The sequence below is a fragment of the Thalia democratica genome, chromosome 8 (assembly GCF_965202585.1).
Source record: "Thalia democratica chromosome 8, ktThaDemo2.hap1.1, whole genome shotgun sequence".
Classification (NCBI taxonomy): Eukaryota; Metazoa; Chordata; class Thaliacea; order Salpida; family Salpidae; genus Thalia; species Thalia democratica.
The window spans coordinates 13,624,159-13,754,096 of record NC_139172.1 but is presented as its reverse complement, the minus strand read 5'-3'; the positions used below and the strand labels follow the sequence as shown (position 1 = coordinate 13,754,096).

The 129,938-nt window shown below is 25.1% G+C and overlaps 5 protein-coding genes across 7 annotated transcripts; 3 read left to right on the top strand and 2 right to left on the bottom strand.

Annotated features, from left to right (window-relative positions):
• The first annotated feature begins 13,572 nt into the window (after window positions 1-13,572).
• On the top strand, window positions 13,573-27,940 carry LOC145842123 (PDZ and LIM domain protein 3-like). The gene is made up of 8 exons (XM_082949507.1): window positions 13,573-13,709; window positions 14,520-14,671; window positions 16,550-16,577; window positions 22,016-22,026; window positions 22,170-22,227; window positions 22,718-22,858; window positions 26,280-26,407; window positions 27,546-27,940. The coding sequence occupies exons 1-8, from the start codon at window positions 13,602-13,604 to the stop codon at window positions 27,688-27,690; spliced, it is 771 nt and encodes a 256-aa protein (XP_082805633.1). The 5' UTR covers window positions 13,573-13,601; the 3' UTR covers window positions 27,691-27,940.
• A 4,481-nt stretch (window positions 27,941-32,421) lies between these two features.
• On the top strand, window positions 32,422-32,910 carry LOC145842919 (protein FAM200C-like). Its single transcript, XM_082950394.1, has one exon. The coding sequence runs from the start codon at window positions 32,422-32,424 to the stop codon at window positions 32,908-32,910; it is 489 nt and encodes a 162-aa protein (XP_082806520.1).
• Window positions 32,911-34,367: 1,457 nt separating this feature from the next.
• On the bottom strand, window positions 34,368-41,642 carry LOC145842580 (uncharacterized). The gene is made up of 4 exons (XM_082950046.1): window positions 41,444-41,642; window positions 39,117-39,212; window positions 35,373-35,497; window positions 34,368-35,175 (listed from the first exon to the last, which is right to left on the bottom strand). Exons 1-4 carry the CDS (start codon window positions 41,629-41,631, stop codon window positions 34,931-34,933), a joined length of 654 nt encoding a protein of 217 aa, XP_082806172.1. The 5' UTR covers window positions 41,632-41,642; the 3' UTR covers window positions 34,368-34,930.
• Window positions 41,643-52,533: 10,891 nt separating this feature from the next.
• Window positions 52,534-66,415, bottom strand: LOC145842151 (uncharacterized). The gene is made up of 6 exons (XM_082949547.1): window positions 64,640-66,415; window positions 62,186-62,309; window positions 60,081-60,196; window positions 55,600-55,774; window positions 53,562-53,791; window positions 52,534-53,365 (listed from the first exon to the last, which is right to left on the bottom strand). The coding sequence occupies exons 1-6, from the start codon at window positions 66,412-66,414 to the stop codon at window positions 52,954-52,956; spliced, it is 2,832 nt and encodes a 943-aa protein (XP_082805673.1). The 5' UTR covers window position 66,415; the 3' UTR covers window positions 52,534-52,953.
• A 10,175-nt stretch (window positions 66,416-76,590) lies between these two features.
• LOC145842006 (RNA-binding protein 26-like) lies at window positions 76,591-104,147 on the top strand. Of its 3 annotated transcripts, none has more exons than XM_082949348.1 (24): window positions 76,591-76,669; window positions 79,201-79,275; window positions 80,701-80,819; window positions 81,146-81,237; window positions 82,219-82,373; window positions 82,983-83,024; window positions 83,440-83,508; window positions 89,432-89,476; window positions 90,641-90,729; window positions 91,170-91,351; window positions 92,052-92,133; window positions 92,288-92,359; window positions 92,955-93,148; window positions 94,919-95,098; window positions 97,120-97,167; window positions 98,516-98,626; window positions 98,752-98,874; window positions 99,956-100,021; window positions 101,073-101,192; window positions 101,822-101,995; window positions 102,402-102,488; window positions 102,653-102,733; window positions 103,014-103,187; window positions 103,652-104,147. In XM_082949348.1, the coding sequence occupies exons 2-24, from the start codon at window positions 79,211-79,213 to the stop codon at window positions 103,745-103,747; spliced, it is 2,466 nt and encodes an 821-aa protein (XP_082805474.1). In that variant the 5' UTR covers window positions 76,591-76,669; window positions 79,201-79,210; the 3' UTR covers window positions 103,748-104,147. The 3 variants fall into 3 exon arrangements, with proteins under 3 accessions (XP_082805474.1, XP_082805475.1, XP_082805473.1); XM_082949349.1 differs by having other exon boundaries at window positions 92,285-92,359; window positions 98,519-98,626; XM_082949347.1 differs by having other exon boundaries at window positions 92,285-92,359.
• Window positions 104,148-129,938: the final 25,791 nt, after the last annotated feature.

The window sequence follows — 129,938 nt, the reverse complement described above, 5'->3', positions numbered from 1 at the left end:
TTTAAAGAAAACATGTATACACCTACTTTACTCTTTGCTTCTATTCTTTCATCACAGTAAGTATTCTTTTATAGAACCCAGTTGAAGTGTGTTGATTCGTTAACACACAGAAACATATGTTGGTACAATAAAGGAAGTTTACTGTACAATTTGTTTTTATTTATATTACAGTGAAGTTACTTCACTAGGATCTTTTGTTAGCAAACGATTAAACCTATATTTTGAACAGTTAGATTAATTGTATATACAAAGTTTGTTACTTAAAAGTTGTGCCACTGCTTAAGGCAAAAAAAAATCAGCTTTAGTCGCTATAAACTTGAGCAACGGTTCTTAACCTTTTTTTTCTTTTTTTATACTATTTTGGAAAGTTACTACCAAATTTACCCCCAACACCCAATTTGAGGACAAAAACTAGTAAACAAAAAATTTAAATATGAAAAATCGTTAAACTTAAAGAGTTTATTTAAATTGAAAAAAAAATAAAATACTAACTTATAAGTCAAAAATGCAATTAATAAACATTAATTTAAATAACTTGTAATAAAGAAAATTACCTCGTAAAACAAGGGAATTTACCCCCAGGAGTAAATTTACCCATGATTAAGAATCGCTGAACTAGAGTGAAACTAAAAAAGTCAATGAGTTTTAACATAGTTTACTTAACCTCGCGTTTCTTATTTTCTAAGCATTAAGTACAACTATTTACAAAGTATAGTCTTATTAATTTTATTTGCTAAACAATTTAAACAACTTAATTTTTTTAAAGTGCAACACCTCCAGCAAACTTGAACGGTTGTGGTTTTATTTATAAGATAAGATGTAACAATGATTTTTCTTTTATTTTCTGTAGTTTTTTTTAGAGTATTTTAAAATCAAATTTTTATAATTTTGAAAAAGATTACTTTTGTATTAATTATAAATCATAGCTATAGATCATTAACTGTAGCTTTTATCAGCTGGTGTCATGTAGTTAAATATACTACTTAACCTAAATTTCTAACAAAAACATAACTTCAAAAACGGAATGTTTATGTTTATAATATTGAAATACTTAGTAGCGAGCTTTTTTTTAATCAGTTTTAACAGATTTGACATACTAGTTACTTAGTTGTTTGACTTCAAATTTTTATTTTTGAATACAATAAAACTAGTATGCAACAATAGTTCTTTTTTTTTTTTTTCAAAGTAAATAAGATTATAAAAAACCTCGATGAAGATTTGTACTGTAAACAAAAATAGCTTAACTAATCTTAAAGAAGAAAAGATAAAAATTTTACCGAAAGAAAAACTAATTTTACAAAAAACTAAGCTAGTCAACTAATATTCATATTTGAAGTTAGAATATACTTAAAAAGTTAATAGAAAACTTAAAATAATACTATGCACAAAACATACTTAATTTCAACTTATAGTTAAAAAAACTTAAAAAAATTTTCTAAAAAACACTGAATTTTTCATAGTAGTAAATACTGTGTTTCCTTCCTAGTTAGATATACTAAATAATATAAAGACAAAATACAAAATTTAATTTTAAAAAATATCAAATTTAAAACGTTTGTCAGTTTAGAATTTTCTAAAGTTTTGTTAAAATTTTTCTTACAATAATTTAGTTTAAATATTTTTTCTATAACTTGCAAATTGATTGTCCAACAAATCAGGAGTGTGCAAAAAATTATAAAAAGGAGAACTTTTCAATTTAAGTTAGAGCGTAGAACTCGTTTCAGCTAATATTCTAGAAGCCTTATGCATTCAATCTTTAAGGCCTAACCTAGATTATGTAAGCAGAAAAAGTTCGTATACCAAACTAGACTTTTTTAATCCTCATATTAAGTAATTTTAAAGTAACTAGTTCCTCGTAAAATTTTCATTTTATTTTACAATTTTATATTTTTAAAGTTTAATTTTATTTTAATTTTTATCGCTAGTTTATTTTAGTTTGATTTTAATCTAACGAATTTATTAGTACAGCAAAGTTCTACAGTATAAGCTTTTAGTTAGTTGGTACATTTGATTATTACGTCATTTTATATTTTAAAACTTTAAACTACATTATAATCTTATTTCAATTTCAATTCAGTTTAATTTAGTAAGATACAATTTTTGATAAGACTTACTGCGAAAAATCTCAAATAAATTAAAAGAAAAAAAATTAAATGTGTTTTGTTATAATTTTTAAATACAACAGATGTTCTTGTGCTAAAACTTTATTTCAACTAACGGCGTTTCACTGCTCTCAAATAAATTTAAGAACAGATCTACGGAGTCTATAAGATGTTAACACACATTAGAAAAAAAGCAGAAAAAAGCATGTATAATTATGTATAGTATTTATCTAGGTAGTAACTATAAATGGACTTTATGGTTTAAAAACAAAGTTTGGGATAAAAGCATAAAATTATAAAATTGTCTACAAAAAAAACAAATTTAATAAAAGTAGGCACTAACCTCAAAAAGCTCTAAGAATAGGCAGGCTTTAAAAATGAAAATTAAATTGAGTTGTGCAGAAATGTTACGTCATAATAATTTTAACAAATTGTTCAATAATTTATACAGCTTAAAAACATGAAGTATTAAACATGCAAGTATATGTGAGTTTTGTGAAATAAATTAGTACATAAATAGACAGAGTTATTTAAAGTAGAATCGTCGGTTATGGGGACAGATATTCGATAAATCTTGCCGCTTATTCAGAAGTAGGTCTTTATCTTCTGCTGCAATTACTGCTCTTTCTGTATTGCAAGTTGGGCAAATTCTACTTACTCCGTTGGATGCATGTTTGATCTTTGAAACAATACTCCACTCCATGTTTGGCCTTTTACCGTACCTGTGAAAAAAGCTCCAGACATAATCCGATAAACGCGTGCTTTGTTTTTTATTTATATTTTTAAAAGTATGTTTATGATTAGCATATCTATCCTTGAAACTACCTGCTGTACTTCCGATATAAATTTTATCTGGGCCCTTACTTTCAACTTTAACTTTATAAATTACATTTTTAATTAAACAATTACCTTTTAATGGGCAGTTATCTTTGTTTAGTTTACGGCAATTACATGTTTTAGGCATATTACTTAACTTATTACTATTAGGGTTAGTTGGTTTTGAATATTTATTTATAGTTTTATTGTTATGCATTTTACTTATACTTTTAGCGCTATTATCACTTACTTGTTCTAAGTTTTCTTTTATCATTTTAGAAATACTTCTAGTTATACGTTGATTATTATAATCTACACTATTGTTAGTACTATTGATATGGATATTTTCATTATCATTAATATTAAAGTTATCATTATAGCTTATATCTTTAATGTTTAAAGTTTTAATATGTTTAACATTATTGTTACTATAATTAAAATTTTTACTATTAGGATTATCATTATTATTACTGTTATTAAAATTATTATTATTATTATTATTATTACTGTTATTATTAATTTGATTAGTATAATTAGAAATATTGTTCATATCTACGTTATTACTAACTTTATTACTAGAGTTATTATTTGTGTTAGCTTTGATATGTCTATTTTTAAAATTTGAAATTACAGTTTTGTTGTGCGATTGTATTAAAGTTTTAACATTACTCATGCAACTATAAGAAATTTTAACTGTCTTTCTATTAAAAATTTTGTTATAAAAGTGGCTATCGGGGAAGTGTTTATCGACTAGCTTTAAAAATTCTTTACCTAAGTTTATATTAACTGAAGAGCAATATGGAGGATTATACCACATTATATGTCGGTTACGCGGTTTTTTGCGTTTTTTATCTACATCTAATTTTTCATACTTTAATTTACATTTAAAACCTCGATTTTTTAATTCATTTTCGTACGGTGCTTTTATTTCGTTAAATATCTTTTCATTCGAAGAGAGGGTGCTTAGACGTTTTTGTGTCATTAAAGGGAGGCATTTTTTTACATGATAAGGGTGGTCAGAATTAATATTGATAAAGTTTAATAAAGAATTCGGTTTACGGTACGGACGGTAAGTATTATTAGATAAATTTAAAGTAACATCTAAAAATTCGTTATTTGCGCTCCTATTACTAAAGTTATTTTAAAACCGATATCAGACATTAATCTAAACGTTGACTTTTTAATTTTTTCGTAAACAAGAGGTTTTGAAAGATCAATAACACCGAGTCCATGATCTCTATACAACCCACAATTATCAAAAATACTTTTGAGTTTATCTAGGATGTATAAGCCTACAAGATCGCATACCTCCGCTCCATGAAAACTACCCATTGGTATATCAAAAAAACTATCGGTATCATTTTTCTTCCATACATCATCACCCGAAAAAAGCAAAGAGTCGCACGAATGGAATATAATGTCTGTATCTGATTTATTAAAATCAGAAAATTGGGATGCATAATCTAGTGCGTTAATTAAGTGCGCTTTTGTAATAGACGGATAAAATTCGACGATATCAAAGCTAATAAAACGCTTACTACTTTTATTGTTAATATTATTAAACCATTGTAATAGTTCACCAGTGTTTTTCCATTGGATTAGACTAGTGGCTGTTCTTACGTCTTTAATTATACTAGTTAAAATTTGTTTAGATATTTTACCAATATGCGTTTTACTTTTACTTATTAGTCTGCACTTGACTGTTGCAGGAAAATTATCTTTATGATCTTTTACTGTTATATATGCTTGCGATCTTTCTAACTTAGGTATACGTTTACCAGTAATATTATTTTCATTTAAAAGTTCTTGTGCACGGGAGTCTATCGTGCACATCCGGCTGATACGATAGACTCCAGTGCACAAGAACTTTTAAATGAAAATAATATTACTGGTAAACGTATACCTAAGTTAGAAAGATCGCAAGCATATATAACAGTAAAAGATCATAAAGATAATTTTCCTGCAACAGTCAAGTGCAGACTAATAAGTAAAAGTAAAACGCATATTGGTAAAATATCTAAACAAATTTTAACTAGTATAATTAAAGATGTAAGAACAGCCACTAGTCTAATCCAATGGAAAAACACTGGTGAACTATTACAATGGTTTAATAATATTAACAATAAAAGTAGTAAGCGTTTTATTAGCTTTGATATCGTCGAATTTTATCCGTCTATTACAAAAGCGCACTTAATTAACGCACTAGATTATGCATCCCAATTTTCTGATTTTAATAAATCAGATACAGACATTATATTCCATTCGTGCGACTCTTTGCTTTTTTCGGGTGATGATGTATGGAAGAAAAATGATACCGATAGTTTTTTTGATATACCAATGGGTAGTTTTCATGGAGCGGAGGTATGCGATCTTGTAGGCTTATACATCCTAGATAAACTCAAAAGTATTTTTGATAATTGTGGGTTGTATAGAGATCATGGACTCGGTGTTATTGATCTTTCAAAACCTCTTGTTTACGAAAAAATTAAAAAGTCAACGTTTAGATTAATGTCTGATATCGGTTTTAAAATAACTTTAGTAATAGGAGCGCAAATAACGAATTTTTTAGATGTTACTTTAAATTTATCTAATAATACTTACCGTCCGTACCGTAAATCGAATTCTTTATTAAACTTTATCAATATTAATTCTGACCACCCTTATCATGTAAAAAAATGCCTCCCTTTAATGACACAAAAACGTCTAAGCACCCTCTCTTCGAATGAAAAGATATTTAACGAAATAAAAGCACCGTACGAAAATGAATTAAAAAATCGAGGTTTTAAATGTAAATTAAAGTATGAAAAATTAGATGTAGATAAAAAACGCAAAAAACCGCGTAACCGACATATAATGTGGTATAATCCTCCATATTGCTCTTCAGTTAATATAAACTTAGGTAAAGAATTTTTAAAGCTAGTCGATAAACACTTCCCCGATAGCCACTTTTATAACAAAATTTTTAATAGAAAGACAGTTAAAATTTCTTATAGTTGCATGAGTAATGTTAAAACTTTAATACAATCGCACAACAAAACTGTAATTTCAAATTTTAAAAATAGACATATCAAAGCTAACACAAATAATAACTCTAGTAATAAAGTTAGTAATAACGTAGATATGAACAATATTTCTAATTATACTAATCAAATTAATAATAACAGTAATAATAATAATAATAATAATAATTTTAATAACAGTAATAATAATGATAATCCTAATAGTAAAAATTTTAATTATAGTAACAATAATGTAAAACATATTAAAACTTTAAACATTAAAGATATAAGCTATAATGATAACTTTAATATTAATGATAATGAAAATATCCATATCAATAGTACTAACAATAGTGTAGATTATAATAATCAACGTATAACTAGAAGTATTTCTAAAATGATAAAAGAAAACTTAGAACAAGTAAGTGATAATAGCGCTAAAAGTATAAGTAAAATGCATAACAATAAAACTATAAATAAATATTCAAAACCAACTAACCCTAATAGTAATAAGTTAAGTAATATGCCTAAAACATGTAATTGCCGTAAACTAAACAAAGATAACTGCCCATTAAAAGGTAGTTGTTTAATTAAAAATGTAATTTATAAAGTTAAAGTTGAAAGTAAGGGCCCAGATAAAATTTATATCGGAAGTACAGCAGGTAGTTTCAAGGATAGATATGCTAATCATAAACATACTTTTAAAAATATAAATAAAAAACAAAGCACGCGTTTATCGGATTATGTCTGGAGCTTTTTTCACAGGTACGGTAAAAGGCCAAACATGGAGTGGAGTATTGTTTCAAAGATCAAACATGCATCCAACGGAGTAAGTAGAATTTGCCCAACTTGCAATACAGAAAGAGCAGTAATTGCAGCAGAAGATAAAGACCTACTTCTGAATAAGCGGCAAGATTTATCGAATATCTGTCCCCATAACCGACGATTCTACTTTAAATAACTCTGTCTATTTATGTACTAATTTATTTCACAAAACTCACATATACTTGCATGTTTAATACTTCATGTTTTTAAGCTGTATAAATTATTGAACAATTTGTTAAAATTATTATGACGTAACATTTCTGCACAACTCAATTTAATTTTCATTTTTAAAGCCTGCCTATTCTTAGAGCTTTTTGAGGTTAGTGCCTACTTTTATTAAATTTGTTTTTTTTGTAGACAATTTTATAATTTTATGCTTTTATCCCAAACTTTGTTTTTAAACCATAAAGTCCATTTATAGTTACTACCTAGATAAATACTATACATAATTATACATGCTTTTTTCTGCTTTTTTTCTAATGTGTGTTAACATCTTATAGACTCCGTAGATCTGTTCTTAAATTTATTTGAGAGCAGTGAAACGCCGTTAGTTGAAATAAAGTTTTAGCACAAGAACATCTGTTGTATACATTCCGATAAGCTTAGCTTATCAGGATCTCCAGGATTTAACGCCTTATAACGTTACATCTTATAATTTTTAAATAAGTATTTATTTTTAAAAAACTAGCTTTTTTTTATTGAGCAATAAAAAATAAATTATAGCTTTCACTTAAGTATTTAAAACACCTAGCTGTTTCTTTATTTGTACTTTCTCAGTGTTTTCTTTTTTATTTTCAATATTTTGTAAAAACTCATACGAACGGACTCGTATCAGTTCCAGATTGACCCTCTACGGCTAGATTCCATTTATTTTTAATAATATTTAAAAAATGATTAATAGTGTTTTAGTTTTGCAAGTCATTTGCTAGTGCAATTTGTTAGAAGCTTGTTGATAGGATATCTGGAATATCAACTAAAGCAAAACCTGATGAATCATTATTCGAAAAATTTATGTCTTTTGTTCTCCTTACAGCTTATTAAAATATTTCATTAAAACCTATAAAATCTAAACCAATATTTGAAAGACTCTGATGAACTCTTAAATGTTAGTACTTAATACCATTAGTATGGGACTTCTTTTTGAAAAGTGCTTTTTGAAACTAATTTCTGATTATTGCGTGTCTTCTCTTGCTTTCTTGACAAACCGCGTAGTTTCCCTTAATAAACATTGACTACACTGCCAGGGATTTCCAGATAAAACTTTTCTTTTAGTATAACTTTTTAGTATAAGTATTTAGTAACTGTTTTTTTTTTTTTGTTAATTGTCTTTCTTATTATTTTCTAAAGTGAATGATAATTGATAAGCCTTCATATAAAGCTGTCTATAACTACGAGCCTATAAGACTTTAACATAGGCTCAATATGCGTAGCTCCTCGACAGGTAATTACCTCTCCTAGAGCAAAACTTGATTGAAAAGTATATCAAAACAACCCAAAAATGCATAATTTTAGTCAAGTTGCAGTTAAATTTCTTGACAAAAATAATGAAACTTAAGTATAAGAAATGTCTTCGTAGATTTCCTATAAGGTCGATGGTTGTACGATTCAGTATAGCTTCTGTAGCTTTTAACTTAATCGAAAACTTGGCTTTCTTTCTAATAACGATTTTATAAAATTCCATGAAAATATTACCTAGGAATAGAGTTTTAGGTAAACTGGACATTATGCAGTTATGAGTACTATTAACACCGAGGAGTTTGTTGCTCTCGTTTTAACTTTCGATATCAAGATACCTGAATAACCTAAAGCAAATAGAGTATTTAATGGACGTATTTAAAAGGCTTATTTAGTAGTTTTCAAAGTTACAAGTTTATATATTTACTTTTAACTGTTTTTTTTACTTTTTGTATGTTACTTTTTTATGTTATTAACATTAGTATCGTTGGTAAAGAGATAATTTATAATAAGCCTAACCTTAAAAGGCATCAGCTACGTTTTTGGGTATCGGAATCCGGAAAGTCTATATATGAAAAACTTAATAACAAACTTGGAACTTAAAATAAGTTATTAAGGACTGTTGGTATATTTCTATAAAAAATCTAACAACATACTTAATTTTTTAAAGAAACCTCTTTTGATTTAAAATAGCAGCTTATCTTACCTCTTAAACCCCCAACTACAATCTAAATATGCTTTTGATTCATACTTATTAGTTATTATTGTAATATAGTAGGCCTATTTAGGAAAACCCTGAGGACAGATAGCTTTTAAACAATAAAAAGTACTATAAAGCAGGGAACGAAATACTAATTTTCGATATAATTGAAAAAAATCTATTTTATTCTTTTCATCATTAAAAAATACAAAGCTAATAACTTTTCCTAAATTTGAATCATTTGTTTGTAATGTTTTGCTGTTTCAAAAATTTTAAGACCTGCCTTTTATATTTCCTCTATTATCAGTGCAGCCTTTAATTTGTATTTCTCTTTAAAAAATGGTTCAGTTTGGCAGCTGCAGCATTATCAATCAGTTAATGTTGGAAAGCATTTTATCTCCAACCAATAGACAAGTTTTGCTATTTATAAAGTTGATGTTATAATATCCATTGTATTAATTGACATTGTTAGCTTGTGTTTTGTATTCAAAATTTAATAAATATTATCATTTGTTAATTTTTATATTTAAATTATTATAGTGCTTGTCAAAAGACTTCTTTCAACTTTTGGTTTCTCTATTTTTCAAATACAAAGTAGAAAAATGTGTGGCATGATAGGGATCATTAAAAACTCTTTGAGACAAACGTTGCAAGATTAAAACCCAGTGTCAACACCTATACAACAAAAAAACCTTAGGTGTACCTTGTTCTCTATTTAAGACATAATTTTACAATAAATATAATTTATAACTTGAATTTTGCGTTCCTTTGTTCACCAAATTTTTTAATTCTTAAAATTAAATACTGTTACACCAAATAAATTGTCAAACATAAGTTATATCAATCAAACTCCACAACTTATTAACAATAACAATTTTGAGCCACCTAAAAATCCAGATAGGTTTTTTTTTAATTTTGAAACTAGCTGTTCCAACGCCAATATTATAATTTTTAGATTTTTTTCTATTTTAAGTTATTTTTAGTACATATAAAAAAGATAATACAACACAACCTAGTTTTTTAACTTTAAAATTTTTTTGTTTCAATTTAATTAAATTTTTAACACTGAATTTTTGAAAACAGTATTTCTTATAAGTTTAAGGAACATATAATGCAAAAGTATACATATACAACCTTACTTTTAAATATTAAGAAAAAAATGAAAATGAGGTATAACTAGTTTGCGCCAGGATCAATTTTTTTAAAGGATTTGAATAAAACTCAAGATAACTCAAGGCAGTTTTTGGTCACTCAGGACAGTTTTTTTTTGACTCTAAGAGTGGCAACCCTGTTGATCAACAAATATTTTATATTTGTTTTACAATAATTTTTTAGTTTATAAACTCCATATAGTTTTTGATCAAACAAGCTGCCATTTTTTACTTTAACAAGCAACAACTAGTCTTCTACTGGATCCAAACACCAGATAATGCAGGATCTAGCCATAACTTGCCAGGATCTAGATCTAACCAAAATTTTATTTGAAAAATAGATTTATATCTGGTTCCTTTTGGATTTAAATTTACATTTCAGATTATTATCTTGCAAACCTAAATTAAAGATAAGCTTTGCTGAATAATGAATTTTAATCTAAATTTAGGTTAAACAGGAACCAAATGGATACTTTTTTTTTATATTGAGATCCAGCAGGAAGTAGGTACAAATTTGTTAAACTAGATCCAGATCTTAAGGAGTTATGGCCACATCTGGCAATATCCGGGGATTGGATCAGGTAGAATACTAGTGGCAAACCTGTTTAAGAAGATTAGCATAGCACTTAGTTATGAGTGTGTTATGATATTTCTATTTAATCAATACTTTAAAAATACTGACTTAATAGTTTTCATAATTTACTAAAAATAAATTAAGATTTTAACTAAATTTGTAGAACTTTAAAAAAAATTTATTGCTTCTGAACGTTGATAACAAATATAATATATTTTTTAGACTAGGGGTGGGCAATGTTTTTCAATCAACAAGCCGGATCCCGAAATATTTAGCCTTTTGCGGGCCGGATCATTTTGAATTAGTTATTTAACGGACCCAGTTCCGGATCCAGTCCAATGACTTTTTAGATCCGAATCTGACTGGATACTAATTTAAGTCAAGATTTGGATCCGGTCGGATTTTAATTAATATATAAGTTTTAGATCCGGCTAGAATCTAGTTATATTGATACAGTGAATCACTTTTTTGAATCCTTAAAATTCACAAATCTTTCTCAAGTCTGACAACTCAAGATGTATATTGAGACATGTCAGATGTTAAAACAATGTCTATAAATATTTTTGACATTGTAATTGACAAAGGTACGTATGCAAAATATTGTACATAAAAAAACACTTTGCTTGGGGTAATTTGACAAAAAAATTTTCCAATTAAGTTAGAACAACACAAAACATTAGGACAAAATGGTATATTTATTAGTACACATTAATTTACAAAGTCATTTTTTAGCATGTTTTTAAAGTCAAATTCTTACAGTTTTGATTTGTAAAAATTTTATAAAAACTTTGTAATATTGACCCTTTGCAGGCCTGTCACTTAGCTTGTGGGCCGGACCCCATTAAAGTTGAAAAAACGGTCGGGGCCAGTCATTTTCACTCTGCCCATTACGTGAAACTGTGGGCCATATGTTGCCCATCCCTAATTTAGACTGAGCAGTGTTGTGGTATATATTTATTTAATGTAGGTATTGGCACTGGGAATTATGATTAGAGTTTTAGATTCTTTAAAAGGGTGCACTTAAATAAAGTAGGGTAATTTAGTTAACTATTTCAAAACTATTAAGCATACACTGCTGTTACAAGCACTACATATTTATGAAAAACAAGTTTATAAGAAAAAATTAATCAAAACTTTTAGAACTATACATAATACTATTTTAACTATACCAATAAACTCAAAACTTTTTTGTTTACTAAGGTTTCCTTTTTGATGTTATGACTCTGAAACAGTTCTAAATTGTTTTTATATAGGTTTTTACTAAAAGGATTAAAAGTGTAGTTTATTTTATGTTGTGAATAAAATTTTAGTATTGTAAAACTTGAATATTACAATTATCCAACAAAGTTAGTTTTTATTGCAGATTACTTAAAACCATCACAGGGGTTCACCTTTTTTTACAAATTGATTGTATTTTGTTTAGTATCTAGGCAATAGGGGGGTGGGGTCCATTTATTTTACAAAAATAAAAACTTGCTCCTATTTGAAAGCTGTAAATATAAACTACAAGCCTGTTTTTATACAATTTAAACTTTTTATTCATTTTTGAGACATTGTAATTTTTGTAAAAGATTTTTGATACAAACGTAAGAACTACAAATTTTTAATGTTAATTTTTTTGGAATTTTTTTCAAAAATTAACTATCAGTCTATCTTCTCATTTATTTTTTGAGCTGGAGACCTTAATCAGTTAACATTTCTTACATAGATTAAAAGACTTTAAATTTTAGAATTTAAAACATATATTAGAATAAGTTGTAGATAAAAAATAAACAAACAGTTGTTATTTTTTAGTAAGTTTTATTTAAAAAAAAATCTTATTTAGTTTTTTTGAAATGTTATAAGTAGACTTACTGTTAAAGTTTGAAGAAGATGGGTTAAAAATGAAGAAGATAGGTTTTTTGTGAAATTAATCTTATTTTTGTCCTTTTTGGTTTGCACCTTCTATAAGGAAACTATTGAGCTTGCAAAACTTTGGCTGCCTATATATCAAAATTCACTTTGAAATTTGTTGGGTAGTTTAAAATGTCTGATAGGTTAAATAAAAATTTACAAAATAATATTAAATTGTAAAAAACAAGGTGGACTCCACTATGCCCTTAATTGATCCTGTTTTCCCTTAATATTATGAAATTTAAAGGGAACCTTGTGTATATATTTAAATGTTACTAATTAAACAAATAAAATCAGTTACTAAACAGTTATTTGTGATTCAATTATAAGCTTACAGTATTTAACAACATTAAATCATATTTTATTTTTATTATGCTATAATTTAATTACATAAATATATTTAACGTATACAAAAGAGACATAAATTTTTCTTAATTATAACATACTTTAAATATTCTAGTTAAGTTATTTAATACATATTACAATAATTTCATTAACTTTCAGAATATAATCTTCTTTAGTTACTATGAAATAGCTTAATGCTACCCTAAGTGCTTTTTGCATTTTTTGTTTATTTGTTGATATCTGTAAAAAGTTTTATTATACTAAAATACTAAACTTAAATTTTTCAATACCGTTCAGTCTTTCAAAAACTATATGAAGTATCTATTTCATTTAGCTTTAACTAGCAAAAATTTAACAATGTTTCAGCTGTAAAGATACTTGAAAACTATAATTTGTTGAAGTTTTATTTGATTTTCTTCAAACTATATTTTTGTTAGTTAATCAATTTTATTCAAGTTATAAAAAGAAAAATTTATAAAAAAAAAAATTATCTTGCTAATGTTTATTCAGTCCATAATATTTACAAAAACTATCAGAGAATAATATGTAAAAACTTAAGTTAATAATTTTGCAAATAATAGCTATCACCCAATGTTCTGTAATAATAATGCCATTACTATATCATTAATATTATTACAAAAGCATCTGTAGTTTATGCTGTTTACTGCTTTAAACTAAGATATATAAAGTTACATAATTTTTAAAAATATGAGTTTTAGATAATTGTAATAGAATCTAGTTATGACACCAGAAAGAACTGAAATAAGTGTTACATTGCACGGAAGTCCGCCTTGGGGTTTTAGAATTTCAGGTGGTAAGGAGTTTCATCAACCACTTGTAGTTGCCAGGGTAAGCCGGTTCAATAAATTTCTAATTAATGAAATGTTTATATAAAAATATATAAAATACTTGATTAAAATTCATAAGTTTTATAAGTCATGCAGTAGTAAAAGTTTGAATACATATTTTTTCAATTTAATTACTTTTTAGATACCCTTTATTTATTTTGAATATTTATTATGTTATCCAATTTATAAGAGTTAAAACTATAACTTTGGTAAAATTGGATATTTACAAATACTTTTATTAGTACTTCTTTTGTTTTTATTTTAGTATTTGAAGTAATTTTACGGCCAATAAATAATAATAAAAAATCGGGTCAACTTATTTTGAAAATAACTCAGTTAGTGATCAAGATATTTGTTTTGTTGCATTTTACAAAGATTGTATATACTTTTTTGTGTAATAAAATGGTAAATTGAGTTAAAATTTTTATTTTTAAATTGATTGTAAAACTAAGTTTGCTAAATTATAGCCAAATTATAGGTAATGAATATAGAAACAAAGTATTCCAAACTTTGAAAAAAATATAGCACTTAATAATAAGCTAAAATTATTAGTATTGTCTACATTTTACATCCTAATACATTAAAACATTTAAATCATCATAATATATTTGGAAAACTTCGTATGTTGGTACCATGAGGTTTTATAACATGTATTTAATCTTTATTTTGCATTATTTGGCATTTTTTTTTAAATTTTAATATTCACTAAAATTTTTAGATGTATTTTGTTTTTTTAATTAAGTTATTTTAAGTAGTTAAATGCAAATAAAATAAACTTGATGTAGTCTCAAATTTTAGATATTTTTCTAAGGTAACTCCTGGTTCAGTTTCAAACAAGGCAGGAATACAAGCTGGTGATGTTGTGCTTGCAATTGATGGAGAATATGTCAGTGGTTTAACACAAGATCAGTTTGAAGACAAACTTGCTAAAGCAACTGACAGTGTTATGCTTGTTATTGAAAAGTATGATTTTTAGATGGTTTAATAGATAAATTTATGAAATAAGTAATTTGATATTTTAAACAAGATTACTAACAAACAAGCTATTGTTTTTATAACGTTGTTTTTAAAAATTTGTTTACACCTAAAAGTTATCTTTAAAATTTAAAAAATAGTTTGTATATTTTTCTATATTATAATACACCCCCAAGTTTTTTTCAACTTAATTTACTTTATATTTTTTTGTTGAAGGATTGATCACTAAAATGTTTTTAAATACTTGATATTGAAGTATTTCTTATTTTGTTATTTAATTATTATTATTTTATTTTTGTAATAATATAAGTAATTTAATTTTTTAATGTAAAGTTATTAAAAACATTAGTTGACTTTTTAAAAAATGTGTTTTCAAATATGATTAAGTAAACAAATTATAAACTCATGATAAGTAAATACTATTTAATAATGTTTTTTTAACTATTTATTATCAAAAAACAAGATTTTTTTGTTTGTTCAGTATTAATGTATAGGTTTTTCATTTGCTATTGTTATATTGTTTCTAATTATATTTTAAGAGACTATTAGCAGTTAAAAAATTTAAATTTAGTAAAACTAATGTTGGCTATTCTAGTTATTAAAAAATATTTTTAAGGCCATAAAAGGTTCAAAGGTCTTTTTTTTTACAAAAATTGTTTTTGGCTCTTATGAGTAAGCTTTTTAAGTATTAACTACAAGCCATTTTTTATATAATTAATTTAATCTTAACATATAGTTTATAGTAGTTTTTGTAAAAAGTTTCGGTTTTAAACGTATTGACCTCCGTCAATTTTCTTGAAAATTTAAAAGTTCATTTAAATATGCTCTCCTTTATTTTTGAACTAGAGTCTTCAGATGTTCAGGAAACATGCCTTAAATAATTAAAAAGACTTTTAATGCTAATTTTCAAAAATATTAATAAAATAAAATTTTAGACTAAAAACCAAAAATAGGTGGTTCAAAATTTAAAAAAATGCATTGAAAGGTTTAAGTATTGGTAATAAACAAAAAATTTGAAGAATATTGGTTTAAAAATGGAGGAGAAGAAAGATTTTCAGTGAAATAATCTTGTTTCTCGTTTTAGGTTTGCACCTTCTCTAAGAAACTTATTGAGGTCACTGATTTTGATCGCTTATATCTCGAAGTTTACTTCGAATTTTGTTAAGCTATTAAAAATTTTAATAACTAAGATAAAACTATACAAAATAAGATCAAGTTTTAAAAAACAAGGTGGACCCACCCTTATGGTCTTAAATACTGACAATTGTTTACAGTTCTTGTTTATCGTTTCAGTTGATGAATTTTTAGATATTTAGTATCTAAATCTTATTCATCTAGTTATAAACAAAAAACCTATATATGATAATGGTTTTTTTTCTATCTAAAAAACTTATAGAAAATCCCAAAACTAATGTTTATTGATGTGAAATTTTATATAATCATTTTTTCTAAGGTAAATGCTATATATTCTACTAAAATAAAAACTAGGTTACATAATTTTATACATACTTTGTCTTTTTTTATTATCTTAAATTAGTTGATTATAATAAAAAATCTTCAGATGTGCACGTACACTTAAGGTTTTTAAAACATTTTCCATTAAAAAAATCTTAACATATGCTTTTAAATCCAAAATTAATTTCAATTTGTTTTGTTTGTTTTTCGCTACTGCATTGATTAAACAAAAAAAAATGTATAAGTAACAAAAAAAGAAATATATTTTAAAGTTAGTTTTGATTGACATTTTATTACTTTGTAAATTGTTTTGTTTAAACTTACGAAGTTCTGTGACTTTTTTTTCTTATTGCTTGGTTTCTTGATATAAAAATTGTTTATTTTTTATTTTTAACGAGACATTTTAAACAGAAATGGTGGACCTCAGAGAGGAAAAAATGTAAGTTTATGTGTATTATTTAACAGTTACTTATTCTTAATTTATATTGAAAAATAGAGTAATCAATAACAACTTATAAAATTAAAGTTGCAATAAGCGCTAGACTTTACAGTACGACCATCAACAACAGCCCTATTGCTACTAGTTAAAAATTTAAAGTAGTTCGTTTATTACATTTATAAAAGAATTATGCCCGACAAAAATACCTTTTATTCTGAGCACGATATGATATTTTACTTATTACCATTTATAGAAATATTATCAGCGAATGCAAACAGGAAGTCTAAACAAACTAAAATACATGTTGTTTGTATAAAAATGTTCATGGCAAACAGTTACAAACAAAAGACTTTTAAAGTAAACAATTCACACGGTATAAAAACAGCTGAACTTTTTTCATCCTTTTGTTGTTAAAATTTCATCCAAAATTGTATAATGATTTTGTTAAGAGCAAAAATAAGCTGTACTATATTTTTATTAGATTTGATAATTTACAAAACAGTTTTATATATTTAAATGGGGTTTCAATGTGTTGATGTGAAAGTTAGGTTTATAAAAATATTTGACCACACAAAATTATTTTTAAATTTACGCTTATATAATGAGAGCTTTTTTTACTGTCAAATATACAGTAGTATTTATAGCTATTAGTTATATTACTATTATTGGAGCAAAGTAAACTAAACTCTAAAATATTTTTTAAAATTAAAGTTATCTAAGTCGACTATTGTATTGTTTATATCATAAGTATATGTTGCTCAACTTTATCTATTGAATAAGGAGCAATATAAACACAATTTAAATAAAACAACATAATATCTAACTTTACTTAATAATTATTAAAAAAATATCATTATTGTTAATATTTTTATCAAACATAAGTTCATACTTTTATCATTATCATTACACACTAGTTACTATGAGCTTGATTTTTTTTTGCTTTTTTTACTGTGGTTTTCATTTTGTTAAGTTTCATACAATAGTTACAATATTTAAACGTAAATAAAATTTTTCAGTTGACATTAAAGAGCTTCAAAAGTTAATGTTTTGTTAACCAGTTAAATTTTCATCTGAAATGAATTGAAAGCTGATTAACTAAACTTTAAAGATCAGTATTTATTGTAATTTAGAAAAAAAAACATTTAAAACTACATTCATAGTACTGACACTTTGTGCAAGTTGGTATCTAAATAAAAATTCCATGTGCATCATTTCCTTAAAAATCTATCAATTTGAAACAACCCCAGGATCACGGCGATTTCATGGATCGAATGGCACGCCACAACAGATCAGCCAAGCCCTTCCCCGGTTCAAAAGCTCTTCAAAGTCCACCTGCCACTTCAACACCTGCTAGCCCTGGCCTTCCTGCTGGATTCAGGCCCATTTCGTTTAATCCAACTAAAAAATAATTTTATTTTAATGTGAGCATTTAAAATGCAGAAGCCTTTTTTCATTTTACTTTTTCTATTTCTGGGCTTGTTTTTTAGTTTGACGATGATTTAAAAGTCATAAATATTGTGCAGTGAAATTGTTTTTAAATCATTTTTGAACCACTTAATGAGTTTATCGTGTTGTTTATTAATTGTTTCATCGCATTTAATTGCTTAGCAAAGTGGCAGTTTATAACTTTATAAAAGTCCATGTTTTTGCTTTTATTGCTTATTAAGTTTTTGGAATAGTTTAATATTTTCAATCAGAAACTAGACACATTTTTGAAGGTGTTTTTGTATTAAGTTACTAGCTTTGCATAATTCGTATATAATCCCCTTTTTCATTTTTCGTCCTAAATTTTAAATGAATAAAGCGTCCTTACTTTTGATTTTTAGTAGTTTTTATAAATAAGTTCTAATTAAATAAACCACAAATATTTTTTCAGTCGATAATTTTAGATGAATAAATAATATAGTATTTTTTTAGTCGCTATCCTTCGTTTAAAAATTCCATCTTTGAATAGCTGTAGCTCTTACTTATACCTTTTAGTTATAAATAGTTTTACTCTTAAATAATATGTTATATAAAAAGTTAAGCAATCTTTATTGGGTCACAAAAACCAATGTTTGTTTTTTAACAACATAAACTTTTACTTTTCGACTGGTATGTACTTTTTGTTTACTTTTTAAAACTTTGAAGCTAAAAATGAGTAGGATGATATAATAACAAACTATTTTTATTAATAATTTATTTTGTTTTTGAAATAAATTTCTGCTGAATGGCATTTATCAAAATTAAAATTATAAAGCTTTTAAGATAATAGTTTGATGAATAACTGTCAATTAAAATTTATGCTTGTTTTAATGCTATTTAAATTTTATCAATTCTTTTTTTTTAGATATAAATGTTAAAGATATTTAAAGAAACGTGCTAAGTTTGTTCAAGTAAGTTTAAAAAATATTTTTTTAAATGATAGATTTATGTTTACTTAAGATTTGTATTTCCCAATTTCATGAAGTCCGTTTTTAACGTGAAAATTAAAATCTTTCAATGAATCAAACATAAAAAATATATATTCCTACACTAAATATTCAAAAAAAGAGTATGCAATTTTATATTCGTTACATTTATTCAAGCTTAATTTTGATAAATCTTATTTATTAAGTTTTTTTTTTAATCTTATAGAAAATGTCTAAATTACATGGCGCTTTATATTAAAATATTTCACAGCTAAATACTTAAATTAAAATACAAAAATATTAGAGCATTTCAAGTAAGACACAGCTTGAATTAAATAGTAACATTCTTTCATAACATTGATATGCATCGATTGTGTTGCTTTAAAATGACGTAATCATTTGCTTATGTATTAATGTGTGATAAGAACTTCAGCATCGCCTTTATTACTCATCTTAAACTTGTTAGCTTACACAATAATCTGTTCAATTATTCTTAAAAATGTGTTTCTGTAAACTTGAGTTAAAATACTTAAGTAAGACTGTAAATGATCATTTTTGAATGTACACATTCACTTATAAAATTTTAGTTATGGATAAAAAGTACAAGTGTTTTTGAAATCGGCATAATATAAGTTATTTTAGATGCTAATCTAACTTAATTACTTGGCTAACATTAAACATGCTACACGTTTTATTTTTCTACTCTGATGTTTTTTTTTAATATGTTACTTAAGTATAGTAGTTTTTTACAATCTACCATTATTTATTAAAAAATTGGTCTCTAGGATTAGTTTTTAAAAGTATATAAGGTAAAATGTGATATCTGTTTTAGGAGCAAACAAATATATAATTAACTTGAAAGTAATAAAATGCTATCGAAAATATAAATAAACTTTTTATATTTCTTGACGATTACGTTTAAATTTAAAACACGTAGAAAGTATATATTGACATTGCTTTAGAAAGATATAGTAGTGATTAGCATATTCATTAAGTTATGTTTCTTTAGCATACATGTAACACATATAAAGTAAAAAGCAATTTAATTAAACAGTTCAATTGCTAAAGATTTGAACATTCGTCCTTGGTGGGCCAGAGTATTTTAAATTTATTTAATTCACAACTAAGTTATCCAATTCGTTTCGACAAAATAAAATATATTATTTTTAACTTTGTTAAGTGTAAGTTTTAAATCTCAAATTAATTGTTCATAAAACATTTTGTTATTTATTTGAAATCCTAGAAAATCTAGTGTAATTTTATAATTTTTGTTTAGAAGGTCCGGTATATACTCGAAGGCCGCAGTTTTACTTTTTGTGGATAGGTTTTCATTTAACCATAGTTATTTAATTCGTTTACATTAACAACCCGGTCATTTTCACTTTGAAAGAAAAAAAACGATGTGAAAAATAAAATTAAGAGTGAGACATACTAAATAGTCTAAGTAAATTCACATTTTATATGTTTGAAGTTTACACTGAAAACTATAGTCTTTAACCCTTAAAAAAACAGAAACGTATAAAAAACATGTATTGAAAAAAATGCATTCTGAAATTAAATTAAATAATTTTTACTAAAAAAAACATAAAAAGAAATAAACAAACATATTTTGATGTAAATATGAGCGATTAAAATATAATTTCTAAATATCTGCTTAACGTGGATAATATAGCAAAAAAAGCTTAGATTTCATTATGCTTTTATTAATTCACTTTTAATCGTTTGTAGCAATTAAAAAAAATAACTAGTAGCATATATGAGTAAAGCGTATTATTCACAAAACATACAATCTAATTAAAACTAAACAGGGCATTGATGTAGCCTTAAACAAACTTTAAGAGACATAATGTTAAGTTTAATTTATTTAAGTAACAAAAAAAATTAAGAAAAAAAAGCAGAATTTTGAAAAAAGATACCATTTAATAAAGATCACATTGATAGTATTTGCAAGTATATACGTAAAATTAGTTTTAAAATTGAAAAATAAATTTGTTTTTTTTTTGAGGTAAAAAGTTTTAAGTCATTTGAAAATTTGAAAAAAAAATCTATAATTATAGTTTAAACTGACTAAAAAACAATTTTTGATACCGTTTTGTTTATTAAACGACAGAAAAAGCGCTCAAAATAGTTGGTCCTAGGACCTTGTGCACGAAAAAACATTTTATCGCTAACGGGGTGTATAACTTATGAATGTTAGGGGCCTGGTATATAGCGCAGCGTGCGCTTTAACTTGTATAATAGATGTCCCCAAGTTAACGTAGAATGTCCCCAAGTAATTATCGAATCGTACACCTCTTGAATATATTTTAACGTCTTGTCTAGGATACAAGATCCAAAATAAAAAGTGCTGCTTGTTAATTTTTGTATTGTAAATAAAAAACAAACATATTAGTTTTCAAGTATATTTTTAATCCTTATGAAATAAACTATTCATAATAAATAAAGTATTTAAAAAGATAACGCAGTAAAAAGATCTAAAAAATCAAAATTTCAAAAAGTTTATTCAGGCTTTTATCATGTTAACGACTGTTTTATTGAATCGACGTTTGAAGTATATTCAGGAACGCAGTTTTCTCAAAGTGAAGCCTCTTAATTGAAAACAATTTTTCTAAGATAAATATTGTTTTTATCTTTTTTTTGGTTCAAGTGTTTTTTATATATGTAACTATTTTTTTTCCGTGGCGAGTTGAAAATTTTTTTCAGTGAAAAAAATACTTATCACAACAAAGCTTGGTTGGATTGTAAAGCGATACAACGCAATTTTATAAAAAAAAAAAAACTAAGTAAAATAACTTAGATTTTTTTATTGAAATAACCAAAAAAGATAGTCTAAATTAAGTTTACTGTTATATTTTATTAAATTTTAAACGTTGACAACGTTATTGAGTTAGAATATAGCATTTAGGTTATTTAAAATTTAGTTTTAGCCTTATTTATAATTTTAGCTTAAAAATATGACCTAAAATTATTAGAATAAATCATAAACAACAATCTATAAACATTAAAAAAAATATTAGTTCTTATATTTTAATAAACTCTTTATTTCAGACTGGAACGGCGTGAGTTGTAGTTTATTTTCTTTTTTTTTACACAAAAATAAATACAAACTTTTGTTAAATTTCAGTAAAGTATTTTTGAAATTTAATTTAGCCTTTAAATAAAAGTATATACTGTATAAACTTTCACCAACAAAAAATTTCAGCTCATCCCTTGGCGGAAACATGAAAAACCCGAAAACTATAAAATCAGGTGCGGCTCAGGTTAGTTCAGGTAATTCCTGAAGTTTAACTTTTTCAAATTATTTTGTTTATTTCGTAAAATTACATTTAATCATCTATAAACAATCATAAAATTCCTTAGTGCAGTAATTTTTTGATGTGCTATTGTTTTGTATATAATTTATAAAACATAAAGTTTGCGGATTTAATTCGTACATAGTTTAAAAGTACTTTTCTTACAAAACTGTAGGTGGGATACAAAAACAAAAAAAGAGTATCTTATTCTTCGTTATAAACTCAATAAAATAACAGCATTAAAAAAATTAAAGTCTAATAGTTGTACTAATTGTTGAAAAGTTTGTACAAAACACAATTATATTATATAACTTAATTTATATACAATTATATAACCGTAATTTTCATACACATTAGTCCTGTTTGAAAACAAGCTGAAAAGATTAGTTTTAAGCAGATGTATCTTAAGTTACGCTTGATATAGTTTCAATCAAAAGTTGCTGATAAATTCAACTAGGGTGCAATGAACGTACAAGGAGGTGAACGATGGACAATCGATGCTGACAACCAACACAACAGAAGTTTCGGTCTTCCTGCGTTCTTTGCTGCAGCTTCGATGGTAAGAGAAGGTACCGTCCCTCCTCATCTCAGAGTTCAGGTTAATTTGAGTTTTTTCGGACTAATTTTGCTTACTTAGTGTGAGAAAATTGCAATGCTTTTCTTTAGGTGATTGTTTTGATTTTAATTACTTGCGTTTTTATTAAGAGTTTTATTTCAATATCTAAAAAGCAGATAGAGTTGTATGGATAGTTTTTATATATAAAGTATCAATACATAAGTAGAACACAAAATCTTTAAGAAAAGTTCTTTTACTTCAATGCTTTTTTGTTAAAATATGTGAAATAGTTTTACAAAGTCGTTATAAAAAAGATTACTAAAGTTAGAAGATTCCAAAACATGAGAGTTTTTTATCCAACTTTATAATTTACAAAATATAAGTTAACTTAACCTTTTTTTTAAACTGTTTAAGAAACTCTCGTCCAGTTGTTTTTTACTTTATGTTTAGGTTGGTTTAAAAATTCAATTTTCTTGTCCTTAAATGTTATAAAAGCTTTATTGTTTGGTATTTTAGAAATTTTTCGGGATATTTTTTAGTAAGTAATTATTTTTTTGTTTCAATATTTATTTTTTCTAGTATATTGATATCAAATTTTTGTAATTAGTAGTTCTATTTTGTTCAATTTGTTTTTTGTAAAGGTTAAGTTTGGTTTTAAAGAAACTTAATTACTTGTCAGAAAAAGTAATAAACATACTTGATTTTCTAACTTTATATTATTAATTTTTATAAACAATCAATTTTTTAATTTTCTAAACTTTATAATAAAGGTTAAGTTTGGTTTTAAAGAAACTTAATTATTTGTCAGAAAAAGTATTTTACATATTTGATTTTCTAACTTTAAATTATTAATTTTTACAAACGATCATTTTTTTAGTTTTCTAAAATTTAAAGTCTAATTTAATTAAAAAGAGTTGTTTTAACTTTTTGTACAAAATTTTTATGTTTTGATTTATGTTTTGCTTTTTCGAATAGAGTGGCTGAAGAACTAGTCTATTATATAGACTAGTAAAGCAATTGTACCACAAAAAACCTTGCTTTTTATTTAAAAAACGTATATACTTAAATTATTTATCATTCGCATCTTAGACCCTATTATTTTACCAATATCCGGATCAGGCCGGATCTTAATTTTGTTGGTCACTACTTTTGACATATGTTATCTAAAAATATACCCAGATCCAATTATCTAAACTATTTTGAAAAAATGACTTTATTTAAAGAAACAATTACACTAAATTTACAACAAAATGCTTTCTTAAAAGATACAAGTAAACTATAAACATAGAAAAGTATAAGAGTATTAAAGTATAACTTTTTATTAATGTATATTGTAGTTTAATAAGTATTTATTTGTGTTTTCTCGTTGCTATAAATATACAAAAATGCTTGATGAATATAAAAGGTACACTTTCTCATTTCTATTTATTGGCATATGTTTACTATAACTGTATAAATAAAAGCGTGTTGACTGATTGATACATGTTAATTTTGTTTTCAATACATGACAAACGATTACTTTGTTGTATGTAATGTTTTATACTTTAATTGGTTTTTTCATATTCTAATCTAATCTGTTTTATATAAAGTTTCAATGTTTCTACATTAGAGTTAGGTAATTTTTCTAGTCGGTAGACCTGATAAGGCTAACAAATATGGCCTGTTTTGTTGATAACAGGCCATATTTATTCTACATAAACATTTTCTGAACTCTTTGGTTTTGTTAAACAAGTAACTTTATAAGTCAGTTATGTCGCTAGTAATCGGAGCCAAATGATAACAAAGTGCAATTTTTATTTTAAGAGAGTACTAGAACACGCACAGTTTTTAAGCATTAGGTGATGTTTACCAAAGTAAACATACAAATTACATTAGATAAAACTAACCAACTTATAAAATAGTTAATTAAAGAAAAAATTAATCATAACCAGTAGTGTTTTTGTTAGTAACTTAAAAGTGAGATCCAGTTCAGTATTTTCATTTCAAAGATACTAAAATACAGTTTTGGACGGATCATAACTTTGTTGAACCAGTAGATCACTAGTTTAAATTGCACTTGATATAAATGTAATTGATCTGTTCAAATGTTTACTTATTTTTTTGAGGCTCAAAAACTATTTAGATGTACTTTCGCTAAAACACTTGCATTAACATCGTCAAGTTAGCATATATCATTGTTATAAATCTACAGAATGTCTACCGCTGTTCTACAGCTTCAGTTATTAACAAAATAAAGTTATGCAACATCTAAACATACTACAAAAAATAAACTCTCATGTATTACATTAAACTTAAATGTCAAATTTATAAGTTGATTAAGTTACTGTACAAGGTAAGTTTTGCGAATTGTTTCTATACAAGTTACTGTGAGCTCTTAACTGCTTTTCAAGTAAGTTACGTTTTTAGATAGAGATCAATCAAGCATGTAGAAAATACAGTATTCTATTATTTCTTATATTTAAAAAAAACAGAGAAGTTCAGTTTAGACATGAAAAAAAAACTATCAGACTAGTATAAAAAAATAAGTAGCCTGTAGTATAATAAAATTGGAAACTATTTTTGATTAAAATTTAGTATTGGAAAGTACTTCAGCAGTTCATTTCTTTGTAAAATCATAAAGTCCGGTGATTAAAGTAACTAATATAATGTAGAAACATAGCGACAGTTGTTTGTTAAGATGAAAGAACATACTACAGCAATAAACATTACAGTTTTTACTCAAATTGAAATTTGTAAGTCTTGTAACAAAATGTTATGATATTTTTAAATGTTCAAAGTAATCAAAACTTGTGAAAATTGTAGTACTTCGTTAGCAATCTAAGCAATAGTGATAAAAATTTTTGTACCTAATCTAAATTACCCGCTTAGTATCTATAAACGACTAAGATTCATCCTCATTTAATTTTGAGTGACCCATTCGCGTTCTATTTAGTATTTTTCTAATTTTTGTATTATTGTTGTAACTTATTGGTTGTTACTTTGTAGTTTACTCTTATTTTTAGTGTTTGTTTAATTAGATTGAAATTCTTTAGTTTTTTAAAATAAAAAAACCAGGTTAGTTTTAATAACATTTCTCAATAAGGTCATCATATGAAAAATAATATCTTATATTTGAATAATGTTGTTCTTCTAATACACATGGATTTCCAAGGTAACTTTTAAATAAATTACGTTAATCATACCCTATATGTTTAGAAAAAATTCCTTATATTTTAGTAAAGGTTTTCAAAGAAAGGTAATTCTAGATTAAGGACTTTAGTTCTTAGTTTAACAAAAGCTTGTATTCATTAAACTTACTTGTATAAAACTTAACGCTTTAAATTTTCGTTATTTTCATAATTTGTTGAAGAATTCAAACGACATTATTTAGCCGATTAAAAAGTCAAAAACTAAAATATAGTTTTATCTGTATTCTTTTCAATTTAATTTTAATAAAAATTACGTTGTTAATTTCCTTAATTAGATGGAAGGACCAGGAAAGTCAACAGTTGTACATGCTCAGTATAATACTCCAATGGGAATGTATTCAGACGACAATATATTAGACAGTGTACAAGCACAGGCACATTCTATGGGTATTTCATTCCCCGGGTTCGTTTTGTTTTTACTTAAATAAAAAGAAATGATCCTTTTGTGTACTTAGCTTTTAAAGAGTCAAGACTTTTAAGATAACAAAATTATCGTAGAAAGTTGCATCTAAAAATTACACAAACAAAATTCTTAAGAAATATGTTTAAAGTTATAAAACAACGACTAATTTAACTAAAACTGTTGTTTTTACTTTTAATAACTGTTTAAGTAGAACTATAACAGCTTTTTAATTAAAATTAAATAAAAGTAATCACTCAATTAGAAAATATTTAAGAAAAAAGGATATTGAATTTAAAAGCGAAACGATCAAACTTAGAAATAAAGCTGAAAATAAAACTTATATTTTGTAAAATTACAATGTGTGTATACAGTTCAGCCAACTAAAACATCACTCATTTTTAAAATCTAAAACAGTAAACGTTGTCATTTCTATTATTGCTTTGAGCCAATGGGATTGAATAGTGCTAAATAGTTAGGGTGTTTAGCTTATTCCTGTAAGAAATAATCAAAAAAGCTTTTTAAAATAACTTTAGGTTATATGCCTATTTATTTACTAATAATATAACAAGTTTAAATAAAAAAATTAGATATACATATATATTAATTTTATTGTTTGTGCACTTATAAAAAAAGTATCTCTTTAATTTTAAAGTTATTAGCTCTTTGTACTGCATGAACTTTTTTGTTAAAGTATAAGTTAAGTCATTATATTAAAATAAACACAATTCAAAAGTACAATTTTATGTTAAACAAAAAACTTAGACTAAATAATCATAAATATAGTTTTTGTTCCTAGTATTAGCCTTAAAACTAGTATATACTGGATTTAAACAAATAAGTATAACATTTTTTATTATAGTTTAATATCTTAAATGAGTTATAAATAAAAATGTCAAACACTTTAGTCCTTATTTTTTAATGGTTGTATACACTAAAAAGACTTTTCTTTTAAACTTTTAACAAAAAATTACTAACAAATTATATGCTTGTTACATAAAATTTAAAATAATTTTTGTTTAAATAAGCTCTTTACATTAAACTGAACAATATGTTTTAGTTAAGACAAATAATTATTATAAGTAAAAAATTATTGATACATTAACGGTTACTAATAAATAATTTTAAAATTAAATCTCAGGGCGGAAAACTATTATTCGGAAGAAGGAGTAGATCCAGATTCAGCAGTTTACAGAGAAGTTCACAGACAAAACAGACAACAAGCTAACAAAAAACAGACTCAGTCAAGATCTTTTAAAATTCTTTCTTCGATGGTTGACTACTAGAGCAAACCAACAAAAAGCGACAGCTATAATAAAAAATTGAAATTTTAGAAAGTTAAAAAGGGAAAATTAATTCTACTAAATAATTACTTTATTGTATGAGTATACAAAATTACTTTGCTACGTTTTTACTTTCAAGTAAAAGTTTTTACAGAGAATTATAGCTTGTTGTGTTGACTTAATGTTAGAATACTTGCTGTATATTTACTTCCTATAGCTATTACATTTTAAAAATAAATCTTTTGTACAAGAAGTTTTTTTTTTTTTTTCGGCTTGTTTAAATCAAGTTTAATATTTTTCTTATATGTTTAATTTTTTACTTAGATTTATAAAATCAATTTTTCTTTTAGTAAATTCCCAATGCAGCTTAACTTTAAGTTTAAGCTTAATCAATTAAGTACAAACTTCTGTACACTTACAGGTACGGTTTTTTTTTAACATATAAATGTTTTTATAGTTAAAACTAAGAATTAAGTGAAATTATTTTTCAAACTATTAGTCAACAACTTACTTGACTAGTGTTTCCAAAAAGGAGCACTTTTGCACAATTAAACAACGACAAAAAAAAAATCACATGAGTACTTCAATCTTTGTCTCTAAAAGACTTGAGTAACATTATAACTTAGAATTCATGAAGTTTCTGGTAAAAGTATTTTAACAATCCAAATCTTTTAATTTACTGTAGCTAATACTTTACGGCTTAAAAAGAATTTTTGATAGATTGTAAGCGAAATATCTTATCAAAATTAAAAAGCTGGTTTTCAAAAATTTAATACAGCTATTTTTTATTCAAAAGTATTTATAACTTACACTTTTATTTACTTGGAATTAAGTGATTTTCACATGGATAGAAAACAATCTACTAAAATAGTTTACGTTCAGTTGTTTTCAAATAAATTTAATTGTCAAAAATATTTTTTAAGTTATTTCATAATTTGTTTCCAAATTAAGTATTTATTTTGCATTTTATACGTGCTATTTTATAACACTATACAACCTCCAAATACATGTGCTACAAATATATTTTCTTCAAATTAATAAGATGATAAGAATCAAAAAGTTCCGAGTTTTTAATGATCAGTAAAATATCTTATTTGTATTTTACTTTTATATTTTTGTACGGTCTTTTTTACTTTTCATCCACGATCAATCGCCATAAGATCAATTTCCATCTATTATATTTTTTTCATCTTATTCGTTTACCATCCATATCAATTCAAAACAAATTCAAACCAATTAATTCCCTCAGGATTAATTATCACTCGTTATATTAATTCCAATGAATTTATTTCCAACCCAACCTTTTCGATTGATTTTAAAAAGTTATTACAGTTGTAAAGGTCAAAATCTCTACGATATAATTTAACTAGTTTTTTGAAAAATTGTATGAATACAAATTGAGATATTTATTTTTCGGTATAGGAAAAACTTAAACAATTTATGTCTTTAAATCTCTTGCAGCCTAAAATACAATTATCTGTTGAACAAGTTAAAAATGTATGTATATAAGCAGAATTGAACTTGATAATTAAATAATTTCAAACTTCGTTTTACAATAAACTAAGTTTTATAGAAAATACAAGTTTCCAAAAAATAAAATAAGTTGATTCCTGAACCCGACTGCGTTTGGTCAGCTGATTCACCTACGTATTTTTTTTATCACTTTACAACATAAACAAAACAAAACATTTTATTCAACATTGTTTGATGAACCGAAAGTTAATTAGTTTTTATACTTAAACGGAATCTGATTGGATAGAACACAGCGGACTCAAATCGCAAAATATGGAATAATTTTATTACAAAATCAGTGTTTTTTAATATTTTAACACATCAAAGTTTAACGTCGCCTAATGTTTTTTTCTATTATATATTTAAAACTAAATAAAATATATCCACTAATACAAAATTTGTCTTGCTAAAAGTAGTAAGTCTCTAAAATGTTTTGGCTTTATGCTTTTTTATATTAAATTGGTATACTTTAAAATAAAAAATGAGGCAAATTAAAGTCATATTTTTGTTTGGTAAAATTTTTCAATTTGCTTAGTAGATGTTAATAATAGAATTTTTATAACGAAAAGAACATTTTCTACTAAAACTGTTCAATAACAATTTAAAAGAAAAGCTTTGTAGACAGAATGTTTTTAAAGAACACGTCTACAGAAACAAAAGAAAACTTAATTTTGAGAATTGTTGGAAATATTTTTCAAATCAACTGAATCTAAGGGTTTGGAAAATAAATACATAAAAATTCTCAAATTGTGTTCAAAAAACCTTGTAGCGACAAAAACAGTTCATGGAATACTTATTTTTACCAAAAAGTTAAAGGTATTTTGAAAAAACAAAAAATTACTAAAATACTTTCAAATATACCCTTTTAAATAATGAAAAAATATAATTCATTTTTAAAATATTTTTTTACTGTTTTTCTATTTCTTAATACATAAAAGTCTGATCTAAGCAAAAAAATTTAAAAGAACCTCGAGCCAACCAGTATAACTTGTAGACGGATTTTTAAAACAGTAAATACGTCAAAAACTATAAATGCGCTGGAATATTGGCCTTCTGCCAACAAGTTTAAAAAACTAAATCAAAAACTAATACTTTTTATTTCTAACTTTGGGCAAACTGCGTGGGAGTTGATCAGATTAGACTTATTTAGTTGAGGAACTACCCGGATAGGAGCTGATAGTATCTCTTGTGTACAATAAGACTTTAGAAAAATATGTCTTAAAGTTGAGCTATCAGTATAAAGCTATAAAAGATCTTAGGATTATGTTAACTACTTTTTTTAATTAGTTTAGAAGACAGTTGTTTTACTTAGTTTAATTTGACATTTGCTTTCAGGATTGCTGGGTTAGTTATTCTATTTAAGAAAGTAAGATTTTTTAAAACATAGATTTTAGGTAAAGTCAGCAAGCTTGCTAGTTTTAGCTAAAGCTATCTAAGGTCTAATATATTTTTTAATGCTTTTAACTTATTTTCTCAATTTAATTATATTTATATTGTATTTAATTTGTTATAATCATTTTACGAAAGCTATACCAATTGACTTTATAAATTTATAAACTGCTAAATAAGGTTTTCAAAATTTTTATGTCATATTTCCTTGTATAAAACTTAAAATAACAATTTTATTATGCAGTTTTTCTTTTAATTTTGATTTAGTTGTTGTATCAGCATTATTATAGAGTTATTTTAACAGACACTAAGGTTCCTTTTAAAATAACTTCTTTGTAATAAACCATCACTTCATAAATTTCCTTGTTTACTGTTCAATTTAAGTGCTAACAACATAAAATAACTTTTTGAGTTTTACTTTACTTGAACAAAATTAATTCTTAAAGATTCAAAACTTTTAGATAAAAAAGTCTACTAAAGTATTTTATCTACATCATTTGTTTGACGAAAGTTTTACTTCACAACAGTGGATAATAAATGTTCTAAATTTTATTTGACACTATAAAACTGACTAAAATTCAAGTTATTTGTTATATGTAGTGTGTACTTCATGGCATACAATATTTGGTAATTGTCGAAGACGGACTATTGAAAACGTACCTATCTGCCGAATAAAAAAAAAACTACTAAAAAATCACCTTTAGAATATTAAATAAACTAAAATTACATACAAATATAGAATAGTTTATTTATTTTCAAATTCTCGAAAATTTCAGTTTCATTTTTTAAATTTTGTATAAACATTTTAAGTAAAATAACGATAGACTTTAGTAAAAATAAAGACTTAATACTTAGAACTAAGATATAGTCAAGTAACTTATAAAAAGGAATTTTTAAACACCTAGACCAGGGGTTCCCAACCAGGGGTGCTCGCACCCCTTGGGGGTGCGAGGCAGCATTCCAGGGGGTGCGAGATGGCTTTTATTTTTAGTATGAAAAATAAGGAGATTTTCACTCTCTGATAAAATTTATAAAGTTAAAAACTACATTTTGTTATAAAAAAAAGTTGGCGCTAATTTTCTGAATGAATTAATTTCATTAATACGTCATAGAGCAAGGGCGCATTTTTAGAAGTAAATTGTTTTAACTAATTTCATTTAGTAGCTGTAAGTTTAGAAATAATATTTTAGTAAAGCTTTCTTAGAGTTTTACACCTGTGAATTTTAATCATCTATTCTTTAAATATTTTATTTTCTTAGCTGGCCATTAATTGTTTAAAACATTTAATGAGCTATCATCTATTTTAATTGAAATACTTAGATAAAATTACTATCTTCAGCAGGTTTTTTATTAGCTGTTAAGAACAGGTTCTTTTAAGTCTATTACATTTATAATGTAATCTTTTATAAAGCTTAGTTGTGCAGAAAGTGGTGCTTAATGATTTAACATCAATAAATTGTAAAGTTCACAGCAACTACTGTATGTTATACCATTTAAGAAAACTTTTTTTTAGCTTTAGTGAAACCAATTTGTATAGATCAGCAAAAGTATTCAATGCATCAACTTTATTTCTATTCATACCTTTTTTGATCTTAAATCGTTTACCTTTTTCAATCTACTTTTTTCTATTTATGTTGTAAGCATACAAACTTTTTTTGTATTTTCTTTTATACATACCTTTTGACAATTTAAGAAATAGTGCATACTAGTGAGATATGTGCATGATGGTTCGATAAAAAAAGATGTCTTATTTTGTGAAGATCTGAAATGAACTACAAAAGCAAAAGACATCTTTCAATGTGTCAAGAATTTTTTGCGAAACATGACTTAGACATGCAAGTTATTGGTTCTGTATGTACTGACGGTGCCCCTGCTACGTTGGGAAATAAATTCGCTTTGTTAAAACAAGATAATCCGCACTTGCTGGGTACTCACTGTTTTCTTCATCGACATGCCTTGGCATCAAAAACATTGCCCTCGAAATCTAAAAATGTCCTTGATATTTGTGTGAGGACAATCAACTGGATTAGAGGTCGTGCTCTTAATCACCGTCTTTTCAAGTCCTTGTGTCAAGATTATGGTAGTGAACATTCAGTTTTACTTTTCCATACGGAGGTCCGCTGGCTATCACGTGGAAGAGCTTTAACGCGCTTTTTTGACTTGAGGAAAGAAGTAAAAGCTTTTCTTAAGAAACGTGACTATGACCATTTCAAAGAAATGGAGTCAAAAGAATTTATTCAAATACTAGCTTACTTAAATGACATTTTCAGCCGCTTGAATGACATGAGTGTTTCCATGCAAGGGAGAAATGTAAATATTTAAAAATGTCGTGAAATAATAAATGCTTTTAAAAAAAAGTTAAATCTCTGGTGTCGACGAGTTGAAATAGGCAATTTATCAAACTTTCCATTACTCGAAGAAGTGACTAATGAAGATGAGTGTTTCGTTCCATGTGTGCGTGAAAAAATTATGAACTATTTGGAAATACTATCCAAGTCTTTTGACGGATATTTCAAAATAGGAGAAGTGGAAATTTCTGAAGAATGGATAATAAATCCATATTCTTTTAATTTGAATCACATGTCCGATGATGAATCGTTTTAAGATGAACTTATTAAATTATGCATGAACCGTTTTATCAAAATGCAATTTGAAAGCAAAACTCTTGAGCAATATTAGTGTTGTTCAATGAATATGTTTCCAAAACTTGGTGAAAAAGCACTAAGTACTCTCATTCCATTCGCGACGACTTACTTGTGCGAGTCTAGATTTAGTGTTCTTTTGTCTATAAAAACTAAATCAAGAAACCGCTTGAATGCACAGGCAGACATGCGAATTGCCATCAGCAACAAAATGCCACGATTTCAGAAAGTTTTGTACAATAAGCAGGAACAGAAAAGTCATTAACTTTAGAGTAGATTTAAAATTAAGTTCTTAATCTTTTCAAAATAATATTGCATGAATAGTATTTTAAAGTTGATTAGTTAAATACCTTGTGAGTATAACGAGGTGTCACTAAGGATTTTTTATCAAATATATAAGATAATTTTAGTTTTTTGTTAATGTTAATTGAAAAAAAAAACTGTTTTTTATAAAGATAGATTAGTTTTTTTTTTCGTTTAATTAAAAGGTAATTATTTTTTAGTTTGTTTAAAAATGAGCAGGTAGAATTACTAGGGATGAGCTTTAAACTCACTTGACCTTCATAAAACGTTTATCGTTGCGAAGGGAAGAGTGAGTTCTGATATTTTCTACCTTATAAAAAGTAGATAAAACTTGTTCGAATATAATTTGTTATGTTTTTAAATTTCCAAGTATTTTATTTTTGTTAATATAGTACACTATCATAAAAATTAAAATACAAATTATTAATTTATGAAATCAATGAGTTCATAATAAAATTATTAATAAATAATTAAGCATATAGTGTTAGGGGTGCGAGATCAAATTAAGAGATTTTAGGGGTGCGGGGCATCAAAAAGGTTGGGAACCACTGACCTAGACCTTATTACTTAAAAACATATATGTCATATTTAAAAAGCATATACTTGCCTTAAAAAATTAAAATGAAAACTTTTTTACCTATTTATTTAGCTTAAATTTTAAAGTTATATAAAATTTCATAAACTTTACTAGTTTTCTCTTTTGGTCGATTTAAAGATAAAAACTATTTTTAAACTTACTTCAAACACCTTTATTTAGACTTTTTATTAAAACAGGATTGTAGTAGCTCTTCTATAAACCACTACAACTTTAAATGTAAACTTTTTATATACATATCAGTCATAAATTTCTACTTTTTTATTAAACATTAAAAAAAATATGTATACTTTTACGCACTGATACTAAAATAAATAATTAAGATAAAAAGATACCTAGAGTATGTACTTAGTTATAAGTTTTAAAATAAAACATTATAGTAGTTATAGTTGCTAAATGTTTTATCAATTTAGCCCGACTAATTAAAAAACTATTAGACTACTTCTTTTTACCTCTTTGTACTTTTGCAATTTGAATACTTTTCCGATCGTTTACAATAAGATTTTAAACTTGCTTTATGTTTATTTTTAAAAACATTTACTAAATCTACTATATTTATACTATAAAAAGTTAAAATTTGTTAACTTTTACGAAATTTTTTATTAGTTAACAATTTACTGTTTAATTTATAAGAAACGAGATTTTCTTATTATTTTCATATAACAGAAAAAAAATATATTGGCAAGATAGTGCAAAATTTTTCGTTTTTTTAGTTTTAAAAACCATAGTTTTATTAAAGAAAAATTTTAAAAACTAATTATTTCATACAATCGAATTATATCAAATGCTTATGAAGTAAAACTTAATCAAACAGGTATAAATTTGAAGCCAGTGCAAAAATAATACTAAATAAGAACAAAGACTGAAATGGCGACAAAGTCGGGCATGAAGAGTATTTAGAAGTTGAATCTTGATAAGCACAGCATAAGTTTATTTCCGATTTTTTTCGTGTAGTATAAGGTTTAAACTGGTCGTAATACTGCGGTACATAAAATTCTGAATATTTTGCCACAGATGACGCAAAAGTCGAAGGACAGAGCTTCTCATCTATACAAATGACTTGTTTAGAACTTTATATCAATTAAAAACTTAACCTTTATTTAAAAAAAAAGTTGTAGGTTAGTTTAATGCTACCTTTCTAGAAATTATTTTGTTTAAAGAAATAACAAAATCAAATTTTTATTTTTACTAAATAATTGAATTATAGGTTATTTATCAATTATTTAAAATAACAATGGTCATACCAATATTTTTAGGAACAATCAAACAATTAATCCAATAGACGTTTGAAAGTGACAACAGAAACCTCGTATTATAGTTGTTTTTGTTGACTTCAAAATCATCTGATAATTTTGATGAGTTTATAAAACTGAAAAAAAGGTTATATCATACGTGTGACACATAAAAACTTTCAAAAGCTTTAAAAAAGCATATTATAACTGAAAACAAAATCATATTTTTAAATAGACTACTTTAAATAATTACAGGTATTTTCTACAATGTGTTCTTCCTGTCATAGTCCTGTCATAGTATTGAGTTAACCAACTAGAAGGTCTGTATAACTTTTTTATTAAACTAGCACATTTAAAAGCCGTAACCATTGATATTTAAATTTTATCTTAATTATTTGTTTTTATATTACTTAGTAAGAAAAGCATAAGCTGTAGAGCTATCAATTCTTTTATTAAACAGCAAAAATAATGACTATGTTATTTTGGAGAAATTTGTATATTTTGCAAAGTTTTGTCAACAAAAACTATCGACTTATCAGACGATAAAACAAAGTTATAAACAAAGTTTTAATAAAAACAACGTAATAAATTAAACGATTGAAAATACAGTAGAAAATGATATAAACTACAATTAACGAGTATAAATGTAAAATAGAGTTTTATTGTTTAATAATTATAAATATATACACATCTTTATAATTATGATGCTGACAATGTTTCGCTGCCTTTTACAGCACCCATCAAGGCAAAATAAAGTCTTAAAAAGAAACAGAACATCCCTGCATTAATAACCTAGGTATTTTTTTCAAAAAAACTATGAATCAATAACTTAAAAAAAAACAAACTAAACAAAATATAATAATAACATTTGTACATAAAATTTTTTAAAAAGGTTTTTTTTTTTTAATCTATTTCATAGTCGTATGTGTGTTTCTAAATTTTTTTCGCTTAATTAACATATGTTTTGATAATTGCTGCAAAAAGCAGTGAAAGATTGTCATCAACGTCAGTAATTAATTGTTTTTAATTTTAAACATTTGTTATGCTCTAAAATATTTAATAGTACTTTGACACTAGTCATTAAAAAACACTGCTAATATATAAATACTTAAAACTCTAAGCCATTAACTCTTTAATATTATTGTGTTTTGCTCAAAAGTGTTTTCTATCTCTATTTCGTACAATATGAACAACTGAAACAACTTGCCATAGTAATTTCTTTACACCAAGTCAAAGTTATCACGCATATACTTCTTTGTCTATGCACATTGTTTATTTAATAAAAACTGGTTTGCAGCTATACTAACTTTACAACAATTTTTGGACACATGGTAGTTGGTACAATACTTTATAACTATTTCTACTTGATTAGTTCTATTAAGGATGAAATCAGAAAGAATGATACCGCGTGGATTGTTGTGGTGATCTTACTGTGCAGTCTAGTTATAATTTGGTGGTCAAACTATCTTAACTTTATTATACTAGCTGAAATATGGCTACTAATTAAATGATAAACGAGCGAAAACTGTAATTCTTTATTAAAATGACATTTTCCTAGACTTGTTTCCGACCGGTTTACTTGCTTCAACCTTTTAGCTGTACCATCTAACAATAGCTTTGCTACTAAAGTATTTAAGCCCGCCTTATTAGACTTAAACAGCGGTCCATTGTGACTATGTCTGCCTAGTAAGTCATTATGAGGTCACATAACTAGGTCACATAGTGTCCGTGGATTATTTTTATGGTAGTATGGTGCAGCTTAGTTCTTTATGACTACTAAATAATTACAGACTAAAAATTTAAATCAAGACCTAGCGTTTAATAAGCAAAAAAGGTTATAAAGTTGCCAGCATTTTGGTAAAAATTATTTAGGTAGTTTCGAATTTTTAGTCTATCCTAGTGTATATGCTAAAAAACTGATTAGTTCAATGACGAAAAATACTTACAAACGTTTAGTTTATAATGTGTACATTTTGATTGTTTTGTATAGAAAGTGACTGATGAGCTGTTCTAAGTTTATTGACTAGTTCATTGATTCTAAATACCTACTGTGCATAGATAGACATTCATTAAAAATATGTATAATGTTTATTATACAGTTAACTGTTGCACACTTTGAGAAACACTGGACTAGTAAAACATTTTATTACAAAAAACGTTGTGTTTTATTCAAAAATATACTGATATCTACAATATTCATAATTGTTTAAAAAAAAATATATATTATACCTAAATAACTGTTTTATTTTTCAAAACAGTATTAGTTATGCTAACTTTTAGAAGAATAATAACTTTTAAAAATACGTCTATTAGAAAAAAAATCGAATGAAAACTTTAAAGATTACAGTTTCAAAGTACAGAAAGAAAACTATCGTATACATGGATAGACTTATAAACATAGTAGAGGTGGGCAACGTACGGCCCGCGAATTGAAAACGACCGGCAAAAAACGTTTACGAAATATAATTAGCATTCAAAACGCGAAAGATAAAACTACAGCCCGCAAGCATGTGAATCCGGCTAGCTAAACAAAATTTTGAAGTTTACTGGGGTTGAAATGTAGCCAAAAAATTTTAGGTACCTTTTACAGGAGATTTTTATCAAATTAAAAAATAAAGTCACATAGAAATGGTATTTTTAGAAACTAGTTGGATAATTGAGAAGCTTTTAAGAAGCATGTGAGTTTAACACGCTCTGGCCCGTCAAGGACTAAATTTTGCTTATCTGTTCCATCAATCTAAAGATGCTGTCCACTGTTAATATAGACAAATAAGTTACTAAAAATATTAACTAAAACAACGTGTTCACTAATTAACCAGTTTGCTTCTCTTGTCAAGTCATTTTCTTTTGTCAGCATAAGATTTATATAATCTTTCTAGTTCGAATACCATGCACATGTTTTTGACCTGAATCAATTTTTATAGAATAATGGTATACTACCATTTTTGTCAGTTGTAATTTTAATTTAAAGGTAAAATTTTACAGCTTTAATTTGTTGTTTAGTAGACAGTATTTTTGTTCTTCAAGTGCATAGGTTTTAGTCAACTTTTATTTACGAAGTAGCTTTTTATTAAGGCCGTTGATAACTGTCCAGTTTAAAACTGTAATAATCCCTTGGTTCATTTACGTGTCTGTTCACATTTTGTAAAATTAATTTTACATTTCGGAAACTAAAAAGCATAAAACTTTTTTAAAAGTAAAAACGAGATTTAGGTACTATTTTTACAGTATTTAGTTTTTTTTTCTTCTAAATGTTTACGTAAAGTTATGTATATTTATTATTCTTACTTTTGATTATTTTTACTTTATTTATTAACTATTTTAAATTTTGTATATAGCTTTGTTTTATAGTTTTACAAACCATTTTAGAGGCGAAACATTGTCACTAGTTCAAGTTCCAGAATAATTACTGTCATAACTGTTTTTCCTTAACAGTTGTTTAACCTTACATAGTACTTATTTAAAAAATTGACAACTTTTTGCTTAGCTTTTTACTTTTGTTTGTAATTAGTTATGACTATACTGCCAAAAGACAGAAACTTACTGCTTATAAGAGAAAAAAAACATAAAAAACTAAACTATTAAGGGGTTTTGATAAACTAAATCATTACTACACTTTTTTTTTTGTTTAGTTTATATACTTAACTTAAAATATTTCATAAAATATTTGTACACAACTTTTGTTAAAGAGATACATTTAGACATACAAAAATCTTAATTAAAATTTTAGTCTATTAAAATAATAAACATAATCACTTGTAGTATTTCTCTTCTGAAGGAAAAATTGTTATTTTCCTACTCTTGTGAAGCCCTTGGTAAAGAAGTCCTGTAGCTACTATACTCAATATTACTCTGTTTAAAATAAAAAAAAATGTTTATACAGCTAAAAAAATTTGTAAGTATAAACTGTTTTAAACATTTTTTTTACTATATAGTATTGCTTTTAAGTATTGATCTACCGGATCCGGATTTTTTTTTTAATGAATTGTATCTAGATCACAAAAAAAATTATAACTAAAGTTGAATTACATATTGTATTTTATTCGTTTTTTTATAGTTGAGTTTAAAAAAATAAATCGATTTTTTTTTAATCAAACTTACTCAGTAATCTATTGAACTTTACTTGTAATAAAATACTTCACTGATGGAATAAAAGTTAGCACTAAACTGAACCGTAAGACCATCAACAACGATCCATGTGACATCCTCCAACCTGAAATGGCTTCACGTTCCTAAAGAGTCCTAATGAGGACAAAACCAGGTCGCAGAATGTCACATGGATTGTTGTTGATGGTCGTGCGGTTCAGTTTAGTGCAAGTTATGATGGCGAGAAAACGTCTTAGCTTTGCCGACGATGGCAAAAAACGTTACTGCTTAAGTAATAGCTTAAGAATTTAAAATATAATATAACAAAATTTAACGTCAAAGTTTTATCAAATGCAAATGTTAAACTTTAATAAGTAATTTCTGTTTTAAAAAACTGTCCCGGTTCTCTCTAAATTATATGACTATTTCAAAAGATGAAGTTTTGATTTAGAAAACGTAGGCCTTACACTAAGTTACGATATATTAAATGCATCTCTAAAGACTTGATATACTTCAGCTTTAGTTGATACCTAAATAGTTGAGTTAGTTTTAACTCATGAAAAATGTTATATTTTTCTTAACCTTGAAAATTATTTTGAATACTAGTGTATCTAAATAAAAAGCTAGAGAATTACAAACATCGGTATGATTTTCAGTTTTATAGTAACTTTCTGTATATACCAAAAAGTTATAAGAGATAGTTACTAACAAATAAAAATGAGACCTAAGTCCTTTACTTATTAACTTATTTCCAAAATTTCAAACAAAATTTAAAGTAATTTTGATTTAAGTATTTAGAAAAAATTATCACTTTTAGCTCAGTGTAAACAAAAAAAATTAAAAGCAAATTTTACTATAATAAAGTCAATGTTTTTTATACATTTTTTTAAAACTTTGCAAGTAAATTAGCAAACAAAATATCTAGGTCTAATATTAATTATTTGCAATTAAATTGTTTACTTTTTTATTTGTAAAGAAAAAACGAGTATAAAACTTAAAATTATACCAATTTTAAACCCGCCTCATTCAAAGCATAAATTTACTAATTATATAAAGTAAAAAGCTAATCAAGATAAGAAATAAGAAAAAAATATTACAAACAAAAATCATTATTTTAATACTAGTACAGTACACCCTCGATTATCCGGTTCCTATGAGAAGTAGATTTATTAAGTTTAGGTAAAATGAATATTTTACTGTAGATACATGTCTAACTTAATTCTTGTAAGTAAGTAAGCAGTTTATACTTCTGTCATAGTTCTAACATTTTTATCTATTTCATTTGTTTAGTTCTCTTTTGTTTTTTTTAATTGCTTGTTTCGTTAAAAAAAAATAATGGAAAGTTTAGTGCGCATTTGATTGTTTGAATTACATATCATAAAAGTACTAATTTATTAACAAAAAATCAACGATTTTTTTTTATCCGGCCAAAGGCTAATCCGGCCGGAAATTTTATAAAATTTGCCCAGTACGGCCAGATAAGCAAAGAAGTACTGTATCTAAATAAAAAAACTCTTGTAATGACAAAAACATTGTTTAACTTTTATAGATAACTTATATAAGTAGTTGGTAAAGTATTAAAAAAAAGAAATTATTTGACAAAATAAGTAAACCAAAAACAAACAATAAATTAATAAAAAGCTGTTTCGATAATAACATAAATTTTAATAGATAAACAAATCAAACAAATTTTCATAAAAATCAATAATTAAGTAGTAATAAAAAATTTCTTTTAAACAAAAAAAGAACATATGTATAAGAACTTTGAAATTTTTGCGCTGGATATTTCACAAAAACCTAACAAAATAAATTTCTCCTTAATGTAGTTTTTTTACAGCAAATTATTAAGAGTTTTGTAATTTAATGTTTCTGTATAGCTGTTAAATTTACTCCAATGTTATTTAGCTTTTGTACATTTTTACACACAAATATATTACATATTGTAAATTAATTAAATTAGCTTATTTTTAACAATAAAGTGTGCCAAAACAACTCACGGTTTACTTTTAATTTTTGACAATGTTGTATCAAAGTTAGTCTTTGAAGGGTTATAAGGGCTAATACTTCCACCACCACCTCCCCGGCTTCTTCCCCCTCCCCTTCCACCTCCTCTACCTCCTTTGGCGTCAACTTCATTTACGACAATGACCAAAATAATTATTAAGAATGATACTTTATTGTTCATTTTGTAAAATATTCATCTATTTTACAAGGTGTGTAAGAATTATTTACATCATTATACTAATGCTGAGACATTTTTGTCTAACTTAGGTATAGTTTATTGAACAAACGAAAAAAAAAATTGCTCCAAAATTTACGGTTCAAGGACCTGAGTACACAAAAAAACCTCTCGGTCATCGAGTTTGCATAGCCATCAAAATTATAATAAGCTAAAATATGAAAAAAAAACTTAACAACTGAAATTAAACTCGAAAACGAAAAACTCTATGAATATGAGATTATTAAACTTAACTTTACAACACTAAATATATTCCTAAACAAAAATATCAAAAATAAAAAATAAAATAGTGTCTAGCATTACGAACTTATAAAATATATATTGAACTCTACGTTAGAAGGTAAAGTTTTAATCTGAAATCTTTTAACACTTAAAATTTATCAGCAATTTTATCAAATAGTTTAACCTTTTATACATTTTATATGATTAAAAAAAAATAAATAAGAAAATAAATTTTAAGTATTAAAAGTATGTTTAAGAATTTGGAGTCTATTATGAACTTATTTTAACTTATCAAAAAATATATAACAACAAATAAAGCTATAATATTCAAAAAAATAAAAAACAAAATAAAGCTACGATATTTAAAAAAAAGTAAAATAAAGCTGTATCCAAAGATATACTATGCTTAAATTAAATAAAAAGAATAAAATAAATATACCCTTTTTATTAAAACTATCAATTTTTACAAAATAAATATCTAAATATAAGAGTTTAACCGTTTAGTAAAGTAGTAAATCCGTTAAAAAAAACAATAATAACCATAAAAAATTCAACTTATTACTAATTTCAAATATTATCAGTAATTTCAGCTTATAATTCAAATATCTATATTTTTATTTGGCAAAATATATATAGTTTATTTAACGACAAAAAAAGTGCTCAAAATATTTGGTCATAGGACCTGGTTTAAAAAAAAACCCTTTCGGTTATCGAGTCGCACACCACTTGGATAGATTTTAACGTCTTGACCAGGACTGTAAAGACTTGTCCAGGACTGTAACCTTTACAAAGACTTATAATTTTATTTACACATATAAAATGTAGACTATTTAATGATTTTTTTACTAATACACTAACGAAGTATAAAAATATATATATATTACAACTTTCTACAAACTAGACTGGACTAATGCTATTCAAACCTAATTAATATACTCAAAAAATATAAAAAACTGAAATGAAAAATGAATACTAGTCTACTACTTATAAAAAAAATCCTTTTCATCGTATGTAAACTCTATTTAACTAGTTGATCATTTAATAAATTATCCTTCAGTTCAACCTGGAACCTTCCAAGATGGCTTTGGTCTTTTAAACTAATAGGTAGATCTGTCCAAAGCTTACTACCTTAGTAAGCCAAAGATTTATGACCATTACTGTTTTTAAATCTTGGTAGGAAAAAAATTGTTTTTGAGGACCTTGATGAATGGTTAAGTACTTTAGTTATACTTTTAAAGTAACACTTAAAATTTACTAACAAAAAATTATTTATAAATTTGAACATAAAAACTCCCATCTCATATTTGTATAAATTTTTAACATTTGATATATTTTTTGTTATTTTCAATTTACTTACCTTCTCGTTGTAGTTTTTATAGTAAATGCAAGGTAAATAAGTTTGATACATCATGTAAACCAAAGGTAATGAAAAATATCTTGTAAACTGCCTATTTTCTTTACTAATTTAAAAAAAGAAATAAAACATTACTCAAGTTCAAACAGAAATTTGCATGTATACAAACTTTGAGAAAACTTTACATAGGTTAAAGTCTTTAAAAATAATTAATCTATTTTAATTTGATACTTTAAATTTTATAACCTTGTTATTGTTACTATTTTTGGTTAATAATCATGTCGGTATTTTAAGTTTTTTGTAAAAATAATTATTTAAATAAAGTTTTTGAATTATTTCTATAATTTTGTGATGACATTGCAACTTAAGTGTTTGTTTTTTCAAAGACTGAAAAACTTTTAAGCAACTATTTCTGAACTTTTATTTAGAATAGAGTATTAAGAATATTGTCTTTTTTAACTAAATATTTAGGATATGAATGTCTTTAAAATTTTCCTAATCCATTTAAAAAGTAAAATATCTGCAGTCATCAACTTTGAGTTTAAAAAAATAACTAATTTAAAACTAACATACATTTAATAGCTGAGTGTTTAATATTATATTGATATGTTTAAACTCATTCATATGTTGTCCAAAGGTTTTGTTTTAAAACAATACTTCAAACATAAAAAAACTGCAATACAAAGACGATACATAAAACTTGTAACATAAGTTAAATGAAAAACTTACTTGGAATTCTAAAAGAGCAGATTGTCTGCTATGCTTCAATAGTTTAGTAGTAAATTTCGCTAGTGGCAAATTTTTGTGACGTCATCATTTTGTAGAAATCAATAAGCTTCAATCCAAAACTTATCTTACTTAAAAAAGTTCAAAAGCACAACTAAAACAAAAGACCAAACATTTTGAAATTATTGTAATTTAAAAAGAATGATTTTAGTGAAACGTAAAGAATACACAAACTTCATGTTTATAACTTAATAAAACTAAACTGTTTTGTAGTTTCTTGTGTTATTCTTTTAAACATTAAAATGTTTTTTTTTGTACAAAAAGAAAAACTGAAATAAAAACAAAAATGTTATTGAGTTTATTTTATGCAAAACACCAAGCTTAAATAATTTATTGGTTTAAACTATTTCTGCCTCAGTTGCGAAAATTTCTCTACAAACCAAACTTATTTTAACTTAGTATAAAAAGTAATCAGTTAACATTAAAACTCTGTTGTTTATAATCAAACAAAGAATACTATAAAATTTTAACTTTAATAACTATGCTTATTAAAAGTTTTATAAATAATGTTAGCAATTATTAAACTTTTTAAGGTTTTTTTTATATTATAAAAAAACAAAAATTAACTCCTCAAAAATTTAAATTAAACTATTTTGTTCAAATCTTGACAGTTTTATATGTAAAATATATGTTGGACATGGTAGCCAATTTATAACAAAAACTTGATTCTTAAATAACAAAGTAATGTATTGAAATAATATTGTACGAAGTATAAATTGAAATGCAGTAATAGTAATGTTTTATTTAATTACTACATTAGAAATAGTTTTCATTTAATTATAATTTTTAGTTTTCCAACAATTTTCTAAAACTAGTTTTGTAGAATGAAACCGTTTAAAAAAGTTATGAATTAAACATTGATTTATAATATCTGACAACATAAAAAAACAATTTTTTTAAACAAAAATTTTTGTTAACAGAAACGCTAAATTTTTTTAAACGCTTAAAACTTTTAGTTTTAAGCAGTCAGGCTTTACTTACAAGTAAAATCTGCTAACTTTTTATTTACAACATTTAATTGGATTTTCAATTCAGCTTGTAAATTAAGTTAATTTTTAGCTGGTATAAAGACTGATTGTAAATACTTTTACTTTTAAAAAATTGAATTCATTTTGAAACTTCACCAAAATAATTAAAAATTGTTACAAAGTTAGTCGATTACATAAAAAGCTGTTTTTTAACTATGGAAGATTACAAGTATAAATATAGTCTGCAAAATTTTATAACAGTTTTTTTATCATTATTTAAATAAGTGTGACTAACAATTTTTATTAGTGCTTTTATTTTTTTTCAATGAACAATTAAAGTTGTTTATGAATGCATGTAAAGCTTTTGCTTAACTCGAAATAATTATTTAATATTTAAAAAAAATAAAAAAGATTTAAGACTAATTATAGTGGTATTTTTATTCCTAAAAAATCAAAGTAACGCATTTTTTTTTCGCTATTGAAGTTAAAAGCTAAACATAATAATCTTAAATTTTGTTTCATAAAGTTTATGTCAACTAGATGTTTTTCTTATTTTTTAAAATCAAATATTAAACCATTTTTTTACTTAATGTAATTTTTATAACGGAGTAGAAAAAAAAGTTAAGAAAATAATAAGCTAACAAACTTATAATTTTAGTTTGTAGTTTATTGAACGACACAAAATATTTGGTCCTAAGACCTGGTGTACGAAAAACACCTTTCGGTTGTCGAGTCGCACACAAAGGATACCTTTTAATTTTTTTTCCAGGTTTACTGCGTCTTGAATAATTAAACGCTATAGCAGCTACTTATTTCATTTGAAAGTATTAAATAGTAAACCGCTATGATAATGAAAGTTTTTAAGATTTTTTTCATACAAGCACATATAGAATATAAAATAGGTACGTACTAAGACATTTAATTCGATACATTAAGTTACGATATTTTTCAGCGATTCAGTAAAAAATTTATTGACTTTATAACAAAACTTAATCAAAAAAAAAATTGCTATGTATGTACTACATAGAAAGTAAGCTTTGTTTTTTTTAAGTGTAAGAATATAGACATTAGTTTTCAAAACAATTTTTAACAGATGCTGGTGAAAACTCTGAAACCTATCGATTTTCGTATTTTACAACTATATATTTAGGAAATTTATTGTTAAGATTTCAAAGTTTATTAAGAACTGTTTTTGAAAACACAATATAAAATAGTACCAACAAATACAATAAGAAATTGACTAAATATTTCAAAGAAGAGTTGCTGATCACGAGAAAAAGAACAAACGCAGTGCTGTTTTTGATCACTTAAAACCATTGTATACAATTTTAAAACTACAATATTGATAAAAACTTTAAAGTTCTTAAAAGGTGAGCTCGAGTTGAGCTTAATAGTTTGGAATCAATGCTCATTCAAAAAGAAAACCAAAACTATATACGAAAATATCTGGATATGGAAAGATAGCTACTAACAATATATTAAGTCAATATATGTTGTTAATTTTCGTTTGAATAGCCTAAATTTTATTACCTTGTATAACTATGTCATAACTTATTTAAAAAACATTATAAATCTTCAAAACTCTTTAACATTTTATTTAACTTTAAAAAAAATCAAGTAGATTCGAAAAGCTCTGTCCTGGACAAAAAGTTAAAAGGTATCCGTGTTGTACAATTTGATAACCGGAAGGTTCTTTGTGCACCAGGTCCTAGAACCAAATATTTAATGCGCTTTTTTTGTCGTTCAATAAACAATATTCTAAGTTTGTTTTTTTACTGAAAAATATATTCATATTAGCTTGCAAGTGGTATTTGAATCTTTTAAAGATTTTATCATTTAAAAATAAAAAACATATATTATAAAACTCATTTGATTTTTATATGAACAAGCCAAAACTTTCAAATTAAAGTCCAAGTTTGTAACTATGCTAGCTTTAAAATTACATAAAGTTTTTTTTTAAATAATCAGTTAAGTTTAAGTGGTATGGTCTAGGTCTTTGTAAATACTCAACAACTATTTATTTAGTTATATCTTTTTACAAACTCGTCATAAATTTTATTCTACTAAAAGAAAAGTTTATAATATCCTAAGGTTTTATTTATTTTTTAAAGTTAGCCTACTAATTATCTCATATTTGAAAATTTTTAGTAAGCTTTTTTGCTTTGTTTATATCTTATTTAATGATTTCACTTATTGAAACTTAAGAATGCAATGGCTTAGTAAATTAAAACTCTTGAAACATTTAAATACTTTTAGATATTCTTAAAGTGATTGGTGAGTTTTGTACCACGATGTGTACTAAACCTTAATGTTTTTAAACAAGACCTTTAATCTATCAACTAGTTTTGACACCATAATTAACTTTTAGACCTGAATGCCTTATTTCAAGCTTCTACGATACAACTTCAATCTTTGGCCTCTTGCCTTAATTTTTATCCCTGACCTTTAAACCATAAAAAAAGTCATATGTCTTATCAACTAGTCTCCTGTAATTAACCAAGTATCCACAACTAATCCTCTTAAATTTATACCCTTAGCCCTCTAAACCTAGTTTAAAAAGACAATCTAAAAAAAATTAACAATTTAATCAAAAATGAAGCCTATGCAACTCTCATAAATTAGCGTCTTTGTAAAATAAGTTTAGAGTTTAATGTATACTACAGAATTTGGTTTTATTCGAGTTTCTAAAACCACAACAACAACAACAACAACAAAAAAAAACGGTTACATGACAATTCAAATTCCAAAAAAAAATTAAAGGGGTCACATCTCAAAAAGAAGTACGTTTATTTGTAAAAAAAAAAAAAAGTTCTCATGTAGGCCTAAATAATAAGATTATAATGGTAAAAAAAAAGATTTATAAAATAGTAAATTATTAATTACTAAAAATTACTATGTTTTATTAAGTTCTAAAACTTATTTTAGCCATGTCTCAAAAAGTTGTTAATAAAAGAAATTAAAAACGCTTATGTAGGTTTAATTAATAAGATAATAAGAGTAAAGTATTTTAATTTTCTTTAATAATTATGAAAAAAGGTAACTAACAATAATTCTGAATTATTATAAAGTAAATTTTCAAAATTTTAATTGTCAGAATTTGAACAGTCGTGCAACCAAATAAAAAAGTTTTAGTCTTCAACGATAAAGTTAACTTATATAAGGTACTAAGATATTTTTGGATTAGGTCTTTGATATGTTTTTATTTAATTAGTTTTAATTTTGCTTTTGACAAAATGCTTCGTTAGAACTATACGGTTAAATGATTTAAAATCAAGTGAAAAAATATATTAAGCTTATATGCAGAACTTTTTTGCAACTGTAAATTAAAGAAAACAGTACTGTTATTAAAGAAGCCATATCAAAAAATATTTTTTTTCAATCAACTTAGATAAATTAAAACTAATGACTGTTAAATTAAATTTTTCAAAGGATCAAAAAAATTTCAAGGCCGACTTGATTATAATCGTGCTTTAATAACATAATATAAAAATAATAATATGATAGAAATAAGTAGGCTAGTTTTATTTAATAGTTAATTAAAGTGAGTAGATGTACATTCACTCATAAAAAAAAACTATTATACAGTTTGTTTTAAAAGTTATTCAAAACAGTTTCTAAAAAAATTAAATTGTTGGCTGACATTATTTAAAAAAGTTGTATTTTTAATGAAAAAATACTTCCAACATTACTAAACGTGATAAGATAAGCAATAGTAAAGCACTGGTGTTTTCTTATTAACAAATTAAGAGCCTAGGAGTAGAGTTTTTCTACAATTTTTCATTAATTGTCCTTAAAAAGTATGTTTTTAGCTAAAAAGTACATCGCGGATTGAAATTTTTTTCTTTGCATGCCGAAATTTGCAGACTCATAACTTTAACTGAAAAAACTTTTAATAGTAAGATATGTAAGTTAATTACAAAATTATTAACCCTTATATACAATAATATTTAATGTCTTACGCTAACTCTCTTTGAATTCAAAGTATTTATTTTTAAACAAAAATGCGCAGCTTTGTGATCAAATCATAAAACCAAGTTTAAAGCAAGTTTTACTTTGTATAAGTTTCCTACCAAATTTTTCATAGTTATTAATTGTTGTGAAAAAAAAATTGCTAAGAAAATTGCAGTTTTTATTTTAAAATACCAAAGACAGCAAATGCTAGCGTAAATTATTGAAATATTAATATTTTGTATGTAGCAATTGAGAACTATTTTAACATTTTTCTGAGATTTCACACTAAAAAAGTAAAAACACAAATGTACAACAGAGTATAAGGTTTTTAAAAGTTTACTTTTCGTTAAACAATTGAAATAAAGCTTAGTATTTACATAAAACAAATTTAATTTTTTTTTTAACTAAAAGTTAGCTGAATCTAGTGGTAACAATGAAGATAGCTGGTAGAACTGATTAAGAAATCTTTTTTTAAGTATGAATTTAACAAATTTTTAGGGTTCAAACTAAAAACTTTGCAACTTTAGACTGATATGCTAGAGTTTAGACTACCATGTTCATAATTCTTGTTTGTCAGCGCCCAAATGGGCTGACAACAAGATGAAGCTACGTAGCCTAATAGTTTGGTTGTCATGGCAAAAATATCTTATACTTCAGTAGTATTTTTAGTATGGTATCTTAAAAATATCAACAGAATTTCAGTTTTCTAAATTTAAAGTATCATCTAACCGACATATCTAACAGTCTCCTTTCAAAAGGCTAGCCCAAAGAATACTAAACTAAAAGAAAAGCTTAATAAAAAAAATAGTTAATAGTCTAATCTACTCGAATTAAAACAAACTGATTCTCGAAATTCTTTAAAAACTCAGAAATATTCTAGTATTTGTACTAACAAACCTTTAAACTTTGCCGATATTGTACTTATTTTAGTAAAATTAAGTTTATAATGACCTCATGCTTATTAAGAAAAAAACTCACAATTATATGTTATTTTTAGAAAAACAACTAATTTTTTACTTTCTTTTAGATCTCAGAAATTTTATTTCCACTAACAAATTTTTTATTTGATTAAATTTAAGTAAAAACAAGGTGAAAAAAATTTACTTTTACCAAGAAAAAATTCAAAATTTCGTAATATACTCAGAAAAATCGTATTTGATCTTTTAAATTTGTAAATTTTTTAGCATATGAATTGACAAAAACTAACATTTTTTCATAAAAAACTGACTTAGCCTATTTTTTATGATTGTCGTAGCTTAAATTTAGTACAATGTCTTTTTATAAAGGTTTGAAAAAGTTTACAATTTTACTTGAAAATTTAACTTTTTTTTTTTTTGCTAAATAGATTACTACAATTTTAAGTGTTGTGAGTAAACTAATAGAAAAAAATATTCAACTAAAAGTTTGTTGAGTAGTATTTACTTAAGACATAGTAACAAATATTATACATAGAATTATCTACTTAGTTAGTAAATGACAAAAAACTTCCCATATACTGTGCTTAAAAATGATATAGTATACAGTTTATTAAGCAACTTATTACATTTACATTCTTTGAGTTTTCAGCTAGAAAAAAATAAATAATTAGAAAGTATCACAAAAACAACTTTTGCAAAATGTTAGCTTGTTTTGTAAAACCTTTATAATGGCTTTTTTTGATTTTCTTAAAACAACCCCAAATGTAAAACTGTATGGTATCCGAAAAATGCGACCTTGAGTTATTAACTTAGTTTTACTTATTGTATTTGTCACAAAAACACATTGTGCAGAGTTTATTACGATTTAAAGAATGCTTAAGGGAGGAATTTTTTCATTTTTTGCAATGTTTTATAATTTTTGTTTAGTTTTGGTTTTTTTTTATAATCGAGAAGTACCTCTTTTAAACTTTCTTCGAATCGTTTTAAATTCTGCAGAATGTGTTTTTGTGATGATACCTACAAGTAAAACTAATTTTCAACCCACATCTCTAAGGTCGTGTTTTTTGGGTCCCATACAGTTTTCATTGGAGTTGTTTTAAGACAATAAAAAATAGAATCTAGGATAGTGTTTTCCAAAGCAGCTGAAATTTTGAACAACATTTTTTTGTGACATTTCCTAAATAAAAAATTCTAGCTGAAAACTCAAAAAGTTGCACTTTTTATAAACACCCTAATGGTTATGAAAAAAATTGGTGAACGACGATTCAAATTGAGTTGTTGTGAGTTATTTCTTTTAATTTTTTAACAACACAATCTTCAACCATCTACCTTTTTATAAATTTCAAGTAATTTTTTGAGTATGTCTCATTAAAAAGTTTTATAAGCATTCGTATTTTCGTTGTTTGAATTGTACTTTACTTAAAAAAGTTATTCGTGTAAAATTGGAGGTAAAGTGTTTAGAAATAATCAACTTATTCATAAAGAAGTAGTTTAAACATTTGACATGTAAACTATTTTAGATTTCTAGAGTATTTATTTTTGTTAATAAACTAACTAACAATTATCTTATATTTTGATTTAATTTTTTTATCGAAAGTCAAGGATATTCAACGACGATTTTTGGATCCATATATTCTTTATTAGACCGTTGTAAACGTGTTCTAAATAGAAATTGAGCGCAGCAATTTTATTATCCTGATAACAAAAAAAAAGAAACAAAGTACAGTTGATACTGCTTAAGTTGACACGATAAAAAGATTTTTTTAAACTTATATTTTCTTTTTTAGATTTAAAATCTTTATTAAAAGCATTTCAATAAGACTATTCAAACTAAATACAAATTCGAAATAAAACATTTTAGTTATCTAAAATAATTCTAGATGAGAAAAATAAGAATTTAATCAAAAAGGTTTTTTAATCTAATTTAAAAACAAGAATATTTTGAATAATACCAATAGATTTTTTTCAAAAGTATATATAAAAGATAAAAAAGTGTAACCACAATTTGCAAAGTAATTGTTATATTGAACTGATACACGCTAATCTATACTAATAACGTATTTCCACGAATTTTTGAATAATAACTACTTCAAAGAATATAAAATAAAGAGTAGAATGTGAATTCGTATATTTTCTAAATATGAACTATAAGTATAAGTAAACAAAATATTAGCTGATAGCAATTACAATATACACTATTTTTTAGTTTTGTTTACTTATAGCTTATATTTTTAAAAATCAACTTTACTATCTTCTATTCTTTGAAGTAATATTTTCTCAGAACTCAGTAAACTGTGTTGTAAGTACAACAAAGAAAAACGTTAATTAGTTCAATAATCGAGTACTTTGAAAATTGTTGTTATTATTATGTTGCATAAACTTATTCCGTTAAAATCTATTTTAACAAACGTATTAAAAATTAATGTTCTTTGAAATTTTAAATAGTAGTTGATATTTTTGTATTTCACGTTATTGAAAAAGTCCTAACTTATAACCTTTTGTAATCATTAAGATGTATATTTATTATTAGTGTTTTGACCAAGACGCTAGATTTTTTTATAAGTTTTTTTTTATAAATAAAACATGTATTAGTCAACAAATATAAATGATTCTTTATTGAAAAAAAAAAAAACTTTTCTGTCAAGTTTTAAAATCCACAACTTTTTTTATATAAAAATAACTTAAAAAATTGAAGGTTACGTACATATAAAAGCTGAGTAAATTTTTTTTTTTTTGTGAAAACATAACTAAGATTATTCAATTTAGTATTTGTAGAGCCAACCACGTTTTATACAAGTTTAGTAAACCTAAAAAGTCAACTTGAATGATATTTATAACTTTATACTTTTATGAAAATCGGAGGGCTAAAAAACAAAACTTCAGCTGACCCTAAAATCAATAGTGCTTTAAAAACTTTTACATAAAGGCGTTTTATAAACGTTAAAATTTTTAACGAAACAAATTCAACGAATTTTTAAGTATGTCCAATTTACTAGAGCGTTTATTTTTTGTTTCTGAATTTTAATTCAGTTACTAAAATAAAAATTGTTCTTTTAAATTAATAAAATATTTAGATGTCTTTTGGAGAACTTGTGTCAGATACGTTGTAAATGAAACACTGATGGTCAATTTTACGAGAGTTACCATACTTCTTTAAGTTTTCTCTTTGTTTTTCTCGCCAATTTTGTAGAACACGCTCTTTTAACACAAAATGAATCTTTTTGTCCTTAATTCGAGCAATTTTGAGAAGCTTTAGAGTGTCCATAATATCTGTTGGACAAATACCAGTCTTTTCTGAAAGCTTGGATAGGGATAAATTTTGGACAGTTGAATCAAAATCGCAAAAAATCGACATCAAAGTATTTGACCAATAACTTTGGTAGGCCTTGAGACCTAGTTCGGAAAGCGGTCTTTCAGGTGTGCCAAACATGGTGTGTCGCTTGGACAGATGATAACTAACATCTATTAGCATTCTCCCATACCTAGATTTTTTTAGTATAAAAGAACAATTTAATGCAGTTTCAAAAATTAACATAAAATTTTTAATCTACTAAACATAATTTTAAATGTACGCCATTCAACTATAAAAATCAAAAAGACGATCAATATCAACTTTAAAAATTCATTGTTTAAGAAAAAATATTTAATTTTACAATTCTGAAATAAAACTTAACTAACCCTCCACTGAGAAAATGGGGTAAGACAAGTATGCATGACAAATTGTGAGACTGAAAAGTTTGCTTCTGCTTACTAAAATAGCCTACTACTTGCTGGCCGCCGTTTTCTGTCTGTGAAGTCATGACATAAAATTTGAAGAGGTCAGTTTCCATGTACACAGTTTTGCTCTCAATAAAAAGCATGGATAGCAAACAGAGGTTTTGGCAGTACATGAGTTCGTTACCATCTACCTAATTTATTCAATACAAAGTTATTTTAAATCTCAGCTAGGTTCTTTAAACGACATACTATAGCTCATGTTATATAATTTTAAAATCTATAAAATATTGACATTATGACATTTTTTAAGTAATATGAAAATTAAGTAAACTAAATTTGCCTTTCTACGGTATTATAACAAACTTAATGAAAGAACCTTGCTACGGTGGTATACGTGTATCGGTACAATAAATTCATAAGTTAAAATACTAAAACTTTGAGTAAGTTACATGCATGTGTTGAAATATACCTTTTAGAATTTTTAAAACAACTTAATCACTACTTTATTTTCTTTACAACACTAAGAATAAAAAATATCTTTTTTTAATTTAAGAGTAATTTTAACTTTGGTTTCTTGGTAACTTTTCTACTTTTATGCGATAAATTAGCCTTCTCAACTTATTGTAGGCTTCATATATAAAGTATAGTAAATCAACCAGTTCAATGAATTTAAATTATATTTTGTAATTTAGATCTCTTTTTAATTTTTGATGAGTTTAATTTTAGATCAGTGAGTAATATTTTAAATTTACAAATTGAAACATTACAATAAAGCATAATTTTACATGAAGATTAAAAATAATACTTTAATTACCTAATTTTAAAGATTTAGTCATATAAAAGCATGTTATCATTTAAAATGGGAAATAATGATTTTGTTTCAAAATATATTCAATATTAAAAAAAACTCAGCAAATTAACAAAATCTAAGTTATATTACTCTTTCATCACCAAGTTATAAATATTTTTTTTGTAATAACGTAACACCTTTAGTAAAGTAAAACTAAATACTATAGAAAATGACAAAAGCTAAATTTAAAACCCTTATGACTTAAATACCTATTACTATAAAAAATAAAAAAAATCCACTACTTCTAATATTAACGAAAACAGTTATTTAAATATGACATAATAAAAAAGCACAACTTGTAGTCTAATGTTAACTTTCTAAAATGTTAGTTGTTTAATTTTATATTTATTAATTCAAAATAAAACTAAGAATTTTAATTTAACTTCATAAACAATACTTAATAACGTATGAAGTAAGTAAAATAATTCTTTTAAGAAAATTTAAATTTATATACTTATTTATTTTATAAATAGTTTCAAACATAAATTTAATTTGACATTTTTTAATGCTTTAATAGAAGCAACATATAAAGATATTTAAAAAACAAACAACTAACTAAAAAATTGTTTTTTAAATTATAAAAAATATCACGTTTCAATTTCAAAAAACGTTCATAATTTTATTAAGCTAACAAATTGAAAAGTTTAAATTGTATTACAAGCTGTGTTAAAAAATATTTAGTGCTTATACAACAAGCATTTAATTTAAATTGTCTTCAAAAATAAAAGTAGTGAAACGCTCGGTTACTAGCATTAAAATTTAAGAAAAAGATTAACAGTTTACATTTATTATCTTTGTTTTATTTCAGTTTGACATGACTCACAAAAATACAGACTTATTTGAAGAGACCATTATTTTTTTTTACACTATAACTTATTTTTCTTATAGTATGTTTGTTAAATTTTTTGAACAACTGACAAAATAGAAAATAATATATATTTTTTTAAATCAAAAGAAACTTATTGCAAAAAAAAAACATCTGTCAGCACGTTAAATTCTTCTAACATAAATGTTACACAAAATTATCTGTTTGTACAAATAAAATTTAATACCAACTGTTTTATAACTACTATTATTGCAAGTTTATTGTCAATAGGATTGTTTTAAAATGAAGGTTACTACATTTTTCTAAATAAACTAAAATCTTACTTCAAATATTGAAATTTCATTCTTTCTATAAATTTCATTACCAGGAGGACAAACTTTGGTACACTTTTTAACGTGCCGCCTAAGTAGCGATGCAGAACCAACAAATTTAAGGCAATACTCACAAACGTAAAGCTTCCAGCTCTTAAACCGCTCATGCACATTGCGTGATTGAGTCCTATAACAATTAATAAAAGTTACTTGTTGAATAGTAATTGAATAACATCGTTAAATCAAAAACAATAACTAGATCTGCCATTTTAAAACTGCCTTTTAGAAAAATATACCAGCTCAAGCTTATACTAGCACATTAGTTCTGCTGTAATAGTTAAAAACTTTTGATACTTATCTAAAAACTTGAATATTAAGTATAATTAATAAAACTAAACTGGTTTTTGAAACCATTTATTTTAGATACTTATGAAATTAAAAAGTTTTTGAAGTCTTGCTACAAATGATAAGGACATATATTGATAAACTTACATTTTTTATATATTTATAAACTAATAAAAGATCAAAACTACAACGCAAAGAAATAATAGTGAAAATTAGTTCTATTTATATATAGTATAAATTGAGTTTTAGTTTAAAAAAAACTTATTTATTGACTTGAGTTTAAAATATACTAACATACAAGGAATATTTAATTGCAATACAAAAGTTTTACCAAACATATTTGATTATAACCATTTTAATAACAACTTTTTAAAAACTAGGGTCTCAAAAAAACGTAGTTTCATTTATACGAGTTGTTTTTATAAAACATCTTACAATGACTATCTTACACTTAGAAAATAACCTTCTTTGGTAGGATTCACTCTTAAAATAATAAATTTACAATCTAAAAAAAGTAAGTTTCATAGTTAAGTAACTACCAATAAACAGGGTTGCCACTGGTTATAGGCAAATCTTCTCCAGGTTTTCAAAATTTCCACCAGATATTTAATTGTACACATTTTGGGTCTATTTTTAGTTTAAAGTTAAGTCTAAGCTAAAAAACTGTGTTAAATAGTATAACAACATAGAAAAGACACTGTAAAGCTACTTTCAATGTGTTTTTTAATAATAAAAAATCGTTGATGATAAAAAGTTTTTATCTATATGATAGATTTTTGTGTCAAATTGAAATTTTATTACTTAATATGTAAAAATTGTTTAAAACTCCAGGGTTTTTAACCTAAATTGTCAAATTCCAGGTTTTTTGGATACCCTGAATAAAGGATAGTCTCAGTAGTTGACAAGTAAATTTCTATTTACCAAGAAAAATCAGTTTATACTTAGTTACCACACACTTAAACCTTTAAAGATTCAAAATTTTTTAAGGTATAGGTGATAAAAGTTTAGGAAATTAATGTACCTGATGAAAATTTTAAACTTAGAAGCATAAAAAAATATCATCTAAATCCGTCTTCTTCTAAGTTAATCTTTTTTTAATAAAATAATATAATATCTCTGTAGATTAATAATAACAATAATTTAATAAGATACTCTGGTTTTTTTATAAACATTTTAAAATGTATGGATAAGAAAGTTTTTATCTCTAATATTTAGAAATTTTAAGAAAAATCCACTTACATTTTAAAAATAGCAGTAAAATGTTTGTGTAATGTTACTTGCAGCATTATAAAACAATTTTTGTAAGAATCAATTGTTTTACTGTTAGAGAACCAAATTATAAGAATCTAAATAAGTTCTTTTTCTAGAAGTTGATCATAACTTTATAAATATTTAATAAAAAGAGTTTTAAATAGATACCAAAAGACTGTAGGATTAGATAAATTTTTGATAAAATAGTGTTTTATTCGTCTTTAATTGTCGCCTTCTATAAGGAACATATTGTAATTTCCAGCTTTTATTGGTTATATCTTAAACGTTTCTGGATTTTTTAAACAGGTAAAAACAAACTGGTAGTCTAGTTATTTAAGCTAAAAAAGGAGACTAACTATTTAAAATGTAGTTTTATCCGATAGCCTTGAAAAAAAAATTATACTCTCTATGGCTTCAACTTGTTAAATGGCAATTATAGGCAGTAATAAACTTATGAAGACTTTTTTTATTTGAAAAAAAATAACTTCAACTCAACTTAAATGATTTTAAAACTGTATAGGTTTAATTCATAAAAGAACCCTATATTTTATTTAAAAAAATTAGTTTTCATAACAAAGCCTTAAGCATATTAGATGGAATTTAATTCCAATAAATAAGTAAGTTTTCTGAAACCATTCCTGTACTTGAGAATTAAAGGCTTAGGTTTTAGGTGTTAATGTTATTTTTAAAGTTAATTATATTCTTACAAAAAGTTTTTTTGTTATTTTTTTTATGATACTTAGAAATATTTCAAAATACATACAGCCAGTATTTATTTCGGCCATCATCAACAAAGTTGAGATGTTATATGCCATCGATAATAAACAATGAATTTTACCGCAAGATCACCAACAACAGCATCCGAGACAATCCTACGACCGGTTTCGTCCTTAATAGGACTCATCCGGCAGGAATAGTCGCGAGAAACCGCTATTGTGATTTTAAACAAGCTGGCTTAAGTACAAAGCACTGAAGCGATCGTTTGTGGGTAAAGTTGAAAAAATGACACAGCTAAATCATTCACAGCCCAACGTCTCAGACATGGTTTGTACTTAAGCCCGCTTGTTTAAGATCACAATAGCGGTTTCTCGCGACTATTCCAGCCTGATGAGTCCTAATAAGGACGAAACCGGTCGTAGGATTGTCTCGGATGCTGTTGTTGTTGATCTTGCGGTAAAGTTTATAGTTTGAAATACATACAGTTAATGTTTTGAAAAGTGTAACTTAAATATACTAAAATCAAACAAAATAATAAAGACTAAAATATTAAACTTGATAAAAATATGGTAGGACAAACATATAAAAGTACTTTTGGAATTTGTCTTTTACCTACTATAAAAAACTTTCTATCTAACTCCGATCTCTTATGTCTTAAAAACATTTATAAACTTTTATTATGCTGTAAAAGTTTTTAAAAAAATGATTTTTTTCATATATAGCTTTAAGCAGCAATTAACTTTTAAGATTTTAGTAACTTATTATATAAAAAAAAAAAGATTGATAGGTATTTTCTTTTTAAGTCAATTAAAATAAAAACTTAAAAATTTTACAAAATCAAAAAAATATTTTTATCAAGAAACTGTTTGATTATAACTAGTTGACAACGGTGTTATAAAAGATTTAAAGAATAACATTGACAATATAAATGGGCTTTTTTACATAAACAGATTTTTTTGTAAGTTAAACAATTTAAAAGGATATATGTCAATTGGTATTTGATAAATGAAAGTTGTTCTACAGTTAGAAATTAGCTATTTAGCTTACTAAAATTTTACGGGTAATAGATACTTTTTCTGGTATTACAAATTTAGTTTATAAAATATGTATACTTTAATTTTAAAAACTAATTCGATTCTGTTCACATAAAATAAGATTTGCTGTAAACCAGATCAGCTATATAATTGTTGTAATAATTGTAAGACGAAGTTTTAAACTTTGAAAACCAGTTCTACTTTTGAGAATAATGAACAATAATCTTGATTACAAGAAAAAATTTTATTTAGGCTGATATTACTTATTTTCGGTCTGTTTTTTTGTACTAGCTTAAGTTTAGCGTTAATAAAAAAGGGTAATATAAAACTTAATGAAAATTTGATGCTTCATATTAATGGTCTAAATTGTAAATCCAATATAAATTTAACTCCAAAATTTTTATTAGTAAAAAGCATTTAAACAAACAATATAAATAAATATAAACTAGTTAAGTAGAAACAAATTTAAAAAGTATTAATTATGATCATGTTAAATACAAAAATTATTGGAGAAAAAACCGGTAGCAAAACTTACATACTGGCTTAATGAAAAAACTTACTCGTCGTCTGATTCAACTAGTTCATTCTTAGAAGGTGTTCGCAACTCGATTGCAGAATCTAAAGCAGAAGGGACTGGTCTCCTTTACCAGAAATACAAAAAGTACCCATTAAACTTAACTCTAACATTTTGCAAGTAAACACATTTTTAAACAACAATCAAGGTTTTCATTTACATAAATTAAGTTTGAACTGTTCTTGAACACAAACAATAATTAGTTTAATAAAACGCTTTTCTGCTTCTTAATAATATTTAAATGTCTCAGCTTTTGTGGCTAAACTTTAACTTGTGAAGAAAAATCTCGAAAACTAGTCTAGTATAACTTATCAAATACATTTTAAACTTTAGAATTTTAAAATAATCAGTTTGACAATGCATATTTTGAAAAATATAATTTACTCAAAATGTTTTAAGTGAAATTCAAATAATTATAAAATTGACCATACTGACAAACTTTTCTAATGGAAGGAACAGATCGAAGCAATATTATGAGTAAATTTTACAAGTTCAAGTCGTAACAAATATAACAGGTTATAATTTTTATTGTTTAAAAAGCTTTTATCTGATTAAATAGATGAGAAACTAACCAAACATTTAGCATGAACTTTCCCAGTTGAACTTTTCTAAATGGTTTTTTACCAGCATATACTTTTCTTCCAGCATTTTGTTTAATATCTTCTCGGTTCCTTTGAACAGCTATTTCCTAAATATTTATTTTTAATTGAACGTTTATGTTTCAGTTTAACGTAAGATATTTTGTAAGAGTTGACTTTTTAAGTATAAATTTTTTTAAAGGTTTTGTGAACCCTGTATAAAGACAAGTAAAAATATATAATTTTATAATTCTTTTAAAGGAAAAAGGGGACACATAATAGCTTAATTTTTACCTAATGTATTATATACTTTTTTTAACTTTATATAATTAAAAATAGTTTTTGAAATATAAGTGATAAAATTTGTCAAGTATGTAAGAAGTAAACTAAAAATATAAAAAAAATATTATTTTAAGAAATAATAATAACAAATTTAAACAGCATTCTTTCTTTATTATTTTAAATAATATATATTATATTTATGTTTATTCTTTCAAAAATTTATTTTACAAACTGAGTTTCGGTCAAAGACCTTGTCAGTGCTTAAAAAATCTTAATCAAATAGAATTCTATTTGAATAAGATTTTTTTAAGCACTGACGAGGTCTTTGACCGAAACTTAGTTTGTAAAATAAATTTTTGAAAGAATAAATATATTACTTCTCCTCCAGCAGTTGAGATCTCTCTATTTGTTTTCTTAAAACCAAAACATATAATAATCTATATTATTCATCTTTAAACTTTTACATCCAAAATAATTATCTTGTCTACTTTAAGTCTTTCAATGTAAATAATATCAATAAACTTTCATATAGTTTTTTTAATTTTAGTCATTAACTTATTTTTTAATTGTTTATAAGAGTTTTTTTCTAATTATGTAAGTAACACTTCCTGAAAACCTTAAAAGTTACTGATTTTATTAAGGGCATAGGGGGGGGTAAACACCCTTTTTTGGTTTTTGATCTTATTTTATATAGTTTTTACTAAGCTACAAGATGCTTTTTACAGAATTAAAAAATTCAAAATAATTTTTGAGATATAGCCGGTCAAAGTCGGAGCCGACAATAGGTTCCTTATAGGAGGCGCAAACTAAAACTGCAAAAATAGACTATTTCACTAAAAATCTATCTTCTCCTACGTTTTTTGAGATAACTACCTCAAATTTTCAGGAAGTGTTCCTTGATATATTTAGAAAATTCTGTCGGAAGGAATTTTTAAAAAAATTAAAAATAAAAAAATTATATAAAAAATAAACAAAAAAAACAGTTTTTTTTTTGTTTTTTTATTATAAAATTTTTTTTTGATAATTTTTTTTAAATTCCTTCCGACAGAATTTTCTAAATATATCAAGAAACACTTCCTGAAAATTTGAGGTAGTTATCTCAAAAAACGTAGGAGGAGATAGATTTTTAGTGATTTCTAGTTATTTGCCGTTTTAGTTTGCGCCTCCCATAAGGATCCTATTGTTGCCTCCGACTTTGACCGGCTATATCTCAAAAATTATTTTGAATTTTTTAATTCTGTAAAAAGCATCTTGTAGCTTAGTAAAAACTATATAAAATAAGATCAAAAACCAAAAAAGGGTGTTTACCCCCCCCCTATGCCCTTAACTTTTAATAAAACACATTAACACTATGTTTTTCTAAATTAAACTTTACAAACTTTTTTTTAACTAATTTTATGAAGCTGATTTTTGTTTCAAAGTTTACGTTGTTGTAATACTATAAATACTACACCATAAATTAAACTACAACAAATGCTACATTATGGTAAACAAAATATAAAAGCACTTTAGTTGTTTTGTTACACTTATATAATAACTGATTAAAGAAATACCAATTAGAGAAACAAGTAGCATCGTTGCTTTATAAATACTATAAAAGAAAATATTATATTCAAATTCTTAATTTTTTTTATTGTAACTAATCTCAATAATACTAAAATTGTAAGGTTTTTCTTCAATTATTTTATCTTTGCTTATACTCGTTTTTAAGTTTTTACACTTACTGCAAAAACTTCACTGAAAGTTTTATCAAAGATATAAATTTAATTTCAAACTTTATTTTTTAACTATTTTACAAGAGCTGTACACAAACTTACATTAGCTTGATCGTAAAAGTTTATTTCGTCAGGTTTAATTCCTTTGAGTATTAGAGATTTAATTTGAGTCTTAGTGAAACATTTTGACTTAGTTGTGGTTAAATCTTCTAGTGTCTCAAACTCCCTGCAAATGGTTTAAGTTTAAATATCTGTCTCAAAACTAAATTTACCACTTGATTACATCATAATAATGGAATTCAGTTCAATATTTCACTACATAAAACGATACTTTTCAACTATATATATTTTTTTATTACTCAGTAAACAAAATAGAAGAAAAAACTTAGTAGTAAATCAAGACTTTTTGAAAGGTAAGGCATAAAAAGTTTTTTCTAAAGTAAAAAATAAAACTCTACAAAATCTAGGAAAAAAATAACTTTTTTATGACATAATTTATATAACACAATTATCTTATTTATTTATCTAATTATAAGTATAGAAAAAAAGCTATGGCTCTACAATTTTTAGACATGTTTAAAAAGTGGGAACGGGTCTAATTTACAAAAAGACACTTTTGCACAAGAGTAAAAAAAATATTAAATTAAAAAAAAACAAAAAAAAATCAGAGTAAAAAAAATATTGACCAAGAGTAAGGGGTAACAGTGATAGTAAAAATGAAAAAATATAAAACAACTAAAAAATGTAAAAAATAAATAATAAACTAACTAGTTAAATAAAAGAAGAAAAAAAATTACTGAATAAGGGTAAGGGATAATAAAAATAAAATTAAAATTAATATTTTTTTTTGAAATTTCAACGCTTGTGTAAAAACCCCCCTTTGTGCAAAGTGACCCTTTGTGCATATTTGACACCTACCCTAAAAAAGTATATAAAAGTCAAAAAGAATATTTGAAATGATCTGAACTGAATTTTTATGTCATATCTGATCTATAAAATCATAGTTTTAACATAATTAAACCAAGTTACATAGGCAACAATAGGTTTCTTATAAGAAGCAAACTAAAACGACAAAAATAGAATATTTCACTAAAAATTTATCTTCTCCTAAGTTTTTTGAGATAACTACCTTAAATTTTTAGGAAATGTTCCTTGATATATTTAGAAAACTTTGTTGGAAAGAATTTTTTTTAAATCAAAAAACAAAAGTTTTATATAAAAAATAAACAAAAAAAAAGTTTTTTTTTGTTATAAAATTTTTATTTTTAAATTTTTTCAAATTTTGTTCCGACATAATTTTCTAAATATTGCAAGTAACATTTCCTGAAAGTTTGAGGTAGTATCTCAAAAAAAGAAAGAGGAGATAGATTTTTAGTGATTTCTAGTTATTTGCTGTTTTAGTTTGCACCTCCCATAAGAATCCTATTGTTGCCTCCGACTTTGACCGGCTATATCTCAAAAATGATTATGATTTTTTAAATTCTGTAAAAAGTATCTTGTAGCTTAGTAAAAACTATATAAAATTAGATCAAATTTCAAAAAAAAAGGTGTTAACTCCCTTTGCCCTTAATGTTTGCTATTTAAAGATTGCAACAAAATAAGTTGAAAATAAGAAAAATAACTTGACAAGTAGACATTTTTTAAAACTAACTCTGTATCTCTTATGTAAAACAATTAAGCTTTTAAATTGGTAAATTTGCAACAACGATGAATATAATTTAAAACCAATATAATGTAAAAATTATATATAAAAATTAATTAGTTCAATTAAAACAGCTTACACAACAATTTTACAAAGCTTTAACTTTTTTATACAATTTGTATTACTAATCTAACTTATATAGAAAATAATTAGTTTGAAAAAATGCTAAAATTTAAATATTCTAATTATTTTTATATCTAATAAGCAAAATGCAGCTAAAAAAATACATTGATTCTACACTTTGCAAAAAAAACATAACTGCACAACCTTCCCCTTTAGAGCAGGGTTTCCCAAAAGGGGCTATAACATCCCCATAGCACCTCTTTTAAGTAATTTCAGTAAGTTGGGACAAAAAGTGGGAAGAAATTGAAAACATTTTAGTAGGTATAGAATTTTCAATTAAAATAGTTAAATTAGATGTTTTTGTATTTATTATATAGAGTAAAGAGAATATGGGGTCAATACAAACCCTTGGGGATAACTAGAAAAGCAACAACAACTTATTTACACTAGATATTCTGATATATGTAATAAATAAGGAAGTGATTACTTTTTGATTTTCTATCAAGGGGGGTTTATCAAAATAAGATTGTGAAATCCTGTTCAAGAGATAGCACAAATAGTATTTTTATTTATTTTGTCAAAGTAATTAAATTTGTCTTGATTAAAATTTAAAAATTTCAAGTCATACTTCAATGTTTAACATTAAATAAAAGCATGTACTTAACACTCAAAGTTGGTAAAATGCCTCATTAAAATCATTTACAAAATTTAAAATTTTTAATCCAACTGTAATTTTAAATAACTTAAAGTAGATTATTTCTGTAAAATAATAAATTCAAATTTTTTCGTACCTCTCAGTCTCTTCTAAATTAACTTTTTCACGGTCACTAGGTATATCTGCAAGTATATCTTCAATAGTAGTTACATCAGACTCTGAAGTCTTTATTATACTGTGCTCTTTTTTAACATCATGATTATCAATAGAGACTTCTTGTGAAAATGATAATTTTCTCTTTTTTTTGCTAGGGTGTAAAATAGGACAGTATTCCTCTTTGTAGTGATATAAAAATTTTCTATACCTATGGCCAGTTGAATCACAACCAGGTGTGGGACATAAGTTGTGTGATCTTCTTGACTTTCTTTTTCTTGTAAGTAGTTTTTCAGTTTCATTTAAAGTTTTTTCATTTGTATGATTTTCATTTAAAGTATTATCAAATTCTTGGTTTTTTGTAGAAGAAGTTTGAGCTAAGCCTTCATCTTTTGATATTTTTAGTTTTATTCCAACTTTTTTCATTGTAGAACAATAATTTTTTGAAGGTTTTATATGTAAATCCAAATCTTTAATTTGGTTATTTGTAGATATTGATTCTGAACACGCTTGTTTGTTACCCATATCTTTTATATCTTTATCTAGGTTTGAGTCAGAGCTAAGTTTTCCAAAGCTTGAAACTAAACTTCTACACCGTGTTTTTATTACTTTAGGAGGACTTAAAAACCTTGAAGGGCGCTTGACTATTCTCTTTTCTCTTTTTCTAGGTGTAGTCAGACTACTTAAATTATGATAATTACTGGTTGTACTTTTTTTTGAAACTTTAGCACTAAAACTATGGTTATTTATTTGATAGCCATTTAGTTTAGATGGTAATGGTGGGGTATGTAGTACCATTTCTTGTTCTTTCTTAAAATTTTCAACAGTATTTGTTACTGATTTTTTTCTTAAACTTTTTCTTTTACTACTTTTTTTTTGCTGTTTTTGACTTTTATTAGCATTAGTTGATAAGTCTTCTTTTGAGGTTTCTGGATCAGAACCATTAATATTTTTTTCTTTTTGTATTAAAGGTACTGTATAATTCATAATAGAGTTTTTACTTATTTTATTTGACTTTGTTGTAGAAGAAATTGCATTATTTTTGGTATTCAGTTTAGAATTTTGATGTAAAAACTGTTTTTTCTTTGGTATAAGTTTTTCTGCTGGTTGTTTCAAACACTTTTGCTCCTTATTAAAGGCATGTAATGGATCATTACTGTTCAAATCTAAGAACTCATTACATATGTTATCATCACTATCATGTTCAGACTCAAAAAATTTTGTGTAGTCTTTTTTTGGACTTCTTAAATGACTGAAATGAGGTTCTTTCAACTTTTTTGATCCTCTAGTTTGTCTTTTTCTAAGCACATCAGAAATTGAAAAGTTTTGATCAGTGTCGTCAAAGCTTTCATTATCTGATTGACTTGATGACATATTGTTTTTTGAGTTTGATCTCTTAGCTCTTTCTTTTAATTCATGTTTATTGTTTTGACTATTTTTTGAACATACCTGGTCAAAGCACAACTTATTCTTGTTTATATCCCCTAATTCATTAAAACAATTTAAATCATTAATTGAATTATAATAGCCTGAAACATTTAAATGTTGATTGTTTAAAGTTGATGGTATTTTAACTCGGCTTAGCTTTAATTCAGGTTTAAAAGTGTCAATTGATAAGTCATCATCATCTTTTTCATAAACTACCTTACAAATCACCTTTTTTGTATGTCTGGTAGATCTTCTTTCTTGATTTGTACTTTTAATTACTGGCTGGGCTGACAATCTATTTGACTTTCTTTTAGTTTTTGAATTACTCATAATAAACTGTATGACAATAACACATGTTTAAGACTTCGTAGATGTATGTTAATAATAATATAAAAATACTTAATTTGTAAATACAGACATTGATCAATAACATGTTTTGTTTTTATCTTTTTAAGACTAATAATAAAATTTTAAACAAATAAACTACAGTACACTATTTTTTTGATTTAAGACTTTATGGAGGTCAACAACTTTTACAGGCATTTCTCATTCATAAATCTTATTTGTAGAACCTTACTTTGATATTTGAAATTTTTTGCATCTACCAAAATTTACAGTAGTTTTTCAAACACTTTATGTTTGCAATTCATAAAAAATTTATAACTAAATATTTCTAGAGGTCATATTTTGGACTAACAATTAAAGCTACTATTTTACAAACTAACATAAATACCCAAAGCAAAAAATTTTGTTGAACAACATAATAACATAATTTCATAAGTATAAACTTCATAGAAAAATCATCATGGCCTTTAAAACAACAATCATTACTACAAAAATAATTATTTTTCATCTATAATCTGGTAAAAAACCAAGAACTGCAATTTATTAACTTTTTCTTTTAAAAGAAGTCATTAAAAATTTCAGTTTTAACATATTACATTGTCTGCTTACCATAAGCAGTGGCAATGATTGATAACATCATATAATACACATGACCACATTATAGAGGGTGTAGAGCAATTTAAACTGGCAGAAATTTTAGTGTTTTTTATATTCATATATGTTCTTATTTTAACTTACAAAAAAAATTAAATGGTTGTTTTAAGTATAATACATAACTAACTTAAGGCCATAGGGGTGCTAAACCATTTTTTTTACAAGTTGATCTGATTTTATATAGTTTTTTCTAAGCTTCAAGATGCTTTTATTGTTTTAAAAAATTTGAATTATTTTTTGAGATATGACCAGTCAAAGTCGGGCCGCATAATAGGTTCCCTATGGGAAGGGAAAACTAAAACAACAAAAAAAGACTATTTCATTTAAAATCTATCTCCTCCTACATTTTTCAAGCAATCTTCTTTAAACTTTCACAGTCTAATCTTTAAACAATAACAAAAAACTTTACTTTGGAAATAAAAATTTTTTTGTAAATTTTTTTTTTTTTTTGAAAAAAAAACACTTTATTTTTTAATGTTTGTGATAAAATTATATTTTTTCAAATTACTAAAATTCTAAAGTAACGTTTTTTTTTTTATTATGAGGAACGTTTCCTGAAAATTTGAAGAAGATTGCTAGAAAAATGAAGGAGTAGATAGATTTTTAGTGAATTTTAAAATTTCCAAAAAAATTGACTTTGAAAAATTTGTGGTCTATACGTTTATATAAGAAAATTTTTACAAAAAATTAAATATTTTAAAAGTTAAATGATATTTTTGAATTCTATAAAAATTGGCTTGTAGTTTGTACTTTAAGCTTTCATATAAAAGCCAAAGTTATTTTTTGTAAAAAAATTGTTGTACCCCCCCCCCCTATGGCCTTAATACATTTTGTTTTATACACTCACTTACAAACTATGCTTAATCACAGTGTACATTTACTGTCTTTAGCATTACCACTGCTTATAATAAGTAAGCATAAAAGTGTACTGAGTTTTTAAAGTTTTCCATAGTTTAGAAAAAATCCTTATACTATTTTTTTTAAGAGAGACATTGGACTTTTTAGAAATTTTTTACAGGTTTTTTTTTTCATGATTGTACAAGTTTTATTTTCTGGTATAAATTAAATTTAAGGTAAAAAACTGTATTACTTAGAATAAAAGTATTTTCTAAATACTTAAACGCTACTTTAAGTGTGTTTTACTAATGTATAAACTAAACTATGAAAAATAAAAAGAGTATTATCAAAAAGATTTGGTATATAATTCAAATGTAGTTATATTACATGTAATTTTTTTTATTCCCAGTTATAAAATAACTTATGTTCTAAATTCCAGTATTTTTTTTGTTTTTTTTATTTCAACTCAATGTTTTTCCTCTTTTTTTGCCTAAACTTTTCCTTAACAACTTTGAGCTGTAGTTAAACTTGTGAAAAAGCTTTTTTAGCTTTTTTAAAAAATAGAGCTTTTTTGTAAACAAAATCTATATAATATACACTTAAGTTTAATACAAGTACAAATTAATAGCTATTAAATGTTTACTTTAATGCAATTGTTTTGAAACAATTTTTTTTAACAACTTAGTTAGATATTTTTTAAGAAGTCTGGCCAGCAAAAAAAAAAAAAAGTTAATTTTGCACCAACTAGAGAAGTTTCCTACCTCTAAAACAAATAGTCTATCTACAGGGTTGCCAACTAACTTTTGTTGAGAAATTTGTTCCAGGTTTTTAAAAGTACACGTTTTTTGGTCTATTTTTTAGATTTTAGCTAAGTTTAAGGTTAAAAACTGTGCTAAGTAGTATAACACATTGAAAAGATACTGTTAAGCTACTTTAAATGTGTTTTTTTATTAAAAATATTTTGTTTACAACAAAAAAAATTACCTATATGGCAGATTATATATTTAACTAAAATTACTACTTAAAATGTAGAAACTCTATGAAATTCCAAGTTTTTCAGTTACTTTTGTTCAAAATTCCGAGTTTTTTCTAACTTTCTCAATTTCCAGGTTACTTAGCCTAAATTTTCAAATTTCAGTTTTTTTCAGGATTCTAGGTTATTTGGCAACCCTGTATAACTAATTATGAGTAAATTTGTGGCCTAATGGAGTAAGGGTCCTAATGATGACTACTAAAACTCCTGACTTGAATGCTGCAAGATTAAAACCAATAGCCGGCACATACAAAAAAATATATAAGTTTGAAGTTTAGTCAAAATTTTGTCTATAATCAAATCAATTATTCAAAAAAAATATCAAAGTTTCCTTAATTTTAGTTTTGGTTAATTGAAAACAATAATTGTATATCTTTTTATAAAAGTTGTTTATTAAGGAAGTCATGTTAATTTTTATATTTTCATTACATTAGTAAATACATCTTTGGAAATTAGGGCTAAAAGAACTTTTAAAACAAACTTATGAATCATTATATAATCAAACTTAACAGTTAAATTATTTTTAGAGCAAAAAACTTTCAAAGCTTACTTCCTTCTCTACTAAGATAAATGTTAGAAAATATTCCAACATACCAGTTTCAATATCTTAGTTTTATAAATATATTTTCAAAGTTTTTTTTTAACCTCATTTTTGGCTGGCTCAAACTTATTTTTCTTTTAGAATAACCAAATTTTTCTTAAATTGTAGTATTTTAATGTGCTTAAACATTATTAAACTGCTTTTTAATTAAAAAAATTATTCAACAGTAATTATTCTATTTTTTCTAAAAACTAAACTTTGAATTTTAGAAAAAGTACACAGCTTGTTTAATTATTATTTTTGATGATATAAATTTATGTTTTTTATTTTTTTAACTGCAGTATAGTGGTAACTAAGTTTATACTTTTCATTTTGATGTTTCAGCATATTTTTGGTTTATGATGATTTGAAGAGAGCACTTCCAATCTTTTATGAAATAGTACAAAACTAGCTTCAGTGATAAATGTTAAAAGTTATACTTTAGTAGAATATAATAAATAAATATGTACTTAAGAAGCTGAGAATATTTGATGTATTTAGAAATCATTAGCAAACATAAAACCTAATTTTGTATATGGTGTTTTTTTTTTATTATAATATTATAAATTACCTACTATGAGATAGATATGCTGCTCATAAAAAAATCTTAATTCTACTTTGAAACTATATTAAAGCATACTAGTGTTTATAGCTTAGTTACTAACTTAGTGTACTATAAATTACATTAAAAAGTAATATCTTTTTGGTCAGGTATGCAAAACTACAAAGCATTAATCTACGGAATACGATGTACTTTTCAGCTTGTTACAAACTGTTTTTAAACATTACAAAGTTTTATTATAGTAAGAACTTACATCCAGGCTTTTAATTAAATTACTACATTATTTTATATTTAAAATAGTTAAATTTATTACACTTTTAATTTAAAGTAGTACATTGTTATTAAATATAGCAGTTGTTTTAAATAACTTCGCTCTGCCCGTTAAAACTTTTTACTATACAATTGTTTCATGATTTCAAAAGGATGCTCGTTAAGCTTATTACTTTTACGCTACATATAAACTAAAAAAAGATGTTTTTGATAACTAAATTAAACTTCTTAATCCTAAAAGTAATTTGACATTTGCGAAACTGAATAAAAAAGAAAGTAAGCAAATTTTAAAATATGAATTTAACAAGTTTGTTTGCAAATTACTTTTGATATTACTTTTTATAGTTAAATTGCAACTAACTTAAAAAATTAAAACAAAAATTTTTATCTATTATGCAGTTTTTCACTAAAAAAAAAGTATTTGATACACTTTTAATGATAGATTTTAAAGGAAAAGTAATAGTATTACACGTTAAAAGTTCATGAATGACCTACAACTGGACTAATTTCATGATTATAAAATAAAAAAGAATCACTAAGCATAAAATAGTAGATAGTCTGCTGTGCTCACTTGTTTATAAATTGTTACAGCCTAGCTAATTTTAAGAGTTATACCAACATTTTGTAAAGCAAATAAGTTATTGTGAGTCTTCTTTTTTTTCTCCTTCTAGCACTTGTAAATTTAAAAAAGTATGTTTTTACGACTAGTTTTTCAGAAACTTTTCTTATCCTTTTTAGGCAGTTATAGTTTCTAGATTGACCATTCTTTCTTTTTCACATTGCAAGTACTGCAAAGGTGCAGGTTAAAACACCAAATAGTATTAACTTCTACGTAAAAAACAATTTTATTTTTTGTCAAGTCTTGGACAAGACGTTGTAAGGTATCCAAATGGTGTGCAACTTAATAACCATAAAGTTTTTCGTGCACCAGGTCCTAGGACCAAATATTTTTAGCTATTTTTTTTGTTCATTAAAATATATGTCAAACACTTCGTTTCATACCAACGAATTTGTGCATTGATAAAGCACTAAAGCATTGATGTAGTTTTTTAAGTTCACATGGTTAAATACAATTGCATTTAGTTTATTGTTCTGATAGATTAAAAAAAAAGCGCTCGTGTGCTTATGCAAGCGAAAAAAAGCAATTTGTTAAAAGCATAGCATAAACGGTCGCTAGATTTCTATAATCAAGTTGCCACTAAATTACTCAAGCATGACGTTCAAAGCTCAAACAAAAAAAAATTTTTACAAGTCGGAATCGGAAATCTTCATATCTGGGATTTGACAGCACTAGTATAATACGTAGCATTTGAAAAGTAAATCTTAAGCTCAACCTGATTTGCATATTTGATGACTCTGCATTTTTTTAAAGCATTAAAATTAAAAAAATATTCTTATGGCCTTATCCTTAACCCACATTACCCAAACGTAATAAAAATTCATCAAAAAATATAGTTTTTACAATTAAATTAAAAATTAACAAAAAAAAAACATGCTGGTTTAGCAAATATAAGTGACTTTTAAGGTCATGCAAGACTCACGATTGAGCTTTAAGTTTAATAGCCCATAGCACTTGATGAGACTCGGAAAAGGTATAAAATTAACAAATAGTTTGCATTGTACGCTTTAGTTGCACGACTTTTAATTTTAAAACAAACTATATTAAATTTATTTTTTTTTTAATTTTTATAGAAAATTTTGAATAATCACATAGTATATGTTTTATATAGTTTTTATTCTGTATAAAAAATAGTTTTAAGGAGCTTAAAATTTCTCTATTATGTACTTAAATAAATGATGATGAAGGGCTGTTTTTAAAACAGTTACCACAAAATTTGACATTAACTTAACATTTTTATAAAACAGCCTTCGATTAATAAAGTATAAAACAATTTATTCAGTAAGAAGACATACCTAAAAGATATAAATTAAAAGTAAACTAAAAAAAAAAAATTATAGTATAACTTTAAGTAGTTACAGAAATAAATGTTAAACTAAATTTCAATGTGTAATTCAATGGCATTGCTTTTCTTCCCGCTGTTGTGCAGTTCAGTCAACGAAGTATGGATGAAAAATAGGATGAATTTATTTATGCAGAAACTTGATATTATCACTTTAAGTTTTTTAATTTTTTTACCAAATCAATGTTTAACTGTTTAAACAATTTAAACGAGATCTGTAAACTTGATACTCATTGAACTTAATATGTCTAGTCTAGTCTATCTCAAGAAGCTTTTTGTTTCATATTCAACATTTTGAAATAGTTTTCATTACAATTACAATGAAACCTTTTTTTTGCTCAACATTAACTGCATCAACAAAAATTTCATAGAATTGTTAGAGTTGAAATATTCTTAATATTGTTATGTTACTGTGTATTATGTTTGTCATAGTATTTAAAATAGTATTGTTTTTGTATTTTAAACACTTATACTGACAACTTAATTACTTTAAAAATGTATTTGTATGTTAAAAAATACTGTCAAACTCTACCCTTTTATAGGGCTGCCAAAAGGTCAGGAAAGACAGGAAAATCTGGAAAAGTCAGGAAAAACTAAAATTTATGAAAAAAGGTCAGATTTTGTTAGTTCAAATTTACAAAATTCTTTGTTTTCAAAGCCTTCAAATGGTAAAAAATTAATTAAATCTGTTAAAGTCAGACTAAAATTGCAAAATTTTCCTATAAATTTACAAAATTACTTAATTACTAATGACTTCATCTGATAAAAATTAACAAGATATCCTTTACAGTACTGCAAATTTTTTCTATAAATATATTTAACAATTTCCCTACTTGAACATGCAGCTTTTGTATGCTTTTTAGTATTGATGAAAGTTTATTTTGCAGTATTTTAGAATCAAAGTGTTTTTTGTTCAAGTAAATAACTAAGTTCTTCAAAACTAAGCACAAAGTTTAGTATTTTATGTAACAAGTTTATATGTATACTTCACCCTTTATAATTTTTTTAAAGTATGAATGTAATGGAAGTTAGATGATTTTTTTCAGCAAAAAACTGTTGTTTTAACCTGTATGAAAATTATATTGAAAGCTTTATATAGTTTCAGGTGTTTGATTATATGTTTTAGAATAAGTTTAAACTAAGAGTTTGATTTAAAAAAAGTCAAACAAGTTTTAGTAAAAATTCAGGAAAAGTCTGGAAAATTTTCTCAGCTTGATCTGTGGCAACCCTGCTATTCAGGGTTGCTAGTTTACCTGGAAACCTTAAAAAATTGCAGTTTGACAATTTAGGCAAAAAGAAACAACTGCAAAAACTTGGGATTTCAACAATTTTTACATGTTCAGTAGTAAAATTTGGATTTGACTCAAAAAACCTATCATATAAATAAAAAACTTTGTCATCATCAAAAATTATCTTAATTAAAAAACATACAAAGTAGCTTTGCAGTATCTTTTCAATGTTTTTATACTACTATATAAAGTTTCATATCTTAAACTCAACTTTAAACCAAAAATAGACCCTAAAATTGTACTTTTAAAAACCTGGAAAAATTTAGAAAAATTAAGTGGCAAACCTGTGCTTTTACTAAACGTTTTCTGAGCAAAAGAAAGTGTTTTACATCATATGTGTTCATTGTTGAATCCTTCTTAAAAAATTTACCATAAAAAAAATCTTTTCTTGTTATGTGAAAGTTATTTAGAGTATTGTGAACTTTTAAATTTATAAAACAAATATAGCAAAGGGGTCCAAATAAGGGATTTGGAAACTCTCTGTGTTGAATATTGCTTTAAAACACTTTAAAAATAAAAAAAATAGTAATTGAAAAAGTTGTTTACAATTCAATTGGTGTCACTTTCAATTTACTTTTCTGTGTTCACATTTTGGGTTCTGTGATTGTAACTTTTAAATAAACAGTTCTTTACAAAAACAGATCAAAATTTTCAGACATGTTGTTCAATGATCCTAATAAAACTTTTTTTTGTGGTTCTGGCCTATGTAGTTAAAATTCTAACTGCTTTAACTTTTCTCTAAAGAACACATTTATTTGCTTTTTTGAAGTACAAGCTAAAACTATAGTTCTTATACTTATAATTCATTATAAAAAGCACTAAAACTTTGCGGACGTGTTGTTCAATATAAAATCAAAATTAAATTATTGCATTTCTAACCTTTGTATTTTTAGATAAAGTAAGTAGACTATAACTGTATCCTACAAAAAGGATACATATAAATTTTATTGATTTGATTTGTATTGATTTTTTAAAAGTTTTTAATTTTAACATGGTTTTGCTCAACTTTTAAAGACTTAATCTTGCTTAATTTCATATTTGTATACTTTTTATCAAAATAAAAGTACAATACATTGTTTTTAAATCGTTTAAGTTTTATATACAGGGTGACACAAAAAATGTTCATCAACTTAAATTGGTAAAAATTGTAAATATTTATCTTTCAGCTCTGTTTTTTTAGATACATTGATAAATATTATGACTTTGTCTATAAAATGTGACTTTAAAAAGGCTATGAAATACTAAAAAATGTGAATATATTATATGCTAATTTTTGGCTTATAATAAACGAATAAACATTACATAACAAACTTATAAATAACAATCATCACTTAAGTTTAAATATTTTCAGAAGTTTTATTTATACAGTAACAAAGTTTTACCTACTTTTGAAACATGCTGTATTTAATTAACTGAGAAGTTTTAAACCTATACTATAAAAAATAATCAGTTGTAAAACTCAATTAATATGTTAAAAACTATCTCTTAAACACTGTAAGTGTTATTTCAACTTAAAAAAAAATCATGCTATAAATAATTTTAAGCATTTTTAATTCAATTTTGCAACAGTAGTTTGTTAAACAACAAAAAAAATATGCTAAAAATATTTAGTCTTAAAAACTAGTGCTCAAAGAACCTTTTGGTTAGAACATCTTGTCAAGGACATAATAGAATATATTCATTATGTAACAATTATATATTTTTCCTAATTTTTGAATTTAAATGTATTCTAGTGCTGCTGCTTTGAACCAGTTTTGAAAAAATGTTATGTTTATTTTGATTTTTAAGTTAAAAAGTTTTTAAAACTCCTTACATGAAAAAAATTTCTTACACTAGAGAAGTAGAAGAGAACAACCAACTGCTATTTTTAGATATATTGATAATAAAAGATAAAACAAACTTCTTAAAGAATGTCTATAGAAAATAAATTTGGGCAATACTACACTACCAATCTTTTTGTAGTAAGTAGCAAAAAGTAAACCTAATCACAACACCTTACCGTAGAGCATACAAAATCTGTTCTAAAGAACTACTTTATTTAGAGGTTGAGAGAATAAAATAAATTTAAATAAAAAATACCCACCAGATTTAATTAAGAGGGTTATAAAATCACATCACAATAACCTAAATCAACCTAAGATAACCCATGTGGGAAATGTATGCTGTGCGATCAAAATGGTAATAAAGGAATGGTTAAAATCACTGATAGTTTGAAACTAAAAACTGAAAAATTAATTAAATTAAAAAAGAAATTAAATTGTAAAAATTTTGGGATCTATGCGGCAGAATGTATGGAGTGTAATGAGTATTATGTTGGACAGACAATAACATCCTTTTTGCAAAGGTGGTGCTCGCATAGATATAATTGGAAACACATGGATAAGAACAATGTTAGCAATCGAGCTGCACTTAAACTACATTATAATAATTAACATCCAACTATAATTAAAGAATTTGAAAATGCCTTCACAATAACTTTTTTGGACAGCTTAGAAGATCAAACATAATTAGATTTTTTGGAAAGCAAATGGACAAAAAAACTACAAGCGAAAATTAATATTAACAAAACAATACTACCTTTTTACAGATAAGCAATTAAACTAAAAAAAACTTTTAATTTTTTTTGTATACTTAAACTAATTTTTGTATATTAAAATTTTGTGCCTTAATTTTTCCAAAATAATTTGAGTTCTCCTTTTTTTTTAAACCTTACTTTTAAAATTTCAATTAGTACGTAAAAAAGTTACTTTTTCTCAAGAAAACTAATACAAGTGCTATAAAAGTTATTGTTTCTTACTTAAAATTAAAGATGAATCTTACGTCACTATATTATATGTTTTCACTTTTTTATACTAATCTAAAAATGTTCTGTTCATAATTCTAATATCTGCTTGAAAATAACTTATTGAAACTAGTTGTATATTTTTAAGCAAAAGTATTGCAAAAGTATTTCTTTTATAATTTTAGAAGTACAACTTCCAAAATAATTAATTACGATTAAGAAAAAGAAATCCAATATAGAAAAATATACTGTGCTGGAAGGAAAGGTTTAAGGTAATTTTAAATTAATTTGTATTCTGTTAACCTAAGATACGCGGACCAAAGAAGTTCCCAGCAATTTTCTACCTTATTTTGGAGAAAAATCATGTGTAATTGAGAGCAAAGTAAAAGATTTAACAAAAACATCTTACTATTAAGTGTGTGCAGGAGTTATATTTCGTTCAAAACCTTTATTTATAAAAGTGTAGTTGAAGGATCCAATACCAGACCAAGACAAAAGTTGTATAGTGTACAAGTTTAATTGCTCTTTTAAAAAGAGCTATATTGGTCAGACTTTGAGGCACTAAAAAACCAAGATAATGAACATCTTGTGTGTTGAAATTCATTGAAAAAGAACCTGAAAATTAAAAAGACAACAAAAACGCAGCAACAAGATCTTCAGTTGCAGAACATCTAATAAATAATAGAGATTGTGCTAGGAAATATGACATATCCAGATTTAGAATAATCCATCATTGCAATAGTGTATTTGATCTTGTGAATTTAGAGACTATCTCCATATTTTTAGAGAAACCAGAATTGTGCAAACAAAAGGAAATCAATTACAAATTGTCTTTATTTAGTTAAATTATCAATTTTTTTCCCTATGTAGTTTTTGAGTTTGATTGTTTATTACTTTACACTGATTATTTAATTCGCTAATTACTTTGTTAGTTTTAACTTTTTGAGTTTTTATTTAAAAACTGTTCATAATTTTAAATTTATTCTACTGTTAGGTTCTGACAAAAAGTAGTGAAGTAGGTATTAAACTATCACAGAAAAACTTGAGAGAGTGTTTTATATCTCTATTATGCAACAGTGTTATGGTAAAACACTTTTTTAAATTTGATCTTATTTTATATAGTTTTTACTAAGCTACAAGATGCATTTTACAGATTTTAAAAGTTCAAAATAATTTTTGAGATATAGCAGGTCAAAGTCGGAGGCATCAATAGGTTCCTTATGGAGGCGCAAACTAAAACAACAAAAATAGATTATTTCACTATAAATCTATCTTCTCCTACGTTTTTTGAGATAACTACCTCAAAATTTCAGGAAATGTTCCTTGCAATATTTAGAAAATTCTGTCAGAACAAAATTTGAAAAAAATAAGAAATTAAAAATTGAATAAAAAAAAAAAAAAATTGTTATAAAATTACAAATAAAAAAAAATTGTTTTGACAGAATTTTCTAAATATTGCAAGAAACATATCCTGAAAGTTTGAGGTAGTTATCTCAAAAAACGTAGGAGAAGATAGATTTTTAGTGAAATAATGTATTTTTGTTGTTTTAGTTTGCGCCTCCCATAAGGAGCCTATTGTTGCCTCCAACTTTGACCTGCTATATCAAAAATTATTTACAAATTTTAAAATCTGTAAAAAGCATCTTGTAGCTTAGTAAAAACTATATAAAATAAAATTCAAATTTCAAAAAAAGTGTTAACCCCCCTATGCCCTTAAGGCCATAGTGGGGGGTCCAACACTTTTTTTTTACAAAAAATAACTTTTAGCCTTTATATGAAAGCTTTAAATACAAAATACAAGCCAGTTTTTATAGAATTCAAAAATATCATTTAACTTTTGAGATATTTTATTTTTTTGTAAAAAGTTTCAGATACAAATGTATGGACCGCAAGTTTTTTGAGGTCAATTTTCTTGAAAATTTTAAAATTCACTAAAAATCCATCTCCTTCATTTTTCAAGCAATCTTCTTCAAATTTTCAGGAAATGTTCCTTATATTATAAGTAAAAAAATAGTTACTTATGAAATAAAAAAAAAAACTTATGACACAAATTAAAGAAGTGTTTAAAAAAATTTTTCTTTTTTAATTCTTAAGTAATATTTTTTGTTATTGTATAAAGATTAGACTGTGAAAGTTTGAAGAAGATTGCTTGAAAAATGTAAGAGCTTTAAAAATGTAGGAGGAGATAGATTTTAAATGAAATAGTCTTTTTTTGCTGTTTTAGTTTTCCCTTCCCATAGAGAACCTATTATGTGGCCCGACTTTGACTGGTCATATCTCAAAAAATAATTTGAATTTTTTAAAACAATAAAAAGCATCTTGAAGCTTAAAAAAAACTCTATAAAATAAGATCAAATGGTAAAAAAAACATTGAACCTCTCTATGGCCTTAATCTTAGCAGTCTAGTTTTTAGTCAAAATTAAAATTTTGAATTAGAGCATTACAAATTTTGTCTTTGTGCTAATTTTTATTTATTCATAACTAAAAAACACTTGAAAACTTTTGAACAATTTCGTTAACTTTTAGTTAGTTTTTTTTTTATGAGTATTAAATAAATGAAATGGAGAATTTATTCATATAATAATTTAAAAAACCTTTGATATGATATTATGTTGTTTTTAAAAACTTAAGTTGTATATGACTTCTTTTTAAATGTTAGTGTAATAAAATAAGATAAATAATTTTTTTAGACTCTTATTTAAATATAAATATAAGTATTCATAAAAAATTAAACCTAGAAATAATTTTATCTTTAAAATAATTTGAATTAAGTGTTTTTATTAATTTTCAAATTTATATTTAGCTATGATATCATGATTATTTCTACTGAAAACTTGGAACTTTTACGAGTATGGCTCATAAAAAAGCTATCACCTATGTAAGTTTGTTTTAGTTTTATTTTAGATACAAATAATTTAAGGAATATTGTATGCTTACTGGTTAGTTATAGTATATCAAATTGAGTTGGTTATACTAAGGACCCGAGTTTAGTTTTAGTTTTTACTGTTATTAATAAGATACCAAAATTTCTAGATCCAGGAATATGTAGTGTTAGTTTTTAAAATTTTTTTGTGGGCTAAATTTGCACGTTTGTGTGCTGCAGTTTGCCAACCTCTGGTTGTTCATATCAAAAATTAATTGATTTTTTTTTTAAATCAAAGGAATATTAAGATATATTTTACAAAAAATAGTATTGGCTTTAAAAAGTTTAAAGTATTGTTTATAAGTGTTTTTGTACATTATAAAAAAAATAATTAACTTTTAATATAATTCAATTTTCTTAAAAGTTTTTGTCTTAGCTCCAATTTTTTTATTGTCTATTTTCCAAGAAGTTAACTAAATATTGAATTCTTTTTTTTATTCTAGAGTAGTGGTAGGCAGGTCAAAAAGGATTTTACTAAAAACTAGGCAATAGATGATGGTTTAAAGATAACACAAAATTAAAAAAATATTTTTTTGGAAACAAAATTATATCAAGCTAGTTGAAACTAAATTTTAAATGCGGCCTGGGGCCGCAGTTTGCCAACCTCTTGCTTAGAGATTCCAATTTTTTAGGAAAAACTCTCTAAATAGTTTAAAAGTATTAAAAAAATTTCTAAAAATTAAAGTTTTCAGCGCAAAAATTCACAAATAATCAGTTTGAGTAGTCATTAAAGTTTGTATACAAAGTTTAAAAAATGTTAAGAAAAAACTGTAAAAGCTTAAAGAAGACTTTAAAAAACCTATTAATTTAACCTATTTTTGATACCTTATATTTAAAGTACATTGAATTTTTTTCCTGGTAAAAATGTCTAATAGTAATTCGATGATTTTTTTATGAAATAAGATCAATTTGTACAAACAAAATGAACCCCTTTATGGTTTGAAAACAAAGTTTTAAAAACAACCAAATTTAAGTCATTTATCATAAAAATATACAAATTTACTATCAACTTGATTTTCAAAGCTTGTTTCATGATTGTTTTTGTACAAAGTTGAATTTAAAGTTTTTTTTATTAATATAAATTTTTTGAATTAAAAGAACAAAACTATTTCTAACAAATCAGGTCAGCAAAATTTTTTTCATATTATGTTAAGCCGTAAATTTTAAAAGTCTGTTGAGCTGCTTTTGAGTCTAAGGTTTAGACTTTGAAATTGCCAATATTATGCTTGGTAAAATTTTCTAAAATGTTTCATATACGGCTAAAAACAAATTATTGACAAAGTGTTATTTGTTGACAAAGTTATTAATTTTGTGTAATTAATTATAGTAGGTTTTAAATAATATAAAAGTATAAGTTCTTAATTAGTTATTTCAAAACAGTTGTGATGCAGAGCCCACTGCTTTGGCAAAATATGTTATTGCTTTAGTAAAAAAAGATAAAAAACAAGAAGACTTGAAAGTTTTATGCTACCAACAGCTTGAAATTTTTCTAAAAAATAGTAAGTTTTTAATTTTTTTTGTTGTAAGCTCATTGTCTTATTATAACTTTAAGTACATAGCCCTTAAAGATAGAATACATTTGTAATAATTTATTTTAATAAGTGTATTAAACTACCTAAACTTTTGTTTAAACAAGTTTACTACATGAATTAGATAGTTTACCATTTACAAAACTAATTTTGAAGGTACAATAAAATTTGTTTGTTGACTTATTTCAAATTCAAATGCATAATTCAGCTAATAAAATAAACAGTATTTATACTTTGCTATAAAGTTAGTACAATTTTGAATTTTGTAGTTAAAAAAGTTATTTAAATAATTTTAGATACTGATGATTTTGTTAACCTCTTGTTTGAATCTTTGAGAAACGAAAGTTACTTGCCTAAAGTGAAGACTGAAGTTAAAGTAGAAAAAGAAGTAAGTAAATAAAGACTTGTGCTAATCATATTTTAAATAATAAAACTTTAGTAGTTATGTGTATCTTTTTAACCATTTAAAAACTACTTGTAACAAAATGTAAATATATTTTTATATTTCTAGTATACAAAATACCTTTTTACTTTTATTGACCAGATAAATACTTTGCTTTATTAAAAAAAGAGCAAATACCAAATTCAGTGAATGTTTGTTTATTGCCTGACTCAAGTTTTTTAGGCAGAGCATTTTATAGTTTAGTGATTTTAATAATGTCAGAGTGCTCTTCTCAGAAACTCATAACAAAAAAAAAAAGAAAAATATTTACTGAATGTAATAGTAAACAAAGTATATTTTAGATATTTTCTTATATTGATTCATCTTTAAATTTTTCCACTTGCAGTAATATTTGAAATTTGGGTGTTTTGAATCATTTTAATATATTGTTATGCATCATTTCATACCTATAAATAAAAATTTTGTAGAACATCTCTTAATTGTATTTTAGATTAAATAATCCCCTTTCTACAAGCAACTTAAGTTTAACCCATAAACAAATAGCTAGATTAATAATCATTGTATAAAGTCTGAACTTGAATATAAGTTATTAATTTTATGTAAAGTATTTTTATCAATAAGTTTAGTTATTATTTTACTTAGTCAAAGTGTTGAAAAGTTAATGTATGCTGTTTTACAAACATTTTTGAATTCAACAAACTCTTCCAAAAACAACATAATTTTTCATAGCAAAAGTTAATAAAAGACTTATAACAGTTTTATTATGAAATAATTCAGCTACCTTTCTTAATTAACAACTTAAACATAAATTTGTATGAGTAGTCTTTAACAACATTTAAAATTTGATCAAGATTTGTCCTTTTCTACAAATTTTTATCAAATAGAGTATGTGTAAAATACTCTTGGCTTAGTTCTTAATTGATATTACCTTGTATAGAATTAGTATATACTGTAACTTTTTTAAAGAAATCAATGGAGCGCAGAGTCAAAAGTGAGCGTCGTGAAACGAGAAAGGATCGTGAATACAGGAGATCATCGTCTTCTCCCAGACAAAGACATGCAAGATCACCCAGAAGGACAAGATCAAGGTCGCCAAGAAGGCACAAAAGCCCCAGAGACGTGTTAGATTTAACCAAGATTAATATCCTAAGACTAAATTCTAACCTACAATTGCTTATTGTAAACAACTGTTTTCATTGATAAAAATCTTTTTCTTTCTTGTTTATTCAATTATTTTACTGTGTAATTTTGATGTTAAATGTCAATCATCTGAAGAAAAAAATTTCTTATAATTATTTCAGTGTTCTTATAAATAATCAAACATTTTAAACTTTTATATACATTTATGATATAACTTTTATGTTCAGTATACATTTTGTTAGCTATGGGTAGTAAAATTGATGTTGTACTACTAAGAATTAGCTGGAAATAAACTGTTGTTGAAAAACACTACTAAGTCTAATTCAAAGATATTTTTTAAGTTTATTTTTTTTAGAATCATTGTCTTAATTATATTAGTTGAAAGTTTTTATATATGTTAATCAAGCCAATTGAGAGTCATAATTGAAACAAAAAAAAACCGTAGTTATTTTTTACTTTAAAATTCATTATAGTTTTTAATGTATATCTACTTTTAATGTCTTTTATGTGTCTAATAAAAGTATAAACTTTTATACGTAGAAAATAAATGGTTGTACTAATTTCGTTTTCAATTCTTCTTAAACTTTCAGCCGTAGCAGACTGGGATACCGAAAGATAAGTCCTGATTGCAGGTACGTGTTTCTATACCTAAATTAATTATAATCTTTATGATTTTTCGCTCTCAATTTTGAACAAGTGTAATTATTATTTTTTCTAATAAAAAAACATTAATTAATTATAATTTTTAATTAAAAAAATAAGCAAAGTAAGCAATTTCACTGTTAAAAAACAAACTTTTAGTGTTTAAAATAAAATTTAAAATAATTAAATACTTGTAACGTATAAAAAGTTTTAGATTATATTCAAGCGTTAGTTTTATTAGTAATTTTCTTATTTTAAATTTATTACTTAATTGTATAATAGCAGAATTAAAGATCTCCTAGTTTTAAAAGCTCAGTTTTAACGTAACAGTTTTGAGTTCTTTTAGAAAGGTAATTTACTTTTAAGATAAAAACAAACTATTAAAAAAAAAAAAAAACAAATTAGGAGAAGGTTTTACAGAAGACGATCAAGATCTCACTCGCCTCCCAGGAGAAGAGTTTCCCCTCGCAGGCGGTAAGTCATTACTAAGAAAAATAAAAATATCTACAACAATTAGTGATGATAAATATCTAAAATATATATGGTTTGGATTAATGTTAATTTCTTATTTGTACTAATAACTAACTTAAACTACTATTTAAAATTTACTAAAAAAAGCTATAAAAAATATTTTAGTAAGTATGATAAAAGAAGTTAGAAATAATTTACTATTCAAGTTATTGTTGATATCTGTTTAGAAATAAAAATAAACTTAGTTTGATAAAATGTTTGTTTTTACGAAATCTTAAACCAGAAAAACTTCAGTTTAGACAATTGGAATACTGAGTCCATAGAAATAAAGCTGTGTAACTTTTATCTAAATTCATAGAGATATCTAAGTCCTAAGATAAAACAAACGTTTATTTTACCTTTGTGAAAATTTAGTAAAAGAACAATAACTATTTTTTAATAATTTTGAACCATAAGTAAATAGAATGTATAAAGTTTCAGGCTAACAGTTGCTATTATAAGATTCTTACGTTGAAAAGAAGTATGTAAATTTTCTAAATTTTTGCCATAAAAATTGGGACACGTTCAAAATCCACCCGCAATCAAAATCCACCCGCGATCAAAATCCACCCGATCAAAATCCACCCGATCAAAATCCACCCGATCAAAATCCACCCGATCAAAATCCACCCGATCAAAATCCACCCGAGTCAAAATCCACCCGATCAAAATCCACCCGGGTCAAAATCCACCCGGTTCAAAATCCATCCGATCAAAATCCACCCGATCAAAATCCACCCGATTAAAATCCACCCGAGTCAAAATCCTCCCGAGTCAAAATCCACCCGATCAAAATCAACCCGGTTCAAAATCCACCCGATTAAAATCAACCCGATCAAAATCCACCCAAGTCAAAATCCACCCGTTCAAAATCAACCCGGTTCAAAATCCACCTGATCAAGATCAACCCGGTTCAAAATCCACCCGATTAAAATCAACCCGATCAAAATCAACCCGAGTCAAAATCCACCCGAGTCAAAATCCACCCGAGTCAAAATCCACCCGAGTCAAAATCCACCCGAGTCAAAATCCACCCGATCAAAATCAACCCGGTTCAATATCCACTCGATCGAAATCCATCCGAGTCAAAATCCACCCGATCAAAATCAACCCAGTTCAAAATCCACCCAGATCAAAATCAACCCAATCAAAATCAACCCGGTTCAAAATCCACCCAATCAAAATCAACTCGAGTTCATTTTTTTTCGAAATAAGAATTAATTTCTAATAGAATTTTGTAATATTGAATAAAGTTATATGTTTAAATAACTATTGGTATAAAAAAGAGTAAGTATTTATAAAGAAAGAAATTTTAATTTATTTAATAAAATAGTTAAAAAAATAAGTTAAACAATATAATTAAACAGCATTAAAAAAAATATTCATAGTAGCTTTACAAGTATTTAAAATGTTTATAATTTATTAATGTTAGTAGTGTTGGTGTTACTTTTAAAAAAAGAAGTTAAAAAAAAATAAAAAAAGAATTACGCTCAGTTTTAATCCATTTAAACTTCTTTCTAATTTAATTTCCCAAAGTCAATCATAATTAAATAAAAATATTTACTAAGGATAACTCATAGTAAATTAAAATATCAAAACTATAGAAGTTTATAAATTAGAAGAATCTTTAATAACATTTATTAAACTAAAGAAAATTACAAAAATCAAATACCAAATAATGTAAATTTATGAAAATGTTAATAAAATGTTACAAAAAGAAAATTAAAATATTAATCTAAAATTTTTGAGCTTTTTTTTTTGATGTAAAAAGTTTTGTGTTTTGTGCTTTACTTAAATTTCAAAATAGTATTACATACAATATTTTATTATATAAAAAATTTCAACTAACAGTGTTTATAAAAAATAAAATATAGATAAAGAATTATATAAAATTGCTACGTGATAATAAAATAAAAATCCTTTGTTAAATTTGGAAAAACTATCACCTATTAATTATATTTTAAACATTGTTGTTTTCGACGTGGAAAAGACTTTAAAAGATATTTTTGGTGTGCGACTCGATAACTTTAAGGTATGTTCGTGCAAGAGGACTTAGACCAAATATTTTGAGCGCTTTTATTTGTCGTTTTGTAAACAATTTATTGACGTTTCTTTTATTAGTAATTTTTAAAAACAGAACATAAATTTTAATATAAAAATACGAAAACTAATTTACTAAAAATATAAATGAGAAATATGTAAGAAATCAATAACTGTTTCAAAACAATTTTATTGTTTTCTATCTAATTTTTGTTACAAATATTTTTTAGTTATTTTTTTTAATTTATACAATAATTTTAGCTGCTATTATCTTTTTTTCAAAGTGTTTAAGTTATTTGAATTTAATTTTTTAAATGTTTTTTTTAAAAACCATCTATTTTTGAAAAAACTAAAAATTGTTTCGTCTAAAGTAACTAAAGTTATAAGTTATTTTTAATTAGATAACAATTTAATTTGCTAGTTTTTAACTAATAGTACAAATTGAAAAGCTAAGCATTTTTCTGAGAATTCTAAAGTCCTTTACTTAAAACAAATATCGACTCTACAATTCATTGAGTTTGCTTAAATAGCTTGTAAATTGCAACTAAAAAAGTTAGTAGTTAGACTTGAGCTAGGGAAATTATATACTTTAGAATTGTAGTAATAAACAAATAAGTTGAGTTTTTTAGAAATGACACTATATTTATAACAAATATTACGAAAAAAAAACTTATAACATTTTTAATTTATTATTAAAATGTTCTATTTTTACATAAGTTCATTGAAAAAGAACAAGAGAGTTTAAATTCAAGTATAAGTTATTTTTATGAATTTTTGTACCAGACTGTAACAACTTAAACAATCGTATTATTAATTTTATTAATAGGTTAAGGCCAGTTTTGAAACTGATTAATTGAGTGGTTTAATAAAATTTAATCTCTTTTGGTTAACGTTTAAATTTTAAATTAAAATTTTCTAATCTAAAACTTTTAATTTACATGCGATAAATTTTCTTGAAATAATTTCCGACAATTTAAGTTAAAAGCTATAACTGCATGTTTTTAATTAATTAGTTGTAAACGTTTTATGTTTTTTTATAAATATAAAATTGCATAGAAATTGTAATTAAGTAAGATAAATTATTATTTACTGTTCAATATTATATTGTTAATTGATATTTTTTAATTCATAGAAATGGAAATGTTATTATTTACCACTATTTTTTTTAAATATAATCTTCATATAAAAAAAGTCCATTTGTTAAAACTTAAGAAATTTTAAGTAATTTAATTAAAAATGAAACAATATTAAAATTAAACAAAATTTTATATTGGTTATAATGAATTTAAACGGTAAAGACAACTATTGTTATAACAAATTGTTTAGTAGACAAATTAACTTTAAAAGCGTGAAAATTTTGACTAACAAATAAAACCGAAAATTAATAAATATTTAATTTAAAGTTAATATTGAAAAATCTTTAAATGGCAATACAGTAAAGGTAACTATCTAAAGTAAATTAGTGACCTTTTCTTAACAAAGATTTCTAATAGTTACAAGGTTTTTAAATGATATTCAGGAACTTAAAAACAAACTATTATAATTTCTTTTTCTTTTTTTTGAAAATTTCAATTTCAATTTTGTTTTGTTTAGCGGACCAAATTTACATGCTCGAGGGCCACATATTTACACTTCGAGGGCCGCAGTTTGCTGACCCCTAAATTAAATGGATTAATTTGTAGTATACATGGTAGCTTTCACTTGTAATACTCAGTTTTTATAAAAATTATATCGTGTGACGTATTTGTTTAAAAATTACTTAAAAGTTCTAAATTATTAAATTTTATACCTAGAAACAGTAAATTATAATTGATTGTCGTGTAATTGTGATTGAGATAATACAAGATTTTTTTTTCTGGCACATCCTTTAGTTTTCTAAAAGTTTTAACATAGTCATATTTGTATTAGTAAAACTTTAATTTATTTATCCTGACGTTGTTTAACTTTTATTAGCTCTTATAGTTATACTTATATCAAAAACAACAGTTCCTTTAAAACCTGCTTGCCGGCTGTAGCTATTCAAAATTATATTCAGTAATCAAAAAAACAAAAATATTTTTGTCAAAAATTCCTTATAATAAGCAAAAATACCAAATAACAACTCAAAAAAACCTCACAAAATAAGTTCAATCTGTAGTACAGTTTTTATATTCTTAGGTGAATTTATAAGGGACAAAAATACAAGATTTTATAAGTGTTTTTTAAATAAAACTTGTTTAAGATTGGTACTTTAGAGTGGTGAGATTTGTTTAAATGATACTTGATTTAAAAAGAAATTAATAAACAAGGTGCTTGTTTCGATTCGGTTGGATTTTGACTTTGGTTGATTTTGTGTCGGTAGGATTTTGACTCGGTTTGATTTTAACTCGGATGAATATTGATCAGGTGGATTTTGACTCGGGTGGATTTTGATCGGGTGGATTTTGACTCGGGTTGATTGTGATCGGGTGGATTTTAAACCGGGTGGATTTTGATCGGGTGGATTTTGAAACGGGTGGATTTAGAGTCGGGTTGATTTTGATCGGGTGGATTTTGACTCGGGTTGATTGTGATCGGGTGGATTTTAAACCGGGTGGATTTTGATCGGGTGGATTTTGAAACGGGTGGATTTAGAGTCGGGTTGATTTTGATCGGGTGGATTTTGAACCGGGTGGATTTTGATCGGGTGGATTTTGAACCGGGTGGATTTTGATCGGGTAGATTTTGATCGGGTGGATTTTGAAACGGGTTGATTTAGAGTCGGGTTGATTTTGATCGGATGGATTTTGAACCGGGTGGATTTTAATCGGGTGGATTTTAACTCGGGTGGATTTTGATCGGATGGATTTTGAACCGGGTTGATTTTGATCGGGTGGATTTTGACTCGGGTTGATTTTGATTCGGGTGGATTTTGATCGGGTGGATTTTGACTCGGGTGGATTTTGATCGGGTGGATTTTGACTCGGGTGGATTTTGATCGGGTGGATTTTGAACGCGGGTGGATTTTGATCGGGTGGATTTTGAACGCGGGTGGATTTTGATAGTATACCTAAAAATTAATATATACTAAATAAGTGATTTATGGTTTTTTAATTTGTTTCTTTCATAAAAAGACTATTGAGATTTTCAACTTTGATTGTTCATATCTTAAGGAATAAGCTGATTTAAAAATAGCTTTAAACAGTAACTTAAAGATTGATAAAAATGTAGAATATAAAACTAGCTTGTGAAATACAAATATTTTCACCTCCTTTTTTCCTTAACAATATTGCCGATAGAGTAAAACTTTATATTGTAATTAGTTCAAAATTTTTAACAGCTAGAATCTATATTTTGTGCTGTTCGTTTATATAATTTGCCAGGCTGAAAAAAAGTTACAGAACTTTACTCCAATGTAAGGCACCAGATGCACCCTAGTACACATATATAAAATAAAGTTAACATGAACTTAAAATGAAAAAAAAAAGTTTTTGAAGTCTAGTAGTTCAGAGTTACACAGAACCAAACAAAAGTTGTTAAATGATAATTTAGAGATACCTGTACCATAAAAGCTAATTTATGATTTATAAATTATAATACTTGGTAAAAGTACCTAAATTCGATGTTAAAATTTAACATAAATCGTATTTTTAAGTAAAGTGTTTGAGAATAATAGTTTATATGATTTTATGAACAAAGTTGGTCTTGTTAAGGGTTGCTCTATTAGCTACTTAAGTAAGTGTCATATGTAATTCAAGTAATAATTAAGAAGTAAACTTTGTCAGTGTTTTATGACAAATCTGTAAGGAATACGTTTGAAATAACCTTGTACTTTAAATTACAATGAATAAAAGATATTTTTGATTTTATTCTTTAAAATTATTTTCAGATATAGACATTCGTCTCCAAATAGAAAATCACCTCCACGTAGAAGGTAAATTGTTTTCGAATTTTAACAGTCTTTTTTTTTTGTTTCATATACCTTTGCTGTAATTTAAATCAAACAAGTTTTTAAAACTTTGTAAACTCTTTCGATCCTTATATAGGTAATAATTTAATTAGTAATTGGTTTTTTTAATTTATTTTGTTTGTTTTTATGTTAGTTATTTTAAAACTTTTAATTGTTTATGTTTAGTTTTGTTTTATTACAAGTTTCTTAAGTTAAGTTTTACAAAGCTTTAATTACCATTTTTAACATACTTATATAATCTTAAAAGTATTTATAAATAGTTTCAATACCTTTTGATATCTGGAATTATACTTTTTCAACAGTTTTTTTTTTATGTTTAAGTTAAGTATTTAGATTTGGTTTAAAATAAACGAACTAGCAAAATATTTTATCGAATATTCGCCAATTTTATAACTTTATTTATTTAAAACCCTATTACAGTGATGCACGCCCAGTGAATTTTTATATAGCTTTTGTTAATAGGTTTTTATAATTTGAGCTAATATTAAATGATTTTCTCTTAACTATTGATTGATAGTTTATAATTTTTTAATATACACTAGAATATAACTTTATATAATTTAATGACTACAGTTTCCAAAAGTAATAAGCCTTTCTGAACTACTATATAATTCGCGTTAGAAAGTTGAATTACTGAAAAATCACTTCGTAAACTATTATATTTGCAAACCATGCAATATAGATTAACAAAGTTATATATTTGTATATAGTAAGATAAGTAAATGAAAAAACTCATAAATAGTTACTGTAACTTCTACTCTAAAAGACTACTCAATAACTACTTATTTTTATGTTTGTGTGAGATAGACGTTATTTTAGTTAAGCATTTGTTTAAATATCAAACAAAATTCTTAAATTTAATTCTTTTTAGATTATATATCTATGTTGTAAACATTTTTAGTCTAGTTTATTTCTTTGTTTTAATTGTAACAAACTTATTTGATTCTAACCCATCACTAGTAATTTTTTACGTACAAAATTTGGATAAGTCCCTTGTGTTTTCCTAAAAGTTGTTATTTAGTTAATGTTTTAACGATAACTTAAAGTACGAACACCATTGAAATAAGTCTTATTGTTGCACAAAGCTAAACATCTTTATTTTTAATTTACTTTTATCTTAATTTTTAGATCTAGATCAACTAGTACTAGTCAAGAAAACTCGTCAGTAAGTGAAAAAAATGGTAAAAAGAAGGTAGGAAAGTGCTACGATTTCGAAGGTTTATGTTTTTTAAAATTAAAAATATTTTAGTTTAGTTATTTTGATAAATTAAAATACTTATGTTTAAATGTATATCTAGACTTACGTTTGATAAGTTAATCTTTAACTATTTTAGCAACAACTTTAAGTTTAAAAGTAAAAACTTTTGTATGGTTTTAGCTTCAACACTTAAAATTTTAAGATGTAAACCAAGTAAATATGTTTAGTTATGGTTGTTAGAACTTTAATCATATTTTTTAACAATAGTTTTTAATGTCAAACTTTATGTTTGTTGAGTTTGTTTTTTATCATACAGTATTAGAAAAAAAATTAATGAATTAACAGTAGTAACAGTTTTTTTTTAAAGTTTAGTTGACTCTAATTTTTTGGTAGCTATGAAAAATACAAAAGTACAACTTTAAAAACTATTCTAATTAACAATACCTGTAATGTTTTCAGAAAAGGGTTTTTGTGTCAAAGGCGATTCGTGTCCATTTGACCACGGTAATGATGTCGTGGCGGTTGATGACGATCAGGACGCAATCGATTTGGGAACGAGTCCGAACGTAGTTGCTAAGCAACCTGTCACTACGCCAGTATTGCCGCCAATCCATATTCCCCCTCCTACATTGATTGCAAGGGTAAGTTGAAGCAAATTAGTATGCTTCACGTTCTGAATAGTTGTATAAATGACGTAACTTTTCATTTTTTCTATTTTCAGGTCTTTAAAATTTTAGTAATTTTTTTTACTAAGAGCAAAATGTATACTGTTGTACGCTATTACTGAATGCTATCTTTTTTATATTTGTTGTTAAAGTGTAATACACATATGTTTTTATTTTTATTAAGTATTAAATTAATACGCAAACACTAAAAAAAAATTGTTACAAAACTAATTTTCAGAGCACTTGAATTGAAACTATAAATTTAATTACACAATTCTACGAAAGTTTTTTGCTTACCTACTTACCAGCTAAAGTGCGTAATAACCAAATTAAAACTTTAAAAACAGTAATATTAATTTTCAAGGAAAGCAGCTGTAATTTTTGATAAATTGATCATTTTGAAAAGTTGTTTTGCTGTAGAACTTTGTTTATGATATTTTATAGCATCGTTTTTAACTAAAATTAAAAAAATATTTTTCACTGATATATTAGACGTCTTTATATGTTTTTACCTTTTTTTTGCTAAATAAAGTAATCTGCATTAAGTAGGTTTTATGAAGGTTGTCGAATCTAATAATACTTTTCACAAGTATATCGTTATTTAAGTGTGCTGTAAAATAGCATTAATAAACAAAGTATTAATTTTTAAGTATTGTAAATAGTTTTCATATCACAGCCACCAACTTTTAACGTTCCACCGCCACAAATTTTTCCCAACTTTTCTCCACCTCCGTTACCAATGCTACAAAAATCAGCAGGTAAATATGTTACGCTTATAAATATCTTAGTTAATAGTATTTCAAATTCACTGTCTTATTTAAAAAAAATATACTTTTCTATTAGATTAGATTTTTTTTAAGAATTTTCTAACAAAAGTAACAGACTTTAAAATGATTGATATTTTTTTAGTAGTTTTGCCCCCAATACCATACCAACCTGAGATGGGTAACAAAAACAATTCATTACAAGCCTCTGTAGTTACTGGTACGTGCTTATGTATAATTTAAATATGAAAGTTTGCTATTTGAATTTTTTTTGCTTAGTTTTAACTTACAACCAAGTTGTGTTATTACTTGTTATATGTTAAAACATGCCTTGTTTTTAAGCTTGGCTGCTTTTTTCTAGTTTTTAGCAATCACGATATTGTAAGTACTTATAAATAAACATTGAAGCAAATTAAGAACCTGAACTTTTAAATATTTTTTCTATTTATAATTTAAGTTTTTTGAAAAAAGTTGAACTTTCTTTAACTTTATAAATGTGCTATAGTTGTGATTTAAAATTTGTAACTGAGTGATAATGATAAATAAAAACTAAATATTTATATTTTTTGAATTGGACCTTTTGTTTTTTTATATGATATTATAGAATAGTGCATTATATACTGATTAACATGAAAACAAAATGAGTTAGTTATTATATAAGTACTTTTAACTAACATTATTAGTAAATTAATAATCTATCTTTGTATTAAAAAATTACTTTTCAATTCTTATAAGCGCTAAAGTTTCTGTTTCAACAACTTGTTATTAGTTTGTGATAAATTAAATAGTTTATAAAATTATCCAAAAATTGTCAGGTTTAGGGGCAGGCTTGAAACGGCGCTTTGTCAATGAACTTGCGCTCAGTGGTGATGATGGGGAATTACCTAAAAAGAAACTATTTTCTGGACCTCGCAAAGTGTTACTAATCACTAGAATTCCCTCCAGCTTAAATAATATAATGAAGATGAACGAGCATTTTCAAAAGTTCGGCTCCATCAACAATATTCAGGTATATTGTGTGTTGAATAATTAAAACTGTATAATGGCATAAACATTTTTTATTATTCTTTTTGTTACATCAAATGTGTATAATATCTATTTTGTCTGATAAAATTAAACACTTTTTTTTTAGTCTGAGTTTGTGCTTTTATTACTTTAGCTGATTCTTAGTTTTAACAATAAGATTAACATATCAGGGTGGCCATTAAACCAGGAATCCTGGAGAAACCTGGAATTTGATTAATTTAAACATGAATTTTTCTGGTAAAACATGAAATTTTGAACAAAAATCACTTAAAAACATGAAAAAACCAGGAATTTAAAACAATTTTTACATGTTTAGTAGTAAAATTTTGATTTGACACGAAAAATCTATCATAAAGATAAAAAATTTTTGTCTTCATCAAGGTTTTTTTTATTAAAAAACATACTTAAAGTACCTTTACAGTATCTTTTTAATGTTGTTATACTATTTAAAACACAGTTTTTTACCTTAAACTTAACTTTAAACTAAAAATAGACCCAAAAACCTGGAAGGAATTTCCCAAAAACCAGTGGCCACCCTGACATATATATTATATCATATTGAATTTTTAAACAATATAAGCTTATTTGGTTGTAAGATAACACTTTTTAAATACATTTTGTATTTAAAATCTTTTTTTTAGTGTTTCACAACTGCTGATGCTAGTTAATTTATTGGTACTGCTTGTAAAATCTTAAATTAGTTAAATACTTACCTTTTATAGATAAAATTGATTTGTTCCACAGTACAATTCTGTACGATATGAAAGAACTTTTGTAGGAAATTATTAATTATGTACAAAATATTGAACTTTTAAAATCTAGTTTCTAAATAAATTATTATTTTATTTGTAAATCTGTATTTTCGTTTATCACTTCATTTAGTTGTTGATATGTCCTTTTCAATTAGTCTTATAAAAATAAATAAAAGTAATTGTTAAATTTTTTTATTGTTAATGTTTTCATGATTTGTTATTAAGGTATATAAAAAAAAATATTCAAATATTTTTGTTTCTTTTCTTGTAAGAAGTAATTACACTGTTCTGCTATTTATAAAACTTTTTTATTCAAAAATACTTAGCAGCTTGAAAAATATCAAACATTAGTAATTTGAAATAAATTAGTCATACTACTAATAACATATACATTTTACTTAAAAACTAATCTGAAAAACAAATTTAAATGAATATCTTCAAAGGTTTTGCAGTTTTTTATTTATTTAAAATCCATAACAAAATATAAATGATGTAGAACTTGTTAACTTACATATTGATGGTAGTTGTACTGCAAACAGTGTTGTTAATCAGAATAGTTTGGTTATTTTTTTGTAAATCTTAGGCTAGTTTTTATGCCTTCAAATATTTTTCTTAATAGCTGTATTTTTGTTCAGGCCTTTTGTTATTATTTTGACACTTTTTGATAGGTATTTTAGCTTAATTGAAAATGTTTTTTTTAAAGTTTATTGCTAATAAATAATATTTTTTATCCAGATTTTTTATTTACTTTGGCCAACTCAGGTTGGTTTTAATGTCTTAAAGAGTAGAAACTTTGTTCACGAGTCAATAGTTTTAAAGACTTTATACATATAAACGTTTTTACTTTTAAAGTGATAAAAAATTGTGATACTTTTTTAAAGCATAAGAAATGTATTTACAAGCTTAAAAAAACAAAATGTTTAAGAATGATAAAAAGCTAAACGATAAAGTTGTTTTTTTAATTTTGAAATTTAAAATATATATAAATTATGCGTTCACAGGTGAGGTTTAATGGGCGAAATGACCAATGTGTTGTCGAATTCGCGCATCACAACAGTGCCAAAGCAGCGCATTCGTCCCCTGCAAGTGTCCATGGCAACCGATTCATCAGGGTTTTGTGGTACGATGAAAGTAAACAGGGAAAAGGAGTGAAATATGTCAGTAATGCCGATGATGACAAGGTGTGCTTTTAAAATTGTACTAAACTTATAATATATATTGATATATATCCTATTAGAATTTTTTTTGAAAAATGCTAAAATAAATTAAACAGCACTACATGTATTAATGCATTGTAATTTTAATATTGATTAAAAGACCATTTATTGAAATTTACTATTTTAAAGTAGAACATCGAAATTTTTTTTGTGATTTCGAAATGATACTAATCTAGAAGCTAAAAACTTAATTGTTAAAATAATACATGAGAGAATTAAAAAAGTCCGATGTTTGTCGTATATGTAAGGTTAAAAATGAATATATCAACAAAGCTGTGCGTTTAAAATCTGAACTTGTGCAATGGACTAATACAGACCAAGTCTTAAATTTGTTGATTGGTAATCAAAAACAGTACAGTTTTTTAAGTTTGATGTCGTCGATTATTATCTTCCTATTAGCAAATAGTTATAATAAAATTACAAATTACTTAAATTCGCTGGTAATTTTACTAGCGTACCTAATGAAGACTTAAGGGCATAGGGGGGGGGGGTAAACACCTTTTTTTGGTTTTTGATCTTATCATATATAGTTTTTACTAAGCTACAAAATGCTTTTTGCAAATTTAAAAAGTTCAAAACAATTTTTGAGATATAGCCGGTCAAAGTCGGAGGCAACAATAGGTTCCTTATGGGAGGCGGAAACTAAAACGGCAAAAATTAACTATTTCACTAAAACTCTATCTTCTTCTACGTTTTTTGAGATAACTACCTCAAATTTTCAGGAAATGTTCCTTGATATATTTAGAAAATTCTGTCGGAAGGAATTTTAAAAAGATTAAAAGATAACAATTTTATATAAAAAAAAAAACAAAAAAAAAACAGTTTTTTTATAGTTTTTTTGTTATAAAGTTTTTATTTTTTAGTTTTTTTAAATACTGTTCCGACAGAATTTTTTAAACATTGCAAGGAACACTTCCTGAAAATTTGAGGTAGTTATCTCAAAAAACGTAGGAGGAGATATATTTTTAGTGATTTCTAGTTATTTGCCGTTTTAGTTTGCGCCTCCCATAAGGATCCTATTTGCCTCCGACATTGACCGGCTATATCTTAAAAATTATTTTGAATTTTTAAAATCTGTAAAAGCATCTTGTAGCTTAGTAAAAACTATATAAAATAAGATCAAAAACCAAAAAAGAGTTTTAACTCCCCTATGCCCTTAAGTCTAATAAAAAAAAAAAACGCCAAAAAGTCGGTATTTTGAACAAGAAAATCTGTGGCGCAAGAAGAGAAGAGATAATTTTTTAACAAGGACTTTTTATGGGTACAGAACTATGCGAGCTGGTAGGACTTTTCTAGTTTGGCGGGTTAGAAAGAGTTGGGTTGTAAAGATGGTTTAGCTGTTTTGCTAATTTTTTCTGGCTTTAAAGTTGAAATGTTAAAAAACGCATGCTAACTTCAAATCTTACCGTGGAATCACCACTGTTGACAACTGACTTTCTAGATAAAAGGCAGAAATTGTGTATATTAGTAAAAAATCTACAATTGTTTAAATTGTCTTGTCGTCATCTCAAAAAACTACTCTTAAAACTCAACATATTTTAAATTTTATAGTCATTTATTTGATGTTTTTTCAGATTTAAGTTGTTAGTTTAAAGCAAAGTTAATTTTTTGCATAAATAGCCCTGTACAAAACTCTAAATTACGTCCTAGTGTTTTTAATTTTTTATGTAATTCTCTTGCTGTATATTTAAGTTTTAGTTTTTAATTCAAAAAGCATATAAACTAATTTTTTGAATTTTGAAATAAATTAAATCTACTTTTTGATTAACTTAATGACGTAACGATGCTAAAATTTCTAGCTTGTTTATGTGCATTCTGAATTATGTTTTATATTATTATCTATATATTAAAATTACTAATGGATTACTCTATTATTCTATTTGGTAAAATATATAAGAATTTCATTATAAAAATCCATAATGTTTTATTGATAATAATATATTGAAAGTTGTATAGTATATTGATAAATTAAAACATTTTTACAGATTACAGTGAAGGATAGACTTGGAGTGATTTCTAAAAACAATACAAATGTTAGTAATTCTTTCTTACAAATTAATTTTGATAAAAAAGTTCAACTTTTTATAATGAAAATTAGGTTAAATAAATAGATTATCTATCAGTTCTTGAATTGCTAAATGACAATGTTTAATAAGTCTTACTTAAATAATAAAAATTTGTTGAAAAGCCATAGAAGATAACTGTCTCAATTCTTTAGAATAAAAACACTCAGCAGATTTATCGTATATTAAAATATTTTCGATTTTGTGGAAAACTTATAGAGAAATATATTAAAATCTTAGCTTGGATATGTTAAACAAGGAATGAAATTCTAGTCGTATAAAAACCATTTATTGGTTTTTAAACCAATTTTTATTTATCAAGTTATCAAAAACTGTCCGATTTAAATCTAAAAAGGCTTCATCCCATTCATCTTTAATTGATTAATAAAATTAAAATACAAAGTTATAAGTAGTATTCTAGTTGTAACCGTCTTTTATAACTATCATGTTAAGTAATTTTACATCTCATGAAATTCGCTAATCATTTATAAATCCTGAAAATAAAAAAAGGAATGCATTTTTTTCAATTTTTTCAATATTAAATAACCTAAAGCCTGGTTTTAAAATTTGAATGAGTTCATGTGCTTGCCCTAGGTTTTATATTTAAACAAATTTTTAATACTTAGTACAATTAGGTTTTAAATTTCATTTATTCTGCGAAACTAATTTTTAGTTTTAAGATTTTATTTTTATTATATTTATTTTTGTTTTTAGTATAAATTTATAAAGTTTGCTCTTTATAGATAAGTTAGTTTAAAGTTTTTATTCAGAGCTTCTAAAATTTTAGGATTTTTTTTAGGATGATGTTACTTTTATTTGTTTTGTTTTGGTGCTATTTTGCTGTAAAGTCCTTTTAATACAAGAGAAGATTCTACTAAAATAGCATTTTTATGTTATATTACAGACACTATATTTTATGATGTAACTAAAGTTATGTGATTCAAATTTAAAAACGTCCGGCATCCAAGTATTATTATGTACAAAGTAAACTAATAATATAGTTTGAAAAGTCGTTACCCTAAGCTTTCATTTGTAAAAACCCAATTGTTACCTTGTTATTTTTTTACTATTGTTTTTAATGAGTTGTTGAAAAACTAAATCTCAATTTAAACTGAAATTTTAAGGCTAAAGACTTAACTTTAATTTATCAAAATATTTTCACAGTTATTTAAATATATTCTAAAAGTAAAAACTACTACAAAGTTTAAATTTTTTATGAAAACTTCTTGTTTTTAAAAATCTTTATAGATTTAAATTTAGTTTGTGTATTGTATTTTAAGTTTATGTGATAGAAATAAAAGTTTATAAAAAACAACAGAAGAATGATGAGGAGACAAGTAAAATTGATGCTGCTGCTGAAGAAGCCAAGAAAAAAGCAAGTGAAGAAAAAGAAAAGCTCCTAAAAATGCAAGAATTAGCTAAAAAACAAGTACTAACAATCTTTTTTTTTATTTTCATAAAAGTTATATGTAATAAGTACAGTATAAAGACAAAACTAGTGTCAGTTTCTAACTTTTGTAATACACTTTGCTTACTTTTGTATATAATTTTAAGGTTGAAGAAGCAAAGAAAAGAGTTAACGAAAAGTTAGAAAATGAAAAAAAGCTACAGAAGAAAAAACAGGAAATAAAACAAAGGACTTTAAATTTGCTTAATCAACAAGTTACACAGAAAAAGGTACACTTTATGTTTTTTTTATGTGATATTTTACTAAAGAGTATTCAATTAATATAATCTAGTTTAGACATAAAGTTAAAAAAAGTCAACTATTTATGTTTTTGATTTAATAAATTTATAAAAATCTTAAAGCTTTTAGATCTGGTTTTAAATGTAGTAATATGGTCAAAAAACCTGTTTGTTTCTAACAAAATAGTTTTTATTCTAAAATGTATAATTGAAAGTAACGCTATTTCATATACTTTTAATTTTTTCAAAATTTAATAACGGCTAGTAAACTTGATAGTCTGATTTGCATATTTGCTGAGTCGGCAATTTTTTTTTTCCATGTTATTATTTATTTTATTTATTAAAACTTTATTATTAACTAGTTTTAAATATTTTAGGTAAGGTTGGTTAGGGATAAGTGCATAAATAAATGATTTTATTTAAATGCTGACTCAGCAATTGTGCAAATCAGACTGTTCTTAAGTATATTTTCCTCAATAAAAATTAATATTGAAAAGCTTTAAAACCTTGACTGAAATTTTTTTTGGTAGTGTTTTGCATTAATCTAAAAAATTAGATTAAAGTCAGCTAATATATACATAGAGATATATATAAACTATCTTTTATTATGCTTTATAATTGTGGGTAGATACATAATTTAAAGAAACCTTTTAATTAGAATATCTCATACAAAGAAAATACAATGCATTATAGTAAACAATTGCTCAAATATAAAGCTCTTCAAAAGTTTTAGTTTTCATCTAGTTTGAAACTATTATTTGAATAAGTATGTGTAAATCATAACTATGATGTGTAAAGTTGCAATTTTTAAATGTAAAACAATATAGTTAAAAACTAAAATTATTAGACTTGCTTAGATTTGTTATTAAAATTTTTTGGTTTTGATAAATTTGATTTTGAAATATATCTTTTTAGAATCCCTATCAATTATATAAATTAACGTACATATTACAATAATTTACACCAGTGTAGGTAACAATAAAAATTTTAATAAACGAAGACTTACTTTTTTTCCAAATAATTTTATTTTTCAAACGTAAGCTTGAACTTGATATAACAAACAATCTAACAGACTCTGTTGAAACTTATTGAAAGTAATCCAAAAATGACTAGCGAAGAGAAGACAGTTATAGAAAAGGTGTGTTGTTCATATTTGTTTTTACGTTTTTACGGCCTGTTCTAATAAAACTTGAAAAAATAAAACAACGTTCCTTGCAAAACTAGTGTTATAAAAACTTTAGTAATAGTTTCAATGCACTTAGTCGCTTTTTATTTGACATAATTCAAGTTGATTTTTAACTACGATTAATATTTAATAAGAATGTATTTTTTTCTTTGAAAAAAAAAGTTTCAGGTTTACCACTTGAGCTCAATTAAAACTGTTGAACATTTCAGGCTAATTAGAACTAGATTAGTTCTCTTTAGTTTTTAAGCTCATGAAAATAAATTACCTTTGTTAGTCCAATCCTGTAATTACCAAATTAAAACATGTAATGCATAACATATCGGAAATTGTATTAGTTTTCTCACCTTTTGATTTATTAATATGTCAATAAAGTTATAAATGTGGTATACTTTTTTTAAACAAACTGTTTTATTATTTATTAAGTTTTTGATTTAAAGTTTTCTGAATATAAAATGCTATTAAACTTTTATGACAACTCAATCTAAATATTTTTTTTCTAAGTTATTTTTAATAAACGAGTAAAATAATTCTTGATGGTTTTCGTTGTAAAGAGAAACGAGGTTGTAGTCTATTTCTATTAATTTTTCTTAAAAGTTGTAATATAACTTCAACAATATAAATTATGTTTTGTTTGATTATATATTTACTGCTTATAATAAATATTAAATGCTAATAAAGTATTTAAGTATCTGTACAAAGGTTTGATTTGGTTTTTAAACATCAAAGTATAACTTTTTGATAAAATGAATGTATATTAAAACCTTGAAAAGCATAAATTTAGCATTCATTTATTTGTGTTGTTTTTCATAACGACTGTCAATTGTTAAATTTTATAAGATAAAATGAAAATTAAATATTTTAAAAAGGGGTTGAGCTATTTAGAAATTTTGTTGAGGATTAACACAATTTATAAAACAATCCTGTATGCTAAAAAAATATATTCTATAATCTTTTTTATTGATTGATTTCATACTATTAATTCTATTTTAACAATAACCTACAGAAATTGGCTGCATTAGAAAAGAGCATTTTAGAGCTACGTCAAATGCTAAAGAAAGCTGCAGGGGTTGGAAAAGTTACAAAAGAAGAATCAAGTCTCACTGAACAAGATAAAAATAGAAAAGTATGCTTCATTTTGTTTGTAACAAATTTTTATAATTTTACTAACTGAAGTTTCGAACTTTTAATTTTTCATTTATAATCAAATTTGTTTGAATAAGTTTTTGATATTGTAAATAAAGACTGTTGTACATGCCTGGTATATTTTCAGTTTTAATAAGCTAATTTTTTTACATCATCAAAAATGTTAAAAACCAATTTTTAATACCATCATAATTCTAAAGTATTCGTCAGTTTCTAGAATTATCAAAAAAAAAACTGTAGTGTTCAGTGTTGTATGATTTTAACGTTATTTTCTGACCATAGTACTTTTATTTATTGAATTAATTAGTATAACTCTTGTCATTACTCTAGTTTGTTTTTAAGTAATTGTTTTCTATCATAACAATTATATTGTGGTTTAATTTTTATTCTAATTATTAATTAATTTAAAAAATCAAAGTCTTGTAAAGGTAGTTATGATTTTGGTTTGACTTAGGTAGCTGATAAGCTTTTGCACTCAAATAATAAAAAAACTAGTATATATAAACAATATAAAACATCGGCCACGAATCATGTTGCTTTGAATTGTTAAAAACTATGCACAGTTGATTAGTGTAAAAAGTATACTTCTAAGTATTTATATTTTTTCAGCCAACACAGGTACCATATCATCGTAGTCATGCTGTTAGGAGCCGAGGCGCAAAAATGATGGGACGAATGTCAAAATTCCACAAAAGTGGACATTGTTTGGACAGGAGACCATCAAACTTGAAAGTGACCGGATTTAATTTAGAGGAAAAGGATGATGTATTAGCAGCATTAGCAGTCAGTTTTTTACCTACTAGATATGCGTGATTCCTCACCAAGCCTAACTTACGAGCATTTACACGACAACTCAAATTATGAAATTTCAAATTCTAATAATTTTAAGTTATTGTGAAATATTTCTTTTGATAAATATATTTATTAATTTTTTTTTTTTACAATTTTAATCATATTAATTGAACCTTCAAGAATATTTAGAAAATTATTTTTTAGGTACGGCTAAAATAAGTTTAAAATCTGACTAAAATATAGCTTTCTTAACAATTTAGAGTTTTTTTCTGCTAGCTAATCTACTTGATTTTACTCAAGCTTGAGTTTGAACTTAATTAAACTTTTAAAAGTTTATATCAACTGTTACTTTTTTTATAAACTTTCAATTGACTTTTAAAACAATATTTTGATTTAGGAGTTTGGAGAACTTGACTTAGTTGACTTTAAAGAAAAAGAACTCTGCTATATTGTCAAGTTTAAATTCCGAAGTACTGCATTACAGGTTCGAAATTCAAAATACGACATTTTAACTGAATTTTTGTATGGTTCAAAAGTTTTCTGAATAAATATGAAGTTGTAGTTTATTATAAAATTTTACTTCTTCCTAACGATAATATGATTTTAGAAAATAGTAATTTTACGTAAATTAAGATTTAAACTAAACAGGTTTTAGTTGATCAACTGGTAGTAAATAAAAAGCTGTTGCAAGTCGATTGGGAAGTTAAAAAATGTAAAGACAGCATAAAGGTTTGTATTTAATTTTAAACCAAGTTAATAGTATGATTATTGTCTTATATCTAAAATATTAAAAGTAGAATTCATTATCACTAAGCCAGTTATAAATTCCTTTAATAACTAATTGATTTTTTTAGTAATATAATATTTTAAAGGCAGACAATAATAACCAAACTTTACTCAAAATATATAATTTAGAATTATTCTTTCTTCTAGCAATCTTACCAACTAATTTTGTTATACGTCTTTATTTTTCTTATAACTATTTTAATTAATGTGTTTAACACTATAGGAAGAGGCTGTTGAAAAAGTTAGCCCGAATCAAATACAAGTGAAAACAGAAAAATCAGTTGAACAAGTTTTGACTCCTCAAGAGTCGGTACAAAGTGAAACTCAGGAAGAAGCCCAAATTATAAAAGAGCTATCTGAAAACCCTGTAGTTTCTGATCCAGATACTGATTATTCGGTAATTTTTTATTAATGAATATGATTTTTGATGATAAAAAAACTTTGGTGCAAAAAATAAACCAGTATTTTAAATGTAACATATAATACTTTATTTGTATTTTACAGTCATTATTTTTTTGCTAATTTTTGAATATATTTTATTAAATTAATGTGCACTTGAGATAGGGTTTCCCAGAATGGGCAATATTGCCCCTTTAAAGGTGATTTAGGCTGCCAGGGGGCGTAAATTAGTAAGGCGGTGAAAACGTAAATGTGTATTAAATGGGGGATATCTAAAAATAGATGCAATTATTTTTTTATTTTTGAAAGAGGGCGTTTTTTAAAAAGAGTTTGGAATGCCCTGATTTAAAATATTTTTATCAATAAGATTATATAAAAATAAACATATTATAGTGACAATTTTTATTGCTCTTTTGAATGTAATATTTAAATATTTTTTAATATGCATGTAAATAAATGTAGGTCGAATTAGATGAAGCAGAAGACTATGGAGAAGTTGACTACAACGAAAATTTCTATGATATTGAGGATGAGCTCAATAACGACGATTATATTTGAACAGTTTCCGTAGATCTGTTGATCTAACACAAATAAAATTATTTAGAAATTAGACTATAAGTGATCTCTTTTAGTTAAAATTATTTATTTTCGTGATACTGAAAATAATTTTATTACAAGTTTGTTTACTTTAAACTTTTTTATGTCCACATATTTAATTACTATATAAAGCTCTGCAGTTTGCTATGAGACTTGCTGTCTAATATAATTAGCTTTTTTTAACAACTAAGTTTATTCAACAACTTTAACTTTCTAATATGACAGAAGGAAATAAATTTTAATGGTTTGTTTAGTTTTTAATTTGCGTGTGTTTTATTGATGAATTTTTACATACAAAAGTTAATATAATGTCATAAGTTTTGGCATTTTATTAACTTATTAAGTTTTTCCTAAATACATTGGTTGTACGTTCTATTTATTTCTGAAAGGTATGTATGTTTTTTTATTATGCACTGAGTTAAAATAAATGATTTTATATATGAAACAATTGTAGTACAAAATTTTATTTGTGCTTTAACTAAAGTAAAAAAGTTTACTATAGAGTTTTTCGTGTTTAATTGGAAATAGAAACTTGGTATCTATTAAATGTTTAAGAATAAAAACAAGTTAAATAATACTAAAATAAATAAAATATATTCACAGTTGCTATAAAGTAACTTTCGTTTTACTGTTTAAGGTATTTATTTTTTAAAAGGACAAAATTTCCAAAAAAAAAAAAAAACAATTGAAGCATACCAAAACGGTAAGGGTCGATAGGTAGATAATGGTTGCGGGCCAAATTTCGTTAATGAAAATATTCTCAGACCACAGTTCTTGCTTTTTGTTCAAACCCTAGAATATTTCGTGTATGTTTTGAAATCTACGAATTTGCATGTTTGCGAGCTACAGTTTTACTTTGCATTTGCCACATTCCATTAAAAACATGCTCGCTGGTGGTACGACTATTTGAAATCTTATTTATTGTGAAATTTTTCTTTAGTTTAATGTTTTTACATTTTTATCATTATATTTTTATTAATTAGACCTACATAAAAAGTGTTTACTTTCTTCACATATAAAATCCTCTTGGATATTGTTAAATTAACTAACTAAAATGTTAAAACTTTACCATTTTTATTATTTTGTAGAAAAAATTCATAAATTTATTTTACCATCATAGTTTTGTTAATTAGAACTATTTTTTAACATGCGATCTTTCAAACTTTTAAAAAAACTTGTGTTATTATGTACCCTCGCTGGTCGCAGTTGTACATAAATAAGTTTAGAAGTAATCTTTCAAATCAGTTTTTACACCATGTCAGTACCAAAACTAATAACAAGAAATAATGTTTGTGCAAACTCATTAAAGTTCTAAGAAACTTTTTTTTGACAAGTATAACATAAAAAGATGCTGAAATTTATAAACAGTATAAAAAATATTTAAATAACTATTTGATTACTTATGGATAAAATAAGAAAATTTAACAATTTTTGAAAACGATAAGCACTACATAAGTTTTACAGTAGCACATATAAATAACAACAATCAATGACTAAAATAACTTCATTTTCGTCTTGGTTGTTCTACTAAATAATTTTTTCTATAAGTTTGTTTTTGATGGGAGATCACCAAAATTACGACCATCAGTTAGCGGGAACGGGTCAGAAAAGCACGGGTGACACTTTAGCACGGTGTGACACTTTAGCACGGGGTGACACTTTAGCACGGGGTGACACTTTAGCACGGGGTGACACTTTAGCACGGCGTCACTTTACACGGTGTGACACTTTAGCACGGGGTGACACTTTAGCACGGGGTGACACTTTAGCACGGCGTCACTTTAGCACGGGGTGACACTTTCGCACGGCGTCATTTTAGTATGGAATGACAGATTTGTTTATGCTTATATGTTATATTGAAAAAAAAAAAAAACTATGCAATATAATACTACAAGCTTTTAATATGTTTCAAGTTAAAGCTTCAACTTAAACTTCGTATTTAATATAACATTACTCTAGGTACTCTATGGCAAACCTCAACTTAATAATATGAATATAAAAGTAATTTTAAGAATTTTATCAAATCATTTTATTAAGATATTTTAACTAACGTATTTAAATATTTATTATCATATTTTAAACGTAAAACTACTTGTTTAACCCTAGCAACATATACGAGCTCAAGGTTTTTTATAACGTTATTTAATAAGATTATAGCTTAATTTAACTTCAGTGAGTAAAGTATAAATATTAATAAATACTAGTTTATTAGTAAATACGTTAAATAAATGTGTAAGATTTATATATAGACTGCAACAAAAGTAAATAAAACTATTTTACAATTTTCTCTGTCTATTTAGGTTTTCTATACTTTTAAATTTTAAGAAATAGCATAATTTGAAGTTCAGTGAAATTTTTATTTGATTATTTTAAGCCGATTGTTTTAAAAGTGTTTGAACTCATGTTTGCGTTTTACCATCTGCCGATATTGTTACTTTTATATATGCGGGTTTAGTGTTTAACTGACTTAACGCGTTATTATAAGACAGGTCGTAGATAGTTTCTTAAGTTACTTTCAAATTAAGTTGACATGTTAATAAAGTCGATGTATCAAATCCGAATTAAACTTTTACTATTAACTTAATGTTTTATAGGTGCTAAACGAACTATTGTTTATTAAAAGGTATTTAGAAAACAGTTAATTATTTAAATTTAGACTAGTTGTAATAAAATCGAGTCAAGGAAATGGTGTATTTACAATTAATAAACTGCGAAACATAAAGACGATAAAAAACTAAACAACATGAATGCCAAATCAAAGAAACAGAACACAAAATTTTCGTTTAAACTAAATTCTTGAACAAATGAGCAACATAATAATGGCGTCAGTTAACTGTGCAATAGCACAGCTAAAATGAGCTCATAACAACGGCAACAAGTTACTGCCAAAACAGTACAATAAAATGAACCAAATAAAAAGAAAAGTAATTTTCCCCGCTAATCGACGCAAAGCCGTTGCAAGATTTATTTATTTCAAGCTTTTTAATAAAAAAAAGTTTGAACATAATTTAAATGTAAAGTTTAAAAAATTTAACAACATAAACTTACCGACTATTAAAAAAAAATAGGGTGAAAGAACAGTTCTTAACACAAAAATATAAGTAAACAAACCTAAGTTGACCATTCTACTTTCTAAATTAGAAACTATTTAAAAATCATTTAAAGAAAAAACATAATAAAGAAACTTTGACAAGTCAAAGACAAAGTACGACTAGAACTATTAAATAAATAAAATAAAATAAAGATTCAGATCAAGTTAATTTAAAAAATTAAAACTTTATATGTTTTAAACTAAACATTTCATTTCATTTTTTTTTATAATAGGGGTGAGAAAAAATTTTAGTCGATGGACAAGATTTATAAGAAAAGCCTTTTGTGGGCGGACGGTATACGGATAGTAATATTTACAGCACATTTGTTACACAAAGTTTAAGTTTTAATAGTTTTGCTCAATTTTTTTTTGAGCTAGAATATTAAGCACAACGAAGATTTTTACTCTGTGGGCTAGATCTAGCTTTTGGGCAATACTTTGCCTATCCCTTTAAAATAAATATGTTCCAGCTAATAATTAAATTAAGAACAATTTCTAGCTAGTTAGTCATTACTTGAATGCAGACATTTTGCCAACATTCAGCTGAAATCTTACTTATAATTATCCATGACGTTTATATTTCACGTATTGTTTAAATCTCTATACCATTATTTGCACAATAGAAAACATCGAAGTAAGTCTAGCAGGCAAAAACCTTAACTTACGCATGCATTGAGGCAAGCTCAATTTAATCCTAATCTATTTTTAGATAAGATATGCAAAAACTAGTGAACTGCCGGATCCACAAAACTAAGATGGGATCGGATCTGGATACTAGTAAAAAAATGCCGATCTGTATAGGATGTGGATCCGGTAGATCATTAAACTAGATCAATGTAAACTTAAAGTAAATAATCAATAAAGACTAGTCTCAAATATGAAATTTAACCAGCTCATAATTAAACACTCTTTTAACTTTAACTTTTCTTTATTGATTTTTTTTTAAATAAGTGTACTAACCTTATCAATTCTGGCTTTTTTTGTTCTACCACAATAAACCGTATCTTATATGACTTATGAAAAGTGAACTAAATACTAAAAACATATTTTTTCTCTGTAAAACTTACCATTCTTATATAAAACTCCAACTGTATTTAATGGTTTGGTTTTTACATTTTCTACATGTTATACGTGTTCTGACCATACTTTTAAGAATATCAATTTGATATATTTTGTTAATCAGTGAAATAATTTGTTTAGTTTAAAAAGCTTTAAACTAAGTTTGTTTAACAATTTTTTTTTATATATTTTCTATTTTATTAACCACACTCAAGAGGTCTATTTAAATTTATAGATGAAATATAAAAGAGTCCTTTGAACAGTTAGATTTAAGTGATATTTATATCTTACTACCCTGGTTCTGACAAGGTAATACTACTATTAAAAAACATTATAATGCGAAAATAGATAACTTTTAAAGGTGCATCGATATATTTTATATCACTTAACTTGATTTTTGAAAATTTTTCCTTTGAATAAATGATTCACAGTAATTTCGTTTGGCTTTTGAAGCTACATATTTTTACGCAGAACAAAGATAATCATAATTCAAAAGCTTTGTGTAGCATTAAACGTTTTCAATTAAGTCAGAAAACTATTTTTTTATTATACAAAGTTAAAGGATGAATGTTTTTCGTAGCATAATATTTTCTTTTATTGAAAACTAAAATATAGTAAAAAGACCTGCAAGCTTCTTTAAGAATTAAAACAAGCTGTCAAAAAAATAAAATGTTTAGTAAACGACAAACACTTTATTTAATGTTTTTATATTGTTAAATTTTTGTCTGTATGAGTTTTTAATATAGCAACTAAGATAATATAATTCAGCTCATTTTAAAGCAAGTTTCTAGTGTTTCAACAACGTTATAATAAAACTGCGAGAATTGGTCATACACAAAAGTAACAATAAATCTATTAAAAATTATATTTCTTTTAAATAATTTTCCGATTAATACCTTGTTAACTATTATTTAGTTTAATTTTATTATGAAACTTAAACTTTAGTAAAAAAAAAATTATTAAACTTAAGTTGTTTACTATTCTAGTTTTTTAAATAGTTATAAATGTTTAAAGTTTTAATTCTTAACGTTTCTCGCAAATTCTGTTGTATTTTTCGCTAATGCAACTCTATTGTATTCGGCGCATAATTCTATTTTCTTACCTATTCAACCTAGCCTTTTGTGTTTCTCCCTCGGCAAGTAAAGTAGTAACTTCCATAACAACAAAATTTTCGTTACTTGGTCAAACTTTCTAGTTTTTATTTAAATTTTTTAATATAGCTAGTATTAAATCAGTGCTTTTTTGTTTCTTAGTAAAAAGTACTTAAACCAGTTTGAGACACAAGCATGAAAATGGTAAAAAAGTCAATTAAATGAAAATAATGGCAAATGATATATTTTTAATTGTGACACTCTTTAAATTTTAAGTTTTTACTTCATTTATAGAAAAAAGTTAGGAGTAGTTGTTTTCAATAGATGTGTTGTATTTATATTAAGTAATATATGTAGTTTTTTACAGTTTTAACGTTTCAATCGTAAATCATTTAAATATAAGTTTTATTTTTGTAAGTTAGGTTTTTTATTGTACTTACTTCAGCTATTTTTTTGTTTATAGTCAAAACAGTTCTTGAAAAACTACGAGCTTTTAATACAAAAAAAAAACTTTTAACGCTTAAATTATATTAGTATAAAAATCTGACTAATATTTTTAAATAACTAACATTGTTTTGTTTTTATTTTATGTCATTAAACTAGTGATAAATAGTTTTATAATTTGAAGTTTATGTAAAAATTTTTAGCTATCGGTTATGTTTTATGCCAAATTTGATGCTTTTAAAATGCAAGAATAGTTTATGTAGTGTTTGAAATAAAGCTTGTTGTAAAAATTAACTACAACTACTTGAATGATTGACTGTTTAGTTAAGTAACAGTTTTTTTTCTTAATCAAAAGCTCTTTTGTGTTTGTATTTTTATTGTGACGAAGTTTAGGCTTTGTGCTACTTCGTTTATCGTAACTAAACACTCAAAATAGTTTTTTAAGTTGTATAAATGTTGTAATAACTAAGCATTATTTTTATTAAGATGATAGTAATTTTTTATTTTTAAAAACTAATAAAAACACACCTCTGAAATCGTTGAAATGCTTAATTTGAAACTGAAATTAATAATAAAACTTTCATTTTTCTTACATCTATTTATAAACCTTTTTTTAATTTTTATTCCGGAAAACTAAATTTATTTTTATAATACCTTTTTTTTAACAAAATTTTATAGCTTTATTATTAATAGCGTAATTTGTTTGAAGTATTAGTTTTTTTTTTAGTTCTTTTTAAATATTTATAGTATTTTGATCCTGATATACTTATTCGTTGATCAACTTAATAGTATTAATTAAAAATACTATTGTAAGCAAAGTTAAGCTGTTAAATTTAAGCTCTAATGAAACTTTTAGACATAAATAGTGGGAAAAAAAATTGCTTTTTATTACTTTGGTTCTAATTAAAAAAGTAATATTTTAAAATTCTAAAACTGTAATTTAGAAACTTGTGTAACAATTTTTAGGTAATACAGTATAATTGTGATAAACTTAGGGCTTAAGCAGATATACTTTAGACTGAAAATATTGTGGATAGCTTAGTAGAAGATCTTTTATTGGTCGATAGTAGTTTTGCTAGCCTATTGTACTATTGCCATTTTTTTTTACTTTTGTAGGCATTATAACTTTTATTTAGAACCCGAAAGTAGTAAACATTTATTATATATTTTTAGATAAATAATTAGTCATATCTTTTTATGATTAGCCTAAAAAAAGAATATACATTAACTATAAGAAATTTTTTATCTAAAGTTTGTTATATTTGTAACATCTTATTTTTTGTCTTTATCAAAAGTGATTAGCAAAAGTAATAATTACAAAGATAAAATGTAAAGCAAACATACTTAATTTCTTACCTAACTGTTAACTGCAATATGATTTTGATGCTTAATTTTTTAGTGTTTTAGTTATACCACTATATGTTTAATAGATTTCTTTGAAACAACTAAATAAAAGAAACTCAATTTTTAGAAAAATATCTCGACAGAAATTGCTTCAAGTATAACTACTATTCTTTATTGTTTTTAAACGTAAAAAATAAAAGCTTGGACGTAAACTATGAAAATGATCAAAAAATATAATGGTAAAAAGATGTAATGCATTTAATTAATTAATTCACTAATAGTCTACTGAGCGTTTAAAACAAAACGCTCAAAACAATTGATCCTAGGAACTGGTGTACAAAAAACCTTTTGGTAATTGAGTCGTACACCACTTGGATACAGTTTAACGTTTTGTCCAGGACCTAATTCTATACTTTTTTTATAATTAATAACAACAACAATTAGATTAAATCCTATACCAGGTAAAAGACAAAATCTGTTACTTAAATATTTATTGTAAAACAGTAAACCTCGGTAAATAGTTAATGAGTAGTGCTTAACCTTTTATAAAGGTTTCATAAGTACAAAACCAACTGATTGCTACTCGTAAATAATTCTTTGTTTGCTTTTAGCTGTTGTAAATCAACTATACTTATTTTTTATGATAAAGTTTCAAAATAGTTTTTAGTTTTTTGCAGGGTTCAAGCATTCAATTTGTAAATTTTTTTAAGTAACTAAAAACATAAAAAAATATGGTAACTGTTTAAAATTTTCATTGTTATTTAATTTTTATTTAATCAAATTTATATTATAGGAGTTTCATTTTATAAATATCAAAACATGGAGCAAGGCAACACACTTGACACTTCTGTGGGTGATTCAACGGCAGAGTTTGAAAAATATGAAGCTCTTATCGAAAATGACTTAGATGAAACGACTGATGAAAGTGAAATTAAAACTGAAGAGATTGATTTTAAAGTCGCCAATAACAAAGAAAATGAATTTTCTAACGAATATGAGGAAATTTTAGAACATGTCAAAACTATAAAAGATGATATTGTATGTTCTGATTCTGAGGATAGCAATGAGTTAATTTCGAACAAAGTTTCAGACAGTAAAACTGATGAACTTTCTAATGAAAATGAGAAAATTCCAGAACAGAAAACAATTATAAAAGATGATATTACATTTTCTGATTCTGAGAGTAGCAAAAAGTTAGTTTCGAATAAAGTTCCTGGCAGTAAAACTGATCAACTTTCTGAAAATGAAGAAGTAAATAAATTAAAAAATGATAATCTAAAAACTACAAATGATCAAAATGATATAGAAAATCAGTTGGAATATACGTCTAACAATTTTCAACAGTATTCCTGTAAAACAAGTAGTTTAGAAACTGAAAATAAAGTTCTTGATAGCGATGACAATGACACGTTACAATCTATTAACAATATGCCAGAAGATTCTACAAAAGATTTTTCAAACAACGATTTTTCAAAACAGGATGAAAACGTGTTGAATAAGATTGAAGATTCAAACGACTCTACTTCATTAAAAGAAAGCAGCACAAATAATGTAAATGTTAACCAAAAATACGAAAACAACACAGAAGGTTATACTTTAGCAAATGATAAAGAAGCTGTTTTCAATATCACAGAAGATGTTTCTAGCAAAAAAGATACTTTGGAACAAGAACTTCATACTACAAAATTCATAGAAAAAAATGAAGTCTACGACGAAAAAGTACAAAAAACGTGAGTTTCAAAACTTGTATGTGCTTTTAAACTTTGTTCTAAACCAGGATTTCCAAAGTGTAATTTATCGCACCTTTTAAGTGGTTTAAGTAAGTCAGAGTGAAATATATAGTAAAGGGGTAACATATCGTCATAACTAATAAGGCGTCAACAACTAACTTGCACTATATATTCTGGAGTTTGAAATGAATACTTAAACAAAAAGGTCTTAGATTCAATTTACGGAAGAGTTGAAACTTAGTTTACATGCCCTGGGTTTATTTTCAAAAATAATTAAAAGTTAACATGACCGAGATTTTCGTCTTAGATTAGTTTTTAGTTAGTATTGTTTTACTAAAGTAATTCTATTAATAAATGAGTTGTTTTATTTAGTTTAGTTTTTGTGTTGAAAATTTTAAATCTTTACTGTGAGCTTTGTTTCTCTAAAGTTTATTGTTTTAGTTCTAACTATTTAAACTATTTCTTAGTTCATTATAGTTGATTTAATCAAGTGGTTTCGATGACTCGATAAAGGAGAGGTCTATTTTACACACCAGATCCTTAGACCAAATATTTTAATTATTGAATTATTGAAAAAAATCATAAGTTCGTGGATTCGAAAGTTACATTTTGGGGTTTGTAGCAAAAAATTAAAGAAAAGTAGGTACAGTTTATTAGAGATTTGAAATTTATACTAGATATTTTGGAGTTTCTAATGAATAGAGGCTATAACTTTTTAATATTCTGAAATTTTAATCTCTGAAAAAAGGGTAAATGTTAAAATAATTTTGGGAAAACCTGTTCTAAATTACATGGTATTTCTCAAACTTTAATGTTAACTACTCGTATGTTAATTATAAGAAAAAAAGAAACATTTTAAGTTGTTGTTTTAGAAACGTCATTGGATGAATTATAATTTAAATATTTTTTAATTAGGTTATTATTTTCCTTAAAATAAAAAAAAATAAGTCAGGTTTCTTTTAAATAGAAAACTAACCTTAAATAAGTAAATAAAATAACTAAAGTGAACTAAAAAACTTTATTATAACTTAATTTAATTCGTTATCTATTATCGTATTCTAGTAAACTTAATTCATTTAGTTTCAATGTCTATCATATAATTAAAAATTACGTTGATAACAATGGAAATTTCTGGATAGAACTAGCTAAAGTAATTAAAACTACATCCTAATCATAAAATTTTTTGTTATAATATAGCTACTAACTCTAAATATTTTTGTTTAAATTTTTTGTAAAATATTGTTGGCTAAATAGAAGCTTTTGTTTTTAATCATAAATGTTGTAGTTACCACTAAAAAGATTTATATTAACTATTTTTCAATTAGTCATTGAAACTACTTTTTAATCTAAAATGTAGTTTTACATATCTACTGAAACATAAACTATAGTAATTGGAATGCTTACTTTACATAAAACTACTTTTTGTTCTTTTTAAGTAGTTGTAATTAACATTTATGTTATTACATTAGCAAAATCATAAAAAAGAAATATGTCGTACCATTTATTAACTGCTATTAATATCCTACTGGAAAAGTGCTAACAAAAAAACTTTTATGTTGCTTTATATTGTATTTACAATATGTTAAGCAAATTTATAAGATTTTTTAAGAAGATGCAGATAAAATGTACAAAAATATGTTATTAAATAACTTTTTGCTGTTGTAAAATTTTCTATAATATATTTAGTTATAAAATAGCTAATCAAAAATTTAACTCTTATGTTAAATTTAAAAGCATTAAGTTTAGTTTACTTTATATGCAATTAAACAACGGACTATTTGTAAATTTTGATGCATCAACTCTTTAATATTAAAATCATGTTGTAATTAATTTTTAAGAAGTGTGCTTTGAATAACTTTCTCATTTCAAAAACTACGTAAAATACGAAATGAAAGTACGCACAAGTTATAAATAATTGTATTTAACACAATAAACATGTCAAACTTTAAAAGCTTGCACGTAGGAAAAATAATTACAAATTTTTAGAGTAGTAACAAAAGTTGTCAAAATTGCATGTAAGTGCCTATTTATATCAAAGTTTATAACTAGTTGGTTTATAATGTAAAACACTTATTGTTTTTATTACGTATTCATTGTAGTATAAAAATTGTTTATGTTTGTTTTCGGCTTCTATCACCCCTAAGCTGAACAACATTTGAGCAAACACATTGTTTACTCTTATAAGCTTATAAATTGTTACCAAATTTCAATTATTATTAATTAAATCTAACTGTACTAATAATAATGTTTAAAAAGATATGAGTAAATTCTTAAAGTAGCTTCTATTTAGTTTTTTTTTCTTTACAAAAGTAAAATTATAGTTAAAAGTTTTTACACATATTTTTAGTGGATCTAAAATTTTGTTTATTTTAAAGCAAGGATTTTTTTAGAAATAGTGAAATTGAAAACGGTTCCACTGTAAAATCAGAAACTTCAAGTATGTGTAACGTCGAATTAATAAAGCAACCGACTGCTGAAAAACTAAATGTTAATAAACCTTCTGAAACAGTACCTGTTTTAAAAGAATTGGCTCACAGCGGACTAGAAAGTCCTAACTTTAACATGTGGAATCTTAGCAGAGATTCAATAATTGATCATCTTGAGTTAGTGTAAGACTATAATGGAGATTTATAACAATCATAGAATGTAATTTGATTACTTATGATAAACTCAAGAAATAAATAGACAAAGAAAAAAACTTTAAAATATATATACTTTTCTTTTCAATTGATTTCATAAATATTTACGTTTTTTAAAGCTTAGATGACGTTAATTTGTTTCTAAGTAATTTACAACAGCGAATTTTACTTAAATGAATTAGCTTTAGTTACTTTTTAAAGCACTCCTCTCATATTACATTAAGTTGATATTTTAATTACATAAACACTCAGTAATTTGTTGTTAGCGCATACAGTATTTAAACTAGTACAAATCTTTTTATCGTGTATAGAAAAAGTATGTTGCTAATTATGTGTAAAACACATGCTCGTATGAAAGAAATAAATTTTAACAGGTTTATGTATCATGACCTAGGTATCAGTGCATCATGGAACATCTCAAGACCAGTTTTAAGAATGTTTCTACTGTGCATTAGAGAAAAATATCACAACAACCCCTATCACAACTTTTGGCATTGTTTTTGTGTAACACAGGTAGCACCATGAAAAATAAATAAAATTTATTTTTTATTAAATTTAAGTTTCGTGTTAGTTTAAATAAATAAAGTTAGATATTTAAAAAATCTGCATTTTTTTTCAACTTTTATTCTAAAAAATATGTGTACAAAGTTACACTAATAAAGTTAAGTTGGTATGTATTGAATTTGAAAGTAAATATATAATTGTACAATAGTGTTAAATTTTGGATTTTAAATTTTAAGTAATAGGCTTAAAACTAAAAGTTAATTCTCAGTTTTTTTTTTAAATTATTGTATAATATAACTATATATAACATTTTCAAAATAATTTTTATAACTTTTTAGTTATTGTTTGATGTTCTAAAGCTACCTTAAAATTGCTTTATAAATATAAAGCCAATAATATCTAAACGAAGAAAAAAAACAATTTAGATGACATATAGCATTGTAAAAACACTAAACCTGGAACCAAAACTTGGCGCTAATCATATCGGAAGCCTGATTACAGCAGCTATTTGTCACGATGTTGACCATCCTGGAGTAAACAACACTTACATGAAAAACGCTCAAACTTCACTTGCGATATTGTATAACAATGACAGTGTACTTGGTTAGTTTTGTGATACACAATTTGTTTAAAATTAAAACAGCTTTTGAATTTTTGTTTTATGACCTTTGTTTTAGTTCTAGAAAATATTTTAATTTTCATCTAAGTTAGTTTTTATCACTTAAAAGCTAAAAATATTTTTTTCGCTAGATTGGAATAAAGTGATTTAGCTTTTTATTTTTATTTTTTTTTTACTTTTTATTTTATTTTATTTTTCTGAACACTTTTAACAGTGTTATATGAATAATTTGTTAAAAACAAACAATAAATTCAATGGATACATTATTTATTAGATTTATTTCATTAAATACAAAAACATTCTAAATACAGCAAAGAAAAACCTATGCATTTGTGAGTAAAGAAAAACTAACACAGTAACCAACAATTTTTTAGAGCATCATCACTTTGCTACTGCATGTAGAATAATGTCAAACAAATCGTGCAACATACTAATGAACGTAAAAAACAAAGAAGAGATAATAAAGGAAATTGGTGAATTAATACTTGCAACTGATCTTGAAAAACACAAACAGCTTGTCGAAGAAAATAAGGCAATTTTTGAACAAAAATTTGAAATCGATAATAAGTTTGTTTTTGTTTAGTTTTTATTCATAACTAACTAGTTTAGATTACCAAAGAACTGTTGAAGCGTCTTATTTTGAAATTTAGCCTTTAACGGTGAAGCGTTGTTAGATCTAAACTTCTAAAATATTTAGGAAGTCATCAAAAATAAAATTATTTTTAAAGTTTAGAATACTTTGATGAAATTAATTTTAACATTATACTATTCGTAGATCACATGTACTTTTATTGCTAAAAGTAATTCTTAAATGCGCTGACGTCTCTAATGAAGTACGTCCTGAAAAAATTGCAACTCCATGGGTTGAAAGAATTTTTACCGAACATGCAATGCAATTTAATAGAGAAAAAACGGAAGGAATCAAAGAAAGCTCTTACATGGACCCAGAAAAAGTTTGTTTAAGTTATTAATTTCTAGCTTTTCTATTATTTTTTACCTAGTTTTTTGTTGTTTACATAACGTCCATAAGTTTGTATAATATTTTAAAACTATCGTGAAACGTTTGCTTAAAAGTTTTAGCAACTATAGCGAAAGTTTCTCCATTTGTTTTTAAATTAAATTTAAAGATAGAATGTGACATTTTTTTGGAAATATTCATGTAATCATAACGCGATGGTTAAATACAAACTTCTTGAAACAGCTCTAAGGTTTGACGAACTTGTTAGCATAATATATTTAAAATAATTTGCACAAAGTTATTGATAATAATAAAATATAGAAAGAGTGTAAAGTGAATATTATTTACAACAAAAAAAGAAAAAAACTATCAATAACCTAGTTTTTGAGAATTATTTAGTTTAATGACTATAATTATTATTATGCTTATGGTGCGCTAAAGTTATGTTAACATTTTTTTGCTCATTGAAGTATTTTTTGTTTACTATACTTTAAATATGAAAAACATATTTACCTTCTATGAAAAATATCTTTATACCTACATACTTTACTATTGACTCTACGTGTGTAATTTAATTAAGGTTGGTTTTTTGAAGTATTTCAAAAGTAGTATAAATTTTAAAATTATCTCTTATTTGTTGAAAATTTGTTTATGATACCATCTATTGACATAAAACTTAAAACAATTTAATGGTTGCTAAAATGCCTAAAATACAAAACAATCTATTTTGAGCTGAAAAATTTGATCAATATTGTAATTTGGTCAAAAAAAATTATTATCATAACTAATCATGATTTATTTTCAAGGCTAATACACTTTTTTATCTTTTAAATTTTACTATTTTTTTGGTTAAGATGGCGAAACTTAAAATGTAAGCCTATCTCACTACAATATTTTTAGGCTTTACTAGCTAGATTTTTAACCTAAATTAAATAAAACTAGAATTTATCACCAGATGGATAATTTTATGATAGAACTAAGATCAAGTGGTTTTATCCTAAAAAAATTATACGTATAACACAAAAACTAAAAAAAAAATTAAATAAAGTATTCGCTATGTTTTTATTATAACCACCAGCAAGTAAAACGGATGTCCTAAAATTAAAACATTTTTTAATAAACGACAAAAAAGGGCTCCAATTAATTGGTCCAAAGTTTATATGAAAAACTCTAACTTTTTTTCTAGCGCTAATATCACAACTAAAATAACACGATGTTAAAAAAGTCTATAAGTTGTAAATAAAAAATATAAAGTAGCATCATTCATAGTTGAACGACTTTTTAGTTGTTACTGTTGTATTGTTAAAGTTTTTATAGAGCTCGTATACTATGACCTATTAGTTTTCAATTAATTTTCTGTTTTAAGAAAATAATTAATGTTAATTCTCTAAATTATCAAAAACTTAAATGTTTAGTAAAACAATACTACTGCTTATTATCATTAACAAACGCCAGTTAAATTTCGGTGCTATTATAATGCAACATTTGCAGCCACTATACGAAAAAACTAAATAAGTTCAATATAAAATAGATATATACCTTTTTTATTTAAATTCAAGTTTACAACTTTTAACTTGGTGTAAATATAAGTTTTCTGTTGTATAATAGTTCGAAAAAAATTTAATTAAATGTTCTTATTCTATGATTGTTTATATATTTAGTTGTAAAACACTTAAAATTAGTTATTTTGCACAGTTTTTTTAATTGATAATGACTGATAAAAATTCGTAACGGCGTCTAATAAACTATAAATTTGCAATGTGTATTTCTTTAAAATGGTATTTAAAATCTCATTTATCCCCTCCTGTATTCTATAACTGAAAAAAAAATTAGAGTTTAATTTGTATAAATTTAAAACTTCAAACTCCTTTCAAATATAGAAACCATTGAAACAGGTTATTATATTAACCATAAGTTATTCAAAAAGACTTAACATTTTTTAAGAAAAACAAAAACTTTATTTGTTTATAAATCAAGCATTACTAACAATGTATGTTTTTTCAACATTTTAATAATTTTCTTGTTTTGAAATAACCTTAACCTCGCATTTAAAGTTAATCTTTGGATATTGTAAGTTTAACACATAATTAGTCATTAGGTCTCTTCATTAAACTTTCTTTTAATAATTTAAAATTATACTATATAAAACATACTCTTATTATGCAAAATAAGAACATATAAGATAATTATATGAATTTTGTTGCTGTTAAATGAAAAAAAAACAAAAATTAATCAAAACTTCTGTCTAACAGCTAAATGTACCGAGAGAACAAATAAGTTTCATCAAAGGTCTACTAATACCAATGTACAATGAGCTTGCCCGTTACAGTCCTCTTGTAAATGAAATCTATATAACACCATTGCAAGATGCATTGACAAAATATGAAGAACTTTTTAAGACTAGCAAATAAGATCTTTAAAAAATAGCGTTCACCATTTATACACAAAAACTAACTTTTAAAGGATAATAAACGTAAACTTTGTAGACATTTGTAATTAGTAAATATTTTTCTTTCAAAAAACAAATGATGCTTTTAAAATAAACAAAAGTATTGAGCTAACAAAAATATTTGGTTATTTAACTCAAAGTTGAAAAGTTTTTATATTTATTATCAACTGATGTTTTTTATTGATTATTTAAAATATTTCAATTTTTTTTTTTGCCTTTTAAATTTATTTGAGAAACCTTTTCTTTAATGTTTTTAATAGTTGTTGAATAACATTTTTTCATTGTGTTTATTTTTTTTTCTCATTGTGTGTCCTGTTTAAGTGGCTCAGTTTTTGATGTCTGAGTCCAACATTGCACAATAAACAATAACTAATAGTATTAATAAATAATATAAGTAGATCGTATATTTAATTTAGTAAAAGTTTAAAGTTTTTTTAAAATCTTTTGCGTAACCAATATGTTTAAAATTTTAAAAATTACCAATTAAGCTTTAAACTTAAGTTTATTACTCTAATTTAGGGTTCGGCAGGCATTTGGTTGTGGCTAACCAAATTTGGAAAATGATAATATTCGTAGACCGTATTTGTAGTTTTAGTTTATACTCTTCATAGCAGACTTAAAATTTCTTGGGTAAGTTTTGAAGACTTAAGATTTATTTAATTTACTTGATTGAACGACCAAAAAAGACGCTCAAATTATTTGGTCCTAAGACCTGCTGCACGAAAAAACCTTTCGGTTATCGAGTCGCACATTAGGGATATCTTTTGACGTCTTGTTCAGGACATATTTAAGACCTTTCATTCTTGCTCTTTATTTAAACTTTAAAATATCTAGTATAAGTTTCATAAGCATTTCGGGAACCAAATTTTCATGCTCGCGGGCAGCACTTTTACTCTTCATGGGCTACAGTTTGCCGAACCCTGCTGTAATTCTTCTAGTAATCAGATGACATACTATAACGACTAATAAGAAAAACGTATAACTCTATATAAGTATTAAAAATAACACAAATCTCTAACTGATTTATAATAATAAAAACCTATACAATACTAGCTCTAAAATTCTAAAATCTTTTTGCTGTAAATCTTATGCGTAAAAAGCTTACTACAAACAAATTTTCATAAAATTCCACACAGAATAGTCAAAATTTGCTTCTTAAATGTAATATTTTTTTAATTGAAAAAATGTTTATTTTAAAACTTCAGTTCTGAAGTTTTCTTAAAAAAAAAAAAATGATTTTTTATTTAATAACTTAAGTACGTTTTAATCTCATCGTATAAACTTTCAATAGCTTTCGTTTTGAGATTATTTTACTAGACACAAAGCTCTTTTCAATTAACAAATACTTTATTTTGAGAGACAAAATACTTATTTGTTTATAACTTAGTACTTCTGTAGTGAAATATAAAAATTAGTTGTTGGGTGTTTTAGTTTTTATGAACCAATCATACTTTTTATTAAAAAATAGAGCTTAAATAAGTCATTTTAGTCGAAAATGAACTTAATATTGGTTTAACTTTGTCAAAGTTCTTTATTAAACAAAAACTAAAAAATATTTTAGAGAGTACTTTAGACCAGTGTTTTTAAAAAACTGTACCTGTGTTATGCACCGTAAACTGTACATAAACTGTTTTAATGGTTTAAAAAGGTTTAAAATGACTAATAAATTACTTAGTTTTCTTAATTCTAATTTTGTGAACTTTAATGATAAATTAAAATTTTATATCTATAGAGACAATTAAACTTTTTAAGTACATGATACAAACTCAGTACAAATAAGTTTTAAGTTAGTGGCATGCAGTGCATACACTTATTTAAACATTTTGAAACAAAACATTGTCTTATAAAAAACTTTTAAAATGAATATATTGAAAAAAAAGCATCAGATTTAACTAAACAACGAAATAAGTACTGTTGTAATTTTTGTTTTAAATAAGTTAAATATGTTACAATTTTGAAACATGTAAACCCCTAATTAAATTAGTTAATTGGGAGTATACGAAATCAGTTTGTACAAGATAATTTTTCATACATAAATACTAATGTGTTTAAACAGAGTTTTTATAAACTGTTTTATAATTAAAAATATAATCTATTTATTTCTAGATTTGCATTAAAACTGTTTTTTATATTTAACAAGTTTTTGTAAAAATTAGGTCAGTAAAAACACTACAGTTACTTCAGCAAAAATAGTTGTTAAATGGCAAAATGTTTTTTTTTGTCTAATGAATTTTCTAGACAATTTATTAAAATTGTTTACTAAACAGTCAAAATAGAAATAAAATTATATTAATATTTTATATGTTTAACAAAATATATTCCTCTAACATAATTTTAGGTTACTTACTAAACGCATAGTATGTATTTAAACGAAAAGTTCTACAAAATAAATAATTTTTTATGCCACTACTTTTGGGTAAAAATCAAATTTTAAAACGGGATCATGAATGTACATTTAACAATCTCTCTGCAAAATTTGAACTATTTGTATAAAGCTTTTTTTTGTTCGAGTGCTTTTGGTAGTGGCCTATACTTTGTTTATAAGATTTTTTTTGAGGTAAAATTCAGACAGTTGTAAATTTTTTAATACATTAGTTAAAATCGTAAAAAAAAACTAACGGGATCATGACTGTACCATACATTAAACAACATTTCTGCAAAATTTAAAGAGTTTTTATGAATAATTATTTGTGTTAGAGTGCTTTCTCCAGTCGGATTTTGTCTAGTGAAAAAGCGAATATATTCAAAACCCTGCCTAACGCTTTTACTTAAATAGTTTTATTTCTATTTAATGTGTTCAAGGCTAAACTTTAAGTACCTCAGTTTTGTAAACGGCGATTAGTAAAAATAATAATTCTAACTGAAGCTCGTTTAATACTTTAATGCGTATAAAAATTAGGCGAGAACTTTATATAATTTTTTTTTAAATCACTAATAAAATCTTGTTTTGTCATTTAGTTGCTTTGAAAGGTGTATTGTATAACATAGACGTAGCCTTGTAAAAATTTTTACGAGGTTTTATAATAAATACGTTAACATATGTTAGCAATATATTATCATTATTATTTGAACATGAAATTTATTATAAAAAAATATGAGGGATTTCATTTTTAAATAAAGATAGTTTTAATAAAACATGCATGGGTTATGTGTATGTCTTACATAAAAACAGTTTAGATAAAAAAAAGCTATAACCCTCGCGGTTACGGTGTCCTCTAAACCGTAGTTGATTTTAAATGCAATAAACCGTAATAGACTGATGTTCAGATCTCGGTTAAGGTGTCAACTCCCGTAGTTGATTTTAAAATTAATAGACCGTTATAGACTGAGGTTCAGATCTCGATTACGTTGATATACCGAGGTTAGGATCTCGATTACGGTGTCCACTAAACCGTAGTTGATTCTAGATGCAATAACCCGTAATAGACGTATGTTCAGATCTCGGTTACGGTGTCAACTCACATAGTTGATTTTAAATGTAATAAACAGTAATAGACCGAGGTTCAGATCTCGATTACGTTGATATACCGAGGTTAGGATCTCGTTTACGGTGTCAACTAAACCGTAATTGACTTTAAATGTATTCTATAAAAGGTCTAATATAATCTAGCCTATATATAAATGCTAGCTATATAAGTTAAGCTTAACCAGGTTAAATTATAGTTAGTAAACAAGTACGAATTAACACTCAATGTTTATTGTACAATGTATTTAAAAATCTACGATCTTAGAAAAGAAACTAAACGACTCGCTAAATGAAAATTAAGTAGATTAGCAAGAATATGAATCAATGCCCAATTACAAAATAATGCCTAGTAAACGACTCAAAAGTACGTCTTAAACATAATCAAAAGTAGTGCTCGAAAACTAAACATATACACCTACCCCTATAAAAAACACATTAACGCCAACTTACGACTACTACGACTCAACACCTACTACGACAACTAACCATTAACCATGCTTGATCTCTCTCGCGGTGATTTATATACCGTTTTCGCGTTTTTCGCGTTTTTAATATTCTCTTCAGAACGATGTGCGCAGCTATCGTTAAAAAGCTTGGACTATTTAAAATAGTCATAATTAAGTGTATTAAAATAAGTTAAAAACAAAGTTTTTTTTTGCTTCAGTGATCGTTAGAAAATTGAACGTTTTTGAAATTTACAATCGGACATATTTGTATATATTATTAAAATATTATAAATTTGAAAAAAAAACAACAACCCTTGAGAACACAGCAAAGTAAGAATATCAAAAAAAAAAGTATATATGTTTTGGCTAAAAATTCCAAAAAAAAAACATTTTTTCTAAGGTCCCCAAATCAAAAATTCAAACCCCAATCCAATGGATCTATATTAAATTAAAGGCAAAGGAGCGTTCTCTAGAAAAAAAATCTTAGTTAGCTTTAAAGATAAGGAAAATAATTGGAACTAAAGTTTGGGCATTTTAAAAAAATTGCAAAAAATGCTAATCGAGCTAAGTTAACGCTCGTAATCCATTAATACAGGTAAAATTTTTAATTTAACAATGTTTTTAGGAAGTATTCTAAAAATTGTTGAAATTATTATTTTATGATAACAAAGTGAAGCATATCAACACATGCTACCAATGATAAAAAGTAATAATATAAACTACATACTTATTATTGTATTTCATTCCCTGATCACCATAAACAATTTAAAACTAATCCATAATGTTTAGAAAGTAGAAAAATTGTTTTAATATGCAGATCAACAGAAATCTTACAGTCTTATTTAGTAGTATATTATTACTTGACAACATTTTCCAGCAATAATGGTTCGTATGCATTGTCCAGGGTTAGTTTTGTACTAGTACATTTGCATACAACGCTCATATTGACTGGTGTAATGCATGGAGTTATATTGAGTTAGTATTTAAAAATATGATCTTAACTCGAATAATTTTAGCCTTTTTAGTTTTCATAAACTAACTAAGATTATGTCTTATTCTATTAGCAATTCAACTAAATTATAGTTTTAGGAAGGCTGGGTATTACTTATTGGTTTCTCAGAGCTTTTTTTTTTGCTACAGATTTTTGTTTTAAACATGGTTGAAAGTTCTCATTTTTACTGTTCATTTAATACTGGTGACGCTATTTCAACTATTAGTTTGTTTTACCACAACATAACTATTACTATACTTTCACTTTGTAATATTTTTTTAATTGAAATTAATGTTTTCATTCAAAAAATAGTTTCAGCATCACTAAGGCTAAAATCAATTAACTTATCAAATGATATTTTAACTATTTATTTTTATGTTGCAGCATTTAGTGTAGTACTCGCCAAGTATTCGTGTTATCTTGTTCGGGGAATTCTCCTACAAAGATTTAAATTTGGTTTTTAAAAATGTTATGGGTATCTTACCTAAGGTCTGTAGTTTTGCAAATCGGTCTTTTGTTTTTAAGTTTTGACGTATTTTTGTTTCAAAAATGACGTCACAAAAAAAAGTCATTTTTCGCCCTAACAAGATAGTTTCGGGTAATTCTCGTATAACGAGTCAAAAATGGTCTTTTAAAGTGGTATGGGCGTCTTTCCTAAAGTTTGTAGTTTTGCAAATCAGGCTTTGATTTTTAATTTTTGACATATTTTGTCCAAAAATGACGTCATAAAAAAAGGTTATTTTTAGCCATAAAAAAATAGTTTTGGAGAATTATCATATAAAGAGTCAATGTTGGTCGTTAAAAATAGAATGGGCGTCTTTCCTAAGATCTTCAGTTTTGCAAATAAGTCTTCAATTTTTAATTTTTGACGTATTTTTTTCAAAAATGACGTCATAAAAAAGGTCATTTTTATCTTTAAAAAATAGTTTCGGAGAATTCTCATAAAAATAGTCAAATTTGGTCTTTAAAAACAGTACAGGCGTCTTTTCTAAGGTCTGTAGTTTTGCAAATAAGTCTTCGATTTTTAATTTTTGACGTATTTTGTTCAAAAATGACGTCATAAAAAAGGTCATTTTTAGCAATAAAAAAAAGTTTCGGAGAATTCTCATATAAAGAGTCAAAGTTGGTCTTTAAAAATATTATAAGCGTCTTCCCCAAGGTCTGTAGTTTTGCAAATAAGTCTTCGATTTTTAATTTTTGACGTATTTTGTTCAAAAATGAAGTCGTAAAAAAAGGTCATTTTTAGCTATAAAAAAATAGTTTCGGGTAATTCTCATATAAAGAGTCAAAAATGGTTTGGGTGTCGTCGACAAACCCTGTAGTTTTGCATTTCAGTCGTTTAATATTTCTTAAAAAATGACATCATATAATATTCAAACTTTAACTTAAAAAACCTTGTACAGGCTAGTTTTCTTAAAAAGAGTCAAAATTGGTCTTTAAAAGTTGTATGGGCGTTTTCTTCAAGATCTTAATTTTTAAAATTTAGTTTTTAGTTATCGGTTTTGTTTTTTGATTAAGTCAGAGAAAAAAAAAGTTTTTAAAACATATTTCAAATAACAGTTTAATTTTTTATATCATCCTACATTATTTAAATTAATTGGTATGCAAACATTAAAATAAAATATTTAATTAAAAACTACACCAAAACTGGTGTGATACATGCCTATATTATAAATTTCATTTATGTTGTAATATCTTTTATTATACAAAGAATTAAGCAAGTAATTATGGTCGTTAATTATAGATTTATACAAAGTTAAATTTATTTTAGGTCTTTTTTTATTAGCAGTTTTTTACAATGGTGCACTTAAATTCATTTGGTTTTTGTTGTCCTTAGATTTTTTTTTCGTAATATGATCATCCACTATTTCTATATATTCATTTTTCCAAATGTATTCAACCTGTTACGAATTTCATCTAAATTCTAAAGAAGAATAGTTTTAAACAATAAACAAGTTTATAAGTTCTTCGGGTTGTAGAGCTGTATTCTCATCCTACTTTAAACAATGTAACAAAATAAATAGATTTGTAAAATCATTTTCCGGTCTTTTACTCTACTTGGTTCGTACTGTAATATAATTATATTTTATTATGTTGAGTTATAAGTTATGTGACAAACAATTGAGTACGTTTTTTTGTTAATGAGCCAGCAATTACATTATCTTCTGCAACTACATCAAAATTTTTATTTGGTTTACTTCCACTTTTAAAACTAACTAAAAAAAAACTTTTGTTTCAAAGAAGAAATGTAAAGGTTTTGATAATTTTAAAATTTTAGTAATATAACATTTAAAAATGCTTTTATAACTTATCGCTGATTAATTAGACAAATTGTTAATAAATAATTGTTCAAAAACATCCAAAAATTTCATCATATAAATATAGCGTCGTTAGAAAAAAATATTTCTTACATAATAGTTTTCATTTTTATTGTTTTCAGTGAACAACAAAAAACATAAAACTATTCTTCTTACTTTGATGTAGCATAAAAAAACCATGATAATCAAAATATTATTTACAAAAAAAATTGATTTTTGAAAGTTTCAATAGAAATTCCACCACAATTTATTTAGTTTGTTTTACAAACTTTAAAAATCTTTTCAAACGGCTACCAGTAAATAGCTGAATTTATACTTTATTTACAAAAACAAAATAACTTGTTTTAGTTATCTTTAAACTGAATTGATTAATTTAGTCAGTTACTCTATTAACTATACTTTGTATTGTTATTTTAATTTTGAATTTTACTACTTATTGTACTAGTGTTTTAAAACTCTATTTTAACTTTGACTGATAAATATTTTATTAATTTGTTTTATAACTAGCTTAATGTTTTTTTTTAATTTGCCGTTTCTACTTTTTCTTGAAACTTTTTGTACTTAAACTTTATTTCATTGAATTTAGTAAATTAGTATTGTTTAAAATTTTATAAACAATTAAGACTTTGACTAGTGTAACAAACAGAACTTTTTTTTTTTTTGAAATTGTTAATTAAGCATTAAAAATCATACAATTTTAAAAACTTTACAAGTTGATTTTATATCAGATTGGTTTAAAAATTGTATATATAATCTAATTAGGCTTAACAAGTTAATTTAAAATTTTAAAAGTATTTTGAAAAACTAAAGAGCTAAAAGAGGACGCTAACACTTTAAAAAAAATCAAATTTAATTTTTTGAATATAAAACGTTTTTAAAACAATCAGAAACTGTATAGCATAATTACAAAACTTGATAAAGATTCTTACTTTTTTTAATCAGTTAATCCTCGTTATTAGGAACTACACTAAAGAAATATTTAAAATACAATTATTTTTCTATGACTGAATTAAAAAAAAATCGATAATCAAAAATTAAATTTCAACTTTAAAAATCTTAAAAAATACCCTCATACTATTTCGATATTCAATTTTGCCTCTTTATAGGAGAATTTAAAGGCGAAAAATGGCTTTTTTTTACGACGTCATTTTTGAAAAAAAATACGTCAAAAATTGAAAATAAAAGACTGAATTGCCATTTTACAGACCTTGGGGAAGATCCCCATACCATTTTTAAGCACCATTTTTGAATATTTATAGGAGAACTCTCCGAAACAAGTTTTTTAAGGCAAATTTTTTTTTGTGACTTCATTTTTGAACAAAATACGTCAAAAAAAAAAAAATCAAGGCTGAAGTGAAAAACTACAGACCTTGAGAAAGACGCCCATACCATTTTTAAAGAACATTTTTGACTCTTTGTAGGAAAATTAGCATATAAAAGGTTTTTAAGGTGAAAATTTAAATATTTAATGTCTTCGATTTTTAGAAAATATTAAAAACTAACGACTGAATTGCAAAACTAGTTGGTTTAGGGAAGACGCCTTTACCATTTTTTAAGACCATTTTTGACTCTTTATAAAAGAATTCTCCGAAACTATTTTTATGGCAAAAAATGACTTTTTTTGTGACGTCATTTTGAACAAAATACGTGGAAAGATAAAAATCAAAGACTCATTTGCAAAACTACAGACCTTGGGGAAGACGTCTATATCACTTTTAAAGACCACTTTTGACTCTTTATATGAGAATTCTCCAAAACAATTTTTTTATGGCGAAAAATGACTTTTTCTTTTGTGACGTCATTTTTGAAATAATACGTCAAAAATTAAAAATCAAAGATTGATTTGCAAAACTACAGACCTTAGAAAAGACGCCTTTACTATTTTTTAAGACTAACATTGACTCTTAAAAATTTTGAAATATACTCATGTCTGACGCAGGATACTGATTGCAAGTTCAGATAGATTCCCGTTGAATCAAGGATTCACAGATTGGCACGTTATTACAAAATCAATGCCTCCAAACTGGAAATACGAATCAGCAACTGCTTCTGCCCTGGTGGCTTAAATTTTATGTTGAAGTAAATTAGTCAATTGTTTTTAGTGTTTAACGTTTACTTATATTAATCTTAAAATTTATATCTAAATATATAACTTATAGTTTTAATATTGTATTTGTTGTTGTTTAATTTTGTAAATATCATAGCAGTTGTATACTTATGTAACTCAACTATATAGAATATTAAGTAGTGTAATTAGTACTTCTAAAATTTGTTTGGTTGACGAGATAGATTTAGTATAATATTATTTAAACTAACCTTTGAGAAAGATGACCTAATTGTAGCAAACTTAATATAACATGGAACCGCAATTTTTTATGGGAGTTAAAAATTATATCTACTTATATTTATTGTTTGAGCTTCGGCTTCGAAATTCCTTAACACAGTCACAATAAATACAGTACAAAAATTTGATAAAAAAAAACTGTCAAGTAATCGATATCAAAAAACTTGATTACAAATATATATAGTTTATTGAAATAAAAAATTGACGCTCAAATTGTTTGGTCCTAAGACCTGGTGCATGAAGAATATTTCGGTTATCCAGTCGCACATTACGGATACCTTTTAATGTTTCTCTAAGACAATTAGAGTGTTATACATTCATTTTTATAAATGACTCTTTGTTACAGTTGAATAAGTTGTTTTTATAACTACGGTCATTAGAGGGTACCAGTAAAACATTATTTTTTTGCTGTTTTGCTTGCATTAAAAAGTAACTTATTGAACTGTTAACTCGTACCTTACTAAAATTTTTGGGAGGTTTCAAAGTGTTAGCTGAGTTTTGTAGCACTATCAGTGGCAAAAATTTGACTGCCTTAAATACATGTACTTTTTTTGCTAAAACTGTTAAAGATAAGACTATGAGTTCGGGTCAGAGTACTCGTTTGGTTAGTGGTTAAAAAATAGGGTATAAGAAAAATAAGTAAACAAACTCACTTAACC

Bases quoted from the DNA above. Each gene is read 5' to 3' on its own strand.
- LOC145842580 (XM_082950046.1), bottom strand. From the start codon at position 41,631: ATGAACAATAAAGTATCATTCTTAATAATTATTTTGGTCATTGTCGTA. The intron at 39,213-41,443 runs GTGAGTTGTTTT...TATTTTAAACAG, and splicing joins TCAAAAATTAAAAGTAAACC to AGTAATATTGAGTATAGTAG. The intron at 35,498-39,116 runs GTGATTATGTTT...CCTTTTTTTCAG, and splicing joins TCAGAAGAGAAATACTACAA to TTTTATAAACTCATCAAAAT.
- LOC145842123 (XM_082949507.1), top strand. From the start codon at position 13,602: ATGACACCAGAAAGAACTGAAATAAGTGTTACATTGCACGGAAGTCCG. The intron at 14,672-16,549 runs GTATGATTTTTA...CATTTTAAACAG, and splicing joins GTTATGCTTGTTATTGAAAA to AAATGGTGGACCTCAGAGAG. The intron at 22,859-26,279 runs GTTAATTTGAGT...TTCCTTAATTAG, and splicing joins CTCCTCATCTCAGAGTTCAG to ATGGAAGGACCAGGAAAGTC.
- LOC145842151 (XM_082949547.1), bottom strand. From the start codon at position 66,414: ATGAGTAATTCAAAAACTAAAAGAAAGTCAAATAGATTGTCAGCCCAG. The intron at 60,197-62,185 runs GTAAGTTTGTGT...ATAAATATTTAG, and splicing joins ACTTTTACGATCAAGCTAAT to GAAATAGCTGTTCAAAGGAA. The intron at 53,792-55,599 runs GTAAGATTTTAG...TGAATAAATTAG, and splicing joins ATGAAATTTCAATATTTGAA to GTAGATGGTAACGAACTCAT.
- LOC145842919 (XM_082950394.1), top strand. From the start codon at position 32,422: ATGCAAGTTATTGGTTCTGTATGTACTGACGGTGCCCCTGCTACGTTG.
- LOC145842006 (XM_082949347.1), top strand. From the start codon at position 79,211: ATGATTATTTCTACTGAAAACTTGGAACTTTTACGAGTATGGCTCATA. The intron at 92,360-92,954 runs GTACGTGCTTAT...AAAAATTGTCAG, and splicing joins ACAAGCCTCTGTAGTTACTG to GTTTAGGGGCAGGCTTGAAA. The intron at 93,149-94,918 runs GTATATTGTGTG...ATGCGTTCACAG, and splicing joins GCTCCATCAACAATATTCAG to GTGAGGTTTAATGGGCGAAA.